The sequence below is a fragment of the Amphiura filiformis genome, chromosome 19, assembly GCF_039555335.1.
Source record: "Amphiura filiformis chromosome 19, Afil_fr2py, whole genome shotgun sequence".
Taxonomy (NCBI): domain Eukaryota; kingdom Metazoa; phylum Echinodermata; class Ophiuroidea; order Amphilepidida; family Amphiuridae; genus Amphiura; species Amphiura filiformis.
The window spans coordinates 56,271,883-56,393,778 of NC_092646.1; the positions used below are offsets into that span (position 1 = coordinate 56,271,883).

Genomic DNA, 121,896 nt, shown 5'->3' on the forward strand with positions numbered 1-121,896 from the left:
GTTCATGGGATAGTCGACAAAGGCTCGTTGTGGGCAATTGAACATAGCTATGCCATTAAGGGGGTACTACACCCATGTGGTAAATTTGTTACTATTTTTGTATTTTTCTCAAAAAATAATAACACACTGGTAACAAAGGTTATGTATAATTTTGGGGCAAGGAATCCAATTACTACACTGAAATTTCAGTGATTCAAGACAAGCGGTTCGTTATTTATGATAAGAAATGAGGTACAGCCTTTCGGTACCTTATTTCTTATCATAAATAACGAACCGCTTGACTTGGGTCACTGACATTCCAGTAGAGTAATTGGATTCCTTGCCCCAATAATATACATAAATTTTCTTACCACTGTGTTATTAGTTTTTGAGAAATATGCAAAAATAGACACAAATTTGTCGAGGGGTGTAGTACCCCCTTAATGCCGACGTCGTGATCGTTCGGATTTGCAAACTTTTGAAAATGTACCAAATTTCAAAAACTGGTGTCAATCTGGTATCAATGTGGTTTTTTAAATTGTAGCGAACAAGATACTGCACACGATTATGTTAATCAAATTGTCATAACATGGCAGGTTTAGATCATATGATGGGTTACATGAGTGATGACTTTCTTTTTGTGTTGCGTTTATTTAATCTACTGAGTAAAATATGGGACAGGTGCTAAACTGAAGAGCATCACATTGACTGTTCTTCGTCTAACTCAATAGCCCAGTTGAATACAGATTGAAATCTGTCTGGAAATGTTTTGATCAAAATATCAGGGTAGAGGCACAATTTTTTTTATTTGTCATGAACTTGTCGAGAACTATCTAGAATTACTAACAGGTCATCATCTGTAAACAAACTGGTATGGTTTTCATTCATTATTTATTCATTGATGTATGTCTAATTCTAAAGATAAATGTTCCAATGACGACTTTTGGTGTGCCGCTGACTTTGGATGTTTGGATATCTCTTTGGTGTGTGACAATCATCTGGATTGTGTAGACGGCTCCGATGAATATAATTGCTGTAAGTATTGTGTTAAATAACGGAGTGAACGGGTGACAAAAACTTACTCACATGTTTGTTCTGCAATTGAGCGATTTTTGTTTTCAATCTGTAATTGAATTCATTTTCGTTTTTTGTACATAGATACCTGTAGCGGTGAAACCAATGCAATGATATTGGGTGAAGAAACCTATCTGACGTCACCTGGTTTCCCTGAATACTATCCAACTAACCAAGATTGTTTGTGGCACTTTCTCTCTACCGATAATGGACTTTTCATTGTTTCAATCATGTATGCTTACTTTGAACCGATATACGACTTCTTGACGCTTGGAGTTGGCGACACATTTTTCGCAAACAGCACCATAATACAACTTACATCAAAGAATTTTCCAAACACTGTTACTGTGAATGGCTCAAGTATGTGGTTAAGATTTAGCTCTGACGGGTCTGTCACCTTTCCTGGATTCTTGTTGAAAATTGAAATGGCGTCTGAAACTGGTAATGTTTAAAAATTAGTTCATATGCTTGCAAATATCTATTCTAAGAGTATTTCAAATCGTCACTCTCATAACCTAATTACCTAAGTCATTTTTTTTTGCAGTTTTGAGAAAAAGGCAAAAAAAACACACCTAAAAAATGACTTAGGCAATTTGGTTTTGAGGGTGACATAATGATGGTGTGGTGTTGGTAGCCTATGGGTGTTGTGTTGGTGGTGTTGAAACTAAAATAGACCTATGTGATAAAGACAACATCAGTGATATAGTGGTATAAGTCCAGGAATAACTGTCTAAATCATTGACATAAATTGCCTATGTCACACTCAATGACTGCGGGCAGAAAATCACATAAAGGTGTTTTGAGGGCGCTCTATATGCCTCTATGACCAAGTCACTTTGTTACAAGGCGGCAATTGTTATAAAGATTGCCTTGAGCAAAAAAATCAAAACCTCATAAAATGACTTAGGCAATTTGGTTATGGGGGTGACGAAATTATTGTTGTAATTTTTGAACGCCCACAGTGCACTTTGTTTATTTCACTAAGTGAACCTTTTATTTTATGAGCCACCATTCGGGTAAACATTGCTTTTTAAAGTACTGATCAAAGGTTTTGACTTTTCTCGTGGCGTAACGCGCGGAAAAAAAAAAAATTCATTACGTCACGTGGGGCTTTTTCTTGCCACGTCAATATAACCGAATGTCACGGACACTATGTGTAATGCCTCGCCGTTACTTCTACGTGTTTTTATATGTCTCTGAAGTTAAAATACGCAATAGGGTGCAAATGCCGTGTACGATTGACAGGCGAAACAATTGCAAGCTTGAACCACGCAAAGCGTGGATCGAAGATTGCACAGCCCTTTCCAGAGCCACCATATCAATTGGCGTGATGCTTTTACCCTGCCGACGCGACTCAAGCAGATATACATAGAATTTGTCAAAAACATAAACAGGGTAGATAAGGTTGTTAACAACGTTATCTACCCTGTATATTAAAATTTACTTTTTTCTGACAATATCAATTTCAAGGCAATTGCTAATACCCAACACAGAGTTCCAGTTTTGTGTTTGTTTTACACTTAATTTTAAATTAAATATCTTCCATTCTAACCTAGTTTGTTTCATTGTGGCTCTGGAAAGGGCTGTGCAACCTTCAATCTACGTACAAGCTGCATTAAATTGTGTTTTTCTTTCAAAGCTATTTGTCAGGAATATGAACACCAATGTAGCAATGGTTACGGGTGTGTTGATAAGGCATTGGTATGCGATGGTGATGTTGTGTGTCTGGACGCGTCTGACGAAAAAGATTGCGGTAAGAATAATATTTTTTTGTCAAAAGTGACACATCCTATACTTTGGGTCTCAGATAGGCGTATATTCTTGGTTCAAGATATTAATAAGTAGGGCTAGTGTAAAGACTTCATTGCGGAATTAAGCAGCTTGCGGAACAAAGGCGATGGGAGTTTGATGATGGTGGGCGTTAAGGTGCCTGCCTTTGAATCTGTTTTATTTTTTCTCTCTTAAAAACTTCTTTCGACCGGCTGTAATGTGTTTTTCAAAGTCTCATAATTTCCTCTAACGTAGTCAGGACTTCCTCAGCTACATCCCAGTTCCGTTTACGTTTAAATATTAATGATCATCTTATAAATAAATACAACTATTTTCGTAATATCAGGAAATAATAACGTCCATTAATTGTAAGCGAAACTATCCCATATTCCTAAATCTATTTCTACAACTTCATTTTAGATTTCTGCGGTCAGAGTCATCACAACGTATCCAAAGATACCCAACTCATTCTCCAATCAGAGCCTGGTAATGGCTACAATTACGCCGACAACTTGGATTGTGTCTGGTATCTTACTGCTACGGACGCTGACTTCATACTCATCAAATTTGTGTTTGCACGAATTCAAACCAACAGAGACTACCTTACCATTGGAACCGGACATAATGTAACGTCCGAAACGGAGGTGTTGCTGTTAAGTGGCTCTAGGCCTCCTAATACGTTGACTATTGACAGTAATCTTGCCTGGATGAGATTTACAAGTGATTACAGAACTGCTTGGAGAGGGTTCCAAGTGACAATAAATACCATTGATCATATTAGTAAGTACTTGTCATACAAGGTCTTCAAAGTCTTCTTTTAACAAGACAAATTTAATGCAAGTAATGAAGGGACAATGCTTTAAAAGGCATTTTGTTTAATTTGTTTTGAGCGTACTAGCAAGCCGTAAAAACTCGATAGTTAGCTTATGTGCTGACTATCGAGCGCTTTAAAAACATGCAAACATGAAGAGCGCTAACCACAAAAGTGTAAAGGGTTTTGAGCAAATCATCGATACACAGTTATATACGAACAAGTAAACATACAGATGTGTGTCACAAGTTCTCAACCCCATTACCTCAGTTGTTATGGCGCTCGATAGTAAGCACATATGCTAATTATCGAGTTTTTACGGTATATAACGATGCTTATATTCTGCACGAGATTTGGTAAATGTTGTTTGTCTAGATATTCTCAATGTACTGTAAATTGGACGGATCAGACTGTAACTTTTAAAGCAATAATGTAAAGTGTTCGTGATAATGTATAAAGATATGTTACAGGTCGATAGTTCTAAGAGACATTAGTTCAATTACTTAATAATAAACCTTAAACCTTACCCAAACCTTAACTTTACCCTAATCCTTACCTATACTCTAAGCCCTAATCCTAGCTCTGAACCTAACCCCATAACCCTGACTCTAATCCTAACTGTGACCCTAACCCTATCCCAATTTCTAATACTATAACCATAATGCTAACCCTGAACTCAACTTTATCCCTAACCCAAATCCTGACCTAAAATGCCCTAAACCTAACGTTTTTCCATTTGCGGACCCCTTAAACAAATGGGCTGTTTAATCTTGTTAACTTTGCCTTAATTAGTGTCGTGTAGGGAAGAGGAATTCACCTGTCATTCCGGATATGGATGCTTACCTGCCAGTGCCTTATGTGACAATAATCCGCAGTGTCTACATGGGTCTGATGAGATTGGGTGTGGTAAGGAAAGTTAATGAAATAACACAAACAACACACAAACAAGCAAACATCTCGCGGTGGATGATGCCCATGCAAACATGATGTTTAGAGCTTTGCCGCTCTGACGATGATTTTGCTCCACTGCGCACTCGCACCAAACACGCTAGCTGTGACCAGCGGCAAGGCGATATATCGATCACTCCACCGCCATACCCAAGCGGCATCATCGCTAGGAGTTCAAGTCAACTCGGAGCCGCTCTGTGACGTATGAGAACAAAATGCGATTTCAGAACGTTGCAGAGCAGCAATATTGGGTCATGCTGCTGCCGCTCAGTGGCGTGCTGCTCCGCTTGCAGAAAAGTGTGTTGTGGATGATTCTGCCTTTTCGGGTCCCACTACAGTAGCAAGAAGACGTCTTGATACATCGTAAATCAAGGGTACGCGAAGTATTGTTTGACGAAACAGTCAAAGAATCGATTTCGATTGTCTAAATCAATATATTATTGAAAAATATTGCAAAAAGTTCATTCTACAAATCATATACTTTGAAAACTTGCTTGATCTATTAATGTACGTTTTACAAAAGTTTTGTTGTTTCAGCCTCTTTACAACATTAAACTCAAGAACCACAGGACCTACAAGAGTATCTGTGATATTTGAATATCACACTCACTATGAAATGATCAATGCAATTTTTGCCAATGCTCACTACCATTCGCAAGATGCTGTGATCTACCAAATCGCAACAGTTTAAAAATGTTGCTAACCTTAAAAAACATCAAATACGACCCGTGTTATCGTTATTTTCATAGATATCTGCAGTGGTGTGCAAGAAATCGATATCGGAATTGTGAACACCTACAATTTAACATCACCGAATTTCCCTCAACCATACCCAGCTCGTATTCAATGCACATGGATTATATCGGCAGTTGATCCCATTGATGAGGATATATTTATACGTTTTCTTGTGCTATCCATCAAGCCTGATCTTGAATTCTTGAGGATTGGATTTGGTATGACAGTGAACTCGTCATTACAGGTATATTGTGGTGTTGTTATTGTTGTTGTTTTTATTACAGAAACCCAAATATATAATTATAAAAAAAAAACATGCGAGAATGTTCTGTCACGTTACCGCTGCCTTCGACAAAGTTCTCATTTTTACCTCGCAAGTCGAGTTTTAATGTTTCCTATTGGTCACTGTCAGGTACGTATTGAAACCGAGTTGGCGTTGAAATATCACATATTCTTAAACAGGTTAAAGCCTGTTAAAACTGATTATCCTGCATTATATACGGTTCATACACAGTTAGATAGAGACAACCAATCAGAGTACGCGTTAGAAAAATGTAAAGCATGAATATTGAGTGTGTATATATGGGCTCGCACTCCTCGTAATACGCCCAGAGCTTTCGGACACGTTCGTTTTTCTTGTGGGTCGATGCATTTATATTTGCTTGTATTTTCAAACACTTTTAGTAACAATTTTGTTATAAAAATAGCAAAAAATAACAATTCTCCTGTATAAAATAGGTTAATAAATGCGTATCACTTGTTGCTCGAGAAATTGTACAACATAATACGCGGTGATGTTGATACGTCCAATGCACTCCTCCATTTGTGACTCGTGCATTAGACGCATCAACTAAATAACTGATATTGTTGAGGAATATATCTGCTATCACCTCCTTTTTTTTTAATTTGACAATTGACCGCTCATTTTTTGAAATAAAGAATTTTACGATATTACCTCATTTTCAGCCCGTTCCACGGAGTCAAATTTATCTATCAATGACAATAGATGCCTCATGCGCTGATGATATGTGACCGTCCACGGCGAATGAGCCGTAAATTCCTCCCCCGGTCAATTTTGTTTTATTTCGTGTTTAAAAAATAAACATCATAAACTTAAAAATGGAATATCATTTGACTTCAAAAGATATCCAGAATTGGGGTTATGGTTTGTTAAACTTTGATTCTTCAACAAAATTATAGCTTTTTACGTTTTTACATGTGTCTCTTTTTCCACATTGCTGGCAATAAATATCAAACAGTCATAATTGGCGGTCATAGGTTTAAGAAAGTTCTCTCATTGTTAATTGTTGGTTATGCAAACCTGTACAAAATACAATGCCTGGTAACGCACCACTTGAACAGGATTTAGCAAAAGCAAACAAAGACCAGAGCTATTAAAAGTTCTATAGCCATCTAAGGTAGAAGCTTATTATCCACTTCAACAATAGGATTATTGATTAGTTTTTAACTATCAAAATCAGACAGATGTCGGGCCAGCTTAAGTTACCGATGAATACGACCATCGTACATATTTTACACCGTAACTCAGAATACAATTTAGGGAATTTACGGCTCATTTGTGCTGCCGGGTCACATATGATCATTTGCAGCCCGTTCCACGAAGTCAAATTTATCTATCAATGACAATAGACGCCTCATGCGCTGATGATGCACAGTGATTAGCACTCCGAATATAGATCATCGATTGATATTTGAATCCGTGGAGAGGTTTGAAAATGAGGGAGTTAAGTAAATTTCACGACGGTGTATAGTCAATTGTGGCGTTTAAATACCCAAACAATTACCTTTCCGACGATACAGTTCTTTCAGGGAAACCCTGTACGAACTTATTTTAATAGGTTAAAACCTATAGGCTAAATAATGTTAATTTAGTATAATGTGCACAGCATCCAATTTCTTGCATTATTTCTTTATTACAGATATTATCACTAACGGAGCAAGAAGCCCTAGCTCACTGCTTGTACAGACGTCACATGTGTGGATAAGTTTCAAAGCTTTAAGTTATTTCTTCAATCTTCCTGGATTTGCAATGGAAATTGAAAAAAAAAAAAAAAATGGTAAACTAACGAATAAGGAAACAAATTAAAAATCTACACTTTACACTAAAAAAAAATAGAATATCGTAAAGTTGGATTATTTGGACTATTAACCTTCGATGTCATTTTGTCTTCCTTGTCTACATCTACAAGCCCCGTAGTCCTTTAACAATAGTAATTTAATACCAATATTTGTTTTTATCAAAAAATACCCATTGTCAATAATGTGATGCGATCAAGCAAAATCAGTCGGAACTCGGAAATATTGATTTTGAGATATAGCCAAACAAAGGAAATATTTCTTTTTGTTTGCTGTTGTTTTTGAAACTATTTAATTGCTCATATCTTTTGAACTAGTTGTTCAATTTCAATGGGGTTTCGCGCAAAATGCAGCTTTGTAAATGCTTTTTACTACCTTATAAGAAATTTAAAATTTAATATTTCCGAGTTCGGACTGATTTTGCTTCATCGCATCACAATTATGTGATCGACCTGTGTTTTTGTCTGTTTTGTTTAAAGGAACATGTCATGTTGAGGAATTCACCTGCGATATCGATTTGGCACTGATTTGTCTTTATGGTCATCAGAAATGTGATGGATCAGCGATGTGTCCGTATGATTTCGACGAAAAGAATTGTGGTATTATTATACGAATATCAAAAGATTTCTAGATTACTAATATATTTCCAAAAATTAATAAACAAATTTGTCATTATTATTTTACTTTAAAGCTTATGAGCTCAACACAAAAATAAGACATACCTCAAAATGCATGGTCACAAATTTGACATTCATCAAGAGACTGGTAACTCAGGTTTGAAATCAGTGACCTCCGTGAAAGTTAAATTTACACTCTTTATAATAGGAATTAATTATGATGTCTACCAGCACAGATGAACTTTCATTCTAAATTCTTATTAATCAATACCATTTTTTACATATTAGCCTACTACATAACAATTAAAAGACCTCCTGATGTATATGAAATCCAGTTTCATTTCGTTTACGTTGCCAAAATAAGACAAATTTGATTTTCCCATGTCATATTTAGGAGAATGTGGAATCCGTGTCATCCATTTAAGAGTTGACGACTACACTGCCAACCTGACTTCTCCCGGGTTTCCTCTACCTTATCGAAATGATCTCATCTGCGTGTGGACTATACGAGGACGTGACGATCGGTATACAAGACTCTCATTCATTACTTTCCAACTGGAACATGAATATGATTTTCTCACCATTGGGACTGGAGAGAGTTCTACATCGAGTGATTCAATAGTGGCTAAATTAACAGGTGGGATCAAAGTACGTGTGATGACGATAGAGGAGAAGGAGATCTGGATGCAGATATCAACGGATAGGACAGGGACAGATGTTGGGTTGCATTTGGAAATGAATCTTGTGACGACAACAGGTGACTATTCTTTTGTTTTATTTTAATTTGTGAGTAAATTGCATTTTGTTAAAAAGTTTGAGTAAAATTTTTAAAAGATGGAAAAATTGATCAGCAATATGGTTATGTAAGTATACATTACCCACCACTCCCCATATGTCATATTTGATATCTGTTTAAAATTGATTTCAAGAGCTTGATAGTGTGTCATAAAATTTGAGTCTCGCAGTAGTGAGACAAGTACATATAAAGTGTCGGTCTTCAAATTAAAAGGTAATTAGGAATGAGATGAAATACGAAAGAGAAATGAAAATATATTCGATTGAGAGTTCTCCGAATTTGAATAATATTCTAATTACATTGAGGTGTCTTGAGTTACATAGTAGTATGACTATTGTATACGGGTGTGAGAGTATGCGTGGGTAGATCACTTTAGGTTCAGTTTTTATCTCAGCAACACATTCTATTCTGTTGCGCAGTTGTATTTTTTTTTTTAATTCTATTTTGTATAGGTGTGTTCACTCTAGTGTTCACTCTAGTGTGTCTTCATAAGCATTAACAAAATCGATACACTTGGTACCACTTTCAGTCTTAGATACTATGCCCTCAGATTTTCTTGTTCATCAAAGTATAAATAAAAATGAAATATTGGGTTCAAGTTTTTATGAGATTGCGCAGCCGGCTGGTTATCGCGTTAATTTCTGTTGAAGGCTGCCTTTTGTATTAGACATGGTTTCCTAGTTATGTATTCGAATTCATAAATGTGCAGAGCTTGACACTGTGTTTGCTTGGCGTGGGCAGCGATAAATAACGGGTTTTGCAATTAACTCCTTCAACATGTTCAAACAAAAAAATCGGGTTAATGGTCCACTGTGGTGAAGAGGCCTCAACCGTAAAATTCAGAGGCTCTTCAAATAATCACAAGTGTGGATCTTGCGGTATTTACTAGCAAAGGAAATGAGGGGATCAGAAATAGCTTATTCCATGGTACAGGGTACGGATGTTAACAAGTAGTCCCTGTGGTAGATTTTGGATCATTTTTCTAAAATGATCGATTTAATGTACCGAATTATACATGTACTACATTAAGGTTACACGAAGAAACGTATAAAAACGTATAAAAGACGTATAAAGTTGTTCTCTAAAACCGCGTTTTCTCAGCAATCAAATATCGCAGTGAGTCAAATGTTGGTGCATGGATGTATCTTTACATTATGTTTGTGTGTTTATACAAATTTTAGAATCCGTTTGAAAATCCTTCGTTTAAATCATTTTTACGCACCATGTTCACAAGATCAAAAACGCGTTCCCTGCAGTTTTTTTCAAATGTTCGCTCCGTATAAAACCACGCCGAGTGATTGTTTTCTCCTTTTTTGTATTGTACTACAAATCGACCAAAGAAATAATGTTGCCATGGGGAAGAACCAAATACAGTACCGATTAAATTTTATTAGCTCGTTTTTGGGAACAATTTTCGAGAATCTGGTACCACAAAACACTGTTATGTTACATAATCGATATCTGGATTGTGGAACGTTAATTTTGATTTCTAACTGCCTACATTATTTCTCAAATGTCTGTCGCTTACTTTACCATTTGAATTTAACTCCAAATTTAAGCTACTTTTTCAAAAAACGAGGTTTTTCGCCATCGATACCGCCGACATTTACAGCGGTGATGAGCTTGTTTATCATAAGAGCCTGTTATGCACTATTCCATAATAGTCAGTTTGAGATCAATCAATTTCATGTGTCCCGCAGTGGCGCAATCGGTTAGCGCGCCGGACCCACGTTCTTCTATATAATACTATAGTTTTGAGCTGGAAAACTTTGGTACGTGTTCGAGTCCCTATGAGGTCCATTCCATTTATTTTATTTTATTTTTCTCTCACTTTTTTTCTTTTTTTTTGTTCGTTTCTTTCTTTCTGACTGCAGCGATTGATTGTTTTTGCCCTTTTTTTTCATTATATAATTCAGGAATTTTTAGGCTATACTAGTCTAATAGGCGCGGCCTATGAATATATGTGGGCTATAGAAGATTTGATTTATTTCACGACAGATATCATCCAGTCCAGGATACTTTTAAAAATTGAAAATTTAGAAAATCCAAAGGAAAATTGCCGAAAACGGCTGCCCACAATCAACCCTCCCCCCATCAGCCATTATGGTCCTATCATGGTCGCCCCTCCCTATCCCTGCAATGATATAGGATGGCTCACGAGCCGCGGTTTGTCCGTGGCCCTAGTTCAGATTGATACACTATTGTACGCGTGAGTTCATTCTTTTCTGCATGGCTGTTTCCATTATTAACTTACGCCCCTCTGGAATCAAGCCTTGAAAATCAATTGTATTTAACCTTAATAAATTCTATTTAGTAGTTCCAATATCCGTAGGCATCTACCTACTGGGTATTTGGCGTTGGTATTTACCGATGTCCACTATGTAATCCAAATATGAATATAATAGGAAAATGAGAAAGGTATCAGCCATTTAATTTCTTTTGACGCGCTAGATGACTGACTAGCGAATTCATGTAAGTCCGCGGCATTTTATATTCTCTCCATTGGTATTATGTAGCTTTTTATTTCCTCCTCCAAGGAGATGATCGTGTAGAGGATTGCCTAGCGAAATATTTGTCCATTGGCATAAATAAATTGAATAAATTATGCGTTCTTTCTGAATGGCTGACCAGAGGCCCAAATTTTGGTGTAAGTGTTTTCGTCATTTCAGTGTCTGGGGATAATTGAAATTGCAACGCGCTACGCGCGCATTTTCAGCCAAATAAACGAGTTTTGTCGATTGTGTACTGTAAAATTGGGTAAAAAGCTATTGTTGATTGTCAATGATGTGAAATTTGGGGCGCTCACATATAAAATCACCCCATTTTTGACGCTGCCTACACCGAATGAGCCCAATTTTTTTCTGAAAATTTCTACACCGATAGACCATAGTTTCACACGCTGGTGGGCCCTAGCAGTAATGTTTCATATTTCTAATTCAAACAAAGGTGTTTGTGATCCAGCCTATTATGACTGTGGACATGGGTATTGTACGGACGTTTCTGCGCAATGTGATGGATTCAATGACTGTATTGTGAACGATGCTGATGAGCTGGAGTGTGGTAGGTTGTTTGCTGCAGCCAAAATGGTTCGATCCTCAGGTGCTGCGCCGATGCTTGTTATCATTACGTGGACATGTCTTCAACAACTTGTACCCTCGAAAAAATTTTCTTTTCCTGGTCGTATTTTCACATAACAGTTAGCAAGGGAGAGCCCAACCAGGAAATGTGTAATAACCATTGCCCCTGGTAAAATTGTATTGGGCAATACATTACATATTAAATTTTTATAACAATTAACAGTAGCCAATTATTTGATATTTCATAAATAATAAAGACTGACCAAGCATCGGTGGTCCATCGAAAGATCAAACAAATTTGGCTAACTGCCTGAGATGTGAGGGGGGGGGGGGCAAAGTGATTTTCAGTAGGGTCAAAAATCATGACATTTTTTTGGTGTTTATTGGGGAAAACTGAAGAAGATATCTGCCTGGGGTCACCTTCTCCCCCCACCCCCCATCAAACAAACACACATCACAATATGATACTAAAAAAGAAACTGTTGCAGTTTGCCGCCAATGTAAACGTTCCTCGCTCCGGACGCCCCATCAATATTGTTTTGTATGAATCAGTTACATACACTGCTCATGTAAGGCCTGTATCACAGATTATATGTGACCCGGCAGCACAAATGAGCCGTAAATTCCGTAAATTGTATTCTGAGTTACGGCGTAAAATGTGTACGAAGGTCGTATTCATCGGTAACTTAAGCTGGCCCGACATCTGTCTTATTTTGATAGTCAAAAACTAATCAATAATCATATTGTTGAAGTGGATAATAAGCTTCTACCTTAGATGGCTATAGAAATTTTAATAGCTCTGGTCTTTGTTTGCTTTTGCTAAATCCTGTTCAAGTGGTGGGTTACCAGGCATTGTATTTTGTACAGGTATGCATAACCAACAATTAACAATGACAGAACTTTCTTAAACCTCGTTGACTTGGGGATGATTTGAAATGACCGCCAATTATGACTGATTGATATTTATTGCCAGCAATGTGGAAAAAGAGACACGTGTAAAAACGTAAAAAGCTATAATTTTGTTGAAGGAGCAAAGTTTAACAAACCATAACCCCGCTTCTGGATATCGTTTGAAGTCAAATGATATACCATTTTTAAGTTTATGATGTTTATTTTTTAAAAACGAAATAAAACAAATTTGACCGGGGGAGGAATTTACGGCTCATTCGCCGTGAACGGTCACATATGCAAACAACTTATTAAAACAGTAAAAGTATCAAACAATATATACGACAAATTGACCTTTTCGGTAAATCCCATAAACCTTTGCGAGTACACATGAGAACTCGTCATTTTACGTCACGCCGATCTGCGCCGATGCGACCATCGTTTATCGAACATCGTTACTGCGCATTGCAAGTCGTCGTGACGTAAAATGACGTGCTTATGGGATTTACCGAAAAGATCAATTGTCTCGGCAAGGTAAATGGTCTTTCTTTTTCTTTTATGATTAAGCGTCCGTCGTATGTCCCGGGTCATATCTCTGTGACAGGTTTGATGATGTCACTTTAAGATCATGTATAACAAGACAAGGTGAATGTGACGGTAACAGAGACTGCCCCGCTGGTGATGATGAAACACAATGTGGTAAGAAGCGTTTGCCATCTTTGCAGGCACATTTTCTTGATTACCAACTAACAGTTAGTTATAATGATTTCGTATGATCAGCCAACCAAGGTTAAGATTTGGAACCAAGATTGAGGTGTCGTACATACTAAATCGTAATTGAAAAAGATCAATGGCTTATTAGATTTGTATTACTATGCCTAGTCAATAGATGACAGCGTTACTTAAAGGATGACTCCGGCAATCACAACATTATGCCTTATACTCGTATGTTAGAAAAACAATTATCAAGTACGAACCACATGGGTTTATTTGAAACAAACTCATATTGACCATAAAAACGAATAAAAACATCCGTCTCTCAACACGTGATATTCAAAACTCCCGGGCGCCGGTATTATCGAGTGCAATGACGTCCCAGTAATACAATGAAGGCTGACGACGATTGAGCACAGATAGTCATTACGTCATTGCACTTAAACAATTTCGCCCCGGGAATTTTGAAATATCGCGTGCTGAGAGCCGGCTGTTTTTATTTCGTTTTTATGGTCAACATGAGTTTGTTTCAAATAAAACCACGTGATTCGTGCTTGATAATTATTTTTCATATAAGGCATAATGTTGTGATTGCCGGAGACACCCTTTAAAGAGAAACACCATTAAATTTCCAAGCAGGGGCTGGAGGTTTTGGAAAAAAAAAATACCAACCCTTAATCTAACTCTGGATAAAGCTAAACTTCAAGATTCGGCGGTAATTCATGCACCATAATAATGTCCAAAAGTATGAGCTTCAAGATTTTTGCAAACCGTGGTGAACATTAGGTTTCACTGCCTGAACAGAACTGATTATGTCTCACCTCCTTTTTCAACCAAATCGACGGTAATAACTCTTGTAGTGTGGGATCAACATTTAACCACAAATTGCCCCAGGCAATACTCACTTCCTGGGAACCAAATACCACACAAGGTCATTTGTATGTAACTCATTGACCCATGTATGTCATATACTGCCTCTAGCTATAATGACAGCCTGGTGATCTGGTCAATTCATTGACAGATACTAACCTCAGGAGGGAATTCACTTTTTGATCAATTCTCTTCAGGTAGTGAAACATAATGATAATTTCATAGTCATCATTTGCTAATAAAATAATTCGAAACAAATGTGTCTCCACCATGCAGATCTAAGACGGTGTCCTGGCAATTGTGACTGCGCATATAGTCCTACAGCCAATGGGACAGACGCATTGACTATCAGATGTGATGGAGATTGGTCGATCATCTTGAGTACAGTACCCAAAATAACGGAAACATTGTAAGTAGCAATTCATTTGGATATATACCCAAAAAATGTAGGAATGTGCCCATCTGTATTATCTGGAGTTTTATAGACTAAAATACCTGAGGGTATCAGATCTCAGAAGTTTGTCACCCTAGGCAAGCTACCCGACTGCCAACATTTTCAAAGCCGTAGAGATCTAAGCGGAGAACACCCCGCATCAGGTGCGGATGTTTTAAAATAAACGCGTCGGTTATATAATAGGAAAAAAATGGACCACCCGTTAACACTAGACGGAATTTTGGATGAGAAAACGGACATTTTTATAGATGGCGGATACCTTCAAAATACGCCTAAGATAATACGCCTAACCTTAGACGTCTAAGATGCAATCTTAGACGTCTAAGATGCATTCTTAGGCGTCTAAGATGCAATCTTAGGCGTCTAAGAATTTCGCGGTAGACTTAACTCAACAAATCACAGGACCAGAAATCCCAAACAACCAATCATCTTAGGCGTATTCAATTATTGACCAATGAAATTTTAGACGCTTAAGATTTTACACGCCTAAAAATTCTTACACGTCTAAGATTGATATTTTAGTGATGGATTTCAGTTTACTTAGTATCTATATGAATAAGTTTCGAATAGAAGTGCCATTATAATCCGGCAGAATGGTAAATCGCCGCCCCATTTTGTACCAGGTTATAGAGCAGGTTGACGAAATAACACGACCAACACAGCCTTCAACATCATCTACAGGGTCTGAGTCGTGGTGGTGATGATGATGGCAGTGATGAGGGATTTACTTAATTTAGTATGAAATTTTCACACACCCCTCCCAGTCACACCCAGTCAATGTTGTTTTGATACTGAGTCAGGAACGGACAATTAGTCTAGCATTGGTAGTCAACATTGATTGGGGGAGGAGGGGGTTGCAAGCAATATGAAACATTAATGTTTGCCACTCATGTTACGTTTTAAATTGGTTTTAGTTTGGTTTCGCTTTTATGAAACGTTTAAAAAACGTTTTAAACACGCAGCCGTGTAACAGTTGAATTCGTGATTGCTGAATCTTTGCACCAAAACGTTTTAATTTTTGTCGCAACGGCATGAAAGTATGAAAGGGGACATGATTGGCTTTAAGATCAGAACTGTGCAGGTGGCGGATGACATGATCGAGCCGGCAACTTGTGAAACCGCCCGGCCGTATGGCATTTTCCAATATAGTCGGTTAATTTTGTGGGGTTCATTATCGAACCCCAACGGTTTTAGCTTGTATTTATATTATTTATCAACATAGGCCTATTTGTTTGTGATATTTCAAGCGTTTTAAAATTTCCAAATAATCCCATTCAATTACACGGTTGACGATGAAAATTTACTGAATTTAGAGAATGCAATGCGGCCACCACCTGGAACTGTGGTCGCAATTTCAGTGATTGACAGTGAGGTAACACGAACATGGCACTGGCCATCTGGTCACGTGCGCATTTATATATGCGCATTTATATATACAACCGAAGTCCACTGATTAGGTTGATCGCTTATATCAATATTTGAGGCAGTGTAAATTATTTCAAATAACGATAGACCAATAATGGACTTACCCCTTCAACGAAGCTCATACACTTGGTGAAGACCGTCGCCAAAGATCTTGGTGCTGTCCAAAGAAATATTCTCAGTTTAGGTTCGTTACTGATTTCATCCATGCTGCGAAAAGAACTTTGATTTGGACTGCTACATGAACAAAAAGTGTTTGAAACAGCGATTTTGTACTTGACCTTGCAGACATGGGCGTGTATTGTATCCCTATTGGGTAAAGGTATTTTGCGAGTTGCGAGATGCGAGTTGAAAATCTGCGAGTTGCGAGTTGAAATTTGCGAGTTGCCAAGGACAGTTGCGAGTTGATTTGCGAGTTGCGAGTTGGTATTTGCGAATTGCCATTTGCGAGTTGAAATTTGTGAGTTGCTGAGTTTACATCTGCGAGTTCTTCCGAGTTGCTAATTTATCAATTTTTTTACAGAAATTGTTTTACTCCCTATAGGAACTAGACCTTCATTGCCTGTGCTCTACAATCAAGTGCAAATTTCCCGGGGACACTTGTTCATATTTCGCGCCCTCTGTTCACTAAAACCGGTCATATGAAGTTCACCATTATGATATTTTATTTGTATAGTTTCCAACCTATTTCGAATCCCCTCCCTCCCCCACCAATCAATGTTGGAGCAAAAATATAGCCCATTTAAAAAATGAGGCGTTTGGTATACGATGTTGAATAAAGGGAGCGGGGAGGGTCATTGAACTATGGAAGTGTCCCAGCAAATTTGCACTTGATTGTCTATGGGAAGCGAAAAAATAATCTATTAATATCAATAAAATCGCCATAACTCTCGAACGCGTTGCTCGATTTTCAAGATTTTTTCAGTGATGTTAAGATAATTTCATGCATTACATGATTAGCCAAACTTTTAATATTTTATTAAGATAAACAATTTTTTGAATATCAAACCCTGCAATGCATGCACGAAATATTTGACATATTGATTGCTTATAGTGGATATAAAAATTCTCCTTACAAACATAATAAAAGCAAACCAAATAAGAAATTAAGAAAATATAGAAATACATAGGACATCATGATGTTAATCTCCAATAGAGGAAGTTTTGAATGAGAAAACGGACATTTTGGTAAGAAAAGGCCAAAATGAAAAGAATTTAAATTATCTCATTATTTTGGATGAGAAACATCGTGGTGTGTGTGTCAATCATTATTGTTTTATTAAAACTGGCGATAATTGGTAATCCCCGCTGAACTCAAAACAAACATTATTATTTTCTCATCCAAAAGAATGAGAAAATTTAAATTATTTCCATTTTGGCCGTTTCTCACCAAAATGTCCGTTTTCTCATCCAAAATTCCGTCCAGTGTAAACTTATATCACTTCAACAATCAATGCGATGATCATATTCATTATATATTTTGCAGACAAATATCAGGAGGACAAATGGCAGAAATCAACGCAGGAATCTTCAAAGGTCTCAGAGGTCTCAAAGTTCTGTAAGTTGTGTTCAGAAACAAAAGGAGTCATTGATAACAGCAACTATCACTCCCTGACCCCAGAGGTGCTGCCCAGCTACTTGTGTAGGCCCTACTTGTGTAGTTACTCTTGTACACGACGTGATTCCGATATGTGATGTACTCACTAATAAATAAAAAATAAATAAATGTAGACATTTATATAGCGCTTTATGCCGTAACCACGTTTGCAGCCTACAAGTGGCGCAGGGTCCATCAGTACAACGACTGTGACTACTCCTAACAGCTTCCAATTGCACCTGGGTGGGGTGAGGCAAGCGAGGCAAAGCGCCTTGCCCAAGGGCGCAACACGGTGGTGGGACGGGGAATCGAACCCACGCACGTCGAGCAAGCTCTCAGATTATGAGTCCAAGGCGTAACCACTGAGCCACCGTGCCCTCGATAGTAGGCATGTCCACTAAAGTTTTTAATTGATTCAGAACTTTGGCTGGGAATTGATGAAAGAAACATGTTGGCGTTTAAATAAATTTAAATAGGACGTTTCATTTCAGAGATATGGCCTTTCGAGTGTCACGGTTTTATATAGGGCTGCTAGAACATGTTAGAAAGTTTAAGTTTAAAATGGAATACTAACAGAAAGTACAATTTCAAGGTGCTTTATGTATTTATTAACTAGCGTTATCTGGAACATTATATTTGATTATAACCACATGAAATAAGATCATCCGGAAAATTTAAACGATTTTGTTGACATACAACAAAAAATATAAGACCTCAAAACCCATGGTTTGTTGATGGAACCTCAAGCATGATCATAGATGGCCGCCATGGAAAATATCTCCGTAGAGGAGCTGAACAATAAGCGCCTTTTTTCAAATGAATAGCGGCAGTCTTAAACATTGTTCAATCTTTTAAGGTCAGCACATTTTATCTTCAAAAATGATTATATTTCATCATGATATAAGTTACATTAATCACTACCAATTTTGAGAAATTTGCTCCAGCTCAAAGGTTATCTTTACTACATTGAGCAATATACTGTGTGTGCATGGAAGACATGATGTAGCATATGTAAAATGGACATGGTGCATGGGTAGAAGTGCATAATTTGAGATGGGTTTCGGCAGACTTAAACATTCTTTAATTTCTTAACATCCTGTACATTTTGTCTCCAAAAATAGTTAAATTTTATGAGTTTGTAAGTTTGCTTGTCTGAATCAATCCAAATTCGGAGATTGCGTTTCAACACCTGATGCACAGAATGGTGTCACTTCAACCTGTTGTAGTTCTCATCTCATTAAATCTTTCTTTAAAAAAGTTGACCTCTTCATAAAGGAAGGTCCTCTCTACTTACTGACCAATTAGGAAAAAGTTTGGTTAATGTTATCTAGTGGAATCAGGAATTTCTTGAAACATCGTGATATAGGCCTACATTTGGATAACAACAAGTATGCACGCCATTTAACAGGCCTGGGATTTCCTACATCGATCAGTTTCTCCATAGACAATACCGTAGAACCTCATCTACAAGCATATGTAGTGTTTTTTATAAAAGCTTAATTAATTCGAAGCAAGCGTTAATAATACCCATACAATAGATCGGTCTTAAAATAATACTTGTTTGTATATGTTGGATTCGTAATTTATTTACTCAAACTCCATAATGGCGCCTGGATTAATGTAGCTTTCATCAGAAGCACACTATATGCTTGTAGACGGGGTTTTACGGTATATTGACAGTGGGCATCTCTACTTATAGTATCAATAAAGTAGCTGGGCAACGGTGTATATCTTGGGTGGCAGCAGTAGGAATCGGGTAGTGTATATTTGCAGGACAGTGTCTCATTCAATGTCATGTCAGTCTGCCACAATGGGTAGGAATTATACCTCTTCTATAAAAGTTTGCAGTCAAAGCAGCGCACAGTGACATCGCCCCGATATCTTCATGGCAGAAATCGCCATGGTAGGTTAAATCCACCGCCACGCATAACCATTTTATATCGACCTGTTTAATTGTTTTGTGTCGCATAAGAGCCGAAGGACATCTGACTAAGGCTACTGACAATAGCCCCGATTAGCCCGGTTACTGTCCTCGCTGTGTGTTAGTCAAGCATGGTACACCATATGTCATATGGTTTTAGACTACCTTCACGATTGGCCTATACACTGCGCTATATAATTCGGCACATGTAAATCAAAATTATTGTCAGTTTTTGACTCAAGACGCAAGCTAGTATCTCAAAGCGCAAGCCAGCAACTATCATATCTGTTAAAAATATATATTCAAGTGCAAGGAACCACATCTGGTTTCTTTATACGAAATCATTTACGGGAGATATTCATCATTTTCAAACCCGGTGTCCAAAGATTTATCGTCTGAATATCAATCGTGCATAGCACATCCGCGTGTATCGATCCCGTGTATTCATTTCAGTGTCCCTTGCTGTATAGTGTAGGCCTAATTATTAACCGGGCGATGTCGGTGTGCAGCGGTAGTTTGGATGCAGTTTGGGAAATAGTGTTTGTCGTACACATGAGCCAATAATGCTTATATTTTTAGGAGCACTGTTATATGGAAAGAAATATCGCTGTCTTTGGTGTGAAACGACAGGTTTTAAAATATGCAATGGTTTATGTTATCATGGTTATGGCGTTGGGCAATGACACTTTCAATTGTAAGTCATGCAGTTATGACATCTTTATTGTATATAGTAAAAAAAATAAAAATTTACAATATGATGTAGAACAAAAGCAAGAGATTTCTTGATAACTCATTCATCTATTCTATTACAGTTCCCTGGCCAACAACAATTTAACCCAAATTGTACAGAGAGCATTTGATGGATTGGAAGGCTTAACGTGGCTGTAAGTTTGTACTGCGATGTTTTTTATTCTATACTACGCCAAAAAGTATCCCTACACTCGGAAAAAATCACAATTTCATAACAGAACAATATTGGGTTTTTTTTACTAAATGCACTATCTAATCCTGCACATTATGACACCACATTGAATCCAATGTGACCTCAAGAAGTAAAGTTACAAGCAATTGAATAGACGAAGGTCCAGTTTCAAAAGTGACAAACTGGCCTATACAAGGCGCAAACAGATTCCAACAAGCGCAACACAATTTCTTCAATGAAGCTCTAATTTATTTAAAGCAGTTTTTATTTCGGTTTTACTTCTCTGTGCTTTTCATAGCTTTCATTTTATTTGTCAGTTCTTTTGTTTCGGTTTTCTTTTGTTCCTTTTGTTTTAAATTAAAGGCACGCATAAATTAGCCATTCACCACTCTCAAACCAGATGTCTAGTCCGTGGAGTTTTGAATAGGCCAGTTTGTCACTTTTAAAACTGGACCTTCGTTTAATCAAATGCTTGTAACTTTGCTTCATGAAGTCACATTGGATTCAATGGGGTATCATGATGTGGATCTATTACACAAATACATTTACCCAAATATGGTTTAGATTTAAAAGTAGGATTTTTCTTTTAAAGTGTAAGGATGGCGCAGTATGAGCAAGTTAAGTATAGACCATGCATTATATTAATATAAGATTTCTGTTTTCGAGCCCAAATCTGGTAAGGATGAAATCAAAACGTCGGTTCCGTGCGGCTAAAGTTGTTCTAACTAGTAACTTGACCGGCGGTCGAGTTTTGATATCATTCCTTCCAAGATTTTTACAAAGGAAGCCGTTTTCATTATTATCGTAATAGTGTGAGACTTAATTGGCAAATACAATATTACATGTTTTTCACTTGATCCAATTTCATCGTGCCGTATTTTCTTCGTTTTGCAGAGATCTGTCTCACAATAAACTTGCATCTATAGGAACCAATACGTTCGAGGAACTTGGACATTTAACACAGTTGTGAGTTTATGACTTTTTTATATATACTTCCTTTGTTCATAAGACCATTTTGTGTCGATATATTATTTTGAGCACAGTATGCCATATTAGTTCTTTTGTTCAGAAACCAAAAATCAAGGGATTAAAAAGTAGAGCAGATCTGGTACACAGGACACAGTATAGGGTATATAACCAGAATTATACAAAAGCCTATTGTTTTAACGTAATTATTATCATGATTGATATCGGAAATCTATCCCCGCGGACGACAGTTAGTGCTCTCTGTTGAAGGTGGCATTACACTCGGAAATCTAGGCCTAGAAATCATATACATGCGACTGAGTATATTGAAGGATGGGGTGGGTGGGGGCTTTGTTTGTTTTTATGAAACATAAAAACGATGCATGGAGATGATTTGATTATAAAATTAGTTTATACAACCCATACCTCATACCTAGGTTCCCCTCTCACCCACTTATATAATCACCTCTTCCCTAAAGTGTCGCCCCCCCCTCCATTCGATATCTCCTCTATAGACGAATCCAACGAGCCAATCATGGTCAGGATTTGGTCGGCCATGACGGGTCCCCGCATGCACCACACTGGTGTAGTGACTGCCCAATTGGGTGGATTAAAGCCGCTTAAAATTCGATGTTAGATTCTTTTGTGTTGTATTCTGTCATTATTCTTTTGTCTACGTGTAACACAGGTGATAGAATGCAGTTTAAAATACCCTCCAAGGCCGCATTATTTCACATTTTATGTGAGATTGAGCCGACGGGGACCCAACTTTGGCAGCCATTAAGGGCTGGGGTATGAACGTTTGGACAGTATTTATTTTGGGACATTAGAGCACATCAGACATATCGAATTGCATTCTGAATATGAAGAATGTCATTCTGATATCAAATAATTTTGATTTTTTGAAATTCGCAATTTAATACACATTTTATGGCAAATCATTAAAAATTGATATTTTTGATATTCAACAGTACTTGAAGTAAACTTTATAAATCTGATGATTTATACTTACAGTGTATGTAGGTGGGATGAAAAGCCGACGATCAATTGAAAATTTTGACCTTTCGTATTGAAGATACGGATTTTTTTCCCAAAACACCAAAAACAATTAGGTCTTTTTGGAAAAAAATCCATATCTTCAATATGAAAGGTCAAAATTTTCAATTGACCGTCGGCTTTTTCCTCCTGCTACATACACTTTAAGAACATATCATTAGATTTATGTAATTTACTTCGAGGACTATTATATATCAAAAATTTGAAAAATATCAAATTTTTATAATTTGTCATAAAATTTGTATTATACTGTGATTTAAAAAAATGAAAATTATTTGATATCAGAAAGACATGCTTCGTATTCAGAATGCAATTCGATAGGTCTGAGGTGCTCTCATGTCCCACAAAAAATACTGTCGAAACGCAATAAACGCTCATTTTGGATCCCTTAAGGTATAGGAATGCGTGAATTTGGATTCGTCTATATCTCCATCTGTACAGGTGGATTGAAATGGATCAACGCAAGTCAATTCTCGCTATTCACAATAAAGGGCGCCGCCAGCGGTTTGCGATGTAATCGTGATGTATCATGGGAAAAGGTCGACATCCAAGTCCGCGCAATACGAATATTACCATGCTATTACATAGGAACACGTGACAATATTTTTAGTTTGTCAAAATAAAGGTGTTACACGCAAATCGATATGCAATAATACTAAATAATGTGATTTGAAATGTGCACAATTCATTTTTCTCTATCGATTTGCGTGTAATACCGTTATATTGACAAACTAAAAAATATTGTCACGTGTTCCTATGTAATAGCATGGTAATATTCGTATTGCGCGGACTTGATGTCGACCTTTTCCCATGATACATCACGATTACATCGCAACCTGGCGGCGCCCTTATTGTGAATAGCGAGAATTGCTGATCACTTCTTCATAGTGGTCATTGGTCATTTGCAAGACAAATCTAAGCGACCATGATTCCAAATCCATTGTCAGATCTTTTGTGCGAATTCCTGGTCTTTCAAAGACAGTTACTCAACCATGTAAAATAGTGTTTGTGTTGATATGAAACAATTTGGATATAAATTTCAAATATTTCATGTATAGCCATTTTGGAAAGTTTCCAAACTTCTTTTGAGGAATTTACTTGCTATATTTTAGTTGCGGGTTATCTTAATGACTATTATATCATTTCCTCGTTATCGCATTCTGGCGAATAACATTGAACTATAACTCGTAACCCTTATATTGTTTGACTACAGAGGAGGGCGCACACCACTAAATAATCGTCCCATTGAAATACGTGTAAAAACACCAGTTTTGTTTATTCGTTTTGAGGCCTTTTCGGCGCTTTCTGAGAATTTTAATGATAACCAGTCGATTGCAAATCGATGAAAGTTTAACATATGTTTCAATGTATGGGTAGTCTTCCACCTCGTTTTCCCGGTAGGAGCCGCTAAACAGCGCCCTCACTGTTTTTGACATGCTCTCATGACTGTAAACCCGTTTCTGCCCCATACGCGGACCTATTTTCTCGATAATTATAAAACTGCGACTTTTTTAGTGATTCAAATTCATGCACAGGCTTTACACTTTTATTTAAGCTATAATTCGCTACTCTTTCTGATTATTAGTCCAAAGAGCAGCCCATAATACCTCAAAAACTTTCTGTATTTTACCGGAACTTAGTAGGGTTGCACAAATGGCGCATTGATTTAGTGGTGTGCTCCCAGGACGCCATAACGATTTTTCTCAATTTTCCAGAGGTCGCTACGTAACCCGCGCTTAGCGAATCGTGGGCGTGTTTCACCGGTTATATAGCGATGGCTTAGTAAATTATTGTTCGGCATAAAGCAAATCACTACGATTACAGGCACATTATGTGATTCCAGCGAAAGTGTAAACAAGTTCAATTGTGTATAAATTGCTTAAAAGTGAAGAATAAGTCACTAAAATTGTCATTTTTTCAATGAAAAATTGAGCAAAAACCGAGGAACACAGCAGTATGGCAAAGTTGAAGCCCCATAGAAATACAAAATGTAGCTAATTTCTGATTACAATTACATGTAAAATTACCTATTTTGTCTGATAATACACGGCTTTCGGCTTAACCTCTAGCATGCTATGTTAGCCCATTTTTGCTACTAACAAAGGTACAAAAACTACATTTTGATAATTTCTACAATTTTCCGAATGAGCAAATCGCTGAATGGGCCTTTAAATATTGTATAATACATTTAGAGGCATTTAATATTCCCATAGGTTCTTGTACTCGGTGCCGATCAAGATGGTAGAAACGAATGGTTTTAAAGGCCTCGGCAGTTTGGACACTCTGTGAGTATGTCGACATGATCAACGTGACACTTTATATTTTCATTACAATTATACTCATTGTTTGATAGCATACAGGGTGTATCAAAATGATTGGTACCGAAGACTTCTCATTTTTGCCGATTTTTAAAACTATTTTTGTACCAGTTTGGGGTTAATTGTTTAAATATTTGTTATTACAGTAATTTTATCTTCTCTAAGAATTTTAGATCATAAAGATAGCACAATCGGTTTAAAAGTTACATGGTTCTAAAGGAAAGTAGGTGTTTTAACACTTTTCATCGTAACACGGGATCAGTAGCGCACCATTTTCAAAGCTCTATTTTACTACAAATACTTTGTGAGAATGATACGTTGAAAATCATGGAAATGTTTAATTTTCCCCTTGCCTATTTCTTCATTCATAATGATACATAGGCCTATATGTTCTAATCAATATTTATTGGTTGAGAGTAATATTATTGACTTGAATAATTTAGGTGGTGAAACAAGTTTGGGCAACACCTTCCAGGGCGGTAATTTAAATTGTAGTATAAGATGCATTGAGATTACTAATACTAAGTAGATGGTGTGGCAGAATGGCTATAGACTGTATTTTGTAGACAGTTTATGTTAGGTTAGACCTGGTAGGAGTTATTGGAACGGCTCCGCAGTATTACACACTTCAGTGTGGTTTCCTAGTGAAAAATTACTGGTTGACACGAAGCTATGGAGAAGTGCAGAGAAGATTTAGAAGAATGTTTCCAAGAGCAACGAGTATCCCATGCACACATTGTATAAGTTGCAATGTTTCAAAATATGATATGGGGAGTTTCAGAAAAGTTCCATCCCAGGTGTTAAGTTCATTCAAGATAGGGCTTCACCTCACATTGCCAGAGTCGTATAAGGCTGGGACCTCAGGAATTATCTTTCTAAAAGCATGTGTAAAGCAATTGTATGTATGTAGACTGAGGTGAAATATTGAAGAGCATGTATGCAATAAGCAGTGAACCTATCATTTAAGTAAAACCATGATTACGTCGATCTTCGATTAAATGACAATAGCTCCCAGATGCATCGATCTTCAAATATTTAGATCAATAAGTTAATATATCCCCCTTACCATTTATAATACAAAAAATACATTAATTAGCAATTTTATATTTTTGATGTATTTTTGAAATGTCACATAGTCCGGTACCAATCATTTTGATACACCTTGTATGATTAAAGATATTTTTTATTTGCATTTTTATATTGTTGATGTGCACACCCCATGTAAAACATAAATTTGTTTACGTACGTAAAAAATCAGAGGATGATTTAAGGAAGCCCCATCATGCACTGTATAAGTGTTATCACTAGAGTTTCAACTGCCACTTTACTTTTCAAATCCCATTGAACTCTGTGCAAAAGATGTTGTTTTAGAATTGCCCGTGTGTCGTCATTACTTGGTCGATTTCAGATCTAAAGTGATGTATGCATGAAGGATAATTCACACCTTCTGTAGATAACATAAAATGTGAAATCGACCAACTTTATGAAGGTATTTTTATTGTAAATATATCTGTCCAAATTCAAATTTAACCATGCACGTGTGTATGCAGTGGGCGGGCAGTGGTGTCATGTTCACTCACACAGCTGTGCTAACCGCAAGACTTGCTGGGAAGTGCTTAAATCATCCTCTGGTAAAAAATGGTTCTAAGTAGAACCTAAAATGGTTCTCGAGTTGTCCTGTATGTGAAACCTTAAATGGTTGTACAAAGAAGAGAACGAACCAATTCAGACCTGAAAAGGGTTCTGGAAAGGCCAGAAAGAACTATTTCTTGGTTCTTTAAATTTTCAAGAACCTTTTCTCTTGAGGGTTCTTCATAGATGACAGCCATGAACCCTTTTTTCCCTAAAAGTGTAGTGTCGGTTTGGTTTTTTATTATCAGTGTGCTCATTCGAGGTGAGGCGACCCACGAGTTAGAAGTGAGAAGAAACGCCTTTACTGGGCTGGAACATCTCAAAACGCTGTAAGTCATCTTCTTTTGTATCACGTAATAGAATTTTTAACCATAATGTACGATTTCCGTCAAATGTTATTTTTGTTATTCTTTACCCAAAATGCTGAAATAATATTAGTAATAACTGCCGGGGAGGCTTTCTGTCTATTTTAAGCTTGAATAACAAGGGAAAGTGAAAGAAACCCCACTGGCTATTTTGGTCGTTTAACATGGTTTCTATGGCAGACATGAAGTATTATGACTTTATGTCAAAATTGCTCTGTTAACCTAAAAACACAACACATTTGGCCGATTCCATTTAGGTACAAGTTGGGACATGTGTAAACATTACAAAAAATCAAGTTTGAAAAAAACACACCTAATTTCTATCATATTATTAGATCGTACATTATGGCTATAAACTCGTTTGTATTATTTTATAGTGTGTTACCACGTTTTACCCAATCATCATAACAAATACGATCAGTAAAAACAATCTTTGTCATGGTCCTTTCCAGCAATTTTAGAAAACGTAGATTCGTAACATTCCTCTTGTTTCGATCTACTTCAGTTGTCAACGTACAAACGATTACAGTGAAAATCGTATCTTTTTTCAAAATGACCGGGCAAAATTAGCGTTACTATATTAAGTAGTTCTATAAAACTAATTCAGAACTCAAGGTCAGATTAAATGGACATGATTTCTTGTTTGTTCTTCCCAAACCAGGTACAACGACGATCATCGTTTGTGCTGTTACTTCGACCATCTCACGTCCTGCATTCCTCTGGAACCACAACCACCATTATTTAACTGCGGTAGCCTCATGCAAAACCAAGTCCTCCGAGTCTCTATGTGGGTACTTGGAATTAGTGCTCTATTCGGTAACCTCTTTTCAGTTATTTGGAGACTGAAAGAAGAGAAACGAAACGAGACACAAGAAGTGCAGTCATTCCTCATTAGTAATTTAGCAACGGCTGATTTTATAATGGGAATGTACATGGTCATTTTAGCATCTGCCGATTTGTATTATGGGGACGACTATTTTCTGAACTCAGATGATTGGCGGTCTGGTCTGACATGTCGGTTTGCTGGTTTCCTATCTCTTCTATCTAGCGAAGCGTCTGTATTTTTCCTTACTTTGATCAGTTACGAGCGATTCCTTGGTGCCGTGTTTCCATTTAGCTCATTCCGCTTAACAAAAGGTTCTGTTAAGACGGTTGGAGCAATCCTTTGGCTTTTCACCATTGGTATAACCATCATCCCGATTGTTTTTGCTGGTCCTGATTCTGACATCTATGACTTGTCCGACGTGTGTATAGGTCTACCATTAATCACTAGACCATCAAGCTTTGAATTCCAGGCAAGTGATATCGGCAATGAATTAACCTTTGACCTGCCAGTTGAGCAAACTTCAAAACCTGCTTGGTACTATTCCATTGCTCTTTTTCTCGGTGTCAACCTCTTCTGCTTCGTTGTCATTCTGTTATCCTACATAGCTATCTTCTACACCCTTAAGAAATCGATAAACAAATCTGGACGCAACGTGGACACCAAAGAAGAGCTTAAAATTGCAGCCAAGATGGCATTGATCGTCGGCACCGATTTCCTCTGCTGGGTGCCGGTAATCTTGATGGGCATTTTATCCCAATCCGAGGCCGTAGTTATCCCTCTCGAAGCATACACTTGGTCTGTGGTTTTTGTTTTGCCTATCAATTCTTCTCTCAACCCCTATCTGTATACTATTGTTTCTTTGATTGGCGATTGGAGGAATAAACGAGATAAGAAAGAGCACAAGAAAGTCAGTAACAGCTCTAATGGTGATGAAGTCCGTGTGCGTGGAAAGACGACAGGAGCGACTGATACTCGTGGTTCTAGTATAAAAACAGTGTCCCAGCCTAGCGCCTAGAAGAACATCCCCAGCTTGTTTATTAAGACGAAATAAGATTGAATGCCGTTGCGTTATTTGTCAGGGGTGCGGCCAGCTTTCTTGGTCAAAGGGAGCAAAAACAATTTCGGGGGCAAAGCCGAAAATATTTCCCGGTTGTATCATTTTTACCCGGTATTACATTACCTTTACCGCTGGATTCAAAGCGCAATAACAATAAAAACAAAGCAGTAAAAACAAGAGAAACTAAACATAGGAAATCTGAAACAGATGAGTTTTGACAGCAGCTTTGAAGGTTTCAACTGTTGCAGAATTATGAATGTGATTTGGGAGATTATTCCAAGCTCTGGGGCTAGCCACTGAGAAGACCCTGTCTCCAGCACATTTATGTGTCGAGGTTCAAGTTGTGACAAGAACGGGTGGTTACTGACCCAAGACGAGGTTTTTTCACCACCAGACAATCTTCCATGTACTGAAGACAGAGCCCATTCAGTGACTTAAACACACACAGGAGAAGTTTGAACTTGATGCGGTCTTCAATACGGAGCCAGTGCAAGTCAGTGAGCTATGGGGGTGATATGGCAAGACTTTGGTTGTTGGTAAATCAGCCGGGCACATTTATTTTGGAGCTTCTGTAAACGATTCAGATCTTTTTGTTTGATACCCATTTAACAGAAGATTGCAGTAGGGAGATGATGAGAGATCTAACAATGTTGATGAGCCGGGGGGGTACACAGTACAAATGACCATACGGGACGTGCCGCAAATATGGGTAGCATTTTCAATCAATGACCCCTTTTTCAAAGCTTATTTTGGTATATGAATGGGTCTTTTTTTTCAAAATTTTCTCATTTTTTTCGGAAAATAGCCCAATTGTTCCCTAATCTAGCCCAAATTTTGGGACAATTTGTAAAAATTAAGACAATTTGGGTTAAATTTGGCCGAAAATTTTGACTTTTGGTATATCAATGGGCCCAAATTTCTTGAAAAATTGGTATATTTATGGGTCCACTTTCAAATTCTCAGCGGCACGTCCCTACCAAAACCAAACTTGATAACCCCCCCCCGGGTAGCTCCAAACCGCAGTGTATTTCGTACTAAAAAGGAAGATGCAAAGGCAATTATTTGCTTTATTTTTTCTTCTATTATGATTTGTAGGAGTGTATCGTCCCCCCTGTAAAAATTAGGGGGACGTGTCACCCCCGTCCCCCGCATATGGCCCTCCCTACATGCATATCTACACATCACCTTAAAATGGGTGTTGTGAATACGGGAAAGATTGAGATGTTGAAAATACAGAGAAGACTTTTGAAAACACTTATCATGTTAGTTTGTTAGGACTAAACACAAGTTTAATTCAATAATACAAGTATAATCATTTAGTTATCAATGTTTTACTGTAATCAAGCACACAGAACTGAATGTCATAGGTTATTGATAAATCAATAATCTATTTTTACCGATTTAGGATTTTCGAATGAGACCTACTATTTGTTGGATTTACTCGTATTTACATGTAGACACTTTCTGCACTGGATTTCCAGCAATCATCACAACTGGTTGAAAAGTCCGGAAATCTGAACTCCTCTATAATACGGGTGTGCATCTACATGTACTTTTTGGAAGAGCTCAATATCAAAAAGTGGACCAATTATTATAATATATATATACTGACATGTTTTCAGGAATGCGGCACATGATATTGCTTGATAAGGATTTTGTCTGGCTTATATCAGAACCCGGGATCTTGAATGCAAAATGCGCATTACGTGATCAACTAATGTGTATCTTAACATACATGTATGGCTAAAAAAGGGTGAGTTTTCGGTAGTATTTTTTTCCAATGATCAGTTGATATTATTATTAGTGTTACATATACTGTAATGCTGGTTTCATATACGCTGTAACGCTTCACCATGACGCAAGCGGAGCGGCACACGCCGCTGAGCGGCAGCAGCGTGACTCTGACAGACACCGTTGCCGCTCAGCACCGCTCCAAAATCGTATTTTGTTCTCATACGTCAGAGCGGCACCGCTCCGAGTTGACTTGAATTCAACTCCCAGCGATGCTGCCGCTTGGGCAAAGCGGTGGCGTGATCGATATATCGGCTTGCCGCTGGTCACCGCTAGCGTTTCTGGTGCGACTGATAAATTTTTTTAAGCAAAATCATATTAAGAGCGGCAAAGTGGCAGGAAAGTATGAAACCAGCATTAGAGATTGACCTTTTCGGAAAATCCCATAAACCTTTGCGAGTACACCTGAGAACTCGTCATTTGACGTCACGCTGACTTGTAATGCGCAGTAACGATGTGCGATAAACGATGTGCGCATCGGCGCAGATCGATGTGACGTCAAAAGACGAGTTATCAGGTATACTCGCAAAGGCTTATGGGATTTACCGAAAAGTTGAATTGGATAAATGAGAGATTACAAGTAAATAAAGTATGTAAGAATACAAAGTATACAAGAATACAAAACTAGTTTACATGCACTAAAAGAATATTAACTACAAATGCAGTGTGCAACAATAATGTTGATCTTAATATTTAACCAGTCCACTTTCCAGTCATCTTTTTTAGCTGCACAATCACCTTCTTGGGACATTTGTCAATTTTGACTACTTATTAGATAGTTCAGTTCAGTTCAGTTCAGTTTTAGATAATCAATTTAAGACTATGTAGTCTTTCAATAAAATATTGATTTTAAGTGAAAAACATTTATTTTCTAAACATATAGATGTAACATATCTGTAAAATCGTCATTAACAAAATTACGACCGTGGTTTTTCAGGAATTAAGGTTGGTCGCGGAGCGCAACACAACAATGTTTTTTGGATATTGAAACTGTATCAACTGTAATAATTAATGTTCCTGGTGGTTGTTTGTTGAATGATAACGTTTTTGAAATTTTGAAGGAGTGTCCGTTGACATACCTGAAATTTTCGCGGTTGCAGACTGCAGCTGTAGTTAAATGTCGATACAAAAAGATCTCACTATTTTACACGATATACATGATATTAACTTAAGCTATTAAAAGAAATACTAAACAAGTAGTTAAAGGAGAATGTTTTGATTTCTTGCGTGGTATTGTCATTGTTGTTAGAAATCTGATCAGCACTACCATCTATTGTTGGGGTTTCATCACATAAAATTGAGACAAAACTACACCTTTTCAAAACAAAAAGAAAGAAACAAATAATTGTTACAATTGCTATAAAAACTCTTGAAATAGGTCAGGAAAAGACTTAACCATTTAAGTTTAGGGTCTGTGCAATAATTATGTGTCCAGGGGATGTGACCAGAGTTTTCGCTTGTACTTGGCCTACCCGGGTCAAAATTCCCAGGTCAAAGTACCCGAAAAAACACAAAATATGTTTAGGCCTTAAATTACTTGTTATTCGAGGTTGGAAACTTACTTTAAAAAGATCTTTTTTTAAAGTTGGATAAAGTTGTACATTTTATTTACTTTTGCTTCTATTGAACAGCTAGCAATGCATACTAATTCAATGTGTCCCTGTCTGTTCAAGACCAGAGGATGTTTAAAGGCATTCCCACAACCCAATGGGGTTTCTGATCTTGTATATGTCTGGCTTTTGTACACATGTGGTACAGTTGATCATACCTTGCATTGGGATTGTGTGCAAATATCTGGTGTTTTCATCCTATTATTTAACATTCAAAACATCGAGACTTATGAATAAAATTAATGCAGTGGGACAATATGAATGTTTCCTGTAAGAAAATCAAATATCAGTCATAAGTCTCAACTATTAGCTCGTTGGCTGCAGTTTTAAAATTACCATTTTGTGTGTGTGGCAATGGGGACTTTGCCTTTAAAATTAGGTTATATTGATCAAATTTCCCAATCATAGTGCATTGTAGGAATTCCTTTAAGCCTCCTCTGGTTCAAGACAATAGGACTTTATCCAAATTTGAATTAAAAAAATGGCTTTTTTTTTGGTAGCAGTAGCAGTATTTCTCCAGCTTCCAACCTTGGATAAGAAGTAATTTAGGGGCTATCTTCCTTTTTTTTCAATTATTTTTTGTAATTTTATTATTATTTACCTTTTTTGTATTTTCGGGTACGCAAATTCCCGCCTGAAAATTCAATTGGGTACCTACGGTAATTACCCGTTAGTTGAGAGCCCTATTGTTCTGTGACAGAAATTGAAAATATTTTGTGATACATAGACTGCTCAGTGCAAGAAGTGGGTAAATACACTGTAAATCCAAGTGTTAAGGGTTTCTGTAACACTTTTTAAATACTGTTTAATTTTTCATTTACACAGTAAAGATATAGGACACCTAAACACCAAAGTAAACACATAGATTAATCACAGAATATTTAGATTCTAAACATTCAACATGTTTACTTTCATATTGTTCGGAAAGTAAATGCACATGTGTTTACTTCGTAAACATTTGGTGTGTTTACTTTCTAAACAATTTTGAAAGTAAACATGTTGAATGTTTAGAATCTAAATACTCTCATATGCTTACTCTTTGTGTTTATGTGTTTACGTTGTGTAATACTTTGGTGTTTAGGTACACCGTCCTATACCTTTACTGTGTAAATTAAAAATTAAACACCTTGCAGTGTTTAAAAAGTGTTACAGAAACCCTAAACACTTGGATTTACAGTGTACAAGAGCTGCCCTGTGAACATCTGGCAATTTACACACATGTATATTGTAATCATTTACACATAGGCCGTCGTTTGTTTTGTTTTTTGACAAATGTATAGAAAAAAAACTTATATTAAATTGTTGTTCAACAAAATTGGTCTGTTTTCACAATCCAAACAAAACATCTTTCAATTCCAGCCCTGATATTCCACAGGATCAACATAAAAAATATGTAAAAGTAACCAATCCCAAGTTTACATTTTGATGTAGAAAAAGTGGAGATCTACAATGTAGTGTTTCAACCACTTGCAGGTTTATATGAGAAGTGTGACAAACATGTGCATCTTTTAGAATTATAGGTGCGAGCAGGAAACACAAACTAATGAGTCATTTTTTGTGGTCACTGACAAAAATATACTGTCAAATTCCAACTTACATGCATGTCTCTCTAAATAAGAGGGTTTTTTGACAAACACCCTCCACAGAAACATGTAGATTGGTTATACAAAATATTTGTTTGCACAGCCACCTGTAGCAGTAATAGCTGCTCAAACTCCATAATAAATGCTATTTTGTGGAGGGTGTCTGCACTCTGCCTTTTGCTTTAAAAAACAACTCATTTACATGTAGATTGTAGAGGCATTTAATTCTATGGTATGATAATATTATCAACTGTTCACTGCTAGAAGTGGGCAAGTGCAACAGCTATAATGCGTAGCTGCCATGTGTAGATGAGTACAATATACCATGTAAGATAAAATTGCCAAATGTTCAAAGGGCAACTATATGCACTTTCCAACTTCTGGCACTGAGCAGTCGTTATGTTGATGGTGAAAAACAATCCATCCTGGATAACAATGGGTAGGCATATCTCAAGCTCCACCTTGTGAGTGCAAGAAAGCATGTGTAAAGGTTTGCCTGGTGTTAGATTTTGAAATTACATTTTTTTGAGGTTTCATCCAAAATCGACAAATGTTTGGCTCATGATGAGGCATTGGGAATCTTAGAAGAGATATGTGAGATGATCTTGTGAATCTTGTCTATGGGGGCCAAAGGCGGCAAATTTGAAACTGAGATAAAGGTGAAAATATGGAGTAAAAAAACAATAAAATACATAAGAAAATAGATAACAAACTTCATAACTTTAGAAACAAGTATGCTAAACCTTTGGTATTTTCATTTTTATGATAGCCTATTGTATGTTTAATGTAATAATTACAGTAACTCATTATTTTTTTAAATGCCTCCTTTGGCCCCCATGGACCAGATCGTGTCACATTATATTGTAGGCTACCTCCACTGAGGGAGTGCCCCAAAATCAGTTAATTTCTGTTGCTACATGATGAAACAAAAAATGACTACTGGTAGTCCTGATGATGCACTGTGCGTTCAGCTCCAATCATAAAAATTATCGGGCGGCCTGTTTTAAATAAAATGTATCGCCATTCAATATGGTAAGCGGTGCAACTTTTTGGATTCCTACATCAGTGAATGTTCCTGTTTTTGTACTATACAGTTTGTATCCAAGCTCCCACAATTTGGTCAGCAAATAGCGATAGATACGAAGTTGAGCTTGATTCTCATCACCTTTACCTAGTTCCTCCTGAATAGAATTAGCGGATACATGATATCCATCATAGGGATGATCATACATGAGATAGGTTTTGATTTTCAATTCATTGGAATTGGAGTCAAGTTTAATTCCGGGTTCCATTCCCTTTATAGCATACTTGAAGTTAAACTCATCATCAATAGGATCTTCAGCAGGGTCTATACGTTTAGGACCTCGTTCAAGGAAGTACTCAAATAGAATTGCCAAAATTTGAAGGTTTCCCTGTATTCGCCAATCGGAAAATGTTTTTCCCGCCGGATCTTCTTCCTCATTCCAAGATTCTCGTTCCCATGGTTTAGCGTCTACTAGTACTCGCTTTTCAATAACAACTGTATCACCGTCGGGATCCCAAACTGATTCCTTGCGACATTTTGCAACAGCATCGATCAAATCTGGTATCTGATAGAAGTCTGCTTCTGCAACCAACAGCTCATAATCGGTAAAATTCTTCGGCAAGACTAACTGAGAAGTTCGAAGAAAATTTAACACATACCGAAAGAGAGTACCATCTAGACTGCGGAACTCAGTCCTCAATGATAGTCAGTCATTTATCTTTTGGTCGTTATATGACTATCATTTGAGGGACTGAGTTGTTATAATATATCTTCCGAGGTGCAATTTCAGACAATAGCTGGGGATTAGCGGGGCAGAGGTTATCTATTGAATCCTTTCATGACCACTGAAGCATAGTCAAGTCTGCCAAGGACACCGACACAAATTGAAAGACCATCACAAAAGAATGCATGCATGTCAGGTCATCGACACCAATTTGGTGTTTGTTATGACACAAATTTTGTGTCTGTTATGCACCTCGAAATATGTACCTTAAAGTCTGTATCTAAGTACCATCCCGGTCTATGAAGTAGTTGCCTTGTTTGTCTACTGATGTTGGCAGTGTGCCACTAAACATACATCCCAGCATTGAGTCAGAGTAGCGTGTCAATGTGATTCTGGTTGTCGAGTATATGTGACCGCCTACATTTACATTCACTATGTCTGCCATGTTTAATATCAGTCAGTTACCTTTTCTATGACACCTGTTTTACACTAGCACAAAGCGTTCAAGTCAAGGAAAGTCCATCAATAATTATGAAAGAGCAAATTGTCAGCAGTACTTCTTCTCTATACGTTAACGTTGTTGTTGTTCCGTCGTGCGTTGATTGTATTGTTCATGATGATGACGTATTTTTTTCTGGTATGGCACAGCTCGTAGGCCTGATTTCGAGTCAGGCGATGCGGGTCCAAACCAACTCGACCACGGTCAATTCGGGCCCATTCCACTTCGGTCACATGTATACCATAATACCAATGCAATATAGGCCTACCAAACAAATTCATTAATTCAGCCACATAGCAAGTGTCGAGTTACATAAAGTGTATAAAACGCTGTAAATAAGGCCAAAAAAAAAAAAATAAACATGTTTCACGTCCCCTCCCGCTTCCTTTTTTGAGGTTTCTTCAATAAGTTATAGTCTAACTGAATTTCAAAAAATTAAAAATAGGCCTATAGGCCTAATTGAAGAAACCTTAAAAAAGGAAGCGGGAGGAGACGTGAAACATGTTTATTTTTTTATTTGACCTTTTAGGCCTATACAAGAAACACTTTTGGACGGTTTTGTGATAGGGTACCTGCAGGTAATATGGGACCATTAAGGACGTTTAGCTTATGTGCATAAAAACTATAGAAGATATGCCCAAAAGAGATTGTTATGATGAACAACCTGTCCTTTAAGATTAATAAAACAGGCAATGTTTTCTTGTTTTGTTTGTTTGGACGCTATGACGTCAAAATGACGTCATCGTCAAGTGTCCCATATTACCTGCATGTGCAGGTAATATGGGACACTGTGTTATCTCTATGGTGAAAATCAAAATGTTCAGAAAATCACTCTTTTGTTCTAAAAACATTTTTGTTACATGATTTTGAATGTTAAATGCAAATTTCAACCAGAAAATTCAATTTTCTAAATAGTTTTGCTTTTCGCATTGACAATGCACACAATTTCCTATGTGTCCCATATTACCTGCACCCATTCAGTTGAAAATCAGAGAAAATAATCATTTATAAAAGGAAAGTCCCACTTTTCAGTGGAATTTGGATACACAATCATAAAATGTGGCGTCATTGATTTTATATCAGGCCAAAAAAACGACGTAAATTTTTGGGCAATTTCACTCTTTTTGGCATTGATTTCCAAGAGTTTGATACACAGACTCCAAAACTGCATTTATAGATTTCTAGAAGCACAATTGATGTCTCTAAACACTTAACAAATCAACTTAAAGTGTGTACCTTCTCTTTTGTTCAAATGAAAACAGGTGTCCCATATTACCTGCTGTCCCATATTACCTGCAGCTACCCTAATTAGAGGGGGCTTATCTCTCATGGAAATGGCTTTATCTTTACAATGTATTTTACACTATTTTGGCCCATGATCGGGCTGAATTTTGGTAGAAAATTTTGCCCTTTTCTTTTCCTTTGATATCCCTCCTGATTTTCTCTTTCATTTTTTTTGTCAGAGGGGCACTTTTTTCTTTCATTTTTTGTCAGGAGGGCACGCTGTCCCTCCTGCCCCCCCCCTCTTGCTGGTTACGCTACTGTACCTAGCAGAATATTGACAAAATCGTTTTGGTAGGACTTGCTTTTTCATAATTAAAGGCCAAGTAAAATGAAAAATGGTTTTTGAAAAAAGGGAGGAAGAGTGGTCTTTTTATTTTCTATTTTTTATCGCGAAATCGGTGTAAATGGTCATACGCTTTTATCGTATAGGCCTACAATAATGCCTGGAAAAAGGAGGAGGCCTTTTTTATTTTCTTGTTAATTCTCAAAATGGTCTGCCAAAATCGTGGAGTGCCCCCCCCCCCTTTGGCCGTCAGCTCCCCCCCCCTCACCTCGACGTGCCAAAATATCTTTGCCCCCCTGTTTATTTGTTGACGTGCCAAAATATTTGCCCCCTCCCCCTCCCTTTACACATGTAATATTTTAGGGAACCCAAATTTAAAACCATAAATTGCATTATCATATAATTATGCGAGCGCAGCGAGCAGCGGAAAATGCTTTGCATATTTGAACGTGTTCCTTATATCAATTTGTAAGCGCTCTTTAGCAAAGTCATATTTCATTGAATTTACAACCGTATGACAAAACAGGCGAAAATAGTAAAAAGATTTGCAATTTAAAGAGAATTCGCCATTGCTCATTGAAATGAAGCTAGTAGGCCTATTGTAAACAATATAAATGTGCTCTTTCATTTAATGACATATAATTTGAAAAATATTGCAAGGAACACATCGAGGGCTTAGAGCAAGAAGCTATGTCCACAGTTAATTCTGCCCTCTATTAAAATTTAAGTGAATTTGGGGGTATGTACATGGTCACTTGCGTCTAACTAACCATGCTAACTGTTTAAGTGACCATGCATATACCCCAAAGTCACTTGCATTTATTTTGGAGGGCAGAATTAACCATCCATTTGTTGCCGAAATGAGTAACATGTAATCGTGGACATAGCTAGTTTTTGCTCTAAGCCCTCGACATGAGGTTTTGACTTTTGAAACCTATATTTTAGTCAAAACGTGCTTGGATAGGTCGTTTTCAACAGATTTACCACATTCACCTTGCTATAAACATTGAATTGCGTCATGATTGGATGAAGGGAACATTTAAAGTTTTAACGAAAACCAATCACAGATATCTATTTTCCACTAGATCTCACACAGTTCTTATGATGCTATGCGCTCAACCAATCACAGACTGCGCAGAGGCTAGACTCGATGTGCTTGGAAATATAGATCTGTGTACTCGGGTTTATCGAGATGGAAACTGCGCGTAGATGCATTTATAAGAAAATCGTTTTTGAAGCAAACCTTTACATATGAACGATTTCCAACACCTTTTAAGGGCGTATAGGCCTAATATAGAAACGGTGCCCAAAGCATATGTGCCAAAAATTGTATGGGAAAATGTTTCATTATTTTTATTGACGATAATACTAACTTAAAATATACCGCACACTTGGTAATAAAGATTTTTCGTAACAATTTGCTGTTGCATGTAATGTTTTATTCAAGAGAATATGTCTTAACACCAAAATACAAACACTTTATCTTTGGAAGACATCAGTACATGAACGTATCTCAAACGAGTTTGTCTTAAGGGGTACTACACCCATTGATTTTTTTTTGCATTTTTTTGCATTTTGTGAAGAAATTACAAAAAAAAAATGGACAAAGTGGTATGCAAAATGAAGGGGCAAATCTTCTCGTTTTATTGGTGGCATCGGTATCAACGTAGCTTACATGCTTTTAAAAGTAGAAGCCAAAAGGTGGTACATCACTGATGATTTAAATTCACTTCATTTTGGAAAGCTTACTATCAACGGATTTCGTTAAAATTTTGGATATGTGTTGCTAACACGTTAGGGAAATAAAGTTGATATGTAAAATGGGAATAAGTGGTTCCTGATTTCTTTTATGACTTCATGAACTTGGTGCTCCACAACTATCAAATAAAAATTCCTTTAAAAAGGAATGGGGCGCCCAATGTGAGCTTGGACGTGATATGGTGAATTCCATGGCATGGTGTTTAGATTTGGTCCCGGGGATTTGGTATCATAATGATTTTTTCTAGGGAAGAGTAGAAGATGATCAAATGCAAGAGGAATGTGTTTGATTGGGGAAGGTGTATCACAGGACCGTTTTGGATGAAATAAATTGAATTGGAATGAAGCTGTCGTGTCAATTTGCGATTATGTGGGGTGGGGGAGTTCAATTTTGGGGCATATTGTAGTGATGATATTGCTTTGGATATTGAATATTGTTGAATTTCGTTATGCAGGGGGGTATATTATGGATAGTATAGAAGACACAAATAAGTAAGCTCCCCCTGGCAAAATATCTATGTTGACCAAAAGAAAAGTTTTTATGAATGTATAACGTCTGTGATACATATACATCATAACGTCTGTGATACATAATAGCCTACATCATCTACTTGCTAATACACTGAAAATCTAATAGAGATGAAGGATAAAAAACAATTACAGAACATTCATTCTTCATAAAAGTAGCTATATGGGTATACAATGTTTACAAGATAAGAACGTTAATGTTTTGTACATGAACGTAACATCTTTGATACATAGTTGTTAACACACTGAAAATCTGATTAGAGATTTACAATTTGATGATATCCAAAAAAATACTTACTAACTTAGCATTGAAGAATTAAAAAAATTACAGAACTTTCATTTGTTAACATACACGTAGCAATGATTAACAATGTTGAAAATACAAACGTAACGTTTTGTTCATAAACATAATATCCTCGACACATCTAGGATCCGCATAATTTGTTGATTAATGTTATAAACAGTCACAAAAGATTTATGGTCTGATCATTTTATCATTTTAAGGGGGACCCGATATTGTATTTGGAAGAACCAGGCTTTTCAATTACTATCAAAACTGCTGGGTACCAAACTTTTTGATACAGCTTGTATAGTAATTTGTTCTAATTTCCATGCAAAAGGAGCCAGTTGCTTCATCCTTAAAACAAATAGGCTACACCATAATTTCCAATTACCCCATGCAGATAGATAAGACATTGGTAAGATAAGCATGTTAATTGTTATGTCACTATCACTATCTTGATCTTGATAAGATGCCTGACTTTGAAACTTTGGGTACAAAAACTCATACTCTGCAAGTTAGGTCAAATTTTGCACTATGATTGTTTATTTGAGGTTATTGGACTATGCCATTCAGATTAGGCTATTGTAGTCCATAGTGTTGGTCACCATCTATCGGGTTCTTAGAGGCGGTAAACTGGTTACAAAGGTCAAAGTGGTTACAAAGGTCAAAGGTCTCGATTTATTTGGTGTTTTTACAAATCCATTAATTTTGTCTTTTAAACAAAGAATATACGCACACCATTTTATCCTGTGCATAACAGAAAACAATAATAAAATAAAATCCAAGCATATTGTGGTTTTATTTCTGAGCAAGGGCATAATTTTAGCAAAACAATTGCAGAGTAAATCTAGTAAGAGTGAAATTAGAAGCTTCTCACAAACTCATGCCTATATTGTGGGCCGCCTCCGTAGAGGGCGCCCCAAAAAGGAACTGGTTAAAATGCTTCTATTTTCAATGTTGAGCTATATTTTGTATTTTTAACTTGCGACATTATTTCACTGAAACTTAATTAAGCCACAGGTAACAGGTTACCACAACCATACTACAGCAATGTTGAAAAAATTGTATTTCTTGTCACCTATACCACCATATTGGGTAGTTTTCCGTAAGCTTAACGTTTGTGATCTTGGTAACTATTTTATATTTATTTGTGAAATCCATCGCAACTAGGCATTCTAAATTGTACTCACCATTTACATCCCAAGGTATATTAGTATATCCACCTTGCACTTCTCGATATATATCCAGTTAAAGACAGAATATCAAAATTATTCCTCATTATGATATCACAAACTCTCACATGTGTATTCAAAATTGATGCTTAAATTTGACCTGAACCAATTGACCTATAACCTGACATACGGTGACCTAATAGCCTTTTCTTCTCCTAACAACACATTATAATATTATTGACTAATGACTATACATCCATTGTGTAAGTGTTTATATATTTTGCATGCACCACTAGATTTTCTATAGAGAGTATAACAAATGATTTAATGTATTCTATTCATGAACATGCTGAATAGAATAAATCATGGTTTGTTATGAAACACGCATCTGAGTAACTAGGATACAGTAAACAAAATATATATAGGGCTAAAATGACTTACTACAATTGTTTAAAAGCACTTTTTTCTTCTTTTTTCATATTTTTTTATTTCACATGATCCGTGCATATATCGCCTAGCTATAAATGAAAAAATATTTATTTAGACCAATCAAACCAATATATGGGTGTAGTACGCCCTTAAGGGATCTAGAATGAGCGTTTATGGCGTTTCGACAGTATTTTGTGTGGGACATGAGGGCACGTCGGACGTATCGAATTGCGGTCTGAGTACGAAGGAGGTCTTTCTGATATCAAATCATTTTCATTTTTGAAATTCACGATATAATACAAATTTTATGACAAATTATTAAAATTTGATATTTTTCAAATTTTGATATATAACAGTCCTCGAAGTAAATTTGATCAATTTAATGATATATTCTTAAAGTGTACAATGTATGTAGCTGGGAGGAATAGCCGACGATCAATTGAAAATTTTGACCTTTCATATTGAAGATATTGATTTTTCCCCAAAAGACCTAATTTTTTTTGGTGTTTTGGGAAAAAAATCCACATCTTCAATACGAAAGGTCAAAATGTTCAATTGATCGTCGGCTTTTCATCCCACCTACATACACTAAGTATAAATCATCAGATTTATAAAGTTTACTTCAAGTACTGTTAAATATCAAAAATATCAATTTTAATGATTTGCCATAAAATGTGTATTACATTGCGAAAAAATCAAAATTATCTGATATCAGAAGGACGTTCTTCGTATTCAGAATGCAATTCGATATGTCTGATGTGCTCTAATGTCCCACAATAAATACTGTCCAAACGTTCATACCCCTTCCCTTAAGGCTACAATAAAAAAAAAAACACTATATAAAGATCTTTGAAAGACGTTTTATATCAGTACACATGTTTTATCTACAGTAAGCCAAAAAATTACGGGGTACCAGTTATGTTCACCCATTGTATATCCTAAACAAAGACAGATATGTCATAATTGGAACCAGCAGCCGATAGCTGCATCGCTTAGCTCGAGTTTAAGACCTCATTTGTTGAAAGTGTTCAAGAAATAAAGATATGACCAAGGAAGATGCCAATTTAAAAGTTGCAGTTTGCTCCATTGCGTGCCAGAGGATGATTTAAGCACTTCCCATCACGCCACTGTGTTGCCTTGCGGTTAGCACAGCTGTGTGAGTGAACATGACACCACTGCTCGCACATTGCATTGACGGGCATGGTTAAATTTGAATTTGGACTGATATATTTACAATAAAAAGGTGTGAATTATCCTTTATGCATACATCACTTTTGTTCTGAAATCGACCAAATAATAATGACACACGCACAATTCTTAAACAACATCTTTTGCACAGAATTCAATGGGATTTGAAAAGTAAAGTGGCAGTTGAAACTCTAGTGATAACACGTTTGCAGTGCATGATGGGGCTTCCTTAAATCATCCTCTGATTGCGTGCCCTATTGTTTTGCACACAATGCGTTCACGAACAAGAGAATCAGCGCCGTGCTTCCATTGATTAACACGTTAAAACTAGTGTCATGCTTTCATTGATTAGAACACAAAAGTGCAACTTTTGATTTCGTTTCTTAATTAGGTTTTAGACCACCGTTTCTTTAATTCCCAACCAATTTCAACAAATAAGGTCTTAAATCAGAACTAAAGAGTACAGGTATAACTGCATGTTTTAAATTTGACACATTTTATTTAGGATATACAGGGGTGAACACAACTGGTACCTTAATTTTTTGGCTTACTGTATAGAGAAGTTGTCTTAAGGTTACAATACAAAACACTTACTAAATATTATCGTCAAATAAATATGCTCCTGGAAGCATATAAGTCCCTACCCTCGAACTTGACACAGTGATTATTGACAAAGACAGCTATATGGCATCCGACTACCTTCTGTGAGATCATGCATATTAATTGAATTGAATTTTATGTCAATATGCGGAACTAGCGACTACTTGAGGAATCTTAGAAAAGATCAATACATGGGCTACGAAACACCTGGCAGAATAACTCATATTGAAGAAAAACCCGATTTTAGCCATAAAATATACACATATATCTACCCTCGTACTTGTAGTGTATGCTAGAAACAAAATGGTATTATATTGGCCAATTGATGCCCCCGGGGGGGGGGCACTCACATATTAAGGTGGTGTGGGTATGTGCGGCGGTCAAGGGTCCCTTTTTCAGGCTCTCCGGCAGTTCGTTAAGCCCCACATTTGGATCTGCTCCAGTTCTTTGAGCCTCAAACTCTGACAATTGTAGCTCTTTAAGGGGGTACTACACCCCTGTGGTAAATTTGTGACTATTTTTGCATTTTTCTCAAAAAATAATATCACACTGGTAACAAAAGTTATATATGTATATTATTGGGGCAAGGAATCCAATTACTACACTGAAATTTCAGTGACTCAAGACAAGCAGTTCAGTATATATGATAGGAAATGAGGTACATCCTAGCGGTACCCTATTTTTTATCATAAATAACGAACCGCTTGTCTTGGGTCACTGAAATTCCAGTGTAGTAATTGGATTCCTTGCCCCTATAATATACGTAACTTTTGTTACCACTGTCTTATTAGTTTTTGAGAAAAATGCAAAAATAGACACAAATTTATCGAGGGGTGTAGTACCCCCTTAAGCTCAAATTTGGAAAAAAATGAGACATTTTTAGCTCAACAGCCTATAATTTGGGCCTAATTTCAGTTCTTCAAGCCCCTATTTTGCCCGAAAATCAGTTCTTACATGTAATTCTCAAAGTTCGGCGCTCCGCGCCGCACACCTCTACCAAAATTTAAGTTGAGTGCCCCCCGGGATTGATGCAAAGACAATAACATCTCTTCATACGCTCTACATACATATACATGATGTATGTACCGGTACGGTATATTGTTTGTCGTAGATACAAGATGACTAGCACCGCATGCTTATATTTATTAGTGTACGGACGGTACCTTATCATTATAGTTTCGTCAATGCTTTAACTTTTGCATAATTAATAATACCGGTATACAATTAATGTCAATGGGAATGTTTTGCTAATGTTGTCAAACCACTAAAAGCTACTGAAAAGTGATGCTTTATTTTAGTTATATCTCCAAAAACTCTGCATGGGTAGAGGCTCTTGCAAATTACGAAATTTTACACTTATGAAAGAAAACATAATTATATAAAATTCCTGAACTTGGCAATTTTATAATTATATACATTGTAGGCCTACCGGTATTGCTTCATCAACTGCTTGGGGCATAGCAGAACATGAAAAAGCCACTAAGATATTAAACCAACAAAAATATAAACTGTACGGTACATTGCGTGGCGCAATGGTTAGGGTACTTGCCTTTACTGCATGAGGTCCCGGGTTCGATTCCCGGCGGTGGCGATTTGCTGGGATATTGACTTGGAAAAAAAAAGTCTGAAATTGATTGGCAACTTCTGTTGATTAAATTCAGACTTCCGCTCTCCCCGTGGTTCATTTAGAATTGGGTAAATGAATCATGAAAGTACTCCGTCCTTCGGAGGGGACGTTAAGCCGTCGGTCCCGTGTACAGAGAGCTATACCTGTACATGTATCTCGCAGCCAGTTTCGAAAAGAGTAGGGTGTAAACCCCTGACTATTCCCAACCCGTCCCGTTGTTCAAATGGACCCCAATGGAAATAAGCTTCAATAGAGGCTTTCTTGGGTTATCCAGGGTTGTCAAAAACCCGAACAAATCAAATCAAAACACGTACAAACACTGGGAATGGCAATGCAATTTAATAGCGACACTCCCTCTGCAAGGATTTAGAGGTGTTTTTTTTCATATTTGAAAACAATCTTGAACTTGATCACTTTTAAAACAGCAAAACCTCATAACGAAATCTGATAAGAAAAACCCTGTTATAAAGAAGTATTTTTCCAGAACCAAGATACAAAATTCTTTAATTTGTTATTTATTGTTTTTACAACACTGATACATGTATAACGAAATTTGGATCTTATTTCTCTGTTTTACTCCCTGACAACTTCCTTATAATGAGTTGTAACGTACCAATGCTTTTGTTTCGGAAGTTAAATACCTAACACAAATTTCCAGTTGTGAGGCAAGTCAATTAATTTTATGTTGGAAAAAATAGCAGGCCAAAATATCTCACCTTAAAATCTCAAATGATGACTAGTACCGGTACCATGTACGCAAAAGTTCAGTCCAGTTGCACCCTCTGAACTTTCTTATAGTGATAAAATGTTGCATGCAATTTATGCACCATTAAAAATTCAATTTCTTTTTCTGAATTCCCTGATGCAAACGTTCTATACATACGGGTGGTATGTACACAAATGTATATTTTTAGAAGCTAAGTTCCCTTCTGTTTTCCATATAAAACGACAGGGTTGGCGATTCTTTTGATTTTTTTTTAAATCAAAAAATTGATTTATTTGATTTAAATCGGATTTAAAAAAAATTTAAATCGATTTTTTTGATTTTTTTCATCCCAAGAACTGCTATACCCCCTGATAAAGTCTAAAAAGACCAGTGGAATGCTAGACATATGCACAATCCTATCAGGTATTTACAAAAAATCAAAACATGTTTTCAGATGTGAACATTTCAAAGAAAAAATTTGGTAAAATCATGGGAAAACCTGTTGAATTCTGCACCTTGAAAATGATTTTTTAGCAATAGATAAAATTACATCATAGAGGTATTTACTTGTACATCCAAAAGGTGTAGAAACATACAAATGAAGTAAAACAGGCAATTCAAGATAGAAATTAACTTAAATTGATCAAAAACGGTAAAAACTGAAAAAGTTGATTTAAATCAGTGATTAAAAAAAAATTATTTGATTTAAATCACACCAACCCTGTAAAACGAGTCTGTCTTGAATCTCGATACCGAAGAGCTAGGCCTATATATATTGTAGGCTACCTCCACTCCGGTCATCCACTGAGTGAGGGGGGTGCCCCCAAACCAGTTAATTTCTGTTGCTACATGATGAAACAAAACATGACTACGGTAGGCCTGATGATGCACTGTGCGTTCAGCTCCAATCATACAAATTACCGTGCAGGGTTTTTGAAATAAAATGTATCACCATTTAATATGATAAGCGGTGCACCTTTCTTGATTCTTTTTCCTTCATCAGTGACTTTTCCTGTTTTTGTTTCATACAGTCTGTATCCAAGTTCCCACAATTTGGTCAGCAAATAGCGATAGATACGAAGCTGAGCTTGACTCTCATTACCATTACCTAGTTCTTTCTGAATAGCATTAGCGGATGGATTATATCCGTCAGCTGGATCATCATACATGAAATAGGTTTTGATTCTCAATTCATTGGAACCAAGTTTAATTGAGGGTTCCATTTCCAAATCATACCTTTCATTAAGCTCTTCATCAATCGGATCTTCTTTAGGACATATTTCAAGGAAGTACTCGAATAGAATTACCAAAATTTGCTGGTTTCCCTGTATTCTCCAATCGGAAAATGTTTCTCCCGGATCGTCAGGCCCATTCCATGATGCTCGTTCCCACGGTTCATTGTCTACTACTATTCTCTTTTCAATAACAACTATATCACCATCGTGATCAGCATCCTCATCAGATTCCTTTTGACGTCTTGCAACAGCATCGATCAAATCTGGTATTTGATAGAAGTCTGCTTCTGCACCCAACAGCTCATACTCTGTGAAATTCTTCGGCAAGACTAACCGAGAAGTTCGAAGAAAATTTAAAACGTATCGAAAGAGTGTGCCATCCCGGTCTATGAAGTAGTTGCCCTCTTTGTCTAAAGCTGACGGTAGTGTGCCACTAAACATGCATCCCAACATTGAGTCAGGGAAACGACACAAAGTGTTTTTTGTTGTTGTGTAGACGTGACCGCCTACATTTACATTCACTATGTCTGCCATGTTTAATATCAGTCAGTTACCTTTTTTATGGCACCTGTAGGACTAGAACAACCCGTTAATTTCAAGGGAAAGTCCACCAATAAATTATGAAAGAGCAATTTTGTCTTCCCAGCAGTATGCCGAGTTCTTCTCTATACCGGCGTTGTTGTCCCGTATTTGACCAGCAATGTTTGTATTGTTGATGATGACGTGTTTTCTCTGGTATGGCACAGCTCGTAGGCCTGATTGCGAGTCAATCAATTCGGACCCAAACCAAGTCGGCCACAGTCAATTAGGCCCCATGGCAAATCGGTCACCATCAATGCAACAAATTCATTAATCCAGTCACATACCAAATATCGAGTTAAAAGGGTATAAAACGTTGTTCAAAAACATTTTTGAGACTTGATGCAAGAAATTCTGGTAGAATATTGACAAAATCATGCTTTTCCATGATGTTCATTTAGGCCTAGGCCTATATTGGATATAACCAAAACGCTTTTATAGCTACTGACACTTTTTGTATTCATATTGCATGTTGCCTATTTCCGCCTATTTCGGCCTAGTAAGCAATTGCCCAATTGTGTTTTCTTCAACATTTTTATATTAACTACTTGTCTTTAATTTTCTCTTGCTTCTATCTATGTTGGACTGATTAAGGGCTTATTATGACCCATACCGGGAGCAGAGATATACTATTGGGTTTTTGTTCAAGTGTTTGTTTGTTTTTCATTTTTCCTCACTTCCAACTATTAAATTGCGCCAATTACTTAGTGCCTTGTAGCTATAAATTTGTTCCTCTTCGCTGATCTGAAAGCATATTGAAAAAAGATTTATTTATTTATTTATTTATTTATTTATTTATTTATTTATTTATTTATTTATTTATTTATTTATTTATTTATTTATTTATTTATTTATTTATTTATTTATTTATTTATTTATTTATTTATTTATTTATTTATTTATTTATTTATTTATTTATTTATTTATTTATTTATTTATTTATTTATTTATTTATTTATTTATTTATTTATTTATTTATTTATTTATTTATTTATTTATTTATCTTCAAATCGGGAAAAATAATACTGGCTGAGTGGGCATGCTATGACCCAGGAGCGCCGGTGGAGTTTTTTAAATATATTTTCGAATCTGTTTTAGGGTGTCTATCGGGGAGGGGGAATTTTGGCAGGTCGAAGGGGTGGTGATTTTTGGCACAGATGCCGTTGGGCACGCTTTTCTGTATTACACCCTACAAAGGTATATATATAGAAAAAAACGTTAGGAACATGGATGCAAAATATCATGCTCGCTGCGCTCGCCGCACTTTATGATTAACCAATTTAAGGTTAAGTCTGGGTTTCCCAAAATCTTGCATGTGTAAAGGGAGCGCAAAGATTTTTTGGCACGTCAAAAAAAAAAGAAAAGAAAAAGAAAGGCGGGGCAAAAAAAGGTTTTTAAGCACGTCAAAACTGGGGGGGGGGGTTTGGTACGGTCAACCAAAAGGCGAGTGGAGCAATATTTGGCAGATCATTTTGAGAATTCACCACTCCGGGGTACACATAGATATTATACCACCCTTTGCTTAGCTTAGTCAGTTTAGATGTATAAAGTTGAAGTATCCTGAACTCCCTGTCTCACTCCTCTCTCATTTTTCACCCCTCCTTGGAAACGTCATAAGATTTATATAGGATGCAGATGATGAAATCCAATCCAATAAATTTGGTGGGTATGGAAAAGTACCATTGCCCCCCCAATAGTTTTGGCCAGGTGCCATTGACCGCCCCCACAATATTTAAAATCTTCCGGAGCCCCTGAGGGAGCGATTGTTATTGGGGGGGGGGGGGAATGGACGTTTTAAGGGGGAATTCGATTTTTTTCCCCGATCTGAGGGGGAATGTGAATTTTATTTTCAACTAATGGGGTGGGGGTCCGATTTCCCCAGTATTATAGGAAAAAATGTTTAATTTTAAGAAAGAGTGTGGAACCTCTAGCAATCGAGCTTAATTTGTATGGATTTTTAATATGCATTGACAGTTTGGCCAATTGTTCAGGGTGACACACAAAAAAGTTACTATAGGGGGAAGATAACCTATTAAACATTTGTGAGATCACCTTGTTTGACTGATTATGGTTTTAAGCTGTAAAATGAAATGATAAAGTTTCATTTGATTGATTTCTGTATTTTATAATTTTTAATAAAAATCTCTATTTATAAAAACCAAACTTGCAATTCCATGTTATCCAAAGATATGCACTTTTCTTTGAAATCTGCAACATCACCTTTTCACACTAATTATGTATTAGGCCGTATAAAATTAATGTTTTGGTTCTCGTCCCCTCCCTCGTCAATTTCTGGGATTTGTCAGATTTTTTTATTTTTTTTTAGATTTTTCAATTATTTTAGACTTTGGAATGATTCATGAATTTTTCATACATATAAATAAGTTTATTAGAGAACAAGGATCACTTCCAAGTCTTTTTGTGGTACTCTAGGGGGTTTATCCCTCAGAATCTCACATTTGGAAAAAAAAAAAAAGCGCCACATCGTTTCCTCGAGCACTGTTTGAAAAGACCGAAAACTACTGACAATGCTGATTTTATATTGAAAAAAAAAAAAAAAACACCTCCCTCCCTCATCAATTCATGAAAATCATCTGGACGAGAACCAAAATATTAATTTTATACGGCCTTAGTATGTTGATACATCATTTTAAAATTGGTATAACTTTGAATCAATATCAATATGTCAGTTTCTTCATTTATGGCAGCGATAGCACGTTATAGCAGTAAATTATGGGTTATCACTCAGGGGTATAAGGTCATGATCTGTACAGCAACAAACAGGATGGTTCCATCACTGGTATTATACACTTGATACATCCATGGCCTTGTATATAAATTAGGTATGTGATTGTATGCCAGTGCAGTCAGTGGATGCTCGCTTTTAGTGTTACTTGTTTGTTTGTTTGTCTGCTTGTTGTTTGTTTGTTTTAATAAACGATCCGTGCGGAGACACACTTCAGTGGGCCATGCATCACGTCATATGGAACCAAACTCAAACAAAAATGCCGGTATAAAACATGCTCAGCTCAGTAGGCCTACAATTTAATATCGAAAATATGTCATGGTGACGAAAAACTGGAAACTGTGGAAGTCAGGCTGCTGAGCACCGGGGTTGAGCAGAGACTGCAAACTTAATTTAGGCGATATCAGCCGGTCAGTTGGATTTCGCCTCAGCCGTGACAATACCCCATGTCTAGTAAATCCACTGTGAGTAAATCCAATGTTTCTGCAGAAAACGGCTCGTGCTGGTAGTGTACTCTATCTGTTACAATGGTGAATAAAATTATCCATCGCCGACGGTGCTGCAGCTTATCTTGTTATATTGGCCTTATAATAACGCTATCAGTGTTATTATTTGCATGGAATTTACAATTCACAGGTACGTGTCTAAGAAAAGTGTTATTTTACAACAAGTTAAAAATTTAGGCCCCTCATATAGATACATAAATCCCCCCAATATTTTGATGGGAATGGCCCATACAATCACTCCCCCCCCCCCAGTTGTCGCCTGTTTGCGGGGTTCTGACAAAATTAACCTCATAGTTTGGTCATTTTAGCCTAAAAAGTGCCAATTTTTGCGCGCTTCGCGCCAACTTACACCACTTTTGCACCATATTTCACCTGTTTTGCTTCAAAAATTCCCGGGGGGGTCACTCGCTTACCAAAGTGGTACGCATGCTCGTCCCCAAAAACATCGAAAAAGGGTCGATTTTTGGCCTTGTGGCGGCGTCGACGTTTTAAGAAAAAAGGGTGCTTTTTAGGTAAAGTTTCGACGTTTAGGGTATCTTTTTTCAATTTCCATGGGTTTATTTTAGAGTTTACGCCATTTAGGGGTCCATTTTAGTTTCTTACACCGAATTACGCCATATTTTAGGGGTAAGGCTTTCAGAGCCTTACGCCAATAAGGGGTGAAATTTTTCTACACTGATTACGCCATTTAGGGTCCATTTTTGAGGTGCTGGGACGAGCATGCATACCACTTTGAGCGAGTGATCCCCCCGGGCAAAAATTGCGAAACTTTCGCTCGTTTAAGTTAACGCGCATTTGTATCATTAATTCAATGTAGCTGTTTTTTTTAACATGGTGCGAAAGTGTGAACCAAGAGGGTAAAATGAAATTAGTAGAAATCAGTTTCCGTCACTTAACCCTGTTTCCGTCACTTAACCCAGGGCCAAAAATACAATAAAGCAAAAGAAATTTGACATAAACATAATTTTTGACATGCAGTAGGCCTATACCTTTACTGAGCAAGCTAGTGGTGGTAATATTTAATTTTTTGTCTGAGCAGTGAGCATCAGTGGTCTCTATGTCACATTTGTCCCGTTTTATCACCATCATTGACGTTCAGTCTTTTTTTTATATAGGTTACAAATATTTCACGTTGCGACCATACCAATTTCTACCAGAGAAATTCACCAACGTTCCACAACATACAGAAGAAGCTCACGAGGTCTTAAAACCGGGAGAGGGGGTGGTTAAGAAATCATCAAATAAGGTAGGTCTATACGGCTCTTTATACTATTAACCCATTGTAAAAATCATAAAATAATAAGTATTTTACAAAGTAAACCCATAATCGACAACTACGCTAATTGCTAAAGTAATTTTTTGTAATTTTGAGAACAATTAAGTACAAAATATGGGATAATGATGCAAATTAAAGAGCTTTAAGAGCTACAATTGTCAGAGAAGCGTTACTGTTAAGGAGCTATTGATTATTACAAGACCTCCGCGAGATATTCCCCAAAATTGGTCAGTTAATTGACCAGATAATGCAGTATTTTTTTTTCTAATTTTCAGATATCTTGTGATGAAAAATGTCAATGGGAACAGGAACAAAGCTATCGTAAAAAAAAAGTACAACGGCACTGCTCTGCCGCAAACAGAACTGCCATAAACTGGTCTCTATGGCTTCGGGACAACCATCATAGATTACGTAATATTCTGGTATCCGACAAACATCGCATTCTGTTTTGTTACGTTCCAAAAGTATCTTGTACTAATTGGAAGAAACTATTCTTTATTTTAAATGGTGCTGCTAATCTGAAGAACATAAGTAAAGTTTTAACTCATAGCCAAACCGAGAAAGCATTCTGGAGAATGAGTAACATGCCACAAGACAGTATCATAGAGCGACTTGAAAACTACACATCATTTATGTTCGTTCGTAACCCATATACACGAACTCTTTCGGCATTCAAAGAAAAGTTCGAAGTACGGAAACCAACTAATCGGTACTTTCGATTTAAATACGCAGATATAATTCACCGTGCAGTCTATGGGAAACCCGGATACAGACATAACGTGTCTTTTACAGAATTTGTTCATTATCTCGGGGACCCTGCTACATCATTTTCACATGGGGCAGAAGAGCATTGGATACCAATGGCAGATCTTTGTTTTCCGTGTCAAAAACAGTACGATTATATTGGAAAATTAGAAACTTTGGAACAGGATACACGATTTATATTAGATTCATTTAATATATCCGACCTACTTAAAGTAGTTTTAGACAGACCTAAACATTTCACAAACACTAATGTCAATTCATTACATAAGTATTTTTCCAAACTGAATAAGGATCATAAAGACAGGTTGAAACGTAGATATAATGATGACCTAAGGTTGTTTGGATATTATTAAAACACTAATTAATATGCCAATCTTGTCAAACATGTATATTTTTGTATGTCTATAGGTGTAGATTATTCATCCAGTAGTTCAAACATATTAATTTTTGATTCAATCTGAAAGTTTAAAAACTGGAAGCAGTTTGCAACTCACTATATTAGCCTTTTCGAAGTATGGCGTACACAAAAGGAGGGCAGTCTCCAAGTTGGGTAAAACCCGGCAAATTCAAAAGACTTTAACCACTACGTGCAGCGCCATCCTATATTGTGTCCGCCATATCTCGAAAAGGCGTTTGGAAATATCGGACTTTTCCAGGCACCTATCTGATGGTGACGTAAAAACCGACAGGGAAGACCTTCATCATCGACATTCAAGTTCCAACATAGCCCAGAACTACTATTGTTTGCAATCACTGTAAGGGAGCGATTGTTATTCACGACTCAATATAGCCTATTATAAGTACTTCGCAAGTATAATGCAAATTAAGCTCAATTTTCAAATTATCTGAAAAAGGAGACGAACCTGCATTTTTACAGGATGGAGTGCCCATCTCTCTTTCGTGAGCGATTAGGCCAGACTCCACCATGAAATGTTGCTGTGGGGGGATCGCCAAACCTCATCCTCCACAGCGAATCTGTTGCCTTCCCAGCATTTAAGAATGCCGATACCCATTTATACACCTGGGTGGAGAGGAGTAATCGAGATAAAGTGCCGTAGTACCGTACTCAAGGGCAACGCATGATGGCATCACCGGGACTCGAACCCGCAACCTTCCGATTTTGGTCCGATTGGTTCAGATCACGTCACATTTTCCGCCACCATGATTGATATGCTCTTTTGTAGAGGTTACACATTTATCACGTTGCTACCGGACTAATTGCTACCAGAAAATTCTTCAAATAAGGTAGGTCTACCATGGCTCTTTAACACGTTACTTTAAAACATTACAAACCAAGTACTAGAGGAGCGTGCAGCCTTGTAACACTTCCAAACCTCTACACTCCATTCACGCTCGTCGAAGGTAACATCGATGTCATGAGAAACGCAGTCGACATTTTGTTTAAACCTCTCTTGACTTCGTTGAACTTTGGTTACTTCCTGTCAAGTTCGTTTAACGGGTCTTGGCACATCGAGAGGGATGGGCAAGTGGTTTAAGCAGGCACGTTCTCGAGTTATATACAGACAGTATAGCATATTAACTGAGAAATATAAAATTTTAGTCAATGGTAAAAGTATCCGTTAGAACAAATGTTATATTTCCTCCCAAATCAAGTTGATCATTAATGCTATCATTTTCTTCTAAATTTCAGATACCTTGTGACGAAAAATTTCAATGGGAACACGAGCAAAATTACCGTAAAACAAACGTACAACGCCACTGCACTGCTGCCAACAGAACTGCAATATTAATAAACTGGTCTCTATGGCTTCGGGACAACCATCATAGATTACGTAATATTCTGGTATCCGACAAACATCGCATTCTGTTTTGTTACGTTCCAAAAGTATCTTGTACTAACTGGAAACTATTCTTTATTTTAAATGGTGCTGCTAATCTGAAGAACATAAGTAAGGTTTCTCATAGCCAAACTGAGAAAGCCTTTATTCGCTGTCGTAGTGTACGTTAGAAGATGACCGTTGCTAGGCCAACTGGATCACGCTTTCTTTGCTACGAACCACTGATCAAAATGATCACAACATAAAGCCTATGGCACATCAAAATTCGGAACAGATGTATGAGCCGAGGCTTGGAGCAGTAACGTGCACTACGACAGCGAATAGAGCGACTTGAAAACTATGCGTCATTATGTTCGTTCGTAACCCATATACACGAACTCTTTCGGCATTCAAAGAAAAGTTTGAAGTGCAGAAACCACTGAGCTAATCGGTACTTTCGATTTGAATACGCCGATGTAAGTCACCGTGCAGTGTATGGTAAACGCGGGTACGGACACAGCATATCTTTTACATAATTTGTTCAGCAGTATCTCGGGGAACCTGCTGCATCATTTTCACATGGGGCAGAGGAGCATTGGATACCAATGGCAGAACTTTGCTTTCCGTGTCAAAAACAATACGATTATATTGGAAAATTAGAAACTATGGAACAGGATTCACGCTTTATATTAGATACATTTAATATATCCGAACTACTTTTAAGTAGTTTTAGACAGACCTAAACATTTCACAAATACTAATGTCAATTCATTGCATAAATATTTTTCCAAACTGAACAAGGATCATACAGTATTATATATATTGATGACCTAAGATTGTTTGCATATTCAAAGTACATGTAGGTAATGGTATCTCAAACGGACGAGTTACAAAACACACCAAGGATCAAAGGTTGGTACAAGAGGATACCTAGAATATGTAAATATATAGATATCTGGTTCAATATTATTAACATTGTCAGGGTCTTGGATTTTAGTTTGTGTTAGCGGAGTTTGAGATATTGGGTCTTTATAATGTATAAAATATATGCTTGGGACTTGAAAAACATTTTGTTTTATCAGGAATTCTGTGTTAACAAGTTTCCACTGTGTAGAACCCAAAAGTTTGTCTTGTCAAAACATACATTGTTTTACATATCTTGGTGAATATTCATCCTGTAACACGTAGTTCAATTATATTGTTTTTTGATTGACTCAAAAGCTGGAAATAAAAATAATTTCAACTCATAAAAATGGTATGTTCAGTGTGTCCAGACACACATGACTCCTTCAGGCATCTGACTTATGGTGACATGATAGACGACAGAGACGACTTTGTAATCAACAATGCCGTTCAAACTCCAAAAAAGCTCAAACCTACTGCTGTTTGCAATCATTGTAAGAACAAGCATAGTCTCTTTCTGAGCAGAGTTCAGGCGACACAAAGAACACAATGATTGTGCTCTCTTTTGAAAATGTCACAATGGTTCCCAATAAATATTCAAAAGTTATAGAAAGCTTACAAAACGTTTTAATACATTTCTAAAAGTTGCCACAAAACATTTATTCATCATATTATATCGGTTGACAATTTAATATTTGAGAGTGTACAGATTTATACCGGTTAGTATTAGACATCAAAGAGAAGTTTAAAACTAGTCAACAACACTCACGTTTTTGTCTGAATAATTTCAAGATAACCATACTCCGTCATCAGCGGTGTGATACTGTTGAATGACTGATGTATGACCTTTACTTCTTGTTGACAATGTCCCTTTTTTGACATTTTGGAAGGTGTTTCTAGAAGCAAAGTATCATAGGGGGCTGAGACCTTTCTAATATCTACACCGCTGATGACGGAGTATGGTTACTCTGAAATTATTCAGACAAAAACGTGAGTGTTGGTGACTAGTTTTAAACTTCTCTTTGATAAAATTTAATATTTGTTTCAACGTTTGAAAAAAATATTTACTATTTAACATTTTAACAAGAAATTTTGAAATGAAATTGATAGCTGTAAGGCTGAGACTCTATATAAGCGAGAGGAATTTGGTGTGAGAATATTGTAAACAAATGGGGCTCCTGGCTGAGAGATGGACTTTTGGACCTAAATTTAGAACATTATTTTTTACAAAACCCGGGGTCTTTGAGTGGAGAGTTAAAAACAGGACACAGAAACCTATTTTTGAAGTGTCGATTTGGCTCTTCTGAATGGCTTCCGATGGCTTTAATAGGCTATTCCATTTAAAATCCACACTACCCCTATGGAAGGTTTTGGAAATATCTTCTACAGGGGGAGTATAAATTTCAAATGGAATTAACATATTAGCAGCTCTGTTTGAAATTCACCCTCCCTCAGGGGAAGATTCAGGTTGAATCTTTCTCAGAGGGTGTATGAAATTCAAATGGAGCTGCCTAATGTGCTCATTCCATTTGAAATTCAGATATTTCCAAAATCTTCCACAGAAGTAGTGTGGATTTTAAATGGAATAGCCCATTTCAAAACAAATAATAAAACAGTGCTGAGTAGTTGTCAATTATCATTCAAGTTGGAAATAAATTAAGAATCTTTTAGTAACAACCCCAAGATAAATACAGTGTTTTTTGAATGAAGGACACAAGCATGAGTTTGAAAAACACATCAGGCCTTTGAGACAAGAGCATGAGTTTGAAAAACACATCAGGTCTTTTAAAACAGGGATGCTTTAAGTTTGGACTTTTAAAACAGCCCAATATATGGTTTTGGTTAGATTTTTGTTTGTCAAATCCAATAAATAATCTAATCAATATTATCTACAATCCTACTTATGCATCTGTTTACAGAAGCCCAATATGTGTCACCTCTAAGTGCCCCTCCCACCAAATACAAAGAAGTTGGTTGAAGCGCATACTAGTTTGAAATAACTGCTTAAAATAACAAGAGCGATTATTTTGTAATAATGAAAAACATGTTATACAGATGCAGCCTTTGTGTAAGAAAAGAGCATATAATGTCAGGACAAATGCTCATGTTGTAGGACTCTGATTTTCAGAACTTATATAACTTATATTAATGGCAGAAAGAACATCGCCTAAGGGAAGTTTTCATTTAGGTGTTCGAATCAAAGCGCCATTCTGGACATTGTCACCCGTCCTTATACCACTGAATAATTATCAGTTGCAATTAAAATAATCCAATTCTTAATTTCTCACTATTCCGTGTAGCTGGGATGATATGTTTCCTTAGCAGTTCAAGTAAATCCTGCCTTACTTCAGGCATGTCTACCATTCGGCGTAGCTTTACATCACGCCAATTCCAGTCCAAAATCACATAGAATGTTTCCTCAACCTTGACTCCATCTGTCTGTATCAGCGCTGATATTCTGTTGGGCGTGCCGACTGCAAAATGGGCGCCATTTTTGTTCAAGAGTTTGATTTGTTCTTGAATCTGTGGAGATAGAAATATTTCAGATCTTATTATAAAATCATTTGAAAATTTCAAATGAAAAGTGCAAAAATAATGTGAGACAACACATTGAAGCAGAGCAGTTGTGAGAAGCCAATTTAAAGATAAATGAAAAAGTGTATGCATTAATAACAATAAGGAATTGGCCTCATATAATTACTAGATTTGGCATCCGAAATCAGCAGGTGAGGGCCACCGTCAAACATAGAGTAGCGGAAATCTGGCATTTAATTTTTGGAGACCATGTTTTACCTGGCCCTGGTCTTTTACAACTGGATAATTAGACTATTGCATTTTCAACTAACTCATCAAGTCAAAATATAGAAAATTTAATTCTGATCATGTGTGGCTAAACTCAGGAACAAACAACCTACAAAACTTCAAGAAATACACATATAATGTAGTCCTTTTATGTGCAATTGTTTGCTTTTCATCGAAAAGGGACAGTATTTATTATTATTTTTTTTAGAATCACCTGTAATGTTCTTTCACGCAGTAGCTTACGTTTGTGACACTCTTTGGCTCAACAGTATACATTCATTGGGCTATTCCATTTAAAGTCCACACTACCCCTGTGGAAGATTTAGCTAAAGTCTTCCACAGAGGGAGGATGAGTTTCGAATAGAATAGAGAGTTGAATAACTTCTATACGAAATACTCACTCCAGTTGTGGAAGATATAGGTAAAGCCACAATACAGAGGGAGTATGGGTTTCAAAATGATTAACCCTTACCAGTTACATTTAAAATACATACTCCCCCTGTGGAAGATATCTCCAAAATCTTCCACAGGGGTAGTGTGGATTTTAAATGGAATAGCCCATTTTGATCAAATGGTCTGATATTTGGAAGCATTAAAGGGCATTTCGTGATCCACAGCCCCCCTCTTTTCTCAAAAAAAATTGAGATTTTTATATCACTGGAAACCTGGAAACATTGTCTATGGAGCAGTGTAATACACATAAGCATGCAGTGTAATACACATAAGCATGCATAACTCGCGAACGCAAAATCAGAATCAACTGAAATTTTTGGAATAAGCTTTTTTCATGGACGGATATCTACTGACAAATGTCATAAAAGGAGGATGCTAGGATCACGAAATACTCCTTTAAATGGAAGGAAAATGTGATTTGAAAATATGCCTACCTTCAAATGTTTAGCAAACAGTTTGGCTGACACACATTGACCTTTGAACTCTGACCCCTGTCTATTAAGGTCCACAGCTCTCTTGGCAGATGCAGTGACTAACAACAGCAGACAAGCATTTGGTTTGACTGGTTTTGTCTTCTTCACCAGGTTGTTCCATTTTGGAATGCAAGATTTCAGATAGCTGCTCAGGGGTGCTGATGTTGAATTACTTGGTAGAAAGCTTTTGTCTGTAAATAAAAAATAAAGGATGTAAAATATACGGGGTCCTAGGGGGCCCGTAATAATAAATAAAACATACATTAATGGGCCCATAAAAGCAAAGAAAAATAACCCCGGGGCCTGACGTTCAATTTCCCCCCCCCCCCCCGGCCCACAATGGCTCTCAGCGGCGCTGACTATAATTGGCTCAAACCTTTTTCACATGTTTATGAAACATACCTTACCTGTTACAAAGCAACACATAAAAGCATTAGATAAGACTTTTTGACAACTGATTTCGAAAAAACATCCAGGGTAGCCATTTTAAGACACAGACTGTTCATGCTTTGATTTAAGCTTGGCCTAAAGTGTGTACCGTTAGCTAAATGCTTGTATCACATACATAAAATAACAGCTGTTATCAAGTTGTCTGACCCATTTAGGCCACCTTAATTAAAACCTAGGTCTCAAAACTGCTGCATGGATCAATAAAATCATTTTGTTATCCTCTTTTTTTTTTTTTAATTTTCTTTTCTTTTTCTTTTACAAAAAAGCAAAAATAAAACTTGATTTCAAACTTTCAATAAAATTTTCCGACTTTTTCAACACATAGAAGAATTATTTTGTAGCAGTGACTTTATTTACAGAATAAAGGGTAGGAATTTTTGCTTTTACTATCCTCTACCATGTGATAGACAACAGGCAGGTCCAATATTTTGAGTAGTGGCGTTAGTTCTGAATGGCTTCCTTACCTGATAATTGAAGTTCTTGCATTTCAATGGCTGAAAGTTTACCCTGGTATTGCTTATGTAGTAATGCCATCAGGTCTTCTGAGGTACCTGGTTTCAGAGCAGCATCAGCAAGATGTTCACTCATCTTCTTCTGTAACCATGACAACAAAACAAAGTGAAAAAAGAACAAATAAATCTAATCCTCAGATGCTTCTGCAAATATGTTGGAAAAACAAATACATTGGCATTGGTAATTTACATTTTGTCATCCTTTTTTCCCTCTTGAAGGATATCTAGAAATGCAATCATGTATTTTCTTCTTGATATAATGATAAGTCAACACTAAACAAATGCACAAGTATGGAAATATCACTGAACAATCAAAACATTGGTAATTCAACTTCTTCAAAGATCGGATGCAAAATGCGATATAACCTACAACTATTTAAAAAAATCACTAATCAAAGACAAATTAATTCCTACTTGTCCCACGTACATGTACAGCATACCATACCAGGGTTAATACTATAGTTAAATATTTTGCCACATAGTGTAAGGATCAATCTTGCAAAAGGAATTGTCAAGGAATCGTTTAATTCTTGCTATGCATCTGCACTACAGTAAAACATTTAAAGGATGTTGCCTAAAAATAGTGCAGTATTTTTCTGGAATGGGGATCAGGATCAGACTTATTTATTAGCATTTTGTAAAAATGGCATTAAATTTCACAAAATGCTAATAAATAAGTCTGATCCTGATCCCCATTCCAGAAAAATACTGCACTATTTTTAGGATTGAAAAAATATTATCAAGTTCTGCCAATTGAAACAGAAATCAATCCTAATCATTTGTTTAGTATAAACTGGGGTTAAAAGAAAAAGTTCATTATTTTACAAATTTCTTGATAAAAGAGCCCAAAACATGCACTTTTGGCATGTTTTTTTGTCAATCGAGTCACAAAAATCAAAGACTTGGAACAAGTCTAAGCATTCAAAATATTGAGTATATGCTGAAATTTTGCTGAACTTATTGCCAGTTAGAACTAAATGAATATTAAGGATTGAGCTGTGCTTCATTTGGCAGAAGTTGATAAAATTTGTATCTCAAAAAACTTGCTGTATTTTTATGGGATGGGAGTAGTGCTGAAAATAATGAGAATCACTTTTGATTCTGGTCCATCACTGATCGCTTGCATTTACACAGAGCAGATATATAATGCAACAATCAAAGCAGATATTATATACGGTATGCAGTTTGTGTAAACTGTTAAGTAGAGATAAAATTCCTCTTCATCATATTTCAGCCATGCTTACTTTCTTTCTCCTTTTCTTCTTCTTGGGTTCACCATCAGGGTGAGCATTATGCGATTCATCCTTCTTTGCCTGGGAGATCTGTTTCTTTGTTTCTTGATGAGGGCGCTTCTTTCTATCTCTGTGACCTTGTGCTTTGAGTGGTGCTGTAAAATATTGAAAGAAAGTCAACAAATTACAAGGGAAATATATAAGCTTTAGACAGGGCAGGTACGCTGAAAACGTGTTTCGACCTCAAGCATTTTCCTATTCAGCCATTTTATGGTGCCACAACTCATTTTCTTCTTGAAATAAGTTTTTAAGTGTTTTTGTTTTTTTGTTAGGGTGGGGTAGGTATAAGGGCATGGGGTTTTAGGGTTAGAATGTGAACAGGATTATTTTGACACATTAAAATGTAGGAAAGTGCTCAACATGAGAAATGTTGATGTATTCTGGTCTAACGACAGTCTCCAACAACCAGCAGAAACTTCCAAAAGTTATAAACTTAAAAGTTGATTATCTCTTCAAGGGAAGCAGGTATCTTCAAGTGGTTTTCACCATTGTGCTTTAGTGTCATCACATTCACAGGGTTATTTGATATAGGGGGCCTATAATTAAACAATAATTTTGGGGTGTCATGCGAGTTAATTCATCGATATAACTTTCATCCATATTTCAACATTTTAAACACAATAAATAACATCCGTTGTAAAAAATGTCAACTCTATCCAACCGAAAAACCATATAGCAACGTACTCTAGCATCGAATGCGTAACTATCGTGTGCAAGTTCGAAGCTAGAGAGTTCTCGAGTATTATTGGCAAGCCAATCTTTGCTACGGAAAGCACTATAGTCTATGACAAAAACGGTTTTCAGTTTTGGCTTTCTTTACTCATGCCGGCTTTAATTTAATATGTGGATTGATGACAAATTTGAATTCACCATTTATACAGGATCTACATCACTGACATGATCATGACATCATGATGATCATCATCATTATAATCTGCATGATCATGATGCGGGCGATCTTTTCCTTTAGACTACCCTCGCTATATTGACTATGTACAATATTACTTTTGCTTCAAGGTTTAATACCTTTGCATCACGGTTTACCTTTGCATCAAGGTTAAACAGTTGCCAAACACTTTGGAGTCAAGGTTTAATGTACATATGTCAACATATTTGATGGAGGGCAGGGCTTCAATAAATGAGGGAAATTATGGGGTAAAAACAAGGTTAAACAACTATTTGAAAACAAGTGAAAACAGTTATTCTGCTGGTAAGTTATTGTCTCAAAAACAATAAAAAAATTATCGGAGAAGCAAAAACATAAAATCAGCATCACTTCCGTCACATTAAAACATGATCAGAGGAGTGGAAAGTGGCAAAGAATGTATGAAATGAGGGAATTTTCTTAGAAAAAATATGTACAGCATGTTTTTCTAGAAATTCGCCATCTTGAATCAATGCAGAATTGCATAACGCATTAAAAAACTGTTAAACGCGCTTGAAAATGCACAGTGCGCAAGCGTAAACTAAATTACCATCAAAACGAGCGTACATCAAGCGCTCGTGCTACGGGGACGTTTCAGAGCAGGCATCGTCGGTTTGTATCTGTCCCGGCTCTTAGACTTTTACGTTACAATGTACCGTAAAATGGGGTGACTTTGGACACTGGGGTCACTTTGGACACACATGGGAAAAACTATTATTTCATGTAGGCTGTTTTACCTTTAAATATTTCTAAGAATATTTTTGTATGTTCTTATGTGGTAATGTATGGACATTACAAATGACTAAAGTTTTCCAGTATAATTTGTTATCTTATATGTTTTTCAGAACTTTTTTAGCGGGGTCCATAAAATACAGGATTTTTGTGGTGGTCAAACTTTCGGTACTCCACCGGAACATAAGAGTGGAAACTCAAGTCTGTTGGTTGGATAGTAAACACAGATGAATCAAGAACCTACCTGGATAGTCATGATATCTAGCCACTCTTAAGAATTTAAAAGCAGGCTGTGTCCAATGTCACCCCAGGGTTTGGCTTCCTTTCCGGGTGACTTTGGACATAACAAATGAATACAAAAAATTTGACACTTTGTTAAAAATACACCACAGTGACCATGCCCTACCGCAACAGTGTCCTCTGTGCTCCTACCCACCTCACAACTACTTCCACCCTCTCCATTGCTCTACTCTTCAGGTCGGGGTGACTTTGGACATGCACTTGATTACATGGTGTCTAAAGTCACCCCAAACCCAGGGGTGACTTTGGACAAACTTTGCCCCCCAAAAATGATCGTAAAATAAAATAAACTCGACTTGACCTTATGGGCATGAACTGTCCTCTATTGGTACTTGCCAAACCCAACATGAAACTCAGAATTCTACTGATCATTATAAAAATATTTACAGCAATACATCAAAATTGTCCAAAGCCACCCCGTGTTACGGTAGCTTTTTTGATGAAATAAAAAGGGTATGTTTGTATAGCTAAAAACATGTTTAACCTTGATGCAAAAGTTTGTTTTGATAAATTTGTTAATATTTTGACCTATTATTATAGCTCGGGTGGTCTACAGAAAAGATCGCCATGATGTGTAGGCCCCCTACTGTCAGCATGGTCAGTGTCATGATTGTTAGTGTTAATATGCATGTATCATATTCATACATTGTATGTGTAGGTATGCCAGGCAAACCTTAATTAACTTAACACATTTGCTAGTCAGCCAAATTCGCCTAGAACACAATACATATATTTACTTAGAAATATAAAAGAACTGGCCGGTCAAGGAAACAGCTACATAAATATGTTGTCTATACTTCACTAAACCAAAATATATGATTTTTGATAGCAGTTCCATTAAAAAAGCTGCTATCACAAGATCTAGAAACACCACCGAAATGCTTTTTTTTGGAATTTTGCTAGCTGAATCTTTTTGATGAAAGCAATCTTTGACAAGATGTAACTTTGCTACGGAAAGTGCTATAAAAAAAAGGTTTTCAGTTCTGGCTTTCTTTACTCAAGGGCTTTAATTTGATATATAAAATGATGCAGTTTGATTGCAAATTTGAATTCACCTGGCATACCTAGTACCGTATGTTGATGTGTGTCATGTTATTAAGCTTACTCACAATGCACTTCATTTTCAGTCAAACTTTCCACTTGAGCTTCAGCTTTTTCTTCCCCTGCGGGTTCCTCGCTCCACCAGTCGTCGCCTAAATCATCCGCCATTGTTAAATACCACGACAACACACAGAAATAAAGATATTTGATCAGTTTTCTGAGTTACTTTCGTTGCAACAAAAACGTGTTTCGGTCCGTTAAACGCAGCTCGTAGCCTATTATCGTCAGGGCGCACATCACTATAAACACAACACATAAGATAGGGATAGGACTCATGATGATATGGGATGATCTGACGTAAAACTTATGAATCCCTATTTTTATTTTTTTTTATTTATTTATTTATTTATTTATTTTTTTATTTATTTATTTTTTTATTTATTTATTTATTTATTTATTTATTTATTTATTTATTTATTTATTTATTTATTTATTTATTTTATTTATTTATTTATTTATTTAATACTTTTAATTTAATACTTGCATTACTTTTTGTTTATACTTACGCTCTCCTTACGGATCGAGCACTTTGTTTACTGGCAAGTCAGCCTTATCTACTTCGTATTTATTTATTTATTTATTTATTTATTTATTTATTTATTTATTTATTTATTTATTTATTTTAAATTTATTTATTTGTTTATTTATTTATTTATTTATTTATTTATTTATTTATTTATTTATTTATTTATTTATTTATTTATTTATTTATTTTTTTAATATTTATTTATTTATTTATTTATTTATTTATTTATTTATTTATTGGATGATCTCACGTAAAACGTATGAATCCCTATTTTTATTTATTTTATTTATTTATTTATTTATTTATTTATTTATTTATTTATTTATTTATTTATTTATTTATTTATTTATTTATTAACAATTAACATTTATTTAATATTCACCAAAAATATTTGAAATTTGGGTGAAAATCAGGTTTTAGGATTTTGGGGTAAAATTGAGCATTTTCTCTCTAACCATTTTTGGTGCAAATTTCTCAAAATTGGTTAAAATATCAAACTTTTTTTTTTAAATATCAAAAAAAAGAAAAAAAAAAAAGAGGTTTGGGTCTCAAAACACTCATTTTACGTACATGGAAGAAGGGGTGTTTTTTTTTCGGGATGACCCTCGCTTAGGGTAGTTGTTTTAAATGACCAAATCACCAACCATTAGTAGTGCCATTTTATCAAGTTATTTGGCACACAAGAGTGGTTCGGTTCCGAGCGATTTTACCCCGGATTCTACAAACCAGATTTAAAAAAATGTTTGAATGACACTCATACCGATGTCTATCTTTGTTTAGCCTATTTCAAACTTTGCTTAGGGTATTTTTATAATGTTTATCCTTGTTTAATAGGGACAACTTTCAACCCAATTCCTCGATTAGAGTGTTTGAATCGAAAATCCTTGTCATAGGGTTTATAGTTTTACATTGACCAATGACCATAGACCCTTAGTATGGTTTGACAATTGACATTGTTGTTTAGGGTCATTTTTGAAAGTAAATTCACACGGATTTTTGTTTCTTTTCACACGGATCTTTTTGTTCTTTTTGTGGGAGCCCATTGGAATTAAGTCTACACAGAAAGCTAGACTTTATGTGGTCATCCTGGGCCAATTCGGCATTTTGGTGTCTGTGTTATTGGTGTAGGCCTACAGCTAGTGTGTTAATTTATTAGGGGTGGTGCAATAATTATGTGTACCCCGGGAAATGGTCTGCCAAAATGGCACCCCCCCTTTGGCCGTGCCAAAAATCTTGCCCCCCCTTTCCATGTGCCAAAAACCTTTGCCCCTCCCAAGTTTTTTGCATCAACATGTTCTAACGTTTTCCTACGCCTTTTAGGGCGTAATATAGAAACGGTGCCCAAAATATCTGTGCCAAAAATTGCTTGCCCTTTCGACCTGCCAAAACGACCCCCCCCTTGCGACCTGCTAAAAATGCTTGCCCCCCCTTTGGCCCGCCAAACAATCTTTGCCCCCCCCCCCCCCTATAATTCACCACCCGGGGGTACATATAATTATTGCACCACCCATTAACGTTTGATTGTACACTTTTGTGTCGTTTTTTTGCCAAATAAATATGAATGAATGAATGAATGAATGAATGAATGAATGAATGAATGAATGAATGAATGAATGAATGAAAATGAATGAATACTTAACCCAAATTACCAAATTTGGTAATCATAGCAACTTATTATTATTATTTCATGATTATTAATTCTGTTTGTGAATCAGACTCACTGGACCCCGGCACTGGACCCACCCAAGCCAAGCGACATTTTTTTTTCTTTAAAAATGTGTTATTGTTGTTCGCCCTTAACTTAAAACAGCGCTTGTCGTAAACTCTTTAACATATTCAATACTAAAACCAAAACTAATCATTATTAACCACGTTATAAAAATATTATGATACTGTACAAGAGACTATAAAACTTTGCACCTTGAGCACCTGACTGTCAGCTGATCTCATTAGATAACAAGATTTCTTGGCCTTGGGCTTGAGTGACTTTGGAAAATCAAAATGGCTCGAAATTTGCTAGTATTTTTAGTGGCCCTAGTTTTAGGGCTATTTTGCCACGTTGCTGTTAGTGATCATATGGTGCAAGCGCCTAGGTATACGGTGAACCTTGACATCTCACCTGAAGCCAGATGGAATGATTTACTACATCACTGGAATCTCACGGAGTACAGAGCCCGCATTACCAAAGCAATAGAGTAAGCTTAAAAACTAACAACTCCTGTCATGTTCAGCATTTTACAATTTTTTACATATTTGCATTGCTCATGGGGCCTAATAAGTAGGTATCCTAGGTGAATTCAAATTTGCCATCAAATTGCATCGTTTTATATATCAAATTAAAGCCCTTGAGTAAACTAAGCCAAAACTGAAAACCTTTTTTTCATAGCACTTTCCGTAGCAAAGTTACATCTTGTCAAAGATTGACTTTCATCAAAAAGATTCAGCTAGCAAAATTCCCCAAAACGGCATTTCGGGGGTGTTTCTAGATCTTAGTCTCATGGCGATGGCAGCTTTTTTTAATGGAACTGCGATCAAAATCCATCTAAAATTCCATGTGCGACTTGATTATCACCATAAAAATCATATATTTGGGTCAAGTGAAGTATAGAAAACATATTTATGTAGGTTTCCTTCACCCACCTATTCTCGAAAAAAATTCAAATTTCTATGTAAATATGCATTGTGTTGGGGCCCGGTCTCAAGCGAATTAAGCTGACTAGTAAATGTGTTTTACTAAGGTTTGCCTAGGTTACCTATAATAAGGCATGGATGGGGGCCAATTCAAAGATCATTGGCAGAGCCAGGTGGAAGAATGGACAGGGGGAGTTCAAATGATTGAGGACAACAATTTTATGGGGACATATATTTGACTTCAACAGCGACATTGAACATAGCCTTGATTCAAGCCGTAGTGCATTTTAGGATTTATCTTCATTTGACTTCTACTATAGTACCACATGTTTCAGTAGAGATATCAAGCAAGTGTCAAATCCTGCTTCTTTCTAGTTTGCCCAAACGCCTTGATCATAAGCTAATTAGATTAACCCACCCCTGTATTGAAGGAATAGGAGTGCTTCAGAAACCCAGAGCATCCAACATGTCCAATCAGGTTTCAGTTTACCATGATTGCCAGGTAGTTCCATTCTATCTGTGGGTATAGAATGCACATCATTACACTATTATACACATTGTTGCCTTTGTTGTAGACTATTTAATGATACTGTTATATCTAATCACAGTATTCATATCTTGAAAATACAATCAATTAGCTTTCTTACAAGTCCTTTCGGACAACAGCAAGAACTCCCTGAAGGCATGTCACTATTAAACAGTCAACAGGGGAGGGAGGACTTTTAAAATATCACACCAATTGGGATTAGATTAATTAGTAAAGATTATTTTTACATACAAGTGACTAGGCTCTAGGGTATTATAGGCCTACAGCATGAGACAGGGAAGTGAGAGTTCTGTGGTATACCAGTGGCTAGAACAGTACTTTGGTAGGCCTATATATTAGTATACTAGTTCTTTTAGCATGTTTTAGGGGAGGGAGAACATGTTAGAACCGGGGCTTGGTCATAGAGTGACAAGGGCCATAGTTGAAAAAAGAATAAGATATCATATCACAGAGACATCAGGTCCGAAAGGGCTTGAGCAAGTCTACATTGAACACTGCATTGCAGCAAAGATCCTGGTTCCAGGATCTGTGATGTAGGTTGTAGGGCAAATAAAATTATACGGTAGTGCAATTGCTATGTAAAAATGTTATTTTCATATGGTTTTAGAAAACAGAAGAAAACAGAAAATGGGATATTTAAGCTTACTTACAAAACAAAATTTAAATTTTACGACACATATATGATAGGCCTATATATGTTTGAATAAAGCTGTTTTTAATGTAATTTGTAGACAGTATGTGCCTGCTGCGGCATGGGATATAATCGGTGATTTGGTGTCTACGTTGGACCAGTATCTACCCGCTCCCTATGCACAGGAAATCCAAGGTATAGCCAAGACAGTTGGATTGGAGGTTGGACAGATTACAGCCTTGAATATTCTCTATGATGTCAGTGCGTAAGTACATTTTTGACCAAATATTGCATTTTTGATCAAAAATCGCATTTTTGCCCAAAATCATATTTTTAAATCACATTGACATAGTGACCAAAACTAACATTTTTGGCCAAAACAAATGATGATAAAATTGAATGTTTTTTTTTCTCCCTCAATGCAAAATTTATTGGTCTTGAGTTTTAAAATATCGTCCAATATTTTATATATCATGACTCGACCAATAAATTTGTGTCTTTGGTTCAAAGTACAAACATGCAATTTTATATCAATAAATAGCTTAGGCCTAAAAAAAATTGTTTGATTGGTGTAACACACACAAAAAAAGGGTAGGTAGGTCGGGATTGTTTTTTTGTTTTTTTTTACTTTTGAAGCTCAAAATTGTGTTTGATAAAGGCCTTGGAACTTTTTTTCTCCATTTTTTTTTTAATTAACTTTTAAACTTAATTATTTATTTTATTACAAATCAGGAAAGAGTTTGGTAAATAATTACAAGACATAATTTATAACAGAATTAAGAAAACTTAGTGCCCATCATGATAAATATTTGTGTTAGCTTCTTTGGAGGTTTTGTACCAGTGTCGTAGCCAACAGGATAGCAATATATAACTGATGAGAAATGATGTACATTAATGAAAAATATTGTAGGTCCTGTGTCACAACCTGGGGTACCTTTGTGTTACATAGTAAAAAAATAAAATGGTTCAAACATTTTACCTACACATCTCATTTGAAGTGGTTCATCCTCCTGAGCATTTTGACACCTTTTTTTATGGAAATCGGTTAAAAAATGAGAGAGTACGGGCAAAAACAATCACAAAGTAGGGAGGATGTAACACCACCTCTTTTTTCCACATTTACAATCATTCTGAGCACGTATTGGTCTTTTAAATGAACTTCTGTATTTATTTACTTGGTTTAGATGTCTGTGAGTCCATTTAGACATTTTTGTACTAGATTCAAATTTTTAATGGGGGTTTTAAATCAAATTTACGATATGAATCCCTCCCCTAATCCTCCTCCCCTAATCCTCAGCCACCCTTGGCACATTTCATGCCAAACGTCATAAGAAAATAATTTTAAAATATTTTAAAACAGGATAAAAAACATGAGTAATTTAGAATAAATTAGCCTCAATTTAAGTGAAGGAATACTCAAGAGACAGTGTTTTGAAATCCAAGCTGCACATCAAAATGTAACAAAACCACCTTTTTGGGTACCCCAGTATATGACACATGATCTGTAGTTAATATTGCACTCATCCTGCTGTGATTGCTCCTCTTTACAGATTTTGTACCAGTATCGTAGCTCAGGATAGCAATGGAACAATTTGGCATGCACGTAATCTGGACTATGAGTTAGGGGACATACTTAGGAATATCACTGTCATTGTAGATTTCCAAGTTCGTGGGAAAGTAAGTGCCAGAAACAGATTGTGTAGATGGTAATTAACCCCATGAGCACTACCTGCCGATCTAACATTGCTTCTGATTGGTCAATTACATGATATCTTCATTTTAATCACCAATCAGAGTGGAGTTTTGCAAATAAGTCACCCCAATTTTTTTGCATGGTGAAATTATTCTAACAATGTTGCTGATTGGTCCAATTGATAATGAAAACTCCTTTTTTTGACCAATAGGCAGATAGTTCTCATGGGGTTAACATATGTTATGTTACCCTGAGAGTACATGTACTTCTACATTTTTCAAATACAATATCTCAGATCATTTTTTGTTCCAATTGTTTGCAATGCATGTTTATGAAGTGTATATTATTATATGTGAAGCGGCATATGGAACATATTTATACAAATGCCATGATAACAAATTGAAATTGCCAATATTATGGGGGGTCAAAATATCACACGCCAGTACAGGCCCAACATCAAAAGTACACACCATTGGCGTGCGGTTGTGTGTAAAAAAAGGTCCAGCCCTGATTATGTGTATTATATTAGACTACTCCATGGGCTAATGTGTGAAATGAAAAAATTGGCAAAAACATTTGAAGAAAACCACAGTATTGACAAAGTTGAAGACTCATTCAAATACATGCAGCTAATTTCTCTACTTACGTAGAGAAATTATAATTACAGATTCATGTAAAATATCTTATGTTGTCTTTAGTAGCTACGACTTTCAGCTTAACCACTAGCAGGCTATAGCCTTTAACAAAAGTGCCAAAATCTGAACTTTGATGATTTTTACAATCCTCTGGATGAGCAAATCAATCACTGAATAGACCTTTAAGGTCCGTATGCACAAAAGAGTTAGACCAGGTCTAAAGTTAGACTTGGTCTAAGTGGAATTTAGTACCAGGAGAAAGGACATTTTCCTTTCCATTTTCTTAAGTTGTTTTGTATTATTTTTGAACTTTGCATTTAAATCTTTAAAATTTGCAAGCTACTCTAGGAAGGATATAAGAGTAAAGGACCATTCCTGATGGAACTAAATTCCACTTAGACCAGGTCTAACTATTTGTTTTTATTGTTCCATTTGCTTTTGTAGACTGTGTACACTACAACCTCATATGCTGGACATGTTGGGGCTTTCACTGGCCAGAAACCACATGCATTTACTGTGACTATTAATGAGAGAGGTAAGAATGTATGCATTACAAATAGTTAAAATCATGTGACCATCCACCACAAACGAGTTGTAATAAAGTATTTCTGCTTTTTGAGATATTGGACAGGCAAATTCTCAAAATCTGCAAGGATAATATAATATTACAATTCCATATTGCTTGTTTGCAAAGTAGCAATAGTAAAAGAGCTGCTTTTCTACTGGTTTTTTAGAGGTTCACTGGGCCATATCTAAAAACAAGTTCTGCCAACCGTACACTCAAAATTAAATAAAATCACACAAAAATTTCAACTTTTACAGTATCTGATTATGTTCTACATGTATGAAGAAAATGAGAAAATGTGTATGTATTAAATTAATATGTTTTGTTTGTTTCAGATCAGGGCAACATTGCCGATAACATCATGGAACTTCTTAATGCACTTGTTTTGAAGAAGTCCGCCTTCGTCAGCTTTATGCTGAGAGATGTGAGTACATGTATGCTCTATAATACACCAATCAATAATATGCCCATGTAATCATCTGCCTTTTCTGCATTTTATGATTACATTTAAGTTCCTCCTTGGACTTACATGTATAGAGAGCCGCCTTTGGCAAGCCATTATTTGATGTTGTTACTGATCTAGACTCTGAAGAACTTGGTGACTACTACACTGTAGCACTATCTATCTATCTACAAAATACTCAATAACGTTGCAAAAAGCAATATCTAATTGAGATAGGAATGATGGATTTGGATGAACAAATTAAACACATACAAAAAAGAAAGAAAATGGGTTACTTCATAATGTGGTCGGAACTAGCTGCTTTGAAACTTTCAGTGCTGGTTATGTTGAGGATGTTTGAAGGGAGGTCGTTCCAGTCCTGTATTGTACGAGGATAAAAGCTGTATTTATAAACGTTGCTGTTGGTTTTGACAACTCTGAATGTGGCAGGATGGTATTGCCTTGTGATTTTCATTGATTGGCGAGTAATATAATCCGGTATGGGTATGGCAATGGTTTCATTTTGTATCTTAAACATGGTGGTTAAACGAGATTGCTTTCTACGTTGTTCCAGTGTTGGCCATTTTATTTTTTTGAGAATTTCTGTCATGGAACCCTTGGCTCTACTGTAATTTTTGGTAACAAACCGAGCAGCCCTGTGCTGTATCATTTCCAATCTTTGGACGTCTGTTGTTGTATGTGGGTCCCACACAGCAACAGGTTGTATGACAATCTGTCATGTAGCCAGTCAGTTAAATGCTTATTCAGTGATCCAAGCTAAAGTGTAAAAAAATTAAAATTGTTTACTTAAAATTGAAGGATAGGCCTATCATTAAAATTGTCACGGGGTGTTTTTGAAATGAACATTTGGCAAATTTGAAAATTTGTATGACAGATATCTGAAGCCCCATTCAAAGGTATGTAGCTATTTATATTCAGTACTTAAGTAGAGAAATTGTATTTTCATCTCAAATGTCCCATTTTGTTTTTTTAAATACATTGCTTTCAGCTCATCTGGAATGAGCGTTTCGACAGTATTTTTTGGGGGACAGGAGAGCACATCAGACATATCAAATTGCATTCTGAATACGAAGAATGTCTTTCTGATATCAAATAATTTTCAATTTTGAAATTCACGATAAAATACAAATTTTATGACAAATTATTAAAATTTGATATTATTCACATTTTTGATATATAACAGTCCTCGAAGTAAATTTGATGAATCTAATGATATATTCTTAAAGTGTATGTAGCTGGGAGGAAAAGCCGATGATCAATTGAAAATTTTGACCTTTCATATTGAAGATATGGATTTTTTTCCCAAAAAGACCTAATCTTTTTGGTGTTTTGGGGAAAAAATCCATATCTTCAATACGAAAGGTCAAAATTTTCAATTGATCGTCGGCTTTTAATCCCACCTTCATACACTTTAAGTACATATTATCAGATTTGTAAAGTTTACTTCGAGTACTGTTAAATATCAAAAATATCAATTTTTAATCATTTGCCATAAAATGTGTATTATATACATTGCGAATTTCAAAAGTCAAAATTATTTGATATCAGAAGGACATTCTTCGTATTCAGAATGCAATTCGATATGTCTGATGTGCTCTAATGTCCCACAATAAATACTGTCCAAAGGTTCATACCCCACCCCTTAATGTATGATCTTATAATATGAAATTGGTAAAAAAATTTCAAACCTGATTTTTTTGCATATTTGTAATGTTTACACATGTTCCAACTTGCACCTAAACGGAATCGGCCAAATTTGTTGTCTTTGTAGATCAACAGAGCAAAGTTTGACATATTATCATAATTTAAAAATTATGATAATATGTCCTCCCATAGAACTGCGTGTTAAATGGCCAAAATAACCAGTGGGGTTTCTTTCACTTTACCTTGTTATTTCAACCTAAAATGGACAGCAATCCTTCCCATCATCAACCCAAAAGTTCGATGAAGCCCTATAAACGAAAGTCCTTTCGTTAGGGAGGGAGGGGGGTCAAAAAGTCCGATTATGTTTGTAAAGAAGTACTTAAAACATCGGTCAAAGTTGATCTTTTTTTGAGGCATTTAATATACAGGGTGTCCCATAATGATTTGTACCGTGTTTGCAAAAATAACTAAAAATAGAAGACGGGCAGTGTATCTATTTTTGATACCAGCATTATAATGTTGGACATATCTCCTACTTATTCTGTTAATTTCAGCACGCTACATTTATTTGTTTTGGCGTGGCATGCAATAATGTAAAATCGATGAAAACGACTCGCATACCTTTGAAAAATGGCACGATACGATTAAATCAAGAACGTGGGATGTTTGGCACAGCATTTCGACGACAACTACTGTTGGGGTTGCGCCTTAAAGCTTGCCGGACAGCTGCAATGTTCGCTCTAGTTCTTACAGTCTTACGAGCACCTGAAGCTTCACTCTGCCGATTCCTGACAGTTCCGTGCTCGTCAAACTTCTTTACGTTATACACTATCGTCTAATGAATCTTCTTTGCGTCTCAACATAGCTGCCGGTTTGCCAGTAAGTTTTTGAAAGAAATCCACGCTGCTGTACAGTAAATTGAGGAGCCGTATTTTCTGTACCACAACCAGTTCGATCTCTGCAAGCATTTCAAATGACATCACATGGACCTCACACCACATCAATAAGTATATTTAAAACTACCGCAAAAGAGAGAATGGGATTAGGCCACAAATCCTTAATTCCATATATTGATTGCTTCGTAACGTCATAAATAACATATAGATATCAGATATTTAGTGGAAATATGAACAGGGCACAACTAAAATACCTTTTTCCAAATAACTTTGTGCTGAGCGGTTAGTAATGTTACAGATTTTCAAAATAGGTTGCGTTGTCAAAACTTAGAATTCACCATTTTTACGCAATCTTCTATAAATTCTACTTGAAACATCCAATTTTTAAAATCTAAAAAATCCGAGAAAGCTAAATATATGTATAACTTAAAATGCAAAACAATATGACCATTCAACATGCCCTTCATACCTAAAAAATTCCATCTTTGCCGGTATAGATCATTCTGGGACACCCTGTATAATTGTACAATTTTAGTATTTTCTGAACTACGATATTGACATTTTACAGTGGTTGCTTCAAAATTATTTCAAATAAATATAGATTCTTTTTTATATGAAAATCCAGCAAGTCCTATTTTTTTATGAAGAAAAATATTTCAAAATAAAATAGAATTATTGTTTCTTTAAAACGTGATCAATATCTTAGCAATGTCGCATCCCTCCACAACCCCATCGATCATAGCGACGGCCCTGTGCCCAATGAATACGGGTTGGAATTTTCGATATTTGACACTTACGTTAGAGGGGAAGGGGAGGGGGACTTTCGTTTATAGGGCTTCATCGAACTTTTGGGTTGTTCCCTTATTACTAATATTATTTCAACATTTTGAATAAAGAATAACAAAATCAAAATTTGACGGAAATCGTACATTAAGGCTTTAAGTAGAGAAATTGTATTTTCATTTGCAGGCTATGTTAGCACATCTATGCTATTAACAAACATGCAAAAAAATGAATTTTGATGATTTTGATGGTTTTCTGAATGAGCAAATCACTGAATATTTAGGCCTTTGACTCAATTAGTTAAGAGTTGTGCAATAATATGAGCCCGCCGGTCACAATGATGTTTGCCCAACCACAGCTAAGACCAATGCCAATGTAATGGCCCAATGTAATCCTGATTTATTGGGAGCACAGTGGCCAAGCAGAACATGCTCCGACTCATAATCAGAAGGTTGCGGGTTCGGGCCCTGCAACGCCATCGTGTTGTGCCCTTGAATAAGGTACTTTATCTCGATTACCCCTCTCCACTCAGGTATATAAATGGGTACTGTACCGGCATTCTTTAATGTTGGGAAGGTAACATACTCACTGTGGAGGAGGTGTAGCAATCCCCTGTACAGCAACAGTACATAGAGGAGTCTGGTCCAATCGCCAGGTTCGCCTCCTTTACCTTTTTTTGATCCTGATATGTGTGGAGCTCCGTTGAGAGCGTCAAATTTCTGAATGTCATGCCAGAAAATATTTGGTGTGCCGAAAAATCATCCTCCTGAAGATTTTTCTTGTGGAGCTTGTATGTAACCACAATTTATGTGTGTTATTCATCTTTAAATCTCAGGCTCTGTCAAATGATGCAACATACCAAGAGGCCTTAAATCGTCTGATCACAAAAGAAGAAATAGCACCTGTCTATTACACCATTGCTGGCATTCGCCCAGATGAGGGCGCTGTAATAACTAGAGATCACGCAAAGGCATTAGATGTATGGATGCTGGATGAGCCAAATGGCAGGTTAGAATGGTTTTTTGGTTTGTTTTGTTGCTTTGCCTGCAGGGTATAGATTGAAAAAAGTGCAGCTACTATATTTGTTTTTCAGCAGTAAATCTGCAGCAAAATCTTGATACATTTTTTAAACAAAAATGCAAATCATAACTTTAAAAAATCCATCACAGAATTGTATGATTTTGGTTTTGATTATGTTAGTTTTAGTGGCTAAAATTGTGCTTATAGCTGAAAAAAGTATACGATTCCCATCAATGCAATTGCTTTGAGCTGACAGACTCAAAAGCTCACTCAAAAGTTCCCAGAAAAAGGAGGGGGGGGGGCACATTTCTGTGGCCTGTTTGGTTGTTGGCCACACACAGGCTTTAGTGTAAGATGTTATTATTCATGGTGGACAAACTTAATGGTAGTTTGTATAACGGTGGCCTGCTTTTGATCAGGCGATCTGTTTGGTTGGTTGTTGACTGAAATACATGGTCCGATATTTGTCATGTCACGGATTCTGCCTTATGACTGGCTAGCTACCACAAAAACTCTAATTATGTGATTCCAAGTTTTGAGATAAATTGATCCAGTGTTTTGGATATTACAAGCACAAAATTAATGTTCAACAATATTATAGCAAAATACAGTATGTGTAATAACTTATTATTTTTAATATTATTTTTTGATTTTGATGTTTTTATAGGGCATAACCACTCCTGCTGCCCTGTTTGTAAACCTGTGTATTGTCATTTCCAGTATGGTTTATGTGGGAATTTGTCACTTTTCTTGTATGCAAATATGCATGATTCTCAAGTTGTTCAATTTGAAATGAAATTTAAAATAGAATTAAACATTGGACTATTCTCTCTTATAATTGCAGATGGTACCTGTTGGAGACCAACTATGACCATTGGGAACCTCCACCAAAGGATGATGACAGACGGTAAGGGTATGAGGATTAAGGCAAAGTGCTGTTTAGACTTCTCCGTAGTCCACTTGCTCATTTTGCATACTCTGGCTATTACATTTAAGCATAAAACTCTGATTTGTATTAATTTGTGTGCAATTGATAGATTTTCACATCTGATCTTTTCAGTCACCGTATACTCCCTCTGTTTGTTAGTTTATAAGTTGACTACTTACTTTGAATTGCGGCTAATATTTTTAACACTGGTCTCTATGTAAAACTAGGCCAATTTCTGCCTAACTATTGGCCATGATGTAATGCATCTTTAAATGAATCTGGCTTGTGATTGGTTGCCCAGATTTCATTATGGTTTAAATCCTCCGGGCACGTGCCATTACCATTAACTACATCGTACACAACTATCTATGGAATTTACTGCGCTTTTGTGATGGTGCGTAAACAGTGCGCAGTACTGCGTCTCTGCTGCAGGTATGCGTGCCTTCAAAGTCAGCACAATGTGTTCATTTGCATCGGTACTTTGTACTTCAGAGGAATGCGAGACGTCTCACCCCAAAACACATTCGCCCCAAAAAGGTTCACCCAATACACAATACATACCACGACCAGTTCGCCCCAATTGACTCACTGTGTAACGTTGCCGAAGTGTGCATGCGACCAATGCCAATCAATAGACCTTTTTCCCTCTATCCCACAATGCACTATTCCAGGGGGGTATGACGTAGCTCATTAACCTCATAGATCGTGTGCATCCGATGGTCTTTGCCAGGCCTTTGCAATTATTTTGTCTTAATATGGGCATACTGATTCCATATATGCGGATTATCGTAAAGGCCATCGATGTTACTAATTATGCAATTATTGAATACACGAGTGATGCAGTTACGGAGCGATGCAGAACATCTGTGTAAGAGATTTATGTTTACGTCTTATTTTCATCTCCGAAAAAAAGTGAAACTGACGCCGACAAAATATCACTGCGTGTCCCGTCATTAGTTTTTCACCATTAGGTCTATAAAATGTATACAAAGTTAGGTTTCAATAGCAGGAAACTTTTTTGGGTGAGGACACCATGTCCATAAGGCATAGAAATGTTGTTTTTGCCCCGAAAGGTATTAGTGATCGTGGCGCCATTATCGTGATTATTGGGGATTCCTTTTTTGTGATGAAGGCACCAGCCGAAATATTCAGTATTCTAGAATGTAATGAAAATAACTCTGTACTCCCGGGAGATGATGTATTTTATGACACTCATACCCCCTGGAATAGTGCATGATGGGAAAGAGGGAAAAAGGTCTATACGATCAATCATAACCGTTCCGTCACGGAGATCATTGTAGCATGATTGTAAGCTCAAATAGAATACGCAATTTCTCGCTGTGAAACGCGCTTTTTAGTGCTTTTTTCGCTAATTTTCAACCACGGAAATCTACTGCTGTGCCGGAAACAGGCCACTTGAACCTCTCCACTTCCGTTACACGCCAATTCAATTATACTACACTCCCGTGCACTTTCGTCCCCATGTTATACCGCGGGTATTGGGGCTGTTGTTGACTGTTTCCTGGTCGATTGCTTGAAGCCCGGCGTGTATATTATAGTATTTAAAGCAAATGGTATGCTGATTGCTGACGGACTGAAGATTGGTACTGTAACAAAACCATAATGCACGATGATACGCCCGTGTTGCAAAATAAACTTTTGATGTCACACTATATTAGCTTATATTTTCATTAACAATAATTAATTTAATACATGTGTAGGCCTATGTCTGAAATTTAGGCCTTGATTATGTATTTTTTATATAATATTAAATCCTCGTGTACTTTATTTTACATAACAATATTATGCTTTCACAAACAAAGGATTTATCTCATTTTACAAATCATGTTAACTTCATATTTTGTATGATATAATAAGTAGTGTTAAACGTGTAAATTACTTATCGCCAGTATGGCTATGTAATAATTTACATAATATGGCAAAACAAAACATATAAAAAAAAACTAAAAAAAAAAACTCTTGCGAAGTTTTGTGTATTTTTATTTTACCGACTCAAACTCAGTTAAAATAAGTTTGTGATGTTCAAAACTTTCACAACTTGCAGTCCTATAAACATACTAAATAATGAAACTATTAATACTGAAAATATTTGACAAATTTTTCAAAGACAAATGAGCACAACTAGCAAAACAAACGCCAGCAGCAGCTTTGAGATATTTTGTGGGTTCCGTGCTGTGCACTGACTTTTTGCCCCGCGTGTTAGCGGCGGATTATTTGCTGCCACTTGCACGAAAAAACGCCGGGTGTGATATGTGTTCAATCAACGGTTCCGTGCACCAAGCATAAAAGTACTAGAACACGGCGTACCTTGCTTGACAAGTCCCGGGCTCAGCGCCCGCGTGCTTTACACACTGATGTACGATCGATTGCTTGACAAGTCCCGGGTCAAGTAGTCTGCTCTCAATTTGATTAAGACCCCGAGAATTACGGGCCGTGTTTTGTGTTTGCGACGAAGGCGTGGGAGGCAGTGCCGCGAAGAAGAAAAATCCAATTATTTTGTTTGCAAAACTGGTTAATCAAAGATATAAATCTAAATTAATAAAAAATATATCTTTAATTAAAATACTATTATTTTGATTATATAATTTTGTATTTTATATCAGATTCATTTAAAAAGGACATACTTCTCTAATATAAATGTATTTTTACAATTTTGATAATTGTGATTGACAGTTATTATGATTCATTTTGTTTTTCTTAATTTCTGCAACTTGCCTGTCAATAGCCCAGCAAACACAAAAACGTTTTAAAAACGTTTTAAATAAGTTATATTTTGGCTTTTGGTTTAGGTAAAAACGTTTTAATAACATTAAACTGTCGGGTTATATAAAGGTCATCATAACGTTTTAAAACGTTTTGTATGAAAACACACTACAAGTTAAGTACAACAATATTTTTAAATTTTTCAAAAAATGTTATTGTAAACTATTTTTGCAAACATTTTTGCCAAATATTGTGTCAATACTTAAATAACATTATGTTAAAATATTTGAACCCAGGAAACACATAAATGTTCTTAAAATGTTTTTTTCAAAACCTTTTAAGAACATTTAAATGTCGGGTTATATAAAGGTCATGAAAACGTTTTTAAAACGTTATTGAAAATATTTTGGGCAAATATTTTTCGCAAAATATATTTTTTCAACCCCAAAATAGCATTCTGTTTAGAATGTTTTGTATCAAGTTTTCAAGAACGTTTTTAGAATGTTATTAAAACGTTTTTATACCCTTTATATAACCCGACATTTAAACGTTTTCTGTAAAACATTTTTGTTTGCTGAGCAGTAGATTATCAAAAATGTTTTTAAGGTTATGAAAACGTTTTATACTCTTAATATACACTTTATATAACCCGACATTTAAACGTTTTCTGACAACCTTTTATAACCATTTGCGAATGATGTCGAAAACGTTTTGTGTTTGCTGGGTAGGCGTGTTTCTATTGGGACCATTTACCAGTAAAGAGAAAGGGATTAATTCTTCCTGGGCTATCATGATTTATAAATCCTCTTGCTCAAAGGGATAGGTGGGATATATGTCCCTGTTTTTTACACATTTTTCTTGTTTGATCTCATTCTGCATAAGACGAACTCAGTTTCATCCCATTCAAACTTGCTCAAACTGTTAATCAATGTAATTTGTCAGTTGAGTATACCCGTAATAATTGTTCATCGAGTGGTTACTTATTTTATTGAATTCATACTAAAATATGACGACACAGACAACAAAGGTACCATACTGCGCCAATTCACCAATTCAAAGATCTATTTATTTTTGGTAACAAAGGACCACTTCAGTATAGGCTAACTTCCAAATCTGGGTGTTTGATATACCTAGATTTGGAAGGCGGGTGCGCACATTACTTATTATTTAAATTTGATTTAAGGCCGCCTCCGGTTGTTACTGATAATAGTCATTATCAAATATACATTCTAATGTTAACGTTATTATATAGGCTATGTAATATGTTGCATTGATGGAAATGCTAGTATTCAACAAAGAATTTATCGGGGATTTTAAAAGCTCTTTAGACTATGCCATAGTCGAATTTTATTAAAAATATGTTATTGTTATTCAAGATGAACCCATTTCGTTGAACTCAAAATTATACTGATGTTTATTAAAATTAAAGTATTCAATAGTAAAATGGTCATAAAGAGTTAAAAATATCAGATGATTAGTGACAATAAAAGTAATTGAATGCAACACTATCTTGCATAATTATAATGGCTCACTTTAATACTGAACAATTCTGATTTTGGAATCTACCAGTTTATTGATAGCGAACCCCGAAAATCCGACTATGGACTTTGAATTTTAAGCAGAACTTTACCCCGGGACTTTGCTCTCTAAAAACACATTTCTATACCAATTTCCTTCTTAAAATAAAATAAAATGGACATTTCTTAAAAACAACCTTTATAGGCCTATACTTCTACTTACATGTATACGTATAGCGATTTACCATTATAGTGTAATATAGATATATGGACTGGACATGGCAGCCTTCATACATTCTAATGTATAATCGATCAGCAAGAGCATTCAATTTATTTAAATGAAACGCCTAACGTCAGGTGGGTGGTAAAGATGATTGCATCGACAGCTAAAGCCTCCTTACAGACTTCAGACCCACACAAACACACATTTGAGATACGTGAGTACAATGGTACCACTTTACACATGACTGCCCTTACACATGACTGTAGTGTGGTCACTTATTGATACTCGCATGTTGTGTAGAGCGTTAATATGATGCCAGATCAGTGACCAATTTAATGGTGGAACCCCTTTATTCGAAACAATGGTACCACTTTTATGAATAGCCTGTCGCAACTTCTAATCGGCATCAAACGAACAAAAGATTATATAATCTATTGCGACTCTATTTCTATTTAAAAGCTCTTTGATATTTACAGCTAACATTAATACACTTGACTTCTATTGTTCGATGTTGATTATAAGTAACGCTAAGCTAATGCAGAACACGCTGAACTTCAAAGCTAGTGCCGGTGACTCGAGGTAGATATATAGACTATAGTAGACGGTACGCGTGTGAACAGGAAAAATAATGAGTTATATGAAGTTTAAAATGATGATCATGCATAAACCCGAACAACCTGTGTCTTCCAAATATGGGTGTTTGATATAGAGAAGACCTATACTTGCACGCGTCAACAGGGACAATAACGTTTCAAATTATATCGAATCAAAGCCCCTATCAATAAACACGTTACACAAAATTGTTCCATTAATTGGATTTTTTTTTACCCATGGTAGGTCCAATATCTTAAAAAATAATGAATTTGGCCGAGTTCAATGTAAGCTTGGACATTTTTAAACATTAAATAGGCTATCGCCACTTTTTTTTAACATTTTTAAAGTAAAAACAAAATTGAAGAAGAAAAAGTTTGTTCTCAGAGAATAACTAAATTGAGTATCTCTCATCTCTATTTTATGGATTTTATTTCACTATTTCACTCGTTTCCGCAATTTTAAAGGAAAGAAAATCTTTGTTGTACCATCGGGGTATACGCGCGCAACAACGCATCGCGTTTTGTAGACGCGCAATTTGTTAACGCACAGATACGCTACGCATACGCAACGCTTAGCTGCATGCGCCGCGCATCTTATGGAAGCACCGCGGAAGCGCTGATTTCATAAAAACCTAGCGGTCAAATGGCTCCGTTTTAGCTGATAAAATGTGAATTTTTTCAAGTTCTTTCCCCCGATTTAAACATCAAGATATGAATAGATTTCGCCCAAACTTCTCAAAGGGCTGTGGATTTACCCGATGTTCACGTAATGTAAGGTAGAAAAACGAGAACTGCCGCATTCTCCTGTGAGCTTCGATCAAAGTGCAAAATATGACCACTTTAAACTTCAACGGCCTTTATTTCAATGTTCATTTTCTCGGTAAAATGACGATTTAGGTACACGATAACTCAATAAATACAGCATCTATAGGTAAGCAATTATGCTTATCATAAAAAGCATGATCGACTTAAGAAATGGTTTCTCATTTTTTATATTTTGGTCTATTTCCGATTTTAGGCATCATTTTGTGCAAATAGGCGTTTGTGAATTTTAAAAAGTTCATTTTGATGCCTTATATGGTCAATATCTCAAAAAATAACTTTTTTGTGATTTTCTTCATAATTGTTGTTTCTACACCAAATCTGTATTTATGTTAAGATTCATTGATGTCTTGCCTTTATAAAAATGTATACTTTTATATGTCTTGCGTTAATAATTACAAAGTTATGGCACTTTTACTACATGCATGTCTGAGAGTACACAGCTGCCTTAATGGCATAAAATTCATAGAACACCGTCAAATTTGTTTACAAAGATATAGGCCTACAGTAAATAAACAAATTAAACAACGCAATGTAAAGTGATTCAATAATTTTATAATAATTAAGATATTATTAATATTATACTAGTACTATTAATAATAATGATAGTTATTTTTTATTGTTATCATAAGAAAATAATAATAATACTATAATTTTTACTATAATATTAATTATTATTATATGAATAGGTCGTATTGATTTTTCCATAATACATGAATATAAATGCAAACAATTGGAAGTTGTATTGATTGACCATATGACCGCATGCACTGCACTCACAGCACTTTACAGTTTACACAGTGAGTCAATTGGGGCGAACTTGTCGTGGTATGTACGTGTATCGGGGCGAACTGGTCGTGGTATGTACGTGTATTGGGGCGAACTGGTAGTGGTATGTACTGGTGTGGGGCGAAACGTCCTGACACCCTTCAGAGCAGACTGACTGTAGGCCTATATTTGCATGATTTTATATCAAGTTTATCATCAGAGAGATCTAGACACTAAGACTATGAAAGCAGGTGGACAGAAATTATGAAGCATGATGAGTTTTAGGTGCGCTATTGTATCACACCACAATATATATATATATATATAATATATAACATTAAAAGAAACAAATTTACTCCATTTTCACTACGATTCGTTTCGCCCGAAGGCTCCTCAGGTGAATGAGAGAAATGTAGAACAAACTTAGAGTCATGCGTTTATCGCGTAGCTTAAACATGTTTAACGCGCATGATTTTTATACGCTCGCTTGCGTTTTTCCTTAAACATGTTTAACGCTCTGGTCGCTTTCTTGCGTGTCGCTTACGGTGTCGCTTACATATATATTTTAATTCTCCTTAAACATGTTTAACGTTTTTAATATAAACATAAAATTATAATTAGGAAACATTGTTCAAGAGAAACTTGTTGGCATGTCTACATTTGCTGATGAGTTCCGATTTAGAATTTAATGCAGTGGATTTGTCCGCAGTGATGATAAAATACTTTTCCCATAAGCAGAGATGGCACCTTTTAGAAACATTGGTGTATGAGTTGGTTTTCTTTTGTATTGACCACTTTATGCTGAATTTTACTTTCTTGTCTTTTAAGTCCCAAATGTATTTACTAAGTGCAGTTTCTTTCCTTTTATGTTCAAGTTTGAATGATGACTTGTGATTGTTCCAGCGGTTTTTGAAGTTGGTTTCGCATAATCCGATGTATGATTTCAAATCATTATCTGTGGTGACGGTTGCTTTGTAGATGATGGATTTGACAAGGCAGTTTCCCATTAGTGGGCACTCTTTGGGTTTTCTACAGTTGCATGTTTTTGTGGGTTTGGTTGTATCGTCCTCAGGTTTTTGATGATAGACTCATTGTGGGTTTTGATGATCCTTAACATGTTGTTCATGCAGCAGTAGCTAACTTTGACATTGTTGCGGTTGAATAGTTTGTGGAGAACGTGACCTTTGGGAAAATGCTTGTCAATGAGATTAAGGAATTTTCGACCCACATTAGTGGATACATGCTTGCTGAAGGGGGTTGTACCATACGATGTTACGTTTACGTTTGCGCGATTCGGTATTGCTGGCGTTTTGGTCATTAGTGCGTGGCGGGTTGAACTCCAGGGTATGGTCGTGGCCGGCATCTTTGAGAGCGTCCTGGTAGGGTTTCTTAGTATCATTGAATTGCTTTGTGTCACTTGAGATGCTAGATAATCTTTGGTTCACAGACAATGGAATGGCTTTGATGATGCTTTTTGGGTGGTTGGATTTGGTGTTGACATACTTGGTTGTATTGTTTGGTTTCATGTAGGGGCGGTAACATGCCGAAACATGCGAACTTGTAGGCTCATATATCTTGTACAAAATACGTGCACTATTTGACGGCGATGTAGGATTATACAGGGATGATGGACTAGCTATCCTCCGCAACAAATCACTAAGCGATGCCAACAGAATAGCTAAAATGCTACATGAGGAATTCGCAAAACTTGGCCTACGCATAACCGTCGACCAAGGCCTAAAAGTGATTAACTTTCTTGACGTCACTTTCAACCTTAGCAATGGATCATACCGCCCCTACATGAAACCAAACAATACAACCAAGTATGTCAACACCAAATCCAACCACCCAAAAAGCATCATCAAAGCCATTCCATTGTTCAGAACCAAAGATTATCTAGCATCTCAAGTGACACAAAGCAATTCAATGATACTAAGAAACCCTACCAGGACGCTCTCAAAGATGCCGGCCACGACCATACCCTGGAGTTCAACCCGCCACGCACTAATGACCAAAACGCCAGCAATACCGAATCGCGCAAACGTAAACGTAACATCGTATGGTACAACCCCCTTCAGCAAGCATGTATCCACTAATGTGGGTCGAAAATTCCTTAATCTCATTGACAAGCATTTTCCCAAAGGTCACGTTCTCCACAAACTATTCAACCGCAACAATGTCAAAGTTAGCTACTGCTGCATGAACAACATGTTAAGGATCATCAAAACCCACAATGAGTCTATCATCAAAAACCTGAGGACGATACAACCAAACCCGCAAAAACATGCAACTGTAGAAAACCCAAAGAGTGCCCACTAATGGGAAACTGCCTTGTCAAATCCATCATCTACAAAGCAACCGTCACCACAGATAATGATTTGAAATCATACATCGGATTATGCGAAACCAACTTCAAAAACCGCTGGAACAATCACAAGTCATCATTCAAACTTGAACATAAAAGGAAAGAAACTGCACTTAGTAAATACATTTGGGACTTAAAAGACAAGAAAGTAAAATTCAGCATAAAGTGGTCAATACAAAAGAAAACCAACTCATACACCAATGTTTCTAAAAGGTGCCATCTCTGCTTATGGGAAAAGTATTTTATCATCACTGCGGACAAATCCACTGCATTAAATTCTAAATCGGAACTCATCAGCAAATGTAGACATGCCAACAAGTTTCTCTTGAACAATGTTTCCTAATTATAATTTTATGTTTATATTAAAAACGTTAAACATGTTTAAGGAGAATTAAAATATATATGTAAGCGACACCGTAAGCGACACGCAAGAAAGCGACCAGAGCGTTAAACATGTTTAAGGAAAAACGCAAGCGAGCGTATAAAAATCATGCGCGTTAAACATGTTTAAGCTACGCGATAAACGCATGACTCTAAGTTTGTTCTACATTTCTCTCATTCACCTGAGGAGCCTTCGGGCGAAACGAATCGTAGTGAAAATGGAGTAAATTTGTTTCTTTTAATGTTATGTACACGCTCTCCTTCACAGGATCGAGCACTCTATTTAATGAAAGAAGAAACACAACTTTATATATATATAATATATATATGTATATTAATGACCTATTATTGTTTTACTGTTTCAGAGATCCAGGTAATAAAGCTATGCTAGCTGTGGGACAGGATGACATCAATGATAAAACACTGATGAAAGTCTTATCTGTCAAACCTGTACTTAACGGGTAAGTATTATGAACTCCTCTCACTGTCTCTGTCTGTATGTCTGTCCCGTATGTGACCCAATCAGATCTACTCAGGCCCACGGTTGTTTGATGGGATCATTTATTAGTTTTTCAAACAAAACATCATGTATAACCAAATTTTAGGCTTAAACAGCTAAAAGTGATATCGTGCTAATGTATACAAATGCTTTTGAGTCGTTCTCAAGTTTAATTTCCCCTCTTTTACAAAATTATTCACTTTATTCAGATTTTTAAAGCTTTTTCGGATATAAAATGTATCTATTAATGACAAAATTGGTGGCGCTATTTAGTTACTGGAAATTACCCTTTCAAGCTTTTAATACAAATAATTCCTTTTATTTTTGATAAAATATGTTTATAAAATTTCCTTGTTGCTCGTTTCACCTATTCCAGCTGTTTTATTGGCGGTATTAATCACCTAACCCTTGCAAATCAAGAAATATGATTTAGGATAAATAGCGCCATCTATAGTTTGCATTTAGTTAATAATGAAGCCAATTCTATATACATCAAACACCCGTGGGCCAAAGTTGGACATTTTGAAAATGGAGTTACTTATATTGGACAAGTATTAAATCCTCCTCTTTTGTCACTTCTATGTGCTCTTTCTCTGTAGATGTTTTTAGGAGGACTTTATGAAAAACATTGTTCATACATGTATGACCATTTTACATGTATTCTACAATGCTGTGGATACCCCATACAATACATAAGATGCATCAAGTAAGAGTAATGTCACATGCTCATTGCCATGCATGCAGTGGCTAGTGTGATTGGTTGTGGTGTTTTGTTTTCTGCACACAGCATCTTTCTGATTACCCTGAATGTACCATCATATACAGGATATTCATGAACCGTCAAGCCACATGCTCATTGACATATGTGCAGTCGCCAGTCATGCCAGTGTATGATTGGTTGTGGTGTATTGTTTTCTGCACACAGCATACATCTGAATTTATTTCCAAAAATTTACGAACGGCTGCTAAAAGGGTTTATTTCACCGTATAGACGAATCCAAATCCACGCATTCCTACACCTGACTAGCAGCCTTTAGTTGGGTACCGTCGGCTACAATGCACCCAAAATGTGAAATGATTCGCCTTGGCGGAAATTTTAAACTGCATTCCATCACCCGTTTTACAAGTTCCGCGAAAACACAGGTAGACAAAAGAATGATTAAAGTTTACAACACAATAGGCCCTACAGTTCCCTTCGGCAAAACACACAGCTTCTACATGGTCTATTCACTGTTGAAGTGACATAATAATCGGATTAACTACACACGGTATCAAACGCTACAAATGGATGTACTTGCGAAACACAGGTAGACAAAAGAATGATTAAAGTTTACAACACAATAGGCCCTACAGTTCCCTTCGGCAAAACACACAGCTTCTTCATGGTCTATTCGCTGTTGAAGTGACATAATAATCGGATTAATTACACGCGGTATCTATGCATTGAACCATATCATTCTGATCACTCGCACCTGTACGATAAGTATCTTTGAAAAAAAGCGGTAATTGTATTCAATCTATGATTGCAGACATACGCAGGTGATGAGTGCAACCTGCTTGTAGTGCTTGTACCAGAATATCTTGATTATCAGGCTTCAGGAAACCACCGAAAATACAGAAAAAAACTAAATAAAAATGATCAATATTATCATCACTTCTCTGAAAAAATGCTAACAATCATAAACTTAAAGGCCTATATTATTTTACAAAAAAAAAATTCTTGGGGGGGTCTTTAATACTTTCCAACAAATTATCTATAGAAACATCTATTTAATAATATGCATCGTCCGTCTGTCTGTGTATGTGTCTGTCTGTCCGCCTATTTTCTCGGAGAGTAGGGGTCGCACGTTCCTCAAACTTGGTGGGTGGGTGCAGCTTGGTATGAGGAAGATATTATTATTATATTTTTTAAGGTCAAAGGTCAAGGCCAGGGTCAAGTTCAATTGAAGTCTAATTTCAAACACTTTAAATGGCAAATCTAGCCATGCCAATGTGTTGACCCTGGACTGTCAAACAAAAGTTTTCACTGTGACCTTTTCGTCAGACCTACGGTTAAGTGGTCAAAGGTCAAGAAAGGTAAACATTTCAAATTGCCCCTATAGAGCTCAAACTTGGTGGGTTGGTGGACCTTGGACAAACAAATAAAAGTTTCCACGGTGACCTTTTCGTCAGATCTACGGTTAAAAGGTCATAGGTCAAAAAAGGTAAAAATTTCAAATTGCCCCTATGAATAACACTAAATAGCTTTCCATAGACTTTACGTGCAAAATAGGGGTCACGTTTTAGGCCATAAGTCGAGTTACCTCTAGCTCTGCTAGAAATATATATTTGATATCATCTTAATCAGAACAAAATTCTGCATAACATATCTGAAAATGACACAACATTTTCCGTCTACTTTTTGAGAAAATTAGCGCTATAAAAAGGCCTGATTTTCCCGTGTTTACGTCCGACTGCTAACCGCGTTTTGACCACGTGTGTTCATGCGCTCATCATCGTAAACATCACTCAAATTTGTGCGTTTTCTTTTCAATTTAGTAGAGATCACATTCACAAGTTATAGAAAAACACGATTTTCAACACTAAAAATTGTTAATATTGCACCGATTATGTACAATTTGTATGCAAAGTTGGGACTATATATAGTCGTGATAAACTTTTGCCGGAACAGGCGGATTTAGTGGTATGAACCCATGACGGTCAAACTTGGTGGGTGGGTGGACCTTGCACTAACAAATAAAAGTTTCCACAGTGACCTTTTCGTCAGACCTACGGTTAAGAGGTCATAGGTCAAGATAGGTAAAAACTTCAAATTTCCCCTATAGAGCTCAAACTTGGTGGGTGGGTGGACCTTGGACTAACAAACAAAAGTTTCCACGGTGACATTTTCTTTAGACCTACGGTGAAGAGGTCATAGGTCAAAAAGGTAAACATTTCAAATTGCCCCTATATAATGTGGTGGGTGGGTAGACCTTGGACTAACAAACAAAAGTTTCCACTGTGACCGTTTCTTCACACGTACGGTTAATTAAGAGGTCATAGGTCAAAAAAGGTAAAAATTTCAAATTGCCTCTATGGAGCTCTAACTTGGTGGGTGGGTGGACCTTGGACTAACAAACAAAAGTTTCCACGGCAACCTTCTTTCAGACCTACAGTTGAGAGGTCATAGGTCAAAAAACATAAAAATTTAAAATTGCTCATGAAACTTGGTGGGTGGGTGTAACTTTGGCCAAGGAAGCTCAGATTTGAGAGCGAAAGTCAGGTCAAATTGCAAAAAGCTGCAATTGAGCTCATCTGTGAGGACAGTGATCCCAGCCAAAGGACACACCCTGATTTTAAGATCTGCAAAAGCCAATAACCATGACAGCCGAGAACCGCGAAATACGGGTAACCGCCTAGTTGGAAATATTTCCAATTCCAGCGTGCAAATTGATCAACCATGGCGGTCTCATACACCATATCAAACGCTACAAATGGATGTACTACTTGCGAACAAAGGGACTATGTATGAATAGATGCGACAGGATTACCTGCGGAATTATCTCTATTGTATATATTATTTTATTAACCCTTCTCGTCCTTGCATCTTCTCTAGGTGTTAGGCGGCTTTTATTTGCACAATGGGGCGCTCAAAACACCAGGTTGGTGCTAGCGGGTACCCAAAAATGGCCAACATGACTTGACTCGTTGGATTCGTCTATATGCCTTTCTGTCCTTCTGTCTCTTTCTCTATTTGTTACCCTAATCATGCTCTCACCTACTACAAGTCTGATCCCCCCCCTCTCTCTCTCTCTCTCTCTCTCTCTCTCTTGGTGTGTCTCTGCTTATTTTTGGGAAGGTTCTTTAAATTGGTTTTATTATCTACATTAACCCTCAAACAGGTAAATATTTGTGAAAATGTCATATCCCTTCCATACCACCTTAACTTAAAATAAATATGCCTTAATTTTATTATTATTCCATCATTTCAGCCATACAACCTACACTACGATCATGAGTGCAGCACAGCCCGACGTATTTAACACACATACCAGATTCATAGACTCCAACGAATAAAACCTATTCATCATCTCCACGATCTGCACTGTAGTTGCAATGTTGAAATAAGTATCATGGTTTGATATGTATAAATTTGTAAGGAATTAGGTATTTTTGTACAATTCAATCATCAGTTTGTAAAATGCTAGTGGGATCATAATGGGCTATTCCAGTTGAAATCTGTCCCCAATTGAAGACATGACTTTAATCTCCAACACAGGGGTTGTAGATTTAAATTGGAGTCGCTTTTTCAGGTACTAGTAACCCCATTTGAAAGTCACACTCCACGACCCCAAGGAAGAAAAACCTAGGGTTGAAGTGGGCCCTCCGTGGCTAACTAAAGTTTAATCTGAATCTGAAAATATGGAGTATTAAGGTCATCTCTTCCATAGGGAGTGTATAGATTTCTGTAAATTTGTGTTCTGTACATTTTGATGCCTCATTTGCCTTGATTTGTGGTTATTTGGCTGCTGTAACTGAATTTAGGAACACATCTAGTAAACAGTTATAGCAAATTAACATATCAGAAATATCAGGGAGTAAACAAGTTATTGACCAAAAGTACTATATATAACATTCTGTTAAACTGCAATATTTTGTACCACATTGACTTGAATTGTTCACACGGTTGTTTGATGGGATCATTTATTAGTTTTTCAAACAAAACACCATGTATAACCAAATTTTAGGCTTAAACAGCTAAAAGTGATATCGTGCTAATGTATACAGATTATTTTGAGTCGTTCCCAACTTTAATTTCCCCTCTTTTACAAAGTTATTCACTTTTAGTGTATTTTTTAAAGCTTTTTCAGATATAAAATGTATCTATTAATGACAAAATTGGTGGTGCTATTTCGTAACTGGAAATTACCTTTTCAAGCTTTTAATACAAATAATTACTTTTATTGTTTGATAAAATATGTTTATACAATTTCCTTGTTGCTTGTTTCACCTATTCCAGCTGTTTTATTGGCGGTATTAATCACCTAACCCTTGCAAATAAAGAAATATGATTTAGGATAAATAGCGCCATCTATAGTTTACATTTAGTTAATAATGAAGCCAATTCTATATACATCAAACATCCGTGTTCACCATTGAAACTTAACTTGAGTCAATTTAAAGCATCATCAAAGTCAAAATGATGTTGATCTAAATTATCGAGGGGTCAGTGACACAAAAACATAACTCCATTTTTTGAGAAAATGAGATTTTGATATCAAAATTCTCAGAAACATGAGCTCTTTCCAATAAACACATCACAGTAATTTCATTTAGCACCCCATTGAAATCAATGGCCAGTGAAACAGAGACTTAACTACATAAGTCAATATGCACCATATCTTTAAAATCATTTTTCTCAGAATGGCCAAACTGGAGTTACGTCTTTGTGTCACTGACCCCTTGATATTTGATTATATGTATTCTCATAGGTTTATAAATTGTGACCCGGCAGCACAATTGAGCCGTAAATTCCCTAAATTGTATTCTGAGTTGCGATGTAAAATGTGTACGAAGGTCGTATTCATCGGTAACTTAAGCTGGCCCGACATCCGTCTCATTTCGATAGTTCAAAACTACTCAATAATCCTATTGTTGAAGTGGATAATAAGCTTCTACCTTAGATGGCTATAGAACTTTTAATAGCTCTGGTCTTTGTTTGCTTTTGCTAAATCCTGTTCAATTAACAATGAGAGAACTTTCTTAAACCTCGTTGACTTGGGGATGATTTGAAATGAACACCTCACTGTGTGATATTTATTGCCAGTAATGTGGAAAAAGAGACACATGTAAAAACGTAAAAAGCTATAATTTTGTTGACGGAGCAAAGTTTAACAAACCATAACCCCGCTTCTGGATATCGTTTGAAGTCAAATGATATACCATTTTAAGTTTATGATGTTTATTTTTAAACACGAAATAAAACAAAATTGACCGGGGAGGAATTTACAGCTCATTCGGGCCGTGGACGGTCACAATTGACCAATTGATGTAATGCAGTCATGTTTCATGCAAAGTATATTTTGATATATAAAAATATATAATAGAGGCCTAATATGTTTGATATGACTACAGTATTCAATGGATTACATCAATCTCTAAAATCTGTAAATAAGAATTAACTATTATATATATAAAGTAGTGCAGATGTAAGCAACATATTTATCCCATTATCCAGGCTATTTCGATTGAAATCCATACAGCCCCAAAGTGACATTAATCCAGTGTCATAGATTTCTTTTTGACATTGGGGAGGGGGGATGGGGTTGGAAAAAAGTATAGTGAATCCAGCACCTTTTGTCTACAGATTAAGTTTATTGAACAAATTTGCAAAGCGCGCAAAATTTTTTGCCATTTTGAAACTAAACTGATTAAATGTGGTGTAAAAGTGGGATAAATTTGCATGTAGCGTGGAAAATTTTGCAATTTTAGGGCTAAAATGGCCAAATATAAGGTTAATTTGGTCAGAAACCCATATACAGGTCTCAACATTGGGGGGGGCGTGGGATGATTGTATGGACCATCCCCCCATCCCCGGATCTACGCCTATGCATTAATCTTGCACACAAAGAGTGGATTTCAAATGGGGTTACCAAAATGGATGACTCCATTTGAAATCTACACCCCCTGTGTGGGAGATGAAGGTCATATCTTATCACAGGGGGTGTATGGATTTCAACTGAAATAGCCTATAAAAACCAGGAGTAAGTTGGAAGATTTTTAATGGGATTTTATATTGTCATCCATGATAGAGGTATGGGGAATTTGTCCAAATTTGATTATTATGATATTGGTGGTTTTTGTACTTAGTTGAAGATCACTTTTGTGACTTTATACTTTTTAACTTATATACCAAGAATTTCAAATTAAACAGCAAAATGCACAAGGACTGAAAAAAATGTTTTAAGTTACGTAACAGGCAAAAAATAGGATCAGTAGGGTTTCAAGTATTTTTTTTTTTACTATTCTGAGAGGAAAAAGTGACAACTGTGTTAATTGTAGGTGATTTGTCCTGTCATTTTTTTTCCGGACCCAACTTTTTTTATTTTCCCTAAAACTTTAGGTCGTCGGGTTATGCCAATCAAACATTTTTTAGGCTTAATTTTAGGAGTATCGTCTAAGTGCTCATTAATAGTCTTTCAATGAATTATATGCAATTACTGTTCAAAATCATGAGTTAATTTAGAGCAAAATATACAAATAGTAAAACATTATTTTATGTCATTATTTTGATTTAATTCATATAAATTTTTTAATATCTTGTTATCTGGGACAATTTGTAAAAAAAACCCAGAAATTTATATTAATTTTTATATAAAGTATATCTGATGTATGAGTAGAAAAACTATTTTGTGAAGAGCCATATTTAAATATTTCTGGTTACTTGACTATCTGGTTCTTTATATACATCGCATACGAATGAATCAGAGAAGTTATAATGGGTTATTCCAGTTGAAATCCATACACCCTCTGTGGAAGACATGACCTTAATCTACAGTGGAAGATTAAGGTCATGTCTTCCATAGCTTGTGTGTGGATTTCAACTGGAATTATAGCTCAAACATCCATCCCTACAATACATCTCATAGGAGAATCAACTCAAAAATCTGAGCATAGATGACCAATGCAAAAAGGGCTCTGTGTATTAAATAAGAAATGCTGCCCTCTGTAGTTAGAATAGTACAAAGGGTTGTGAATGGTTTCTGTAGTCTGCTATTTGTCAGTATCTTGTATTTATGACAACATGCAAGGTTAAGGCTGATTTGTATATTTTTTTATTAACATGCACGTTTATACTGTTTGTTTGTTTTACAAACTGGGCTGAGTATTTATTTTTTACCATGTCTCAATTCAATACAACATTGTGAATTTTTCTTCTGAACAAACAGATAATTTCAAATATTCCAAATAGCATTGACAATAAAAGCATTGTACTTCAGATAATTGAATACATGAATACAAAACCCACCCAAGTCCATGGGAAGTGATTTTGAGAGAAAGACCTGTGTATCATTTTAATTCTTTCAGTTATATTTACCTGGTTAATATGGTCAGTTTTACGTGCAAATGAGTGGGTTAAACTGTATTAAGTATGACGATTAGCATTTCAGGGACTTCGTGGGGTTCATTTTAAATTTTGGACTTGGGTGGTTTTTTGAATCATATACAAAGACAACAATGTTTGAATGAGATTATGACTAGTAAGATAATACAAAATAAAGCACACAGGTATGTATAATGTTGGTAAGCATTCTGCCATGTAATATAAACCACACACTTTCCTTTATTAAACCCATTTTTTTTTCAAAAGTCACTCTCCAGCAATGAATGTAATACAAGCGGACTGTTATACATACTGGATTTCAATCAATGTGTTACAAGACTCAAATCATGGACTTGGATAATTCTTTCATACATGCTATTTTGCACATGCTCAATAGACACAGTGGATGAATTTGAGTTGTTTTTTCATACATATGACAGGCCTATACATAGCAACAAATTCCCATGCTTAACTCAATTTGGCCACAGTATGGACTTGGGTGGGTTTTGTATTCATATATTCAATTATGTGCTTCATAGATTGACATAGGGTGTAAGATTGACATTGAATTAGTGTGGCAGGAAATTGTACATAGTCCTATTACAAAAGAAATTAAAGGATGAGACTTGTTTATTCACTTTTTTTTTAAAGAACAACATCAACATTGTAAATTATATGAATGTCATTTCATTCAATAATGTTCAGGCAACTGTACATTTGCTCTATCGAGTACTTAATTTCCATGACAGTGAGAAACACCTTTGTCAGCACCATGTAAACAGACAAAGCAATGTAAATCAAGATTGACAGTTCCTGATCCTTTAAGTTTTTGAGTAATATGCATGTAGTTAATAACCAATCTAAACTGGCCTTAAAAGAGTTCATTTTTATGGACAGGAATTTAAGATATGACCTTGTGAAAAATTATAAGTTTCTTTTTGAGGCCAGTTTACTTGCCAATACTGCTGATTTGTAGTAGGATATAGTTGATATTTTTGATACTAATAAATTTTATGCTAATTTTAAGTGGAAACGAAAAGATGAATGAATTTGTTGAATAGTGTCATTCATTGTTACTTTTGACTATTATTTGTTTCAGATCCACTGGGAGTGTTCAAAAATACTTGGGGGGGAAGGAGCTTGAAAATATATGTTTGATGTTTACATTTTTAACCCCTCTCCCTCCTTGTGAACCAAAAACCTTTTGAACCCCTATTAATGGATTTAAAACTTTCTTGACCCCCTCATATTAGGTGCAAAACTATTTTGACCCCTTCCTCATATAATGCATCATTCAACATGATTATGTGTTTTACTCAAAACGAATTTTGGTCTCGCCTTTCAAATGGGGCTTACAACTATGATCATGTGGCCTATGATCATGATAGAAATCTTTTCCATGTTATTATGTAGGGCATCATAATTCTCAAACAATGCATGACTGCGCAAGGTATATGCATTTCTTTCTTTCATTAAAAAAAAAAGACCAAATCGTCGTGTGGTCTGTCCACTGCATAGCAGAATTTGGACAATGTATTTTACCATAGCAACGCGGAAAACTCGCAATATACCCGTTTACAAAATACATTTTTTGCTGTAACTTTTCATGCACTTCAAAAAGAAAGCTCCGGGAAATATTCAAGTTGTCAGATTTATCCAGTTAGTGACTCTAACCTAGAAATGAGTGGACTTTTTCAATACAATTAAGATAGTACATAAGTAATATTCAAGGTTTATTTACCGTTGATATAATTAAACCGATATTAATTTCCACGGGTAATTTAGCCAGGATTTTGGTTTTCAAAAGATGATGTTTTAACTGCCGAATCCGATCAAGAGATCGGTTATTGACAGCTTCACTGATCACTTGAATTCGATTCACCCAGCGATCAAATTCACAGTTGAATATGAACAAGACTCTCGCATTGCTATGTTGGACACCTTGATTCACAAGAATGAGAATGGGGGTTTATCCTTCAGTGTATATCAGCTTATATCGCAAGAGCACTCATACTGACCAGTATCTCCATTTTGACAGCAACCAACAACTTCAACACAAGCTGAGAGTCATTCGCACTTTGAAACATCGCGCTCACACCATCTCTTTTGACAATGAAACTCTTGATAAGGAACTAGATCACATCCAACAGTCACTCTCAATTTGTGGGTACACCAGGCAGGTCTGGGACTCGCTCGCGAGAAATAAGATCATTCCTAAACCCAGAAGGCCGGATTACACCGCCCCGGTAGGCAGTATCACCCTCCCCTACATACAGGGTGTCACGGAAGGACTTAGCCGTACCATACGCAAAGCTGGCGTACAAGTTCATGTCAAGCCTGCCAACACCGTCAGAAGTACGCTGGTGGCTCCTAAGGATAAGCCTAAGAAGTGCGACCGGTCGTGTGTGATATATGGTATCTCTTGTAACAACTGTGCGTCCCAGTATGTAGGCGAAACTGAAAGACCTCTTCGCAAGCGCCTCTCAGAACACAAAAGACCTTCCCCTGTAGGGGCTCACCTCAATTCTGAAGGACACGAATTTAACACGGACAATGTCAAAGTGCTCGACTCCGACTCAAGTTGGCTTCAGAGGGCATCAATGAAGCGTATTGCATAGCGGCCTTGGACCCGACCTCAACCAAGACAGAGGGAGACACGTGCTATCTGGCGTCTACACACCGATCATCAAGTCTTGAGACTTTTCCCGCTTCTGTTCTGTTAACCGCGTACCTAACACTCTAGAGGTTTCACTAATGTAGGTTTTTTCATAGTTCCGACATGTGATTTCATAAACGCATTCGGCTGTTTGTAATGAATCGCGTTCATCGCGTAATGCATCACGAATCTTTTAAAGAACATTGTTTTAAAAATTATTCTAGTTTCAAGTAGGAACGTAGGATCAGTAGGAACGGTAAGCGTACGGTGTACACATTTCATGAAATATTTTAATTGGTTTGTTGTAGTATTCCCAGAAATTATCACATTTTTTCTCGTAAATCCTGTGTTGCTCAGGACTTTATTTACGCTGTCTTCAAGCAGATCAAATGGCTCATCAGGCCCCGCATTTGGGGGCGGTAAAATTTTTCCAAACTGAAGAGAGCCAGCACCGGCCTGAAATTTGTAAGGGACGCACCATTAGATTCTCAGGGGGGGCATGGGAGTTTGGGTCAGGCAGAATTGTTTTTTTTTGCCTCCAAGAGCACCAATTTTTTTTTTTTTCGCGGCCTTCGGCGGCGAATTTTTTTTTTTTCATTTTTAATGTAAATTTGTATACAAAGTTGGGTGGGGGAAATTTTTTTTTTTACTCATCAGTGAGGCAAAATTATTTTTTTCGTCTCACTAGTGGGTAAAGTTTTTTTTTTTTTTCTCACTAGTGGGCAAAGTTTTTTTTTTCAAACAACTCCCATGCCCCCCTGGAAATCTAATGGTGCGCCCCTAATGTAGACCCGACAATCTTACATGATGTGTCAAAGTCACTCTGATCATTGGCTTAGGAGATTTTCATAAGTTGCGAGAAATATACACCTCTTCCATGTTTGTTAAAGTCTTTACGCATAACGCATATTTTTCTGGATTCGCATCGAATTATTTTATCAGGTTTCAGTTCATTCACTGTGGCATGGAAGGCAGTTTTTCTTTTCGGTCAATGTAGGCAATCGCAGTTGACTATAATTAGGGATGACCAATGAACCATCAACTTGATTAGAACACTCCCATAGACATGCAGGGAGCTCAACTGTGCACTGCTTGCACAGACATTTCTAAATTGATCTCATTCTTTTATTTTTCAATATTTTTCTGCAAAAATTAGGGAAGTTAATGCTGATTATATTTTGTAACTATCTTGCAAATTACAGCAACATAACTTATTTCATTTTCCTGTAAGTGCGAGTCAAAATTGGTCCATCGCCACAGTGCGCTTAATTGCCAGAGACTGAGTTCAGCACTGCTCAAGAATGGCACAAAATATTCATGTCAATAAGATCAGGTGAAAAACGTGGCCTACTGAGCTGTAATTTGGCAGAGTTGCCAGTAAGACCTCTATCATACCCTCTGTAAAAAGGTTAAAAAAATTGAACAAGTAGATCTCGAGTTACAAATTAAATCACCAGCTTCCCTTTGGAATTTCCATACTCCTTTCGAATCATGCTAAGAAGACACCTTTCTGAACATAAATGTGAAGTTTCGTGCTCATTCGATGTATTTTTCACCTGATTTCAACCCTAAACGTTTTCTTATATTTATGCCTATACCATCTACAACTTGCTGCTGGCTATACCTTGTTTAGAACTTTCAAAAGAAGTACCTGAATGTGCAACCATAACTGTTTCAAAATAGCCCGCGAAAGTCATGCAGGTAACTCCGAGGTCATGCATTGAATTGTTTTGAATGAGGAATACTACGGGAACCAGCACCTTTTGTGTCACACATGAGCATGATGAGTGAAGTGGATAACCTCTATTGTTGTGAATGAGTCAATGACACTTAAGATTTTGTTTCCATACACCTACTAATTGGTCATATTAAACCCAATAACATTGACATTTTGGTTGTGAAAAAAGTTAACCTGCATTTTGTGCCATATCGGCCATCTTGGATGATTTTTTTGCGAATGTTCTCTAAATGCATGCTTTCAATGCCTCGGGTTGAAAAAATAATTTATGCCATTGACTAGTAAAGTGCCATTTCATAAGAAACCCTTTGATACTTTCACAATATGCTTGTTTCATGTTTGCATATATGTTAAAATAAAGAAATATATAAGGTAAATATATGAATATATGAATACAAAAGCCACCCAAGTCCATACTTTGGCCAAATTGAGTTAAGCATGGGAAAGTGTTGCTATACATAGGCCTGTCATATGTATGAAAGAACAACTCAAATTCATCCTCTGTGTCTATTGAGCATGTGGAAAATAGCATGTATGAAAGAATCAACCCAGGTCCATAATTTGAGTCTTGTAACACATTGATTGAAATCCAGTATGTATAAAAGTCCACTTGTAACACATTCATTGCTAGAGAGTGACTTTTGAAAAAAATGGGTTTAATAAAGGAAAGTGTGTGGTTTATATTACATGGCAGAATGCTTATCAACATTATACATAACTGTGTGCTTTATTTTGTATTATCTTACTAGTGGTAATCTCATTCTAACATTGTTGTCTTTGTATATGATTCAAAAAACCACCCAAGTCCAAAATTTAAAATGAACCCCACGAAGTCCCTGAAATGCTAATCGACATACCTAATACAGGTTAATCCACTCATTTGCACGTACAACTTACCATATTGACCAGGTAAATCTAACTGAAGGAATTAAAATGATACACAGGTTTTTCTCTCAAAATGACTTCCCATGGACTTGGATGGGTTTTGTATTCATGTATTCATATGCTTATGCCAATTTTGCTCCCAATTGCTATTTTTGGACCTTGTCATTTTATTTCGTTCCAATGACCGGTCAGAATGGGAAACTTTTTTGACTATTTAACCACCAAAATACTTCTAGTGATGAGTTCTATCCAGAAAACATTCTTTGGTAGCAATAGGGCAACATGAAATTTTGATGGTTATCCCTACTATAATCATGGCTTTAGGACGCTTGGTCTTCTGTTTTTGTTATTATATTATGGTCTCTCCTATTTGAGTTCACTTTATTTTTGTCGTGAGTTGGGGTTTGGGTTGGATTGAATGGAATCTGATTTTGAAAGACCTTGCCGACATTTGAAATGTCGTCTTCAAGTAACTCAAAAGAATATCAGGTACTTAACAATGTACTATCATTCTATCAAAGACACCATGTTGATGCAGATCAACCACGTTGACCGGGCATGTTGAATAGGTTTACATCGCGTGACACATTGCCATTATTATGCCTCAAAGTGAAACTAAAAGGCAACATGCAAGTCAACCTGGCAAGGTCAATGTTATGCACTTCAGTGGGTTTAAACTTTGATTTATGTTACGGAAGACTGAGTTATCATGAATGATCATGACTCGACTGCCAAAACTCACACTTTCCACGGTTCATCTTTTCTCACTGGCTGGTTCTCAATGTTTTAAAATCGATCAAAAATATCAAAAATTTCCTCTGAATTGGCTGCTAGCATAACATGGCGTCAGCTTTGCTGAGAGTTCTTACACCTGTCAATCGTTTAACGTCTGTAAGTTTGACATTTTAGTCTTTTTAGAACAATAAATTAAGCTTAGCTGTACGTAATCTAAGCTCAAGCAAGTTTCAGTTCATTGGCTGCTGCATGCTCGACTCCACTAGGCCTATATATAGCCAAGCTTGTGTGGAGGGTTGTTGCACAGGGCATGTGTTTTACGCGTTGCCAATGACATTTGTTATAAAATCTAAGGTTAGCAGTTAATAGGCTATTGCTAAGAGTAGACCTACCAAGTATGTAAATGAATCATACTCATCATCATGTAGGCCTACATATCTGCATGTACATTTTGATGTTCTTTTGATAAAACGTCAAAACAAAACGTTTGGAAAACGTTGAAGAACGAATGTTTTATGAACGTCGCGAAATAACGTAAAAAAAAAAAAAAAAAAGTGCAGTGATACATAGTGCGCTACTCACAGGCACAGACGTTGATCCACAAGCCTCAGCACACTCTATGTCGCTGACCACTACGGCCCCACATCATTCCATAAACCATTTCACAACAAATCAGGGACTTTACTGCTACAAGAGCAGCACACCCTAGACAGTCCACAAATAACCATCGCAACCAGGATCAGCTCCCCGAGTTTCGTACGGGTTATAACGAGACAATTAGCAGTAAGTTTCTTATCCAGGGGAATTTCACGAGAGCATACTAGGCACCACCAGGGTTCGAACCCGCAACCTCTCGCACCAAAGTCGAAAGTCTTAACGATCGTGCTAGCTTGACTGCCTAAAAATGTCGGTATAATTTCCGGGTATAATTTATGAAGTGCAGAAAACGTCCTCTGAACATCCTCATTAAACGAAATTAAAGTGTGAAAATTATAACCAAATTACAACGTTTTAAAAACGTATTGGAAGACGAAGACGTAAAAGACCTACTCCCCATTCCAGAAAAAATACAGCACTATTTTTTTTGGATTTAAAAAAATATTATCCTGTTTTGAAACATAGCTAAATCCTAATCCTTTACTTAGTCCTAACTGGTAATTCTCGCGTTTCACAATACGATGCGCCGCCAGCGGTTGCTTTTGGCAGTCAAATTGTCGACTCCATAGTCGACATCGCCGTTCTAGCTGCTATTGAATTTTCAGGCGATAATAAATACGTTGAAAACAGCTCCACGAAAGATTCCCTGTGATCAATAGATAGAAAATGGATAGTTGTAAATTGTTGTTTTAGTGTGCATTCGCATGTAACATCATTATAATGACATTTAAACCCACAATGATGCATGTTCCTGTATTGTATTCGTATTACGCGGGCTTTGGATGTCGACTCATTTTCCCATGATGAACTGCGTATTTTGGCCTCGACCCAGCGACCGCTGGAGGCGCATCGTATTGTGAACGCGAGAATTAAAGTCAAATTGTAATATTTTTGCAATTTGAGGTAAAATGGTCCAAAAACATGTAATTTTGCATGTTTTCTTAATGCAGTGACAAAGTTGTAAGACTTGGCACAAGTCTAACATTCAAAATCTTTAGTATAGGCTAAGAGTTAGCTCATAATTTTAATATTATATATATGTTATTTTTGCTAATTGGTTATGAAAAAGATTGGAAAATGTGTTTTCCAAAAATTAGAATGCATAACTTGAAATTAGTCTAAGCTTAATTTACAGTCTAGTGCAAAATTGGTGGCTTCCAATGCACCTGAATGATGTATATATTATTTAAATATTTTGTCCATATTGAAGACGACCCCGGGAAGACAACTGAATGCTATTTTGTATTCGGAATGCATTCGACTACAAAAGCTATTAAGCATGGTGACCTTATGGTTGTGATTTAGATTAGGATTTCATAATGCATTATACCACAATGCTGCCATAAGCATTCAGATGCAAAAGGAATTTCCAACCACCGGAAGTAAAATTGCGCGTGAGAATAACGGTAATTTCATCCCAGCTGCGAGTCTCATCCAGGTCTCACGTTCTCACCTAAAATATTTTCCACATATTATCAAAATAAATATATATCATACTGGAAAGGTTTGACATATAAATGTAAACATAGCCCTATGACAATAATATGCTAAACTATTTGTTTCCAGTGACAACTTCGGTAATTTTGTATTAAAAACTGTTCAATTCAAGAAACCGCAGAATGGTCGGATAGATTTACCGATCAGATGATATTTTTGTGTTATCTCTTCCCTCTCTCTTTCGACAGAGAATGAGCCTGCAAAGGAGCCGTCCGAGCCACCATGTTGTTAGGACAAAAGTAACTACACCAACAGGGGCAATGTTACCACGCCCACATGTCATGAGGTTTGGAATTCCTGCAGTATTTATATTCATATCACCATTCATATATCTAGGGTTTTCAGTGAATGAGGAGTTATTCAATTTTCTAATTGAAAATGACATGTGGCCTAAAGATGCTGACGATGCCCAAAAAAGGTTAGTTTCCCATTTCCCGATTTTTTTAAAGTTAAAAACATGTATTTGTGAGATGATGTTTACCTGTAGGCAAACTAAAATACTAGTAGTTCTACTAGTGACAAAACTACTCTTAGCATTCACCTATAACATATCCTATATATTACAAATTCAAAGTATAGACCTCTGGAAAAGGCAACCGTTACTACTAGTTTCACAGCATACCCTCACTTACGATATGTTACAAGTTTACAGTTTTAAAATATTCAGATTATTTCACAATGTATAAAATGAAGTATTATTTGACATGTCTGAAACAAATTTAAAAGAATTAAAATTGCTAAGTGATAAACAATCAGGGGCTGTGCAATAATTACGAGCCCCCTCCTCCGTGACATTTCCAAATGGCATGCCAAAAATTACTTCCCAATTCAAATTTGTAAGTTTAGATGGGCTAGATATATGATGCGAGCGTAGCGAACAGGTAATTTTGCATAGTATTTTAACGTTTCTGTAGTGTTTTCCTGAGCCTTGCCAAAAATCACTGTCCCCATCTCGGCATGCCAAAAAATCCGCCAGGGCTCATAATTAGTGCAGGCACAGCCCCTGACGATGAATGAAATGTTATCACTCCTTATTGTTTTCTTTTCTTTTCTTTTTGTCTTTTTTTTTTTTTTTTTTTTTTTTGCAGGTTTACGAAGTGGAGGTCTCAGTGATCAATGCGTAACATCACTTGGAAAATGGATTTCACACAATTGTTATCTTCTTTATAGAGAATCATGTTCCGGGCAAGAATTTAGGCAAATGTCATGCCAAGAACATGCCAAGATCGTACCAAGAACATACCCTATTCATGCTATTTTCCTCATGAATTTTCGTGAATTTGGGAATATTTAATGGGTTGGTCATTAGGGTGTGCGAAAAACACTTTTTTTCTTGGATACTTGGAACTCTCGGAGAATTTTACTGTACTGTGGTACATACTAGTAATTGTGCTTGAATATCAAGCATGTTTCGCCCAGGCAGTAGATTTTTACAAAATCCCTGTACTTATTTGCTCTTTCTTGACCGGAGACCTCCGGAACGTCTTTTTCACATATTAATTAGGTATTCTGCCGGTCTTCCGAATTCTGGGAGACTTGGGCCTCCATGAACCTGGACTACCAGAACCTGGATTGTTGTCATGATTATGGGAGATTTTGAGGGAGCTAGTGCCCAGAAGCCTCGAAAATTTGCTTCTAAGAGATACCTAGGAGCTCTCCCTAAAGAACAGGATTTTCGGATACTTAATTTATACGTCAAAAATGTCGGAGACCTCACGGAGACCTTCCTGGTGGTGTCCAGCCGGCTATATTTTTCTATTGGTTTACATCATGTTTTATGTTTCCCTTCGGTGTTACGTTGTATGTACCTCTTTAATTACTTGGGGTTTTTTTCCATCCGAATAAATCATAAAGGTTTACCACTCTCACACTATTTGTGGTGACCCGGATGCTCCCAGCAAAGGCTAGTGTTTATATGTTTTCTAGTCTGTGTGATCAAGTGATTCCCCCATACACTCAGAACACTCGTGAATCGATGGCTATTGTTATACGAGGCTCACTCAGTCATTTAAGAGTATACGAGGTATTGTTGGTCGAAGCAGCCAAAAAATATCGATTATCTGAATCAATATACGGTATTATTGAAAAATAACACTTTTGCAAAAGTTCATTCTACAAATCATATACTTTGAAAACTTGTTAATGAGTTACGTACGTTTTACAAAAGTGTTGTCGTTTCAGCCCTCATTACAACATAACTCAAGAACCACAGGACCTACAAAAGTATATCTGTTTTATTTGAATTCTTCTACACGCTCGCTACGAATTGAGCATGCAATTTTTGCTAAAGCTCACTACCATTCGCAAGCTGCTGCGAACTACTTTTTTGACTGCTTCGACCAACAATACATCGTATACCCTTAATGAGGCAATATAAACGATCGAGTTACACTTTTTCACTGTAAATTAAATTACTAGGCCAAATAAAAAGCAATAATTTAATTTTGCAGTAAATGTCAGGATAAAACTGTAATGTTTGGTACCGTATATTTTTTTAAACCCTGGTGTTAAATTTAGGTATGAAATTTAGGCTTCAACTTGCCCCCGTCAGCTTTTTTTTTGGTCAATGTTTTTGCTTTTCAAAGTAAGATAATTCGGTAATGAAAGGTATTTCCCAACTTTTTAAAGCACATTATATATGGCCAAACCCTGTTAATGAATTTGATGTCAGTCCATGTATTAAAAATGATTTATTTTAAAACAGTTTGTATATTCCTTTTTAATAAAAAAATGTTACAAATTGGCTGGTACATTAATCTATGTATAGGCTTAAGTAGGCTAAAATACATTCTGAGTAATATTTTAATTTTTAAAGGGTAAACGTTTCAATAAATGAAAAAATTAACGTATGGTATATTGTGATTTTTTCCTACTGACTTTTTGAGAATTCTGAAAATAGTGAACAATCACAATGGTGATCATTATGCGCTATTATTTACAAATGAAAAACCGCAACACACATCCCCCAAACACCATGCACTTCCATACAAAACAACAACATGAACATTGAATTGCCGCAGGATTTTTAACAGTTTTGAGTGAAAATGAATTATGCTAAACTGGATAGAAAGACCAATAATTAAACCAATAAATTCAATCTTTTATTTCACTGGTAAAGAAAATAACTTGAAATGTTAATAACTTGAAATCTTTGAAACCACCCGTTTCAACACAAGTTGGGCGTAATTCGGACACTAAGTGAGGAGGATAAACAACAGGAATTGGACAGAGTCCGCAGATCACTAGCACTGTGCGGCTTTCTGGAATGGTCCTGAGACACGGTCACGAGAAATACTGTCCGTGACGACAACAAGCTACATAGGCAGAGTAATGTTGCGTCAAGAGGCAATGTGTCCATCCTTTACATGCGCGTATTTTTTTTGGGGGGGGGGGGCTTTGGGGGCGCCAGCCCCCCCGGGGTCAAAGCAGGGGGCGGCCAAAACGAAGGGGCGGCGGGAAGAAGAAGGGGCGGCAAAAAGAGGGCGGCGGAAGAAGAAGAGGCGGCAAAAAGAATTAGTAAAGAAAAAGTGCGTAAAATGTGAACAAATTGTACTATACATCAAAACGTGTAACAGTTGCTTTTGGGGCGATAGCGCCTATAATTCCGTCGTTTTGCTCGATCTTCACTTTTTCAAACGACCGTAAAAAAATTGGGGCAACCTTTTCGGGCTGTTGAGGAAGGGGCGGCAAAATTGGATTTTCTTCAGCCCCCCGGGGAAGGGGCGGCCACGGTACGCCACTGCTTTATGTGGCAGGGGTCACCGAGTCCTTGCAAAGACTGTTCCGCTCCAATGGCATCAGCACTCACGCCAAGCCACAGAGCACTCTAAGATCGCTTCTGGTGCCACCTAAGGACAAAGCTAATAAGCTCGACAAGTGCGCGGTTAATTGTATATCAGGTTCCTTGCAAGGAATGAAATGCACATCCACTTATATGGGGGGAAAGTGCCAGAACCCTAGCCTCAAAACTCGCTTGGATGAACACACCAGACCCTCCTCTCCAGTCGTCGAACATTCGGCCACTTTTCGGCACGAGATTGACTGGGAGGGGGTCCGAGTTTTGGACAAAGAAGAGAACTGGTTCAAGCGAGGAGTTAAGGAGGCAAGTATACATAAGGAGAACCAACAGCGACCTAAACAAAGACAGAGGACGCTACCACCTTTTGAATCTGAATCTTAATCTTAATTAGGCATGGAAACGATAGAATTCGGTGTTCAAATTAGCACAAATTTTAGTTACACCTTTTCACTTTATAATTAATTTTTTCGGTCAAATGAAAAGCAAACATTTTCATTTCTTCGGTAAATGTCAGAAGAAAACTATAATGCTTGGTATAGTTTGTTTTAAAACCTGGTGTTAAACTAAGGTGTAAAATTTAGTTTAATATGTTTGATTTTTACAGGCTTCAACTTGCCCCGTGAGCTTTTTTGGGGTCAACATTTTTGCTTTTTAAAGTAATATAATTCGCTAACGAAAGATATTTCCCAGCTTTCTGAAGCACATCATATATGGCCATATAACATAGTTTGGTCAGAATTTCGGTTTTGAATGCACCATTCTTTGTTCTAAAATACATTAACATTTTGCAAGGTTATGCATACAATTAAGTGGAAGAAAAGGAAAGTCCAATTTTGCCAAAATCAACTCGCGAAGGATGGGTGGGTGATTTTGCAAGCCACAATAGAAATATCTGTTATTTCTGCTGGTTATATTAGCATGTTAGAAATGAAGTACTGAGTTGGACATGTTGGCAGTTGCAAGTGAAAAAAAAGTGACATCAAAACGGATTTCCAACAAAACAATAACATAAAGAACCACGCGGTGTGTCTTAATATAGAGGTGGGACATATCTTTCTGTATAGCGAAATATATTAGTTTGAAACGTTAAAAAGTTAATTCCAAAACACCCTCTATTTTGTGAAGGTACAAGTCATATGAATGAAAGTGACATTTTTTGACTTGCAGTCCTGCTTGAGCACATGTAAGGGACAGGTTTACCCATAGACTCAGTGTATAATGATCCAGGGTTTCTCGGTCCATGATTGGGGTTCAGTTGATCAGATTGGTCCCTTATCATGCTTACCTGATTGGAACCACGCCGCCATACATAAAATTTTCTCGTAGTTTAGCAGGGATCATCATCAACTCCAACCCATGCCGCACCTCGGTGCTATGTTTATTAGTAGTTTTAAAACTACAAAGTCCGAATAGCGACAGGATGCAACGCCTTAGACCACTCGGCCACGCTACCCATAAGTTGGCATAATTTCAAGATATAATTATACACAACCCCAACATACCGGGTATAGAATTAAAACAATATTATGACAAGCAAAGAGAGAAAACGTACCATATTTTGGGAATTTACCTGCTTTTAATGTTTAAAAACATTAATGTGTATAGCGCTCGCTACACAAACCTTCACAACCCGACTGTTATTTATTATAATTAAACCAGATGCATGAAATAATTTCCCTTAACGCGCGCACTGAAAAAGGTACCTCTTCAGCATCATGTACAGTGCGAAGTTCCAATGTGTATTAAACAGGGAACATAACCACGATGAACTTTCGCAAGGTCAACAAAAACAAAACAATAATCTTTAGTGGGGTACTATGGATTTCTTTAATACATAAAGTTCTACCAATCTTTTCAGTATTCATTTTCACTAAATTAAAAACATAACAAAAAACAAACAACACTAAAAAATTGTTTAATATATGTAACCAAATTAATTGGGTATCACGAATCGTTTTAATGTAGCTACAGTTAATGTTTATATATTCTTTAGTCCTATGCATTGGATGTTTCAATTTTTACACAAGAAATTGTAAACTCTGCCACGATTGCTATTTATGAAAGCTGTCAAGCTTTTCTAGCCTTTGCATTAAATTAAATAAGCGTTATTTTATTATCATTGTTATTATAGAAACAATTTGTGAAACTTGTCAATAAGGCATATACAGCTGTATGGAAGCAGATTTATGTTATCTAGCATTTGTAGTTATTTGTGGTTAAGTAAACATATTATCTAATTTATCTGATCTAGAAAGATACAGTTAATTGAGTACTTATTTGTATTGATATGTAGTTCCGGGGGTGCACTTGTTTGTTCAAAGAAAGGTTTAAAATTTACAAACAAAACTATTCTCAAATGTTTATTTGAAACACCTAGAAGATGTCTGAGATCAACGAACTGTTTCAATCAGGGCCTCCAGAATGAAGAGGGTGACATATGGATAGTGTTTCTTAGTCAAAAAACGACTTTTCGTACTACAACAAACCCAGTAAACGTACCGACCTTAAGCGAGCGAGCTTCCCCCGGTTGTGAAACATTAAATCGGTTATAGGTCAAACTCCTTATTACTGAAAGGACATAGAATGAAAATAGACGATGCCGAACTAGTATTTATATTATTAGTGGGTCTACCTTGTTACTTGCAGAAAAAAAGGCCGTCACAAAAAACATGAAATTTGACGAAATTGTTATACAAATTGGCGAGTTTGGGCCATACCAACGAAGAGTCTATTTTTTATTAGCGCTAATTTCGATACCATGTGCTATGAATCAAGTTGGTCAGGTAAGTGTGTCACATGTTTGTTTTCTTAAGCGTATTAAAAGTGTACACACAGGCACTGCCCAGGCACTGTCTACTGCTTCTCGCAAAACACAAAACGTTCGACATTACATTATTTATTATTATTATATTATTATTATTGTTGTTGTTGTTGTTGTTGTTGTTGTTGTTGTTGTTGTTGTAGTTGTTGTTGTTGTTGTTATTGTTATTGTTATTATTATTAATATACCGTTTATAATTATATTCTTACCTTGCGGTGCCTTAATATTGGGAGTCGCCGGCCTCGTTCCTGTCGGCGGCCTTGCGGCCTTGATATTTTTAGTTGATACTGAGAATATCAAGGCTGCAGGCCAGCAACTCTCATACGATGACTAAACACTCCAAATGGGACTCCAATATAAGGGGCCGCATGGCAAGAAAGCAAGAACCGGCAATGTCCGCAGAACTAGTATAGTTATTGTTCGTGGGCATTCAACTCAACCCATTCCACAACGTGGTACCGGATGGGGAACGCTAATTTGGGCAATGAGGAAAAGACGTGGAAGCGGGGATTTCGGCGTAGTCGGAGGACAATGTATAGCCACTTCTTCCTGGTGTGGCTTTGAGGTGTATTGAACAGCGTCAGGCCGGTTATCCATAGAAAATATCCAAGATGCAACGAAGCATAATGAAGTATTGTATTAAACAAAGGTATTGTACACGAGAGAATGGTATCGCAGATGGTGCAAATATAGCCATATAGCCGCTGAAAGTACCAACCCTCTTCAAACAAACAAAAACAGAAACCTTTAATTCCCCTCATCCTTCAAGCCCTGCCTCGGGTGGCTAATATTTATGTTGGATATCCATATTTCGCGGTAAGCGGTTCTTTATTGCCCTGCGGGGCAAGATTGTTGGATATCCAAATTTAGCAGTTAATAGTAATTCTTGTTGATGTTTATACAAATCTATGGGTGTATTTTTACTTGAAACTAGTCACAGGAACGGTCAGGAACTCCGGATCTAGTATAGGTTCCCAGAAAATCATTGAAACCCCGAATGTCCGGATATTGCGTAAGTTGAGAACAAAAGTTATTTATAAAATTCGGTTTGTTCCATTGATAGGTTTGGTTGGCTTCCACACCAGACCATTGGTGTAAATCCCCCGAGTTAGAGTCAGTCAATTGCAGTGGGTTTAATTTAAATCCGAAAGAATGTGAGCTGGAGAAGAAAGAAGCTTCAATTCCAAAGGAAGGAAAGGAATTCTCACAGTGTGACAGGTAATATGATATGACTCTCCTTTTTCTATTTGTAAATAATAAGTTGATTAAGGGATGAAATCAAAACTCGACCGGCGGTTGACCGCCGGTTCAATCCGGTTGATATTGTTCTAAACAATGGCAACCGGACGGCGAAAGTCATGCCACTCTCGCTCAGCGGTGTGCCGCTCCGCTTGTAGACAAGTGCAAGCGGCATGAGGAAGCGTCACGCCGCTATATAGCGGCATGCGGCAGAATGTATGAAACCAGCATAAGTGAATGTATACGACGATTTCTCAAACTATCACAAAAAATATCTTATCATAATTATCTTATCATAATTATATACTCAAACATGGTATATAATAAAACAAATAATGTTTATGAGTACAATCTCTAGAATGTTTTCATGAGGTGAAAATCTGGACTGTTCCATTCAAAGGCTTTGCCTAGTTGAATAGAACAGTTCATATATCATCGAATGAAAATATTCTTTCCATTGTACGAATAGCACCATTCAATATTTGTTATGTAACGATAAATTACTTTTCTTCCACTTAATGTATGCATAATGTTGCAAACTGAATTTTAGAAACAATACCAGTACACCACACCTATAATTGGCGAGTCGCTATGCACTCCTGTTTGTCAGCGTCGTGAGTGCAATGGACAATAGACTGTTGCATTCGCAAGGAGCCCTATTGCCTCTTTGCTGAAAATAGTCAAAATAATTTGAGAGTTGATATACGCCACTACTGTATAATGATATCGTCCGTGTTATATGAGACAACAGATGCAAGACAGCGGCTAAAAACCAATACCTCTATTTTCATTCTATGTTTCTAATCAAATGAAACATATTAATCATAAGTTTACTAGATTTTAATCAAATTAAATTCTACGTTTTACAAGGAAGTACCAAGGGCTTGGAGTCCCGTTGTTGCTATGCACCCCGATTGGTTTAAACGAGTATCGCGTCGACAGACACGCGCTGAACCTCGTTATATCGTGTCATATCACACGGCCAAGAATCAATAAGATTGCACAAACTTTCTGAGGTGTTTAAGAATCAATAGTGCTTAGATTCTTTGTATATATGAGTTGCATAATACCCAATGTTTATCTCCTGGATGTTCGCGGTTTATCAATATCACTGCTCAAATAAAGAAAGTCCGCAGTCATGTAACCCGTCCTACACCAAAACCTGATCTTATTGTGACAATTTGATTGAAAAGGTCTTGTGCAGAATCTTGTTAGCTGCAATTTAATACCAATTTTGCTATCCAAAACTCTAAATTCACAGAGATTGATATCAGTATATGAGATTTGGTGTATTTTCAAAAGTTGCAAATTATAAAAACGGACCACGCGATTTTGTTCGAGATAGGCCGATCGACTCAGGCTAAGCATACCATTTACACCATACGACTATCATATGAGATACCACCAAGTTTTTATTCTACACATTATTACGATTTGCGCATGCTCTAGTACCCCATATGATGTTGCTATTACAAGAAAATTCGATTTGTTTTCAGGTAAAACCCAGGTTTTGTTTTTAATACACTAACTTGAAATGCAATACACTAATTAGCGGCCATTGCTGTTTGCTATGGATATATTTTACTGCATTTTATGCGTAACGATTTTTAAATCGTAAATCAAAATTGTGATTTATTTAATTTTGAGAATTACAATTATATAAAGGAACATATTTGACATATTCATCTAAGATCCAGGTGCTTGTATAGAATATGCAATCACAAGTCTATAACACAATGCATATGTAAACTTTCTTTATCTGTGTCAATAATAGAATATTGATTTCAATAGACTTTAATACATTTTGAGTTTGTACTTTACCACTGAGCGATATGGCGATCGATTTCTAGCCAATCAGATTGGACTCCTTTTCTTGCGTTCGGTGAAATACCAATCGCCCGTCGCTCACCAACGGAGTATGGAGCTGTATGGAAAAATATTTATAATATAGGGTGTTGACACTGTGTAGGGGCCCATCGTGGGCAAACAAGTTTGACCACATTGCCACGCTAAGCAATTTCGACCGCGTGCTTCGTTTGATTTGCAACTTTTGAAAATGCATCAAATGCCATAAACTGGTATCAATCTTTGTCACTTTTGACTGTTTGGTAGCAAATGTGGTATCAAATTGGAGCTGCCAAGATTCTGCACACGACCGTATCAATCAAATTGTCATAACAAGAGCAGGTTTTGGTGTAGGACGGGTTACATGACTGCGGACTTTCTTTATTTGAGCAGTTTATATATATTTCCAGGTATAATTTAACAGGCATACCATTTTACCCTGGGGTCAACATATCTGATGACACAGAAACACTCAAATGTGACGAAGGATGGATATATGATGACTCTGTTTATAAAGCAACCATTGTTACAGACGTACGTTTACTGTTTGTTGTTTTCTATAATGAAAGACAGAGATAAAAACACTAAATTGCGTCTGACGTCAGGGCAAAGGCGCGCCGTGATTGGTTGTTGACCTGCGCAGTACTGCATTTTCTGTCTAGTTGTCAGAATTTCAGAAGCGAGCTAGTCTTTTATCTCTGCTTTTTATTCTGCACCCCTGTCTGTCCGTCTGTCTGGCATCTTTAAATTATTATTTTTCATTTCTTTGTCTTTCCCTACCTTTTTTCTCCCCCAACCCCTCTCGAACTGTCTTTGTCATATGTATCCGCAATAAAGCTATAATGTACGATCTTATATCAAACAGGGTTTTTTGGTTATATTTTGCAATATGTACAGTTACACATTTTCCAGCTTCCTGACAGTTATTACTAATACTATTTCAGCATTTTGGGATAAAAGAATAACATAACTAAAATTTAACGAACATCGTACATTATGGACTTAATGCTAGCAATAAATAAATGGGTTTTTGTGAACGTGTTTTATTTACTTAATTTTGAACATTAATGGATATATGGACGGTTATCAGTTTACCCCATCAGATAAATAATTGGTGGACATACACATAATGCTAAAATGTTTTCATATGCCAAGATCATTTTCAACTTCGTATGAAAAAATGTTTTTCAGTTTGACCTTGTCTGTGCGAAAAGGAACCTTCCAGATCTGGCTTCTTCCATTTATTTTGCGGGATTACTGGTTGGATCTGTGTTATATGGTGCAATAGCTGACAAGTACGTATTTCAATATTCGTAATGGTAAGAAACGTTGCATATTACGCGTTGGATGAAAACGCGCATTTGCACCAATTATTAGTGATGCGCCCAAAGACAATTCGATGAAATACGACGCCACTGGTCCGTGTATTTGATTCCATATACTTTACTGACTGTAACAATAAAAATTATCCAATTGTCATTTCGCTTTTCAGAGAACAATGATCATGGCAACTATACTATATACAATGGAATCAGTAACATCTTTGTCAACAGAAATACTTTAAAAAAACACACAAATGTATACAATTTTAAAAAGAATTAGGCAAGCATATCACTTATTGATTGTATTTAATTGTACTTGGTCGCCAAGGTAATTTCTTAAGCTGCTACATAAGCATGATCAGCTTTGTTCCAATAAAATCAGTATTCGACAAGCAAAGATAGGGCCAACTGTGTAAAGTAGTCCAAAACAGCTTGGGCCACTTTCGTGTCTTTAAGTAGCAAAAGTGACTGAGTTGAATCATGGACCATCTGGTCGGTGTCCTGAAGATGGGTAGTTTTAGACTACTATGTAGTCTGATTTAGATATTGTGCGTACATTGTGCGTAATCCTATATGATTGTATGAAGTACACACCACACCATTACCATTTTACCAATCCATGACATCTAATTCATGATCTTAATTCTCTAGGTGCTCTTTAAATATTTTATATTTTATGCTTTTATCGTGCACCGCTAACTTAATCATAACTTTGCAATTTTTTTACGATACGACAGATTTGGAAGGTATCCTGCCTTCTTTATCGGCATATTCATGGAGTTTGTCGTTGGTGTCGCTGTGTTATTCTCGCCAAATATGATCACCTTCACGATACTACGCTTTCTTTTGGGTACATCTAACATGGGCTTGTTCATTTTGGGTAGTGTCATAGGTAAGAGGGCGTCGTAAATCTTGTATTAATGCACCAAAGTATGGGAGGGGCGTGTCATGAAATTGGTAAATCTCGCTTGATAAATGTACCGGGCTTTGAGGTAGAATCAAAGAGTACCGACTCTGCCATGTTTGAATGTCATTCGTACGGGAGGCAACTCAATATACCTCCGTATTGTTTCGCTGAACGTCGATTCAAAGTGTATGGTTGTTCTGCGTTCTGCGTTTAACGCGTTGTGCCAAACGCTCAAAACTTCCGAGTCGATTTCGAGCTCTTGGCGACCAAATGCCGTAAGTCAGGCCTCCATGAGCGACAAACCAAGATGGTGGATTTGTCATAGCATTACGTATGATGCAATTTTGAGTCGGTAATCTTTGGGTATAATTTAATTGGTTCCGAGAAGAAAAAAACCTTTTAAGTTCTGACACGATATGATTCGGTCTGTCGATATAAAATCAATCAATATTGTACAATAGCAGGATGATATGCGACATGCGTTGGTTCTTTCCTAAGAACATGAAGAATGTCTTCATTTTTTTCGAAACAACTTTGAATCTGTCGGTACATTGTTAATGTTTTGGTTTCCATCATCAATTTCTTGGCTACAGCACTGCTCATACAATCGAAAGGTAATAGAATCCGACAGTCCCAAATTGATATACGGTATTTGTATTTATGTTGAACAGAATTCATAAGAGATATGGAATTCAGAGCATTAATAATATAACCATTAATTTTGTATAGAGATGGTTTTGATCATGGTTCGAACGGTGACAAACAGCACTAGCAGACATAACTACCTTGAAGTGTCAAAGTGTGCCGGGGAGTTGGGAAAGTGCACTAGAAAACACAAAAAGGCACAACGGCAGCATGCTCAGTCCAGTCCCTGAGATAATCAATAATTATATCCAGCCTTTATTATCTTTTTTGCTCATGTAGGCGCTGAGTTCCTTGGCCCATCTAAGAGAGTGATTGGTGTAATGGGAATGCAGATGGGTTTTGCGATTGGCTATATGATGCTGGCGTTGGTGGCGTTCCTGATCAGGAAATGGAGAATAATTCAATTTGTTTTGTGTGCACCGGTGGTTTTCTTCTTTCTTTTAATGCCGTGAGTAGCCTATATTATGAGGAATAATGTCTTCAGCGCTCTAAAGTATTTTTTGTTGTAATTTTGAGAACAAAGTACAGGGTGTCCCAAAAAAAGAGGCCCCTCATTGCGCCCTCTGTTGCTCCTATTTCAGAAAAGTTGATCAAGTATATGTAAAGAAGCCTTTACCCGTTAGCTTTAATAAACCGAAACAATTATTTCAATCGGCTCATAACTTTTGAAGATATGCCCTTTTAAAGAAATGTATCCGTTTTTCACTGTATCCACGGAGGAGGTTTGGCTACTTCAATGATTGAAATGTGCATATACAATGCATGAATATAAAACATTCCTCGATGATAAATTTATAAAACAACAACTTTATTTTTGGGAATGGGCTTTACCGGTGGGCTTATGGGTTATGGATTTTGTTAAGTGTCATTTAGTTTGGGCGAAATTGATGTGGGATGGGACTTCTTTTGCTATACTTATGTTTTTCTCGGTTATTTTATGCCTTTTTGTTTTATTATGTTTCTTACTTTCTTACTTTATTGTTTCTTGCTATCTTTTTATTGACAACATAAGTCATTTCTCTTTTGAATAAAAGGTAGCCCTGAAAAGGGCTGTTTAGTTTGTCTTTGGTTCTTTTGAAGTGAGTTTACTGTGCTGCTCTGCCCTCTACCTGGTTGCCTCCTTGACGAATACAGGTTTCAGCCCTAGTCCTCATTGCATCAATTGCGTTGCGTACCAACCTTGTGCGCCGGATACTTGCGTATATAGCAATAATATGTTTGCAAAGATCTTGGATTTTGTCACAAATGAAGAAATCAAATTGTGTGGGGTCTGGTGATCTTACAGGCCACTCCACAGCATGACCCACCCCAACCACTCTGTTTGCTATCCGTGGACAGAGTGAAAAACGGGTACTTGTCTTTAAAAGGGCACATCTTTAAAAGTTGTGAGCCGATTGAAATACTTGTTTTAATTTATTAAAGCTAACAATTAAAGGTTTCTTTACATACCAAAATATATCTGGCCAACTTTTCAAAAATAGATGAAAAAGAGGGCGCAATGAGGGGCCTCTTTTTTTGGGACACCCTGTACAAAATATTGTTCAAGCATACATTATTTTAAACATATTAACACCAATCTTTGCATAAGAACAAATGGTAATAATAAAGGGAACATGATAATATGATATAATTTAGGTGTTTACGTAATTGATGCACATTTGAACCACATGTTGTATTTTGTTCTCAAAATTACTAGTACAAAAAATGACTAGGGCAATTAGCGTACTAGGCTGACTATAATTATATAATTAAGAGAGATACAAAATATCAATCTGCCAATAGTGCATTTATTAGGCGTTCATAAGTGTGGACAATTAGTAGTCATTTATGGCAATTAGTAGCAATTGAGACAAACAATTTTCACACCACTGGACAGAATAAGAAAAAGAAGAACATAAATTGTGTTTACAAAGACGGACAAGAACAGCATTAACAACGATATTTATGTTCCGTAATACACTGACATGGATAACAAAAGGCAACACATAATATACACATTATATATACCCGTTACATGGGCATAGATAATGAAGAACAAGAAATGTTATAGGAACAAAACAAACAAAGGTTTAGTGATTTAGAGTGCGCTACGCACAGACACAACGCCTAGACGTTGATCCACAAGCCTCAGCACACTTTACAGGTTGTCGCTGACCACTATGGCCCCACATCATTCCATAAACCATTAAACAACAATACAGGGACTTGCAGCTAAGAAGCACACACCCTAGACACCGGGCCTAGACATTCCACAATTGACCTTCGCAGCCATGCCAGGACATGCTCCCCGAGTTTCGTACGGGTTACAACGAGACAATTAGCAGTAAGGTCCTTGTCCAGGGGAATTTCAAGCTAACTCAATTTTACACGAGATAATACAAACTACCGCCAAGGTTCGAACCCGCAACCTGTCACACCACAGTCGAACGCCTTATCGATTGAGTTAACTTGACTGCTAAGAATGAGTATAAAAAGGTGAAGGAACGATTGTTTGGGATAATTTTGAGTGATTAAATAAAACAAACGTCTTCACCAACAATTCGATACTTCCCATTGCTATTTACAGCATAGTACCAGAATCCCCCAGATGGTTGATGTCACAGGGAAAATACAACAAAGCGGAGAAGATCATAAGGAAAGCAGCTAAAGTTAATGGCAAAAAAGTGCCCGAACCTCTTTTTGATGAAGAGGACATTAAACATGGATCTGTAAGTTGACGACTGTAATTTCATTTTGTGTACTTAAAAACGTTGTTACAGTGTTTGGATCAGTACTTGAAATTCAATATTGAATATTAATATAACTCATACAAAGTTTCTTGACATTTGATTGACCAATTACTATTGATTATTTCTGCTTTTTTAGCGGCCATCTGCAAAAGGACTACTGCACTCCGCGCCCGTGTAATAGTCATTTTTCCAATGCACTGACACGGAGCTACCATAGCAATGCTGACAGACGCGCGATCGTATAGATGAGTTGACTTCTGACGTCATTGGCTGGCAGTATTCGCACGCATCATCACAATTTCCATTGTTTTTTTGCCTGGCAGTATGCACGCGCATCATATTTTGTTCAGGGCTCGTGGTTTTAAAACTCCCGCCACACCACAATGAGGCTATTGAACATTGTATTGGTTGTATGCAGTTTACTCAAGCATATCGATATACCAGTCCCTAGCCTTTGTTGATACAATTGAGGTCAACTCATCTATAGCGCGGTTTCCACCTCGACTCGCCAATTATAGGTGCGGGTGCTGCTTCTGAAATAAATATACATTTAGATATTTTTTATTTATTTTGTTTTCGTGGTGATTTACAAAATTAGTTGGACGAAAGGGAACTTATTTATGAGTTATATAAAACAAACATTGAATGTTTGTCTTCGTTCAATGGAAAGAATATTTCCATTCGGTGAAATATGGACTGTTCCATTCAACTCGGCAAAGTCTCGTTGAATGGAACAGTCCATATTTTACCTCATGGAAATATTCTTACCACTGAACTCATTCGATATTTGTGTATAACTATCACATTCACAATAATATACTATAATAGTAACAATGGTTTATTAGGACTCAATCTATAGTAAACTTGATGAAATTGTGACATCAGACTCAGACCTTCAACATGTTCAATACTTACAATCGAATCATCCCGAACATTTTGCTTATGTTTTATGTTTTGCTTCTTATTTTAGGAAAAATTAAAAGAACAACCCACAGTTATTGATTTGTTCAAGACACCAAATTTACGAAGGAACACAATAAATTTGATGTGGAATTGGTAAGGTTTTGAACATTAAATTTGAAAATGTTTTAATTGCGCACATTGTCATGAGTATGCCAGAACATCACATGCCACGGTTGCATGTCGTTGACGTCTTCTCCTTTTTCGTCGTCGCCATACTTGCCCACAAGAGGAACTGACTCATGCTCTTGGTAATGGTCAAGGGTAGTGTAGGGGTATAAGACGACGTATTTTTTGTGAAAATCTTCTAACTGCTACTCCTGCTTTGACTCCAAACCAGGACTAAAGAGCCGCTGGTTCAAACTACATAAGACTTCTACATAGAGTTCAGAGGTTAGATAGAGGTTATAGGATCATTTTGTGAAAATGCTAGGTAGATGTGGCATTTTAGACAGAAACATCACCATATGCACATTAGGGTCATGGGTTAGGGTCCGGTTAGGGTTAGGGTTAGGGTAAGGGGTTAGGTTCAGCGGTCGTTTTTTCTAAATCACAGTAGAGTAATTTTGATGGCGGATAAGCTATGAGAGCCACATAGCCGTTCGAGCTCCCATAAATAGTTTCGTTACTTCACAAAACGAGCCTTTTATAACATAAACAAATAGCTTGTCTAAACGGCCATGGTAAATCCATAACCATGTGTTTTTCATTTACTTGTGTGATGCAATCATAGTTACTTTGACAAGTTTGACATTAGCAACATGAGTTGTACCATCAAAAAGCCATTATTTACCAGAACAATACCAGAATATGCAGACTATTTGGGAACCAAAGGTTTCACACAGTATTGTTACTGTGCATCCACCCCCTGTTTGCTTTGTAATGGCATTACAACCCATTGCAATATCGCACAGGTAAAACAGAAACATGTGTTTGTGGACTTAACGTGATGCAGATCAGAACATTGTATTCCATTATCATGATTATGAAACCATTTATCAAAGTGTATCATTGTATTCAGGTTTGTGAATAGCATAGTTTACTACGGGCTGTCACTAAATACAGGTGATCTCGGAGGCAACGAGTTCATATCTTTTTTCATATCTGGTGTAGTTGAAGTCCCTGCAGTGATCTATGCTTTCTTTGCCATTGAATGGTTTGGTAGAAGACCAAATCTGGCTGGTACTGAGATACTTGCAGGAATAGCATGCTTTGCCACCATCGTCATACGTAAGTACATGTTCTATCCTGTTTTGCGAAAGTTTGTTTCTTATGTACCTACACTTACTTCCTTACTGATAACTCTTGAATAAGACTGTATAGTCATCAGGAGCAGAGAGTGACAATAAATTCACGGTTTTGCTATTAGCAACGCAAACATATAACGAACAAAGTGAGATAAGGTATCAGTAGGCTATCGAATAATTCAAATCAACTCTTCTTGGCCCATATATATTGAGGTCATCACATACAAATGTCGTAAGTTTAGCGAATTGTACCTGTTTAAGAGAGTAAAAACGATCTCTAGCAAGGTCACGACGGCCGGAAATGGGTCAAATATTATGATCCCATCAGGCAGCGGTGAATTGATTTTCCACAAAAGTCATCTAATTTGAAAAGATAATGTCTTTTGCTATATCAATGTCAAAATTAGGACATAACTGTCAATAATACGAAGGAAATGCATAACAGGTA

The 121,896-nt window shown here is 36.5% G+C and overlaps 7 protein-coding genes across 7 annotated transcripts; 5 read left to right on the forward strand and 2 right to left on the reverse strand.

Annotated features, from left to right (window-relative positions):
- Positions 1-33,945: 33,945 nt before the first annotated feature.
- Positions 33,946-47,881, reverse strand: LOC140140668 (uncharacterized). Its single transcript, XM_072162426.1, has 2 exons — positions 46,923-47,881; positions 33,946-35,600 (listed from the first exon to the last, which is right to left on the reverse strand). The coding sequence occupies exons 1-2, from the start codon at positions 47,768-47,770 to the stop codon at positions 34,883-34,885; spliced, it is 1,566 nt and encodes a 521-aa protein (XP_072018527.1). The 5' UTR covers positions 47,771-47,881; the 3' UTR covers positions 33,946-34,882.
- Positions 47,882-50,585: 2,704 nt separating this feature from the next.
- On the forward strand, positions 50,586-53,913 carry LOC140141528 (carbohydrate sulfotransferase 10-like). The gene is made up of 3 exons (XM_072163433.1): positions 50,586-51,197; positions 52,183-52,313; positions 52,619-53,913. Exons 1-3 carry the CDS (start codon positions 51,089-51,091, stop codon positions 53,459-53,461), a joined length of 1,083 nt encoding a protein of 360 aa, XP_072019534.1. The 5' UTR covers positions 50,586-51,088; the 3' UTR covers positions 53,462-53,913.
- A 3,419-nt stretch (positions 53,914-57,332) lies between these two features.
- Positions 57,333-65,052, reverse strand: LOC140141529 (protein CMSS1-like). Its single transcript, XM_072163434.1, has 5 exons — positions 64,838-65,052; positions 61,724-61,866; positions 60,432-60,561; positions 59,479-59,708; positions 57,333-58,312 (listed from the first exon to the last, which is right to left on the reverse strand). Exons 1-5 carry the CDS (start codon positions 64,935-64,937, stop codon positions 58,049-58,051), a joined length of 867 nt encoding a protein of 288 aa, XP_072019535.1. The 5' UTR covers positions 64,938-65,052; the 3' UTR covers positions 57,333-58,048.
- A 2,244-nt stretch (positions 65,053-67,296) lies between these two features.
- Positions 67,297-93,589, forward strand: LOC140141530 (N-acylethanolamine-hydrolyzing acid amidase-like). The gene is made up of 9 exons (XM_072163435.1): positions 67,297-67,550; positions 69,265-69,429; positions 70,715-70,841; positions 71,937-72,027; positions 72,393-72,481; positions 76,679-76,851; positions 77,708-77,770; positions 87,550-87,645; positions 91,655-93,589. The coding sequence occupies exons 1-9, from the start codon at positions 67,357-67,359 to the stop codon at positions 91,737-91,739; spliced, it is 1,083 nt and encodes a 360-aa protein (XP_072019536.1). The 5' UTR covers positions 67,297-67,356; the 3' UTR covers positions 91,740-93,589.
- A 4,138-nt stretch (positions 93,590-97,727) lies between these two features.
- LOC140140669 (uncharacterized) lies at positions 97,728-98,384 on the forward strand. Its single transcript, XM_072162427.1, has one exon. It carries the CDS (start codon positions 97,728-97,730, stop codon positions 98,382-98,384), a length of 657 nt encoding a protein of 218 aa, XP_072018528.1.
- A 3,346-nt stretch (positions 98,385-101,730) lies between these two features.
- Positions 101,731-106,067, forward strand: LOC140140807 (essential MCU regulator, mitochondrial-like). The gene is made up of 3 exons (XM_072162563.1): positions 101,731-101,936; positions 104,123-104,352; positions 105,023-106,067. Exons 1-3 carry the CDS (start codon positions 101,886-101,888, stop codon positions 105,045-105,047), a joined length of 306 nt encoding a protein of 101 aa, XP_072018664.1. The 5' UTR covers positions 101,731-101,885; the 3' UTR covers positions 105,048-106,067.
- A 9,664-nt stretch (positions 106,068-115,731) lies between these two features.
- Positions 115,732-121,514, forward strand: LOC140140670 (organic cation transporter protein-like). Its single transcript, XM_072162428.1, has 5 exons — positions 115,732-115,852; positions 116,792-116,960; positions 119,079-119,220; positions 120,212-120,297; positions 121,223-121,514. Exons 1-5 carry the CDS (start codon positions 115,735-115,737, stop codon positions 121,512-121,514), a joined length of 807 nt encoding a protein of 268 aa, XP_072018529.1. The 5' UTR covers positions 115,732-115,734.
- The last annotated feature ends 382 nt before the right edge of the window (positions 121,515-121,896 follow it).

What these genes read in the sequence shown, in the direction of transcription:
- LOC140140668 (XM_072162426.1), bottom strand. Translation starts at nt 47,770, where the DNA reads ATGGCAGACATAGTGAATGTAAATGTAGGCGGTCACGTCTACACAACA. An exon ending in TATTTCAAAAACCCTGCACG is followed by an intron (nt 35,601 to 46,922) that starts GTAATTTGTATG and finishes TGAGTTCCGCAG; the next exon opens with TCTAGATGGTACTCTCTTTC.
- LOC140141528 (XM_072163433.1), top strand. Translation starts at nt 51,089, where the DNA reads ATGGTGAATAAAATTATCCATCGCCGACGGTGCTGCAGCTTATCTTGT. An exon ending in ATGGAATTTACAATTCACAG is followed by an intron (nt 51,198 to 52,182) that starts GTACGTGTCTAA and finishes TTTTTTATATAG; the next exon opens with GTTACAAATATTTCACGTTG. An exon ending in TTAAGAAATCATCAAATAAG is followed by an intron (nt 52,314 to 52,618) that starts GTAGGTCTATAC and finishes TCTAATTTTCAG; the next exon opens with ATATCTTGTGATGAAAAATG.
- LOC140141529 (XM_072163434.1), bottom strand. Translation starts at nt 64,937, where the DNA reads ATGGCGGATGATTTAGGCGACGACTGGTGGAGCGAGGAACCCGCAGGG. An exon ending in GACTGAAAATGAAGTGCATT is followed by an intron (nt 61,867 to 64,837) that starts GTGAGTAAGCTT and finishes AATATTTTACAG; the next exon opens with CACCACTCAAAGCACAAGGT. An exon ending in TGTTTGCTAAACATTTGAAG is followed by an intron (nt 58,313 to 59,478) that starts GTAGGCATATTT and finishes CTATCTCCACAG; the next exon opens with ATTCAAGAACAAATCAAACT.
- LOC140141530 (XM_072163435.1), top strand. Translation starts at nt 67,357, where the DNA reads ATGGCTCGAAATTTGCTAGTATTTTTAGTGGCCCTAGTTTTAGGGCTA. An exon ending in ATTTCCAAGTTCGTGGGAAA is followed by an intron (nt 70,842 to 71,936) that starts GTAAGTGCCAGA and finishes TTGCTTTTGTAG; the next exon opens with ACTGTGTACACTACAACCTC. An exon ending in CCAAAGGATGATGACAGACG is followed by an intron (nt 77,771 to 87,549) that starts GTAAGGGTATGA and finishes TTACTGTTTCAG; the next exon opens with AGATCCAGGTAATAAAGCTA.
- LOC140140669 (XM_072162427.1), top strand. Translation starts at nt 97,728, where the DNA reads ATGGGGGTTTATCCTTCAGTGTATATCAGCTTATATCGCAAGAGCACT.
- LOC140140807 (XM_072162563.1), top strand. Translation starts at nt 101,886, where the DNA reads ATGGCGTCAGCTTTGCTGAGAGTTCTTACACCTGTCAATCGTTTAACG. An exon ending in CTGTCAATCGTTTAACGTCT is followed by an intron (nt 101,937 to 104,122) that starts GTAAGTTTGACA and finishes CTCTTTCGACAG; the next exon opens with AGAATGAGCCTGCAAAGGAG. An exon ending in GCTGACGATGCCCAAAAAAG is followed by an intron (nt 104,353 to 105,022) that starts GTTAGTTTCCCA and finishes TTTTTTTTGCAG; the next exon opens with GTTTACGAAGTGGAGGTCTC.
- LOC140140670 (XM_072162428.1), top strand. Translation starts at nt 115,735, where the DNA reads ATGGAGTTTGTCGTTGGTGTCGCTGTGTTATTCTCGCCAAATATGATC. An exon ending in TTCTTCTTTCTTTTAATGCC is followed by an intron (nt 116,961 to 119,078) that starts GTGAGTAGCCTA and finishes TGCTATTTACAG; the next exon opens with CATAGTACCAGAATCCCCCA. An exon ending in AGGACATTAAACATGGATCT is followed by an intron (nt 119,221 to 120,211) that starts GTAAGTTGACGA and finishes TTCTTATTTTAG; the next exon opens with GAAAAATTAAAAGAACAACC.